Source organism: Lithobates pipiens, unplaced genomic scaffold (genome assembly GCF_037356315.1).
Source record: "Lithobates pipiens isolate NorthernLeopardFrog02 unplaced genomic scaffold, aLitPip1_a1.2 Scaffold_67, whole genome shotgun sequence".
Taxonomy (NCBI): Eukaryota; Metazoa; Chordata; class Amphibia; order Anura; family Ranidae; genus Lithobates; species Lithobates pipiens.
Genome location: NW_027507889.1, coordinates 140,778 through 277,975, shown reverse-complemented (window position 1 = coordinate 277,975; position 137,198 = coordinate 140,778). Strand labels below are relative to the sequence as shown.

Genomic DNA, 137,198 nt, shown 5'->3' with positions numbered 1-137,198 from the left:
GCCCCAGCCCCATCTGCCAGCGACATCTGCCAACCCCATCTGCCAGCCCCATCTGCCAGCCCCATCTGTCAGCCCCATCTGCCAGCCCCATCTGTCAGCCCCATCTGTCAGCCCCATCTGTCAGCCCCATCTGCCAGCCCCATCTGCCTCCAGTGCCATCTGCCTCCAGTGCTATCTGCCTCCAGTGCCATCTGTCAGTGCCACGTGTCGTCAGTGCCACGTGGGGTCACTTTGTGGGCATTTCCATTGTCCTGGTGCTCCAGGGCCTTCAAAACTGTAATAGGTGGTTGAGAAATAAGATGTGTAATTTATGCTCCTAGAACGCCTGATGGTGCTATTTCAATATTGGGCCTCTGTATGTGGTCAGGCTGTGTAAAAGTCTCACACATTTGGTATCGTTATACTCAGGAGGAGTAGTAGAACGTATTCTGGGGTGTCATTTTTGCTATGTACATGCCATGTGTTGGAAATATCTTATAAATGGACAACTTTGCGTAAAAAAAAATGCGATTTCATTTTTTTCCACATTTTCCCAAAACTTCTGGAAAAAAAATGAACCATTCAAACGACTCATTATGCCTCATAGATTATACGTTGGGGTGTTAGCTTTCCAAAATGGGGTCACTTTGTGGGCATTTCCATTGTTCTGGTGCTCCAGGGCCTTCAAAAATGTAATAGGTGGTTGAGAAATAAGATGTGTAATTTATGCTCCTAGAACGCCTGATGGTGCTATTTCAATATTGGGCCTCTGTATGTGGTCAGGCTGTGTAAAAGTCTCACACATTTGGTATCGTAATACTCAGAAGGAGTAGCAGAACGTATTTTGGGGTGTCATTTGTGGTATACACATGCTATGTGAGAGAAATAACCTATTACATTGAAAATTTTGTGAGAAAAAAAAAAAAAAAATCTTCATTTTGCAAAGAATTGTGGGAAAAAGATGACAACATCAAAAACCTCACCATGCATCTTAGTAAATACCTTGGAATGTCTACTTTCAAAAAAGGGGTCATTTGGGGGGTATTTGTACTTTCCTGACTTGTTCGGGTCGCAAGAAATGAGATAGGCCACCAGTACATCAGGTGTGATCAATTTTGTGCGATTCGCACCACAGTTTGTAGACTCTCTAACTTTCACAAAGACCAAATAATATCCACTAATTTGGGTTATTTTTACCAAAGACATGTAGCAGTATAAATTGTGGCCAAAATTTATGAAAAAAAAATTATAATTTGCAAAATTTTATCACAGAAACAAAGAAATATGCGTTTTTTTCAAAATTTTCGGTCTTTTTTCATTTATAGCGCAAAAAATAAAAACCCCAGAGGTGATCAAATACCACCAAAAGAAAGCTCTATTTGTTGGAAAAAAAGGACACAAAATTCATTTGGGTACAGTGTTGCATGACTGAGTAATTGTCATTCAAAGTGTGAGAGCACCAAAAGCTGAAAATTGGTCTGGTCAGGAAGGGTGTTTAAGTGCCCAGTAAGCAAGTGGTTAAATACCACCAAAAGAAAGCTCTATTTGTGGTAAAAAAATGATAAAAATTTAATTTGGGTACGGTGTTGTATGACCGCGCAATTGTCATTCAAAGTGCATCAGCACTAAAAGCTGAAAATTGGTCTGGGCAGGAGGGGGGGTTAAGTGCCCAGTAAGCAAGTGGTTAACCACTTGAGATCCGCGCTATAGTCAACTGACGGCTACAGCGCGGATCTCCTTTTCCGGGACTATGTCTATTGACGTCGTCCCGTGTACGAGCGGCCTGCGCGCGCCCTGAGGGGCGCGAGCGGCGCGCTCTGTGATCGGCGAGTCCATGAGACTCGCCTGATCACCGATCCGTGCAAGGGGTCGATCCCGACCCCTTATCACGTGATCAGCTGTCAGCCAATGACAGCTGATCAGGTGACATAACGGAGCCAGTAATCGGCTAGTATTCCTCCTCGCGCTGACAGCGCGAGGAGAAAAAAAAAAAGCCGATCACCGGCGGCCGTGATCGGGACATCAGTCCCGATCACGGCCAGCAATGCAAGCGCCCACCTGCCCCCTGCCAGTGCCCACCTGCCCCCTGCAGTGCCACCCTAATAAAAAGTAAGTGCCCCCATCAGTGCCACCCAGCAGTGCCCATAGTGCCACCCAGCAGTGCCCACAGTGCCACCCAGCAGTGCCCACAGTGCCACCCAGCAGTGCCACCCACAGTGCCACCCACAGTGCCCACAATCTGCCTCAAAGGTGCTGCACCCCAGTGCCGCCCATCAGTGCCCAGAAGTGCCGCCTATCAGTGCCCAGCAGTGCCACCTATCAGAGCCACCTATCAGTGCCACCTATCAGTGCCCATCAGTCCCATCTATCAGTACCTATTAGTGCCACCCATCCGTGCCACCCATCCGTGCCATCTTATCTGTGCCCATCAGTGCCGCCTTATCTGTGCCCATCGGTGCCGCCTTATCTGTGCCTATTAGTGCCGCCTTAACTATGCCTATCAGTGCCCACCAGTGCAGCCTATCAGTGCCCACCAATGCAGCCTATCAGTGCCCACCAATGCAGCCCATCAGTGCCCATCAATGCAGCCTATCAGTGACGCCTAATCAGCGCACTTCAATGAAGGAGAAAAATGACCCGTTTGCAAAATTTTATAACAAACTATTAAAACATGATTTTTTTTTTGCATCTTTTTTTGTTTGTTTAGCAAAAAATAAAACTCCGAGCTGTAACTAAATACCACCAAAAGAAAGCTCTATTTGTGGGAAAAAAATGATAAAAATTTCATTTGGGTACAGTGTTGTATGCCCGCGCAATTGTCATTCAAAGTGCATCAGCGCTGAAAGCTGAAAATTGGTCTGGGACTGAGGGGGGTTTAAGTGCCCAGTAAGCAAGTGGTTAAAGTGGTGCTCAGGCCAAAATTACACTTTTTAAATAAAAATATCCCTATAATACACAAGCTTAATATATTCAGTAAAGTTGGTCTGTAAACTAAGGTCCGTTTTGTTAGGTTATTACAGCATTTTGAAAGTTTATAAACTAGCAGCAGACTGTGGCCATCTTAAGTGTGGGCATCTGAAGCCAGACAGTATTTCTTCCTGGATTTCAGCCTTGCAGATCTCGCACATGCTCAATGCTGCACAAGCAGTGTAATAAGTTAAGGTCAGGTTTCCATGGCAACGGCAGTGTTAGAGGAAGTTGCCACCCATATCTATGCAAACCCCTCCTCCCTCCAGGAACCAGTAAATATACTGCATGTAAAAGGAATATTATTCAAGAAACACACACACACACTATATATATATTGTGTTCTGTACATATATACACACACATATCTACACTCAGCTGATACTTTTTTCTGTACAGCTTTTCATTTAAAAAGAAAAAAAAAATTATTAAAAAAATAATAATCACAGCAACACAATTCATTTATGCATCTAGACGTATTGAAGACAACTTTATGAAGTTCAAACTGTGCATATTAATTTTGAAAAATTGTGCTTGTGTTTTGGTGTTAGGCCCCTTTCACACGGGATGGATCAGTAATGATCCGCCCCGTGATGATCCACTTGCTCAACGGGGATCGCTCTGTTATCCCCGCTGAGCCGGAGGATAACAGGACGGTCCCAGCACACTGTGCAGGGACCGCCCTGTCAGCTCTCCGCTCTCCTCTATGGGGGATCGTCTGTCCGTGTTCATCTGATCCGCTCTGCAGACGGATAGAAAAATAGGATTTTCCTCCGTCTGCAGAATCGGACAATTGCGGAGGCGGACGATATCGGGTTTTTGCACATGTTCATCCGCCGACACCCGCTATCCCATAGGAATGCATGTATGTCCGTACTTCATTTGCAAACGGATGGATGAAATACGCACATAATGTCCGCATGTGTGAATGGGGCCTTAGATGGGATGGTGGGAGTATTTAAAAAAACTGCTTATTTACAACTATTTGCACAAACAACTTTCTCTATGTTACATAGATAATCGGGTTAAAAATAAGAAAATATTGCCCCAGCACATTGCATCACAATGCCCCCAGCACATCGAATCGCATCTCCCCCAACACTTCTCATCGCATCACCCAAAGCACATTGCATCACCCCCGACACATCAAATCACATCAGAACATCGAATCTCGTCGCCCCAACAGATCGCATCAAATCGCATCAACCAAGCACATCGCATTGAATCGCCCCAGCACATTGAATCGCATCTCTCACAGAACATCAAATCGCAACACCCAAGAACATCGCATCGCATCTCCCCCAGAACATCGAATCGCATCACCCCAGCACATTGCATCACCCCAACACTTCGAATTGCATCAGCACATCGAATCGCATCGCCCCAGCACATCTCATCGCCCCTGCAAATCGAATCGCATCACCCCCATCACATTGCATCTCCCCAGCACATTGCATCACCCCCAGCGCATCGAAATGCCCAAAGCCCATTGCATCACCTACAACACATAGAATCGCATCAGCATATCGAATCGCTTCGCCCCACCATATCGCATCAAAATGCATTGCCCAAGCACATCGCATCGCCTCAGCACATCGAATCGCATCTCCCCCAGCACATCGAATCGCCCCCAGCACATCGCATCGCCCAAAGCACATTGCATCACCCCAACACATCAAATCGCATCAGAACATCGAATCGCGCCGCCCCCAACACATCGCATCGAATCACATCACCCAAGCACATCGCATTGAATCGCCCCAGCACATCGAATCGCATCTCCCCCAGAACATCGAATCACATCACCCCAGCACATTGCATCCCCCAACACTTTGAATTGCATCATCACATCGAATTGCATCACCTCAGCACATCGCATCGCCCCAGCAAATCGAATCGCATCTCCCCCAGCACATTGCATCTCCCAGCACATCGAATCACCCCAGCACATCGAATCGCCCAAAGCACATTGCATCACCCCAAAACATCAGCACATCGAATCGCTTTGCCCCACCACATAGCATCAAAACGCATTGCCCAAGCACATCGCATCGCCTCCGGCACATCAAATCGCATAACCCCCAGCACATTGCATCACCCCAGCACATCGAATCGCATCACCCATCACATCGAATCGCATCACCCAAGCACATCGCATTGAATCGCCCCAGCACATCGAATCGCATCTCTCCCAGAACATCGAATTGCATCACCCCCAACACTTCGAATTGCATCAGCACATTGAATAGCATAGCCCCAGCACATCTCATCGCCCCCAGCACATCACATCTCCCCAGCAAATCGAATAGCATCTCCCCCAGCACATTGCATCTCCCCCAGCACATCGAATCGCCCCAGCGTATCAAGTCGCCCAAAGCACATTGCATCACCCCCAACACATTGAATCACATCAGCACATCGAATCGCTTTGCCCCACCACACCGCATCGAAACGCATCACCCAAGCACATCGCATCGCCCCAGCACATCGAATCGCATCTCCCCAGAACATCGAATCGCATAACCCCCAGCACATTGCATCACCCCAGCACATCGAATCGCCCCAGCACATCACATTGGCCCCAGCACATCGAATCGCATCTCCCCAGCACATCGCATCGCCCAAAGAACATTGCATCACCCCCAAAACATCGAATCGCATCAGCACATCGAATCCCATCGCCCAATCGCATCGCATCTCCCCAGAACATCGACTCTCCCCAAAGCACATCGCATCGCCCACAGCACATCACATTGAATCACATCGTCCCAGCACATCGCAGGGCCCCCAGCATATCACATCACATTGCCCCCAGCACATAGAATCACATCTCCCCCAGCACATAGAATCGCATCTCCCCCGGCACATCGAATCGCAACTCCCCCAGCACATTAAATCACCCCCAGCACAACGCATTGCCCAAAGCACATTGCATCGCCCAAAGCACATTGCATCACCCCCAACACATCGAATCGTATCAGCACATCGAATCGCTTCACCCCAACACCTCGAATCCCTTCGCCCAATCGCATCACATCTCCCCAGAACATAGAATCGCCCCCAGCACATCACATCGAATCGCATCACCCCAGCACATCGCATCGCCCCCCAGCACATGGCATCACATCGAATTGCATCTCCCCCAGCATATCGAATCGCATCTCCCCCAGCATATCGAATCGCATCTCCCCCAGCACATCGAATCACATCTCCCCAGCACATCGAATCACCCCCAGCGCATCGCATCTCCCAAAGTACATTGCATCACCCGCAACACATCGAATCACATCGCCCCAGCACATTGCATCACTTTGCTCCCAGGACATAGAATCGCATCTCCCCATCGCAACTCCCAAAGCACATTGCATCTCCCAAAGCACATTGCATCACCCCAGCATATCGAATGGCATCAGCACATCGAATGGCATCGGCACATCGAATCGCTTCCGGGAGGCGATGATGTATTACCAGTCCCCATGATGTGACAGTCCAGTCACGTCCAATACGAACGCAACTACCTATCATCCGATAGTAAGGTAAAATGTTGAACATAATCTCTTTTAACACTTACGGCTTAAATCACCCTGTGGAAAGAACTGCTCTATGGAAGGAAGCTCTGAAACTGCAGGCTGATATTTTATGCATCCAGGAGTCCCATCTGCTACCATCTGATCAGTTTCGATTAAAACATCCCAGATATCCCCAAATCTTTTTTGCTTCTGCTGCACAAAAAACCAGAGGAGTTGCCATCGCCATTAGAGATACTGTTTCTTTTAAAGAACTGGAGACAATCCCGGATAAGGAAGGGAGGTATTTGATCTTAATAGGAGATATAAATAACAAAACCTACACGATCGTTTGTCTCTATGCTCCAAACTCCCACCAGATGTGTTTCCTAAAATGGCTATTAAAGAGCATATCCACTGTTAAGAAAGGGCCCTTGGTGGTTTTTGGAGATTTCAATCTTACCGCAGACTATGCAATCGACACTACCACTAAGTCCAGACGCCCTTTGTCTTCCCTACAAACGCTCTTTCATTCGGAAGAGCTCTACGACGCCTGGAGGTGTCAGCACCCAGGAGAAAGGGACTTTTGATTCCACATAATGCCAGACATAATTCCTACTCTCGTATTGACATGATTTTAGTAGATAGAGTTGTGTTGCAACAGCTGTCCTCCTCCACCATCCACGACATCTCATGGTCTGACCATGCTACAGTGTCAGTCGCGGTGGCGGAGGGGGAACGCTTATTTGGGAGATTTTGTGTGGAGGGCCAATTCTAATCTGCTCAGTGTACCCGAACATGCGACCTTCATATCAAACAAATTAAAGGAATATTTTGAAATTAATTCATCCTCAGTCTCTGACCCGTCAGTTCTGTGGTGTGCCCATAAGGCATACATAAGGGGCATAATGATACAACTAAATTCGAGAATTAATAAACAAAAAAATAAACAACTAGATCTCCTATTACAAGAGATTAAATCACTTGAAATCCAGAATAAGGTCGCACCCATGGTTTCTCTGGCAGATAAATTGACCAAACTCCGTTGTGATCTTAGACATATGCTTTTAGAACGCTATGATAAATATATCGCAGCTATTAAGGTTTAATCATTATGCTCTGGGCAATAGAGCAAGTAAATTACTGGCCTATATTTTAAAAGAACACAGAGCCCGTACCAGAATCCCTTATATTAAATGCTCTGTGGGCAACGGCAGGATCATTGATCCTAAGGGTATTGCTGATGCCTTCGCTAATTATTATTCTACCCTGTACAACCTCCAGCAGGATGGAAACACCTATCAACCCTCAGAATCAGACATATAAGGTTTTTTGGAGGAGATAGCTCTCCCGGCCCTTTCCCGGGAACAACTACAATCTTTAAATGCACCAATCTCACCACTAGAAATACAGAAAGCAATCCACTCTCAACCGATTGGCAAATCCCCAGGCCCAGATGGGCTACCCAATGATTATTACAAAACATTTGCCTCCACTCTAGTGTCTCCTCTAAAAGATACATTTACTCATGCAATACAGACATTTTCGTTCCCCCCCTGAAATGCTTAAAGCATACATTGTCACTATACCCAAACCGGGGAAAAGCCCTGATGAACCCACCAATTTCCGTCCGATTTCTCTTTTAAATACAGATGTTAAATTATACGCTAAAATAATTGCCCAGAGACTAGCCCAGCTTATTCCTCTTTTGATTAATCCTGACCAATCGGGTTTCACACCTGGTAGGCAGCCATCGGACGCAACTCGCAGGGTGGTGGATATCCTCCACTGTAAAAATTCCTGTTGGACGCCTTCTCTGCTCCTATCTTTGGATGTGGAGAAGGCGTTTGACAGGATACACTGGGAATACATGGTCCATACCCTTAAAAAGTTTGGCCTTGGGGGACCTATATTGTCAGCCATATTAGCCTTATACTCCTCACCTTCCGCACAAGTATACACATCCAATACACTATCACGATCCTTTACAATCTCCAACGGGACTAGACAGGGGTGCCCCCTCTCCCCTTTTATTTCCAACCTTCTTATGGAGCCCCTAGCGGAAAAAATTAGATCCCACCCAAATATCACAGGTTTCTCTTTCCCCAATCATACTCATAAAATAAACGTATTTGCCGACGATGTTATTTTATTCCTAACCTCCCAGTCACATTCCTTAATCAATGCAAACACAGTCCTTAACGAATTTCGTAAAATCTCCTATTATAAAGTTAATTTCACCAAATCACTAATTCTCCCTATACATGTCCCACCTGCTCTTCAAAATCGACTACAACTCCAATTCCCCTACTCATGGACTGCAGAACAAATAACTTATCTTGGCCTCCAAATTACCAAAGACCCCTCTAAATTAGCAGATACTAACTATCATGCCCTTATAAAGAAATTAACCTTACAAACCGCTCGACTTGCCAAATCCGAATTAACATGGTCTGGACGCCTAGCGTCTTTTAAGATGTTACTTCTTCCCCAAATCTTATACATCTTCCGCACCCTCCCAATACCCCTCAAGACCACCCATTTAAAAGCACTAGATTCCATACTGACAAAATATATCTAACTAAAAAAAAACTGAGATGTACCACAGTCATATTAGCTAAACAAAGAGGGGCAGGGGGTATGGGGTTCCCAGTCCTGCTGGACTACTACCGTGCATCTCTGCTCACTCAATTTAGAACATGGTTCCTATGTGGAGCGGACATTCCGTGGTGCAAACTAGAACAGACCCTAAGCCCCACCAGAGATCTTTCTCACCTTCTTTTACTTGATAGTTGGAGCCATGTTCCTTTACAAAACTTACCCATGACCCTCCGGGCCTCATGAAAAGCTTGGAGGGATCTATGTGGTGCCTTAACCCCGTCGGATAAACAAATATGATTTGCATATTTGGGGAGAATTGTTTTTGCGCGTAAAGAGATTAGACTTTTATAACGTGACAATTATGAAGCAATTTGAGACTCAGATGTCTGTTTCAGTAGAACGTATACATCAACATTGAAGAGCAATACTGAACAGGTGTGATTTTTTTTTTTTAATGCTAATGAGGCATGATGTCCCAGACTTGTCACAGACAAAGGTGGAGATGAGAAATCAAAAAAAGATAGACTCAGACCTTAAAGTGGAGGGCCACCCTGAAAAAAAAAAAATATTAAAAATTACAAAAAAATCAAAAAAAAAAAAAAATGAAGAAAATTTTTTCTTCTTACTTACCAGAAATGCCTGTTGCTAGGCACATAATCCTAATCTTCTTCCTCCTCCGCGGAGATCTTCTTTCTTCTCCCTCGTCGCGTTGTCTTCTGGGTAATGGGTCGCGCTGTGTTCTGGGGACTGTGTGTCCCAGAACACAGCGCGTCCCATTCACAAAGCGCTGCGCGACTCGCGCATGTGCAGTAGGAAACGGGCAGTGAAGCCTCAAGGCTCCACTGCCTGTTTCCCTTAGAAGGAACGGCGGCGCCGGGACCCAAGAGCCGAGGGACGGGTCGGCCTCGGGCGGCCGACATCGCGGGCGCCCTGGACAGGTAAGTTGGCTTATTAAGTCAGCAGCTGCAGTGTTTTCAGCTGCTGACTTTTAATTTTTTTTTTTTTTAAACGGCCCTCCTCTTTAAGGCTCCTAATTTTCAGACATCAGTGTAAAAAGGGCTTAGCCAATCATTGGTAGTATATAAAAAAAAGAAAAAGTCCTATTGGTTGTCCGCAATTCCAAACCTCTATAAATTCTACAAACACAGCCATTTCAAGCAGAACTCCTGATCCTGAGATCGCTTGCGATATTGGATTGCCATTTTGAAGATTGCCTCCCTTTTTATAGTTATAGATATTGTGTAGATTATTATTATTGTTTATTATTGCCAGTTACTGTGCACTGCATTAATACTGGTTAATATTTTTTATTTCCATTTGAACTTCTGTTTGTACTATAACCTGTTTTTGTATTTTAGGATTTCTAAAAAATCTACCATGGCATCAGAGGGGTAAGTGCATTTGATTTTATACTGTTCTTTAAATCTTCATTTAAGCCATTTATCTTCTATGCTAGCCATCATTGTTTTGTCCATGACATTTGATTGAGGAACATTCTCTGCACTATTGAGCTGCAGCCACACATACATGGACATGATTTGCAGGTCCCATAATTAAATTTTTTTATATATATTTTGTTTCATGTGTATTTTATATTGGGTTAGATACACTTATGCGCTGGTGGGTATTTGTATTTTATATTTGGTATATTTTTAATTGGGCCATATTTACATATTGAGCAACTTGTGGATTATGTGTTTTTTTTTTCCCTTTCCTTGTTCCCCCATAGACATATCTGTATTGATGGGGAATTCCATCCACAGCGCTATTGCGGTCTGCCGGCTGGAAAGGATCCCTGCCAACAGAGCACAATTGGGTTGATTTATTAAAACTGGAGAGTGCAAAATACAGTAGACAATCTGCTTTATAACTTTCGCTTGTTCAATCAAACTGACAAACCTAGAAGCAGATTGGTTTCTGTACAGAGCTCCACCAGATAGTTAAAATCTTTAATATCTGCAAACAAATTTAAAGGTGTTGTAAACACCTTTAAATGATCGGCTGATCTGATCAGTCCCGATCGCGGCCAGCAATACAGCTGACCACCTGCCCCCTGCCAGTGCCCACCTGCCCACCGCAGTGCCATCCTGAATAAAAGTAAGTGCCCCCCATCAGTGCCACCCACAGTGCCATCCAGCAGTGCCCTCAACAGTGCCACCCACAGTGCCCACAATGTGCCTCAAAGGTACTGCACCCCAGTGCCGCCCATCAGTGCCCAGCAGTGCCGCCCATCAGTGCCCATCAGTCCCATCTATCAGTGGTACCTATCAGTGCCCATCCGTGCCACCTATCCGTGCCACTTATCCGTGCCACCCATCCATGCCATCTTATCTGTGCCCATCTTTGCCCATCAGTGCCGCCTTATCTGTGCCTATTAGTGCCGCCTTAACTATGCCTATCAGTGCCCACCAATGCAGCCCATCAGTGCCCACCAATGCAGCCCATCAGTGCCCACCAATGCAGCCCATCAGTGCCCACCAATGCAGCCCATCAGTGCCCACCAATGCAGCCCATCAGTGCCCACCAATGCAGCCATCAGTGCCGCCTAATCAGCGCACTTCAATGAAGGAGAAAAATGACCCGTTTGCAAAATTTTATAACAAACTATTAAAACATGATTTTTTTTTTTTTTTTGCATCTTTTTTTGTTTGTTTAGCAAAAAATAAAACTCTGAGCTGTAACTAAATACCACCAAAAGAAAGCTCTATTTGTGGGAAAAAAATGATAAAAATTTCATTTGGGTACAGTGTTGTATGCCCGCGCAATTGTCATTCAAAGTGCATCAGCGCTGAAAGCTGAAAATTGGTCTGGGACTGAGGGGGGTTTAAGTGCCCAGTAAGCAAGTGGTTAAAGGAATTACTATAAAAAAAGCACAAAGTTACCCTCCTAACACAGGATAATGACAGGTTACAGGTCCACAGGTGCCTAACAACATCCGCTACAGTGTGAGGAGCCGCTTCTTCAGAGCGCTTTGGAAGTGCTATTTTTAGCGCCTCAGTGAGAAAGTAGCCTAAAACGCATGGATTTTTTTGCATGCTGATGCTTCAAAGTTGGGTAAATGCAAAAGGGTCTTAAAATTCTTAAATATATACTGTAATGTGCCAAATTCTTCCATCTGCCCTGGGAACCCCTCATAATGGCACAACAGGTGTACAGACCTGGAAACTCAGCACAGGGATGGTGGGAAGCCTACATAATGGGCATAGCAGTTGTAAGTTGTATAGACGTGGGAACACATCACCAGGATGTTGGGAACCCCTCATAATCACATCAGGTGTAAAGACCTGGGAAATCATCACAGGGTTAGTGCCAGCAGGTTTACAGAACTGGGAGCACAGCACAGGGATGGTGAGAACCCCTCATGGGTCTGTACACCTGTGCCCAAGCGCTCAGCACAGGGATGGTGGGAACCACTCACAACTGGCACAGCAGCCAGCAGGTGTACAAACATGGGAGCCCCTCTTAATGGGGAAAAAGTTATACAGACCTGGGAACACAGCACAGGGATGGTGAGAACCATTCAGAATGGGCACAGCAGGTGTACATAACTGGGAACTCAGCACAGACTGTGCCCACTCTTAATGGGCACAGCAGCCAGCAGATGTACAGACCCAGGAGCTCAGCACAGCAACGGTAAGAACTCCTCAATGTGCACATGTCTACAGATGCGGGAACTCTGCACAGGGATGGTGAGAACCCTCTCATAATGGGGCCAGCGGGTGTACAGACGAGGGAACAACCAGTGTACAGAGCCAGGAACAAAACACAGATCCCATGCCATTCTATATATCGCTGGGGATGCCCTTCAAAGCTAACTATTTCAAGAGATGATCACACTGAAGTAGTGACTACGTTAGAAGAAGGGCTGGCTCTATTAAGGACGTGACATCATTCCAGAATCTTCAACAGTTACCCCAGCTTCCACTGCTACACCGATAACTCCTGGCCAAACAGTTTCTCGCAAGCACAAAGCTAAGAAATGAAAATACACTGGTTGAACACCCTACGCTACCACTTTAACGCAACGTTTTAGTTCTCATGGCCACTTAGATGGCTAAGACATTATACTTCACCCCAAATATTGTTGGGCAGTCCTACTGCCTCAGAATTCAATTCGTAATCCCTCTTTTTACTCCTACTGTTTGGGATACAGACCTTTACCTGTTTCTACTATGTTTATTTTTGCTAGTTTTGGTTTGCTTTTTTGTTTTTACTCCTCTACTCTCTCCAGGATGGACCTCAGTACCAAGCATGTTTACTTCTTGTCACTCTGTGGAACTGAACCCTCGAATATGGACTCGTGGATCTTTTATAGACGTAATCACGTCCAATACGAACGCAACTACCTATCATCCGATAGTAAGGTAAAATGTTGAACATAATCTCTTTTAACACTTACGGCTTAAATTACCCTGTGGAAAGAACTGCTCTATGGAAGGAAGCTCTGAAACTGCAGGCTGATATTTTATGCATCCAGGAGTCCCATCTGCTACCATCTGATCAGTTTCGATTAAAACATCCCAGATATCCCCAAATCTTTTTTGCTTCTGCTGCACAAAAAACCAGAGGAGTTGCCATCGCCATTAGAGATAATGTTTCTTTTAAAGAACTGGAGACAATCCCGGATAAGGAAGGGAGGTATTTGATCTTAATAGGAGATATAAATAACAAAACCTACACGATTGTTTGTCTCTATGCTCCAAACTCCCACCAGATGAGTTTCCTAAAATGGCTATTAAAGAGCATATCCACTGTTAAGAAAGGGGCCTTGGTGGTTTTTGGAGATTTCAATCTTACCGCAGACTATGCAATCGGCACTACCACTAAGTCCAGATGCCCTTTGTCTTCCCTACAAACGCTCTTTCATTCGGAAGAGCTCTACGACGCCTGGAGGTGTCAGCACCCAGGAGAAAGGGACTTTTCATTCCACATAATGCCAGACATAATTCCTACTCTCGTATTGACATGATTTTAGTAGATAGAGTTGTGTTGCAACAGCTGTCCTCCTCCGCCATCCACGACATCTCATGGTCTGACCATGCTACAGTGTCAGTCGCGGTGGCGGAGGGGAACGCTTATTTGGGAGATTTTGTGTGGAGGGACAATTCTAATCTGCTCAGTGTACCCGAACATGTGACCTTCATATCAAACAAATTAAAGGAATATTTTGAAATTAATTCATCCTCAGTCTCTGACCCGTCAGTTCTGTGGTGTGCCCATAAGGCATACATAAGGGGCATAATGATACAACTAAATTCGAGAATTAATAAACAAAAAAATAAACAACTAGATCTCCTATTACAAGAGATTAAATCACTTGAAATCCAGAATAAGGTTGCACCCATGGTTTCTCTGGCAGATAAATTGACCAAACTCCGTTGTGATCTTAGACGTATGCTTTTAGAACGCTATGATAAATATATCGCAGCTATTAAGGTTTAATCATTATGCTCTGGGCAATAGAGCAAGTAAATTACTGGCCTATATTTTAAAAGAACACAGAGCCCGTACCAGAATCCCTTATATTAAATGCTCTGTGGGCAACGGCAGGATCATTGATCCTAAGGGTATTGCTGATGCCTTCGCTAATTATTATTCTACCCTGTACAACCTCCAGCAGGATGGAAACACCTATCAACCCTCAGAATCAGACATATAAGGTTTTTTGGAGGAGATAGCTCTCCCGGCCCTTTCCCGGGAACAACTACAATCTTTAAATGCACCAATCTCACCACTAGAAATACAGAAAGCAATCCACTCTCAACCGATTGGCAAATCCCCAGGCCCAGATGGGCTACCCAATGATTATTACAAAACATTTGCCTCCACTCTAGTGTCTCCTCTAAAAGATACATTTACTCATGCAATACAGACATTTTCGTTCCCCCCCTGAAATGCTTAAAGCATACATTGCCACTATACCCAAACCGGGGAAAAGCCCTGATGAACCCACCAATTTCCGTCCGATTTCTCTTTTAAATACAGATGTTAAATTATACGCTAAAATAATTGCCCAGAGACTAGCCCAGCTTATTCCTCTTTTGATTAATCCTGACCAATCGGGTTTCACACCTGGTAGGCAGCCATCGGACGCAACTCGCAGGGTGGTGGATATCCTCCACTGTAAAAATTCCTGTCGGACGCCATCTCTGCTCCTATCTTTGGATGTGGAGAAGGCGTTTGACAGGATACACTGGGAATACATGGTCCATACCCTTAAAAAGTTTGGCCTTGGGGGACCTATATTGTCAGCCATATTAGCCTTAGGCCGCGTACACACGCGCGGACTGTTCGCCCAACCTTGTTCGTCAAACAGTTTGGGCAAACAGTCCGCTCAAAATTTGCATGAGCGGACTTGCCCACACACGAGTGGACTGTTTGACGAACAAGGTTGGGCAAACAGTTCGCTCAACTTTTGAAATGAACGGACTCGCCCACGTAAGGAGGAGGCAAATCCGCCCATTCCGAGCGCGTGTACAGGTAGGCGGGGCCCGCGAAGGAGACGTCGCGGGCTCCGCCGCCTGGAATGGGCTTAAAGGGGAACCCCAACGCCGAAAAAAAACGGCGTGGGGGTTCCCCCCAAGTCCACACCAGACCCTTGTCCGAGCACGCTACCCGGCCGGCCAGGAAAGGGGGGCGAGCGAGCGCGCCCCCCCTCCTGAGCCGTACCAGGCCGCGTGCCCTCAACATGGGGGGTGCCTTGGGGAAGGGGGGGCCGCGCGGCCCCCCCACCCCAAAGCACCTTGTCCCCATGTTGATGAGGACAAGGGCCTCTTCCCGACAACCCTGGCCGTTGGTTGTCTGGGTCTGCGGGCGGGGGGCTTATCGGAATCCGGGAGCCCCCTTTAAGAAGGGGGCCCCGGATACCGGCCCCCCACCCTATGTGAATGAGTATGGGGTACAATGTACCCCTACCCATTCACCTGTGAAATAAAGTACAAAAAAAAACACAACACAGGGGAAAAAAATATTTTATTGCACAGCCGGGGGTCTTCCGTCTTCGGGGGTCTTCTCGCCGGACTCCTCCGCTATGTGTGTGTAGCTCTTTTGCTAGCGGAGGAGTCCGGCTTTCTTCCTCCCCGCCGCCGGCCTCTTCTCCCGACTTCGGGGGTCTTGTCCCCCTCTTCGGTTCTTCTGCCGGGCCACCGCGCCTGGTTCGGTGGCCCGGTCTTCTGTCGCCGTCTTCCGTTCTTCTGTCGCCGCCTTCGGTTCTTCTGCCGGGCCACCGCGCCTTCTTGTAGCTCTTTTACAGGCGGTGGCCCGGTCTTCTGTCGCCGCCGACTTCCGTTCGTGTTCTTCTTGTTCTTCTTGTTCTTCTCCAGGAGATGTTGACACGTCGCTCCCTCCGGCCGGAATGCCAGAGCCGCGCTGTGCGGTCACTTATATAGTGACAATGGGGCGGTGTCACATGGTATATGTCACATGGGTTGGTCACATGGTGACCCCGCCCCCTTACGATGTCATAGTCCCCATGTGACATCAACCCATGTGACCAACCCATGTGACATATACCATGTGACACCGCCCCATTGTCACTATATAAGTGGCAGCGGAGCGTGTCCCTGGCATTCCGGCCGGAGAGCTCGTCGAGTCAACATCTCCAGGAGAAGAAGAAGAAGAAGAAGAACAAGAAGAACAAGAACGGAAGGCGGCGGCGGCGGCGGCGACAGAAGACCGGGCCACCGCCTGTAAAAGAGCTACAAGAAGGCGCGGTGGCCCGGCAGAAGAACCGAAGGCGGCGACAGAAGAACGGAAGACGGCGACAGAAGACCGGGCCACCGGACCAGGCGCGGTGGCCCGGCAGAAGAACCGAAGAGGGGGACAAGACCCCCGAAGTCGGGAGAAGAGGCCGGCGGCGGGGAGGAAGAAAGCCGGACTCCTCCGCTAGCAAAAGAGCTACACACACATAGCGGAGGAGTCCGGCGAGAAGACCCCCGAAGACGGAAGACCCCCGGCTGTGCAATAAAATATTTTTTTCCCCTGTGTTGTGTTTTTTTTTGTACTTTATTTCACAGGTGAATGGGTAGGGGTACATTGTACCCCATACTCATTCACATAGGGTGGGGGGCCGGTATCCGGGGCCCCCTTCTTAAAGGGGGCTCCCGGATTCCGATAAGCCCCCCGCCCGCAGACCCCGACAACCAACGGCCAGGGTTGTCGGGAAGAGGCCCTTGTCCTCATCAACATGGGGACAAGGTGCTTTGGGGTGGGGGGGCCGCGCGGCCCCCCCTTCCCCAAGGCACCCCCCATGTTGAGGGCACGCGGCCTGGTACGGCTCAGGAGGGGGGGCGCGCTCGCTCGCCCCCCCTTCCTGGCCGGCCGGGTAGCGTGCTCGTACAAGGGTCTGGTGTGGACTTGGGGGGAACCCCCACGCCGATTTTTTTCGGCGTTTGGGTTCCCCTTTAAGCCCATTCCAGGCGGCGGAGCCCGCGACGTCTCCTTCGCGGGCCCCGCCTACCTGTACACGCGCTCGAAATGGGCGGACTTTCCGAGCGGGAACAGTCCGCTCATTTCGAAAGTACAGCGGACAAGCCCACACACGGGCGGACTGTTCGCTCAAACACAGTTTCAGCGGACAGTTTTTCGGAATTTCCGAAAGACTTTGTCCGTCCAACTGTCCGCTGAAACTGTCCGCTGAAAGCCCACACACGAGCGGACTGTCCGCCCAAACACTGTTCAGCGGACAAGGTTGGGCGAACAGTCCGCCCGTGTGTACGCGGCCTTATACTCCTCACCTTCCGCACAAGTATACACATCCAATACACTATCGCGATCCTTTACAATCTCCAACGGGACTAGACAGGGGTGCCCCCTCTCCCCTTTTATTTCCAACCTTCTTATGGAGCCCCTAGCGGAAAAAATTAGATCCCACCCAAATATCACAGGTTTCTCTTTCCCCAATCATACTCATAAAATAAACGTATTTGCCGACGATGTTATTTTATTCCTAACCTCCCCGTCACATTCCTTAATCAATGCCCACATAGTCCTTAACGAATTTCGTAAAATCTCCTATTATAAAGTTAATTTCACCAAATCACTAACTCTCCCTATACATGTCCCACCTGCTCTTCAAAATCGACTACAACTCCAATTCCCCTACTCATGGACTGCAGAACAAATAACTTATCTTGGCCTCCAAATTACCAAAGACCCCTCTAAATTAGCAGATACTAACTATCATGCCCTTATAAAGAAATTAACCTTACAAACCGCTCGACTTGCCAAATCCGAATTAACATGGTCTGGACGCCTAGCGTCTTTTAAGATGTTACTTCTTCCCCAAATCTTATACATCTTCCGCACCCTCCCAATACCCCTCAAGACCACCCATTTAAAAGCACTAGATTCCATACTGACAAAATATATCTAACTAAAAAAAAACTGAGATGTACCACAGTCATATTAGCTAAACAAAGAGGGGCAGGGGGTATGGGGTTCCCAGTCCTGCTGGACTACTACCGTGCATCTCTGCTCACTCAACTTAGAACATGGTTCCTATGTGGAGCGGACATTCCGTGGTGCAAACTAGAACAGACCCTAAGCCCCACCAGAGATCTTTCTCACCTTCTTTTACTTGATAGTTGGAGCCATGTTCCTTTACAAAACTTACCCATGACCCTCCGGGCCTCATGAAAAGCTTGGAGGGATCTATGTGGTGCCTTAACCCCATCGGATAAACAAATAGAAATACCAATACCCCTGGTTACAATTGAAGGTGCTATTCCAAACATTAGACTTATTAATTGGACGTCCAGGGGGATTACCCAGTTAAGTGATATGTTCCATAACGACTTCCTAAAAACATTCCCACAGCGGCAAGAACAATACGGTCTTCCAAGTAGTGAACGTTACACATATGATCAGATCTCCCATCTCTTAAAACCGTTAGGGGTTCATCATTTATATATTCAAGAAGCTGCTTGGAAATTTTTCACAGTCTCTGCTGCTACCCCAAAAGGGATCTCCATTTTTTTACACGCTTTTTCAACGCAAAACCACCTTTATTAAATCAGTACCATTTCAGAAATGGGAGACAGAAATGCAGACCACATTCACATCTCAACAATGGCAAAAAGCCCTAAACACTGTGTATAAATCATCAAAGTGTGTGAATCACTGGGAATTGACTCACAAAATCACGTTGAGATGGTACTTGACTCCATACCGTCTTCATACGTTTTTTCCAGGTCATTCCTCTTTATGCTGGAGGGGATGTGGAGAGGTGAGTAACGTTATGCACATCATGTGGACCTGTAAACATATAACTAGTTTTTGGAATGCTGTGTTTCGATTAATTTCCTCTATTACCGGGTTGATTACATATCCAAAGAACAGCTTGGCTCTATTTAATCTGGGAATTGAGGTATTTCCGCCAGATTTTCGCACGGTGATTACACATATACTGATTGCGGCTAGATTACTTATTACTAGGAAGTGGAAAAGTGATGTTCCCAAAAACATTTCGGACATATATCCTATCATACAAACACACTACAAATGGGGAAGCCTTATGGGCTGTAAAATCAGGTTCCAAGAGACAGATTGATGGTAGGTGGAAATGCTGGCTGGAAAAATTTCCACAGTAGTCGTGAGATTATACTAGTAAATACTGAAGTTTGCCCAAAAGGGTGAGTCCATTACTTTCAAGAGATAAGGCAGGAAGTTATTTATGCTGTACCATAGCGGATATATACCTATAGGTCCATACTGGAGGTCCAAATTGGTAATATAATACTCTTCAGATTATATTTTGTTAGAGGATTTATTGCCAGACCACTTAAATCCCGGTCTTGGTTTTTCTCAGTTCACTTTTTCTTTTTCTATGGTCTTCTTTTTCTTTCACCTTTTCTATATATCTGCTTTCCTAACTTAGAGGCGTATATATCCTTTTACGTGTAAAGGAAAGTCTGCAACTGTTAAGTACTACATTAATCACCTGTAAAAAATTTTAATCAATGCTGTTGACTATTGATCCAAATGTTCCATGTGTGATATATGTATACTGGCTCAAGATTTACTGCTGATTATTGATACTATCATGACATTATGGAATTTTATACACCTATAACGACCTCTTGTAACAAATATGTATGGAAATTTATACTTCTGTTATGTTCTGAAAATATTTCTAATAAAAACTAAACTGAAAAAAAAAAGAGGGTTGAAGGTGCCCAAAGAGATTGCCTATGGCCACATCACCCTGAAAGCGCACCATGTCATCTGATCTCGGAGACTAAGCAGTGGCGGTCCTGGTTAGTACTTGGATGGGAGACCGCCTGGGAATACCAGGTGCTCTAGGAATTTTTTATTTTTTTTGCCGTTGACTTGTTTTTACTTTGTTTTCCATGGTGGCAGTCTTGGCGTTTGTCAAGAGGGTTGAGGGTGCCCAAAGAGATTGTCTATGGACTCATCACCCTGAAAGCGTCTGATCTCAGAGGCTAAGCAGATTCAGGACTTGTTAGTACCTGGATGGCAGACCGCCTGGGAATACCAGGTGCCATAGGCTTCTTTTTTTTTTTGGCATTAGTTTGTTTTTTTCCCTTGTTTACCAAGGTGACCATCTTGACGTTTTTCAAGAGAGTTCAGGGTGCCCAAAGCTATTGCCTAAGGCCACGTCTCCCTTAAAGCAACTGATCTTGTCTGATCTCGGAGGCTTAGCAGGGTCAGGCCTGGTTAGAACCTGGGTGGGAGACCCCCAGGAATACCATGTGCAGTAGGTTTCTTTTTTTTTTTGGCGTTGACTTGTTTTTTTCCTTTGTTTCCCAAGGTGACCATCTTGGCGTTTGTCAAGAGGGTTGAGGGTGCAGAAAGAGATTTCTTACAGCCACATCACCCTGAAAGTGCTCGATCTTGTCTGATCTCGGAGGCTGAGCAGCGTCTGAAATGGTTAGTAACAAACGGGAGACCTCCTGGGAATACCCAGTGCCACGGGCTTCTTTTTGTTTTTTGTTTTTTTTTTGGCGTTGACTTGGCGTTGAGGTGACCATCTTGGCGCTTGTCAAGAGGGTTGAGGGTGCCCAAAGAGATTGCCTATGGCCACGACACCCTGAAATCAACCGATCTTGTTTGATCTCAGAGGCTAAGCAGGGTCGGGCCTGGTTAGATCTGGATGGGAGACCCCCAGGAATACCATGTGCCGTAGGTTTGGCATCAACTTGTTTTTTTCCCTGGTTTCCCAAGGTGACCACTGTAGCGTTTGTCAAGAGGGCTGAGGCTGCCCAAAAAGATTGCCTATGGGCACATGACCCTGAAAGCACCTGATCTCAAAGGCTAAGCAGGGTTGGGCCTGGTTAGTAGCTGGATGGGAGACTGCCTGGGAATACCCATTGCCACATGCTTCTTTTTTTTTTTCTTTTTTTTGGCGTTGACTTGTTATTTCCCTTGTTTCCCAAGGTGACCATCTTGGCATTTTGTCAAGAGGGTTGAGCATGCGCAAAGTGGTTGCCTAAGGCCACATCACCCTGAAAGCGACAAATCTCGTCTTATCTCGGAGGCTAAGCAGCATCGGGCCTGATTTATACCTAGTTGGGAGACCGCCTGGGAATACCAGGTGCCGTAAATATTATTATTATTTTTTTTTGGTGTTGACTTGTTTTTTTCTCTTGTTTCCCAAGGTGACAATCTTGGTGTTTGTCAAGAGGGTTGAGGGTGCCCAAAGCAATTGCCTATGGGCACATCACCCTGAAAACACCCCATCTCATCCGATCTCGGAGGTTATGCAGGGTCGAGCCTGGTTAGTACCTGGATGGGAGACCGCCTGGGAATACCAGGTGCCGTAGGTTTATTTTTTTATTTTTTTGGTGTTGACTTGTTTTTTTCCCTTGTTTCCCAAGGTGACAATCTTGGCATTTGTCAAGAGGGTTGAGGGTGCCCAAAGAGATTGTCTATGGGCACATCACCCTAAAAGCGCCCCATCTCACCGCATATCTGAGGAGAAGTAGGGGCGGGCCGGGTTAGTACGCAGATGGGAGAGCGCCTGGGAATACTAGGTGATGTAGGTTTCTTTTCTTTTTTCTCTTTTTACCCATGGATACCATCTTGGCATTTGTCAAGAGGGTTGAAGTTGCACAAAGATTGCCTACGGCCACATCACCCTGAAAGCGCACCATCTCATCTGATCTCGGAGACTAAGCAGTGGTGGGCCTGGTTAGTACTTGGATGGGAGACCGCCTGGGAATATCAGGTGCTATAGGCTTCTTTTTTTTTTCTTTTTGGCATTGACTTGTTTTTTTCCCTTGTTTCTCAAGGTGACCAGCTTGGCGTTTGTCAAAAAGGGTTGAGGATACCCAAAGAGATTGCATACAGCCATATCACTGTGAAAGCGCCCAATCTCATCTGATCTCGGAGGCTAAGCATGGTCGAGCCTAGTGACCATCTTTGCGTTTGTCAAGAGGGATGAGGTTGCCTATAGAGATTGCCCATGGGTAGGGTCGGGCCTGGTAAGTACCTGGATGGGAGATCACCTAGGAATACAAGGTGCTGTAGGCTTCCTTTTTTTTTTCATTTGGGCGTTGACTTGTTTTTTCCCTTGTTTCCCCAAAGTGCATTTTGGCATTTGTCAAGGGGGTTGACGGTGCCCAAAAAGATTGGCTACGGCCACATCACCTTGAAAGCGCCCCATCTTGTCTCACCTCAGAGGCTAAGCAGGGGCTGAGCCTGGTTAATACCTGGATGGCAGACCGCCTGGGAATACCAGGTGCCGTAGGCTTATTTTTTTTTGCGTTTACTTGTTTTTTCCCCTTGTTTCCCAAGGTGACTATATTGGCGTTTGTCAAGATGGTTGAGGGTGTCTGAAGAAATTGACTATGGCCACATCACCCTCAAAGTGACTAATCTCGGAGGCTAAGCATGGTCAGGCCTGGTTAGTACCCGGATGAGAGACTGCCTGGGAATACCAGGTGCCATAGGCTTCTCTTTTTTTTCTTTTTTTGGCTTTTTTTTCAAGAGGGTTCAGGGTGCCCAAAGCGATTGCCCATGGCCACATCTCCCTGAAAGCAACTAATCTCATCTGATCTCGGATGCTTAGCAGGGTTGGGCCTGGTTAGAACCTGGATGGGAGACCCCCTAGGAATACCAAGTGCTGTAGGTTTCTTTTTTTTTGTTGTTGACTTGTTTTTTTCCCTAGTTTCCTAAGGTGACCATCTTGGCGTTTGTCAAGAGGGTTGAGGGTGCCGAAAGACATTGCCTATGGGAACATGACCCTGAAAGCGCCTGATCTCGGAGGCTTAGCAGGGTCGGGCTTGGCTAGAACCTGGATGGGGAGACCCCCTGGGATTATCAAGTGCCGTAGGTTTCTTTTTTTTTTTCTTTGGCGACGATTAGTTTTTTTCACTTGTTTCCCAAGGTGACCATCTTGGAGTTTCTCAAGAGGGTTGAGGGTGCCGAAAGAGATTTAATACGGCCACATCACCCTGAAAGTGCCTGATCTTGTCTGATCTCGGAGGCTGAGCAGCGTCTGCCCTGGTTAGTAGACATGGACGCCGTCGATAAATTCATTTCGTTCTGTTCCGTTTTGATTCGTAATAAAATTAATTCGTACTTCGTATTTCGTGCCCGAAATTCCGTTCTGTTTCGTACGAAATACGAATTGTCGTTAACGTGTACGAACGTTCTTTACGATAAATTTAAAGGCAAAAACATTGCTCATTATGCTTATTATGACTTGCAGAAGACTTCTGTGATAGAAGTCAATGTAAGTTGCCTGAAGACATCAGTGAAGGACGTTCATCCTCTCTGGGCAGGCTGCCAAGAAAAGAACAAAATGATACAATGTTTCTTCTTCAATGGGCTGAACTCCATGTGTAGAAGTTCTCAGTTTAACCATTTAAAGACTAAATCTTTTCTGACACTTGTTGCTTACAAGTAAAAATCCAGTAGGTCTTTCAAACGCAAGTTAGCCCTTTTTTTTTCAGTCGACCTCTAGGGAGCAGTGACATTAGTAGCGTGACATACAGCAATGACACCTGCACCGTGATAGAGTGATCTGACAACAGCACCGTGATAGAGAGCACTGACATCAGCAGCGTGACATACAGCAATGACACCTGCACCGTGATATACAGCACTGACAGCAGCACCGTGATAGAGAGCACTGACAGCAGCGTGACATACAGCAATGACACCTGCACCGTGATAAAGGGCTAATTTGCATTTGAAAGACCTCTGCGCAAATACCACGTCACAAAATATTGCAACAACCGCTATTTTATTACCTAGGGTCTCTGCTAAAAAAAATATATATAATTTTTGGGGCTTCTGAGTGATTTTCTAGCAGAAAATACTGGATTTTTACTTGTAAGCAACAAGTGTCAGAAAAGATTTAGTCTTTAAATGGTTAAACTGAAAACTTCTACACACGGAGTTCAGCCCATTGAAGAAGAAACATTGTATCATTTTGTTCTTTTCTTGGCAGCCTGCCCAGAGAGGTTGAAAGTCCTTCACTGATGTCTTCAGGCAATTTACATTGACTTCTATCACAGAAGTCTTCTGCAAGTCATAATAAGCATAATGGTTGAGATCCGGAATTCGTAAACAAAAGTTCGTATTCCGTACAGAATTCGGACGCACGGCAATTTGTATTTCGGATCCTCCCGAACGTACAAATTTTGAGAAATTCGTACGAATTTGCGATTCGTACGAAACGAAGCGCACATGTCTACTAGTTAGTAACAAATGTGAGACATCCTGGCAATAACCAGTCCCATTTGCTTCTTTTTTTTTTTGGGCGTTGACTTGTTTTTTCCCCTACTTTCCCTAGGTGACCATCTTGGTGCTTGTCAAGAGGGTTGAGAGTGCCCAAAGGTATTGCTTATGGCCACGACACCCTGAAAGCAACCAATCTCATTTAATCTCAGAGGCTAAGCAGGGTCGGGCCTGGTTAGTACCTGAGTGGGAGACCGCCTGGGAATACAAGGTGCCGTAATTTTTTATTTTTTTGCCGTTGACTTGTTTTTTTCCCTTGTTTCTCAAGGTGACCATCTTGGCGCTTGTCAAAGAGGGTTGGGGATACCCAAAGAGATTGCCTACGGCCATATCACCGTGAAAGCGCCCGATCTCGTCTGATCTCGAAGGCTAAGCAGGGTCGGGCCTAGTGACCATCTTTGCATTTGTCAAGAGGGATGAGGGTGCCCAAAGAGATTGCCTATGGGCTGGGTAGGGCCTGGTTAGTACCTGGATGGGAGACCGTCTGGGAATACCAGGTGCTGTAGGCTTTTTTTTTTTTTTTGGAGTTGACCTGTTTTTTATTTCTGGTTTCCCAAGATGACCTTCTTGGCATTTCTCAAGAGGGTTTTGGGTGCCAGAAGAGATTGCCTCTGGCCATTCCACTCTGAAAGCACCCAAGCTCATCTGGCCTTGAAGGCTAAGCAGAGATGGGCCTGTTTAGTACCTAGATGGGAGACCGCCTTTTTTTGTGGTTCCCCAAGGTGACCATCTTGGCATTTCTCAAGAGGGTATTCCCAGGCGGTCTCCCATCTAGGTACTAATCAGGCCCGTCCCTGCTTAGTATCAGATGCTTTCAGGGTGATGTTGCCATAGGCACTCACTTTTGGCACCCTCAACCCTCTTGACACCAAGATGGTCACCTTGGGAAACAAGGGAAAAAAAGAAGTCAACTATGCCATATTAGCACCTAAAGAAATGAGATAGGCAGTCATAAACTAAAAGATGCGTAAATTCCAGAAAATGTACCATCGTTTTCAGATGCTATAACATTTGCGCAAACCAATAAATATACGCTTATTAACATTACCAAAGACATGTGGCTGAATAAATTTTGACCTTAAAGTATGAATAAAATTGAGTTTATTGGATTTTTCTTTTAACAAAAAGCAGAAAATATAAATTTCTTTCAATATTTTAGATTTTTCCGATTATATCGCAAAAAAAATAAAAAATTGCAGAGGCAATCAAATACCTTCAAAATAAAGCTCTATTTGTGGGAAAAAAGGATGACCTACCCACACTGACCTACCCGACACACGCTGACCTACCCGACATACATACACTGACCTACCTGACATACATACACTGACCTACGTGACCCACACTGACCTACCCGACATACATACACTGACCTACGTGACCCACACTGACCTACCCGACGTACATACACTGACCTACCTGACCCACACTGACGTACACGACACACTCTGACCTACCTGACATACATATACTGACCTACACGACACACACTGACATACACTGACCTACCTGACACACACTGACCTGGTACCTGACATACAAACTTGATTGACCTACCTGACCAGGAGGAGATAGACTTCATTTGTTCAGGTACTACAGCAGCAGCTCATCCGTGGTGCTGGTGTGCAAGGCAGCCAGAGGAGAGCCGCCCACCCAAGTGGGTATTGATGTGGTGCGGCCGCCGCATTGTCATTTCTGCCGCCTTCTTCCTGCTCCAGGACAGCGAGCTGGGAGAGGACTAAGATTGGAGGAGTGTAGGCTAAGGGAGCTGCTGCGAATGCTGCTCAGGGTGGCGACGTCATCCCTTTCTCTCCCTCCTGGGCTCTACACTCCACGCTACCATAACAGCTGCGGGACAATCCAGACCAGAAGTCGTAGGCCAGGCCCCATGAGCACTAGCGCGGAGGAGGAGGAAGTGCAATCCTCCTCTGCTTTGAATGTTGGGCAGTGTGGGCACAGTGGGCAGTGATGTTAATGGTTGCTAGCCGCCAGGCGGCTATAGCAATCAGTGACCAAGAGTAAAGTCGGGTGGAAGCGGGGCAGAGCTAAAGCTGGAGCTGGAGCCAACCATGGCTCAGTCTGCCCCTGTTCCCTGCATTCTGGACCGAGACTCAAGACTCTGGGCTATTGGTCCCAGACTATGGCCACCCCCTAAAGACGCCTCTGTTCGTCCCCAAAGTAGGGACGTACATCAGAGTGCAATGGTCGGCAAGTGGTTAAAGCGACGCAGTGCCGAATCGCAAAAAGTGCTCTGGTCTTTGGCCAGCCAAATGGTCCGGCGCTGAAGTGATTAAATGCCCAAAATGGTCCTTGGTGACTAAAAAAGGCACACTCCTGACCTTTGAATGCCAAAAAGGTCCTCGGTGACCAGGGGCGGACTGACAACTAATGGGGCCCCCAGGCAATAGAAGCTCATGGGGCCCCCTTGGGCGCCACACCTGCACAGGGAGACACGGGGGGAGCACACAGGGGGAAACTGGAGGAAGAATGCACACGCTCACACAGGGACACACACACACACAGGGGGACACACACGCACACACACACAGGGGGAACCACTTACACACACACGGGGACACACTGACGCACACAGGGGGGGCACACACAGGGGGACACACTCGCACACAGGGGGAGAGACACAGGGCAAGAAACACACACACACACACACAGGGGAAGAAACCTACGCACACACACAGGGGGACACACACACACACACCACACACTCACACGGGGGGCACGCACACTCACACGGGGGGGGGACACACAATCACATGGTGGGACACACACACTCAGACGGGGACACACACACACTCACACAGAGACACACACATTTATACTGGGGGAAACTCACACACACAGGGGGGAAGACTCTCTCACACACACACACAGGGGGAGACACACAAGGGGAGGCACACACACACAGGGGGACACATTCTCTCAAACAGGGGGACACACACACGGGGACACACACACACACCACACACAGGGGGACACACACACACTCACACCACACACACACACACACACACACAGAGGGGGGATACACTCTCACACACACACAGGGGAATACACTCTCTCACACACACACACACACACACGGGGGGACACCCACTCTCACACAGGGGGAGACACACACAGGTGGACAGGGACACACACACAGGGGGACATTCACACACACACACGAGGACACAAACACAGGGGGACACTCACACACATGGGGACACAAACACAGGGGGACACACACACACGGGGGACACACACACGGGGGACACTGTGGGTTGGGGGGATCCGGGGCCCCATGCATTCTGTACCGCCGCCTCCCATCACTTGTGGCAGGCCCAGGCTTCACTTACCGAATGCCGATAATAACGGCGCAGCTCCCCGCCGGCCCCTCCACTCTTCTGCTGTGCCCGTATCACATGCCGCGATCATGCCAATTACAATACTGCTAACGGCGCACTGCTCCCCGCTGGCCCCTCCTCCCCTCCCGTCCGTCCCAGGTGCTTGTACGGTATGCGTTGTGACATCACCTGGGACGGACGGGAGGGAAGGAGGGGGGCGGCGGGGAGCAGCGCACCGTTAGAAGTACCGTTAGCAGTACTGTAATCGGCATGATCACGGCATGTGATACGGCACAGCCACTTCAAGTGGCCTCTCATGTGGCCGAGACCGGGCCGGGCCCCTAATGACCTCGGGCGGCACCCGAGTGACCGACTGGTCAGTCCGCCCCTGTCAGTGACCAAAAACAGCTGGGTGTGCTGTTTTTTTTCACTGGGGCCCGTTTTTGGCCTCCAAGGATAATATTTAGCCTAGAAGGGCCAGGCTTTTTTTGGTCACTGAGGACCATTTTTGGTATTCAATGTTTGGTTGTTTGTATTGCACAGTGACCTTTCTGTAACCTCTAGCCTCCCTCTGCTGTGATTTATTACAATGCACAGTAGGTAAAAGTACCTTTGCCGGGTTAGCCCCCCCCCCCCCCATATCAATATTTTAAAAAAATCGTATTCAGTTTGTTAGATCTTTTTTAGATCAGGTTAGATCAACTGTTGTTTGCGTTAGATCTCACACAGAAGAAGCAATATTAACAGTTATTTGCAGGGGGGCTAAACCGTCATCAGCCCGCCTTATCAAATTTTCTGGCCAAAAATCATTCAGGCTGATAAATATTTGTTAGATCCGCTAAGATCAAGTGGTTTTAATGTTAGATCTCACATAATTAGAGACTTATTAAGAGATTAATGAGGGGGGCTGCCCCCTCCCCTTATCTCCTTTCCCATCAAAATAGAGATATTATGGACGGGTTAGCCCCCCACATGCAATTTTGGCCAGAAAAAAAATATTTGTTAGATCCGGTAAGATCAAGTGGTTTTGACGTTGGATCTCACATAATTAGAAACTTATTAAGTGAATAATGAGGGGGTTGCCCCCCTTATTTAATTTTCTGGCCAAAAACCATTCTGGCTAATATTATTTGAAGAAAAGGGGAAATTGAAAAAAGGGGGACTGGAGGGTAACCAACCCCCGGGACTTTTACAACGGCACCAAATATATTCAATCCATAAATAAAATCATTGAAGTTTTTATTTTAGTGTACAAAAAGCATTTATCAAACAATTACATCCATTTACATATAAAATAAAAGATGCGGGTATACAAAAGTTGGTATATAAGCCTACAAGGCTCCATAAGTTACCACATTTATATACGATTTAAACTGCATTGTTTCTGTCCTACATGTTTCGCTCTTCGGAGCTTCCTCAGGACAATTGCAGAATACAGCAATCAGTAGAAAACTGAAATTATACAAACAGATCATTTGTTTAGAGAAACAAATACATAGATAGTTCTGTACACACACAACCCCGAGGGGTACAAGAGGTGTTTTGCCCACATAGGCTGACACATCTATATTGAGTAGATCTGGTGGTAGGATTCATTCATGTCCAGCATATTGGTTGGAGAGGAATGAAGCCCCCACCCTTAGAGTATTAAAACACAGAGCATAGTTTGCATATCAATATTCAGTAACCTATTAGTTCTCCAAAAGGGAACAACCAGACCATACCATATGGATGGTGTCCCAAGATTGAATACATAAGGTATAAAATATAGTTCTCCTCTATGGAGATTGCAGATAGGGTCAAAATAAAGATAAGAATGAAAATAAAATAAAATGTGTGAAGAATACAAATACAATGAAAAAGGTGAAAAATAAAAGTTAAAAATATTGTAATGAAAATAAAAAAATATATAACAAATGAGAACAAGAAAAGCATCTTACCCAATATGTCTGGTAAATTAATACAAATTGTCTATCGTAGTTTTCAAATGTTCTATGCATCTATTAGTACTTAAGCGAGGACAAACTTTTTTGTCATCAAGCATGCGGACCGTGGCGAGGGCACCCACCGAGGACCCCCCAATTGCTCCCCCCCAGGGATCTGCAGAAGCACGAGAAACATATATATAATATAATATATGTAGACCACTTCAATGAAGTGTCAAAAATGGCACAATAAACACTATAGAACATACCTGGTGGAGCCAAGGAGATGTCTGAACTAGAACCAGTTAGGCATACCCAGTACCTACGAACCCTATGTGTTGTCAGATAGAGATTAAACAAGGTATAAATTCTGAACACAAGAGATCTCTCTGTGCTGTTTTCTGAAAGAAAAGAATAAGAAGAAAAGCCATGTCCCCATCAGTGTTGTATAAACATCTCAAGAATATAGAATGCGTGACTCTAGACTTGGACTTCCGGATCATCCGTCTAGTCCCATCAGAGCCATTCCATTCCTACCTGTTGAATATAGTGGTATGATACAGTCAAAAAGGTTTAAGTGCTTTTTCATACGTGCAGCAGCTCCACATGTCAGCTTCCATCGCTTGCTTGGATGACACTGACCGGGACCCGCATTATAACTCGTGCTTACAGCCCGGCGGCATCTGACGTCACCGCCGGGCTGCGGGCACACCTACTGGGAGGATCTCCTTCGTGCGCGTCTAGATGGCGAGTGCGCATGCGCAAAGGACGTAATTTACGTCCATATAGCGCGTCGGCCATGTTGGATTCTGGCTAAAAGTCAGGAGATTTACCAGCGATCTCCTTCGTGCGCGTCTAGATGGCAGATGCGCATGCGCGAAGGACGTGATTTACGTCCGTATAGCGCGTCGGCCATGTTGGATTCTGGCCAGAGTCAGGAAATTTGCCAGTGATGATCCATCTGTGCCAGTACTCTGATAGAGACCTGACATTCGGTCAGAGACAGGCAGCCATGATGGCTAAGGGCAATATGCCCTGATCTTACTCTCGGATAAATCAAAGTGCAAATACACAGAGATGAAAATGGGCCGACATAAATGTCAATCACCATACATCCCTGATTTCAAAGATGGAAAAAAGAATTGTTTGCAACAGACAAGCAAAAAAAGAGAGAAGGGGACCTCACATTTAGAAACGGGGCGGGCTAATCGAACCCCCAACTGGTTGGAAAAGGTTGTAGGTCAGACCCGGCCCGGGGTGCCCGTACAGACCCAGGAAGGGCAAGGAGCACTCGGAGGGTCCCCCTCAGGTATGGAGCCCCCTCCCAATCCGCGAGCCATCAGACATCCACGCCAATATATTGCCTATTTGACAAAATACAATCATTTATTATTACAATATACCAGGGGGTAAAAAAAAAAAAAAAAGTCATTTAAAGAAAAGGTTTGAAACTGATTGCATCATTAAGTCCCGGGGATCGGGTAGCCTCCAAATTAAATATCCATCGAGTCTCTCGTTGTAAAAGAGTATGATTATAATCCCCCCCTCTATCTCCCGGGGGAACATATTCCAAAGGAAAGAAGTGCATGAGACCATCGTTGAACTGATGATATAAACCAAAATGTCGGCTGATTGGAGTTTCCATCTTCTTCCCCCGCACCAGGGACACATGGTCCCTGATGCGGTGGAAGAAGGGACGCTTTGTCTTCCCAACATAGAAAGCATTGCATTGACAAACCATAATGTACACCACCCCCACTGATTGACAGGTCACAGCAAATGTGGGTTCAAATAAACGACCATTTGGCAGACGTATGGATCTCGATGCATGTAAATATCTGCAAAAAACACATTTGTGGCACGGGGTACATCCTGTTTGTTTAGGACCCACCTTTACGGGAGGGGAGAAATGACTTTGTACTAGAGAATCCTTCAAAGATCGTGATCTCCTATACGTGATACCCGGATATTCCGGGAGATGTTTTGCTAAGAGGAGATCCCCCTTCAAGAGATACCAGTATCTCTGAAGGATTCCTTTAATTTGCGAATGTTGTTCGTTGAATGTGGTGATGAATCTAACCTCTTCATTCTTCCCCCCTTTACTATAGAAGTATGGGGAATAATAATGGATGCTGCCCTCCGAGTTGCAGAGGGTCTCATTATTCTTGCTGGGGATATGAATGTGGTGCTCTCACCTGATGCTGACAGATTTGGAATGGCGCCTAAGCATGGCTCCCCGCTGGCTCAGTGTATTGGGTCATATAACCTGGTGGAGGCCTGGAGGTGGAAAAACCCACATGTTAGAGCTTACTCCTGTCACTCCACCATGTTTAATACTCTTTCTAGGATTGATTTATGTTTTGTGTCCAATGAATTATTGCCGAAAGTGCTGGAGGCCCAATATCTGCCTCGTGCTGTCTCGGATCACTCCCCACTTCTGGTCACCTTTGACATGGAGAGACCGAGAGGGTACGTGGTGTGGAGGTTGAGCCCATTGTGGCTCAAGGAGGAAAGTTTTGAGAGGTCTACGCAGTCGTCTATTGGTGACTTCTGGGTGGACAACCGGGCAGGGGCCCCTGTCGGAGTCACCTGGGATGCGTTTAAGGCCACACTTAGGGGCTCAGTAGCCCGTTGTTATTAAACAACTTAGATCGGATAGGCAGTAGAAACTCCTGGAGGCAGAAAGGAAAGTGACAGATGCAGAGGTGGAATACATAGCAAACCCCAATTCAGATACATATAGAGGTTGGAGGGAAGGGGTGCGCCACTTAGATCTTGTATTAGTAGAAAAGACCCGGAAATTTTTTTTATACCAGGCGCAGCGCATATTTGAATTTGGTAATAAGAATAGTAGGCTGTTGGCATACCTGGCCCACTCACAGCAAACCCCAGCTTTCCGTGGCAGGCAATCTCATTGGAGAAAACAGCTTTGCCGATGCGACCCAGATTTGGGAAAAAACACAACGATGTTTACTCCAATGGTTGCACCCTTTAAAACAGAGCACGTGTTCTGCTATGCGATTCTTTGAAGCAACGTACCAACGCTATTTAAAAAAATCTGACCTTTGAATGAACATCTACATCTATTTACAAGGAATTCTAAATACATAAATAAAACAGGGCATACCCTGTATGAGGTGGCTGTGCAGTGCAAGGGTGCTTTCCGTGGCAGGCCATCTCATTGGAGAAAACAGTTTTGCCATTGCGACCCAGATTTGGGAGATACCGCAACGATGTTTACGCCAATGGTCACACCCTTTAAAACAGAGCACATATTCTGCTATGCAATTGTTTGAAGCAATGTATCGACGCTTTTTCAAAAATCAGGCCTTTGAAGTCACATCTACATATATTTACAAGTACTTGCAAATAAATAAACCATAACTGTGCAGTGCAAGGGTGATGGCCATGTCCGGCAATCTCATTGGCGAAAATGGTTTTGCCATCATGACCCTGATTTTGTAAATGATGTAAACGTTTACTCCAACGAATGCACCTTTAAAACAGAGCAAGTATTCTGCTATGTCACCGTTTGAAGGAACACATTGATGCTATTTAACCACTTGCTTACTGGGCACTTAAAGAGGAAGTAAACCCTGATGAGTTTACTTCCGCTTTCATTCCCTGTAAAGGCAAAGCATAATGGACTACTATGCATCACATAGTAGTCCATTATGTGTCACTTACCTGACACAGGAGCCAGCAAAGTCACCGCTGTCCCCTGTAGTTCCAAGCGTCCATCTTCTTGGTGGGTCTCGCTGCTCCGGCACTGTGATTCGCTGGAGCAGCGATGTCGTCACTGCTGCACATGTGCACGGGAGCTGAGACTCTCGGCATTGCCATCATCGACGATACCCCGCTCAGTGCACCGCTGTCTACGGCGCATGCGCCGTAGATAGCGGTGCCCGTCTTCGGGCAAATATCTCCTAAACCGTATAGGTTTGGGAGATATTTCTTGGACCTACAGGTAAGCCTTAATCTAGGCTTACCTGTAGGTCAAAGTGGTTTGTAAGGGTTTACAACCACTTTAAAAACACTTCCTGCCCAGACCAATTTTCAGCTTTCGGTGCTCTCACACTTTGAATGACAATTACTCAGTCATGCAACACTGTACCCAAATGAATTTTTTGTCCTTTTTTTTCCCCACGAATAGAGCTTTCTTTTGGTGGTATTTGATCACCTCTGGGGTTTTTATTTTTTGCGCTATAAATGAAAAAAGACCGAAAATTTTGAAAAAAACGCATATTTCTTTGTTTCTGTGACAGAATTATACAAATTATTAATTTTTCTTCATAAATTTTGGCCACAATTTATACTGCTATATATCTTTGGTAAAAATAACCCAAATTAGTGGATATTATTTGGTCTTTGTGAAAGTTAGAGAGTCTACAAGCTGTGGTGCGAATCGCACAAAATTGATCACATCTGATGTACTGGTGGCCTATCTCGCTTCTTGTGACCCGAACAGGTCAGGAAAGTACAAATACCCCCCAAATGACGCCTTTTTGGAAAGTAGACATTCCAAGGTATTTAGTAAGAGGCATGGTGAGCTTTTTGATGTCATTTTTTTCCCACTATTCTTTGCAAAATTACTGCACAAAATTGTCATTGTAATAGGTTATTTCTCCAACATGGCATGTGTATACTACAAATGACACACCCAGAAAAATTCTGCTACTCCTCCTGAGTATTACAATACCACATGTGTGGGACTTTTTCACACATAGAGAGGCCCAACATGCAGGGAGCGCCATCACGTGTTCTAGGAGCATAAATTACACATCTAACTTGTTGACTACTTATTACACTTTTGAATGCCCTGGAGCACCAGGACAATGACACGTGGCACTGATGACAGGTGGCACTAATATGTGCCACCGATGACAGATGGCACAAATATGTGGCACCGATGACAGATGGCACAAATATGTGGCACCGATGACAGATGGCACTAATATGTGGCACCGATGACAGATGGCACTAATAAGTGGCGTTGATGACACGTGACACTGACAGGTGGCACTGACAGATGGCATTAATACGTGGCACTGATGAGATTGCACTGATGACCGATGGCACTTATACGTGGCACTGATGACAGATGGAACTGGGGACAAATGGCACTGACAACATGTGGCACTGGGGACAGATAGCACTAACAGGTGGCACTGGGGGTGGATGGCACTGGGGCAGGATGGCACTTTAAATTTTTTTTTTTTTTAACAATGACGGCCGCTGCAGCCATTCATCTCTCCCTTCACACACTCTGTCTGTGTGAGGAGGGAGAGCGGCGCTGAGAGATCTCATATGTTTACATATGAGATCATCTCCCATTGGACACGCCGATCGCGATGTAAACGGCCGCTGTGATTGGCCGTTTACAGCGATCTGTGTTTGCCTGTCCCCGGGGGACATGGCAAACACAGAACTTCCGATGCGCGTCCGCGGCGGCGCGCATTGCGGAAGTAAACAGGACGTCCAGGGATGGCCACCCGGAATGAAAGCGCCTGCTCTACGGCCGTCATTCGGCTATAGGGCGGGCGCGAAGAGGTTAAAAAATCTGGGATGCGATGCACATATATATTTTTACAAGTACTTATAAATAAAAATAAAATATGGGATCCCATGGATGAGGTTGCTGCTTTCCACGTCAGGCAATCTCATATAAAAAAAAAAAGTTTATTTTTCTTCAAATGCAACGCTATTGCAAAAAAAAACATGGGTTGTGCTCAACCTCTATCTATAGCTAGAGATACGAGTAATTAATCATGGGATCACGTGTATGAGCTAGCTTTACAATGCAAGTGTGCTTTACAGGTCAGGCAATCTCATTGGAGAAACCGGTTCATGCCAAGATACACATTGATGGAGGATCAAAGATGTGTGATTTGATGGAAAATAAATGTCATACACATACAGTAGGATGAGTGTTTGTTGGGTGAAGGGGGCCAGAGCATAAAGAGGCTGTGAGGAAAAGGAGGGCCAGGAGTGTTGGGGCTATGATGTGAAGGAAGGTTCAAGGACAGCGATGTTGCAGGGGAAAGTGTGAAATTAAGGGGGGATCGTGACATCCAGGGTCTGGTACTTACCTGCGATCCCATACCTCAGTTGTGGCACAGAGAGTGTTCTGCGTGTCCAGCATGGCAATTACCAAAGAGCTTTAGGAACTTATGAGTAAACCGTACATTGGAAATACAATTCAATACAGGAGACATGAGGGTAGCCTGCTCATTAGAGCTTACAATCTCTAAAACAGATAAAATAAAAACAATAGATTTTTTTTATAACTTAATTAAGATTTATTTATTTTTGTTGTTTTTCAGATCAGTGCTTAAGGAAGCTCACCACATGAATTTTAGAATCAAAATTACACAGAGGGAAGTAAATATTACAAGTAACACTACAAGCTCAGAATACATCAAGATGGAAGAAACGTCATGTTATAGATGGTGCAAAAAGTCATCTTTCTCCCCCTGCCCACCATGTCTCTCTTCTCTCCTCTCCCTCCCCACATAACTAGAGTATGTAAATACAATTAAACTCTGTATTAACAGGTGTGCTTCTCTCTTCTTGCCTTTCAGTGTCCTTTATTTAAAAAAAAAAAAAAAAATGCAGGTTTATTTCCTTTTTAGTTTTTTTTTTTTGGATGGAGGCATGGGTCCCGTGACATTCAGCTTGGTATTCTTCAACCACGCTCATAGGATGCTCTTGCGGTTTGTTCTATTTCTCATTTTCTCACATGCAGATCCCTCTGTTGTTTGTGTAATTACATCCCATCAAGTTGATTCCTTACAAAAGAAATAGAGAGTAAACAGGTGAATGCAAGTTCAAAGATGCCTTACCGATTTGTGAACATTAATTATTGGGAGTAACATCCCCTAGAGCAGGCATGGCTAAATGATGGACCCAGTCACTGTCCTATTTGCATACTCACAGGGTGATCGTGTGGATGGGAATATGGTTGAAACAGCACCACATCACAAAATGAATTACAACATTGATTTGCTTTTTTGGAACCCTATGGACTTTATAGGCACGAAAATACAGTGATATATCTTTAAGAAAAGATATGATTTTTATACTTACCATAAAATCCTTTTCTCTGCAGTTCACCACCTGACACAGCTGCTCTTAGACCACTGGGACATCCCCAAGCAGTGCCAAAATGAGGGGTGGCAAAACAGCATAAAAACTACACCCACTAGTATAAAACTTTAACCACAAAAAACGACATTGTGAGTGTGACCAAAACTTTTTTTACCCACCAAAAAGGCAGGATGCTCCTCAACTAAGGCACTACCACCAAACTGCACCAGAACTGCGGTAACAAATGCAACAGTGCATTACTTAAAAAGGTACTGCGTTTTTACCAAAAAACAAGGAAAAAAAACGTAAGTGCAATTGTACAGCCGCCTGCAAAACTTTGCGGCCAAAATGGGCATCAGCCCCATGCACCGACGTCGACCTTGTAGAATTTTGAAACTGTCGCTCAGGGGGTGACTTGGTCGCCTGTTCACAGACGCTTGATGTCGGAAGGCCAAAGTCGTTCCGATTGCCTTGTGGAGTGAGCCGTGACCAGAAAGGGGGGCACCTGCCTCTTCAAAGCATAGGCCTGTACTACAATCTGTCTGATCCCCCCCTGGAAATGGTGGCCGACGAGACCGCCGTGCTTTTTTTTTTTTTCAAACAGCCACCGAAAAACAAACAAGGAGTCTGACTTCTGAAAGGGAGGTGTAGCAGACAAATACACCCTCAGAGCCTTAACCACGTCCAGGGCATGAAGAGCCACCTCCTTAGAATGTGTCGACTTAGCACACAGAGATGGTAAGACAATGTCTTCGTTGATGCTTTTCTGCCGAAACCACCTTCGGCAGAAAAGACTGTTGGACACAACATCACCTTATCCTTGTGGATCACCAGATAGGGCGACTTGCAAGACCAGGCCGCCGGGTACAAAACCCTCCTGGCCGAAAGTAATGGCCGCTAGAAAGACCACTTTCTGGGAAAGAGTCAACAGAGGGATCTCTGATATTTTCAAATGGCGGTTTTTTCAAGCACCGATAACGCCAGGTTCAGATCCCACGGGGGTAACGGCCCACGCACAGAGGAACTACATTTTGGACAGCTTGAACAAAAATTGCTCGCTGGAAAAAAAAAAAAAAAGACAGCCAACGCTGATTTTTGTCCTTTAAATATGGTGCTTAAAGCCAATTTCTGAACTACTCATTGCTGTAGAAACAGGATCAATCCTGGATATAGGAAAAAAAAAAAAAGGGAGCGCGAACGCCATCCCTTCTAACACATGGAGATATAGGCCTTCCAGGTACGATGACCTACCGAGAAGAAGCTTTCCGTGCTCTCGGCATAGTTGGAATCGCCGAGTCCCAAAGACCCCGGTTCCTCAACACCCGACTCTCAATAGCCATGCCGTTAAAACCAGCGATGGTAAAGCAGAACGGAGAATCGGAAATCGAGACAGAAGGTCCTCTCGTAACGGCAGTCGACACGGGGCGTCCGCCACCAGGTCTGAGTACCAGGGTCGCTGGGACCGATCTGGGGCAATCGGTATTACTGGGATCCCCTCTGTTACCACGTCTGCTCCACTGAGTGGAGGCCGTTTCAACGGAGGAAAGGCATAGATCAGCTGGTGCATAGATCAGCTGGTACTGATCCCCCATGGCACCACCAGCGTGTCTGCCCAAGGATCTGTTGCCCTGGACACGAACCTCGGCACCTTCCCATTGAGACGGGCGGCCAGAAGAGCCGCGTCTGGTGTGCCCCATCGCGGGCACAGTAGCCAGAACGCCTCCGGATGCAATGGCAATGCCCATTCTCCTGGGTCCAGCATCTGGCGACTTAGGTAGTCTGCCTGCCAGTTCTCCGCTCCTGGGATGTAAACGGCCGACGGGGGCAGGTACATGTCGCTCTGCCCACTGAAGGATGTGAGTGCAAGCGTCCTCCCGTGCAGCGGCCAAGCTTCTTGTTCCTCCTTGGCGACAGAATGTCACGGCAGTGGCAGGCATACGTCAGAGTGGAACCTGATCAAACGCCCCTCAAAGTCTTATCAACCACGTGGAGAGGCATAGCCTGATCGCTCTCGGCTCAAGCAGATTGATCGGCAACTTGGATCGCACCACCCACCGACCAGAGGCCCTGAGTCGACTGAACTCCCATTACCCTACCCCAGCCGGTTGGGCTGGGGGCCGTGGTGATCACTGTCCATTTCAGAGGTAGGAACGACTTCACGGACCAAAGTGCCGGGGACCTCAGCAGGGAATCCCTGACCAGCTGGCTCACCTGAATCTGCCCATCCAGGGATAAAGGAGATTTGTCCCATTTTGTCAAAATCTCCTTCAGCAGGACTCTGGTGTGAAACTGGGCATAGGGTAATGCCTCAAGGAGGCCACCATGAGTCCCAGAACTCGCATGCAAAGCGTAGCGACGACCCCCTGTGCGGTTCCTCAACAGTTTTACCGCAGCTCTGAGAGTCTGCAGCAGCTTGTCTGAAGGGAGAAACGCTCTTGCTTCCATGGAGTCCAGCAGTAAGCCTAGCTACTCCAAACGCTGAGTCGGTACAATCACCAACTTCTTTAGGTTCAACAGCCAACAAAAAATTGCTGCAGGGTCTGCATGGTGATCGCCACATCCTCCTCCTAACTCTGAAGCAGAAGATGCTCTCGGAAGGAGATCGCCTAGGTATCCCCCGATTGCGATCCCACAGCGTTGCAAAACAAGAGACAATACCTTGGGGGAGGGCAGAGGCAAAACCAAAAAGGCAGAGCCACAAACTGGTAGTGGGCTTCCTAGACTGCAAATCGCAGAAATCTCTGATGCCGAAGGCATATGGGTATGTGCAGGTACGCATTCTGGATGTCCAAGGCCACCAGGGAGTACCCTTGATGGAGTGCAGCGATTTCTCAGCGATTCCGTTCTGAACCTCTGTACTTTTGCAAAGTAATTGAGGGCTTTCAGGTCCAAAATTGGACGTTCCCCTTCCATTTTGCAGGTTCGAGTAGAACCCTTGGAAACATGCCAATTCCTGGAACGGGTAATATCACCCCACGACTAAGCAGGTCCCTTACCGCCCCCTTCAGGGCCTCCTGGCGAGCTGGGAGTACGGGTATGCTTCAGGGGAAGAATCTCTTTTGCGGCCAAGAGAGGAACTCTATCTTGTAGCCTGAGGAAATCAGATCGCAGACCCATTGGTCGGACAGCCGAGAGGCCAACCGGGCTGCAAACTCCCGAAGGCACCCCCCCCCCCCCCCGTCTTGCGGACGGGAGAAAACCTTCATGAGGTAGCACTTTTGCTCGCAGGCTCGTGGTTCCACACACGCTTTGGTCCTTTAAAGGTCGTCCTGTCGGGGGACGCTTGGTCAAAGCCCTGGGTGGACGAAAAAGCCGTTTGTGAGCGGAGAATGAGGGCCCTTGCCAACGGCGTGGCTCCTTAGCCTTCCTAGCCTTCCTGGCCTGTGGGACTAGTGTACTCTTACCACCTCTGGCATTTTTAATAATGTCATGCAATGAGGCTTCAAAGAGACGGTTGCCAAGGAAGGGAAGATCCGTCAGGGCTTTTTTGGATGCCTGGTGAGCAGGCCAGCATTTTAGGCAAATCGGGCGCCTCAGCACCACTGCTGATACTGAAGGCCTGGATAACAGAGGAAGGGTATCCAGGGCTGCATCACAAAATTGTACTTCGGGCCTCGCACTAGTTGGTCTGCTAGTTAGACAGGAGAAGCCTGTTGCTCTCCCAATTCGCGGCGCAAAAGTTTTGCCCACTCGGTTAGTGTCTGAGACACGAGTGTGGATGCCAGTACCGGTCGCCTAGTTGACCCCACATCCGTAAACAAGGAACGAGCCTCTGCCTCGGCCTTCCTGCCCATGGGGTCCTTAAAGGCAGGAGTCCCCTCTACTGGGATGGTGGTTACTTTGTACCAGGGGGGTCCACGACCAGAGGAGCCGACAGCTTTTTGAGAAAGGGGATAACGCACCACCATGTATTTGGGGTCCGAAAAGCTCAAATTGCGGTCGACACCGTTCCTTGTAAATGAACGTAAGTCACATACGGGAACAGCTTAAGTCAACGGGCTGGCTTACGGGACCCAAAAGGCAAAAGGGACCCCGCTACATCAGCAAAGGGATCTTCTGGCTCCCTCCCGATTCTTCACGCACAGCTGTGATAAGTGCTCGAAACAAGCGATTCTCGCGCACGGACCCGGACGGGGACTCATCTTCGCTGTCAGTTCGGTCCTGGTCAGCGTCATCTGAAATGACAGAGCAGGGGGGGGGGGGTCACCGGCCTCAGCAGGGCCCGAGTCTGCATCAGAGCTCCCCTCCAGAGGACGGGGGCCGGTTTTTACAACCTTTACGCCCACGCACCGCCTCCATCTTGGCAACAAATAAATTGAGGACCGCCGACAAAGCATCCAGAGGCACTGCCTGCAGGTGAACCGGTTGCAATTGCCTGGATTTCGGGGGAAGAAACACCAGTTTCTGAAGCCATGCTGATCCAACCCCAGCGATGGCAAAACTTGGCACCCCAGATGTTTTGGAAATACATTTCCCACCATGCTCAGGCACTCTGCAGTGTAGGGGTGCATCATGGGAAATGTAGTTCCAAAACATCTGGGGTGCCAAGGTTCGCCATCACTGCCCTACCCTGTCTGCCACCTGTTGGGGACTTAGGAAAGCGATGGTCCCACCCTCCTAACTGCTGCTGGCTGAGGGGCTCTTCCGCACAGAACTCCCCACCCTGACTGGTTCTGCGCTGGCTGTCCAGCTAGTAGAGCCTGTGTCCTGTGCCAACTCCCAGATGCATAGGAGACCGCACAGCGCTGTGCAGAGCTGTTTTGAATGGCGCTGAAACTGACCAAAATCAAATGGCCGCCGAGCGTCCAGTATAAAAAGGACATAATCACAGGGAAAACGGCCGCCAAAACACATGAAAATGGTCAGAGAGCCTGCTGCTCCTTGCCTCACCAAAGATGGCCGCCGAGCACTGTATACCACGAGGGACAGCGAACTAAACAGGCAGATAAATGGTGGTGAAACAGCACTACAGCGATCAACAGACACAGCCTCCAGACACCTCAAGGAGAGATCCACACACAGCCAGGGCACAGCCAGCAAGCGCAATCCCTCCCCCAGGTGAGAGCCCCCCAGAGAGCCCCTGTATATGGCGCGCGCACACACACACAGAGATCCACCTCCCAGGGATTGCCCAACTGCTCAGCCCCACTGAGGCAGGGAGAGCTGTACTTACCCGGTTCTGAAGAGCTGGGAGACATTCCATCACAGACCCGCTCTCCAATCAGTGTGGGATGGCTGCTGGCCCGTCCCACTGAGACGCAGAAAGGAGTAGCCTGGTCACGTGTGTGCCCCGGAGCATTTGCGCTCACCAGCCACCTCTGGAGCTGAGGCATGTCGTGGCTCTGGTCTGCACACGCTCGCTGGCCAGGCTGGAGAGACAAGGATAAGAGTATCCAGCCTGTCACCCAGCCGATAGCAGATCACATGATCTTTAATGTTAAGCAAAAAGCAAAGCTTCTGCAAAGAAAAAATCCATGGGCCCATGGCCCTGCGGGGTTACTAGGTCCTTCTCCTTCACTAGGCAGAAAAACCCCCCAAAAAACTGAAGCTGCAAGGCAGGCTGTGGGGTCGTCCCCCTTGGGCAGAACTAGAAAGTTGTTGTTTTTATATGACATGTTATGCCTAGTCCTCTCCTGAAGGTGGCATAACGAGCTGTGTCAGACAGTGAACGTAAGAGAAATACAGTCTATATTTTAGTACTAATTAAGTAAAACATAATAGTGCTACTTAAAAGTCTCCGGATAGCCTAATGACCAAACTAAAGCATAAAGATCACCAAAACCACAAACGGACAGCCATCGTAAAACATAATTGACGTGCCAGTGAATTGCTAAAGGGCCTACCCGCATCCTAGCAAAAAAAATAAAATGAAAGATTTATTTTTTTTAAAAGCGGTTGCGACGCTTAACCGGCAAGGGAACGCCTTGGCCCGTGCCGGGTCAAAAAGAAGACGCCGTCAATTCAGATAACTGGTTGAGGTCAGAGCGGAGCACTTGAGGTCAAACTCCCGTGCTAAAGCCATGAAAAAAACACATGGCGATTGCCACATTGTCCGGGTGTGCAGAATAAGACTATGCTTACAGGAAGAAGTTGGCCAGATAGCCTATCGCAGAAATCCCCTGCCATCTCAGCCATGCCAAGATCAGAGCCGGCTACTTGGTGAGCAAACGGGGAGAGCGCAAGCCAAGTCAAAACGGGAGCACGACTAGGTAAAGATGCACGCTTCCAAATGCAAGAGCAACGATATGAATAGGTGAGTGAGCTCAGGTCAAAAGGCCAGATTCACAGATCAGAGTAGAAATGGGTGCGAGACCACCTTGTCCTGGGGGGGGGGGGGTTGGGCTTTCACAAACCATCAAAGTGTGCCAGGCCTGACACCAGCTTAAAACAAACGGAATGAGCAGCCTCAATCACCTAGGACAGTGATGAAGGACCTTGGCACCCCAAATGTTTTGGAAATATATTTCCAATGGGGCTCACGCACTCTTCTGTGTATCATCAATGAAAATGTAGTTCCAAAACATCTAGGGTGCCAAGTTTCAACATCGCTGACCTAAGATCTCCAAAAGGTAGCAACCTGGATCATTGACTGAGGTAAACAGAGGGGCTGCAACTACAGACCTACAGAGGCAGGTTGCTCTCCCACCCAAAGACCTGTTGGGGAAAAAACTGGGGCAGAGGTTCCCCTTCCAGGACAATGACCCTAAACATACAGTCAGAGCTACAATTGAATGTTTTAGATCAAAGCATATTTATATGATAGAATGTCCCAGTCAAAGTCCTAGACCTAAATCCAATTGCAAATCTGTGGCAAGACTAATAACTGCTGTTCAGATGCTCTCCATCGAATGTGACAGAGATTGGACTATTTTGCAGTTAAGAAATGGGCAAAAATTTCACTCTAGATGTGCAAAGCTGGTAGAGACATACCCAAAAAAGACTTTCAGCTGTAATTGCAGTGAAAAGGCAGTTCTACAAAGTATTCTCAGGGAGGCCTAATACAAATGCACACCACATTTTTTCACATTTGCCAAGGTCAATAATTGACTTACTCATTATATGAAAATATGTAAATCCAACAGCATATGTCAAACTAGAGGACATGTTACGATTTTCTGCTGTAGATCTGAAATTATTTTGTATACAATAGGGTTTTTTTTCCTCAATTTTAATGTGTTTGTACCAATAAAATTCTTCGGTACATTTACTATAATTCAAAGTGTTTTGTCTACAAGTACCAAGTCATGTTTTGCTTTGGGATCAAATACTTATTTTACGCACTGAACTGCAGCTTAATTTATAGCATTTGTTTTATGAGTTTTCTGGATTTTCTGTCTCTAACACTTAAAATACACCCATGATAAAAATTATAGACCATTAATTTCTAAGTTGGCAAACTTACAAAATTTGCAGGGGATCCAATTGTTCTCTTTTCCCACTGTACATACACACTCACCGGCCACTATTAGGTACACCTTGCTAGTACCGGGTTGGACCCCCTTTTGCCTTCAGAACTGCCTTAATTCTTCATGGCATAAATTCAAGGTGTTGGAAACATTCCTCAGAGAATGTGGTCCATATTGACATATCATGCAGTTGCTGCAGACTTGTCAGCTGCAGATCCATGATGCGAATCCTCCATGCCACCACATCCCAAAGGTGCACTTTTGGATTGAGATCTGGTGACTGGAGGCCATTGGAATACAGTAAACTCAATGTCATGTTCAAGAAACCAGTTTGAGAGGATTTGAGCTGTGACATGGTGCATTATACTGCTGGAAGTAGCCGTCAGAAGATGGGTACACTGTAGTCGAAGGCGTGGACATGGTCCGCAACAATACTCAGGTAGGCCGTGGCATTTGACTGCTTGTCGACCAGCGCACGATCTAAGTCGACACAATGGCACGGCTGGTCAAATGGGCGTACCTGTACGTCCCTTTTAAGACATGGCTTAGTGGGCGCCGGGTACTCTGAGGGTTCCCTGCATACTCTGTCCTCCGGTGGCCTGCAATTGTGACAGAGCGGCAGAACTGGGAGATGCCTAATGTAAACAAGACAAGACATTACCCTGTTCTGCCCAGCAATATGACAGGGAGCTACTGCTCCATCATGTTTAGTGAGCCCACCCCCCACAGTTAGAATCACTCCCTAGGACACACTTAACCCCTTGATCACCCCCTAGTGTTCAACCCCTTCCCTGCCAGTGTAATTTACACAGTAATCAGTGCATTTTTATATCACGGATGCTGTATAAATGTCACTGGTCCCAAAATAGTGTCAAAAGTGTCTGATGCGTCCGCCACAATGTCAATTAGCACCTGCACCACTTTGTCAGTTTGCACATTTATGAAGGATTATGCACTTTAGCACTTCATCGGGTTTATGATCTGACCGTGCACAGCCCTTTTTACTGTTAGCTGTTCTGGCTGTGCCATTTACCTCTTTACATACAATGCAAGCCTTGTATCAGTGGTTCAGGCTGGTAGTGTAATGGTGTGGGGGGTATTTTCTTTGTACACTTGGTATCAATTGAGCATTGTTTAACCACTTTGCTTGTTTCATCAGACGTCGTTTTATATGATTATGCCAAATCTTGACCCTACTATCTGAATGTCGCAGCTGAAATAAAGACTCAGACCAGGCAACATTTTTCCAATCTTCTATTGTGCAACTTTTGTGAGCCTGTGTGAATTGTAGCCTATATTTCCTGCTCTTAGCTGACAGGAGTGGCACTCTGTGTGGTCTACTGCTGCTGTAGCACATCTGCTTCAAGGTTTAATGTGTTGTGAGTGGAGATGGCATTCTGCATACCTTGGTTGTAAAGAATGTTAATTTGCGTTACTGTTGCCTTTATCATCTCAAACCTGCCCATTCTTCTGACAAAACTACTTTCCATCCACACAACTGCCGCTCACTGGATATTCTCTTTCTGACCATTCCCTAACCAATAGCGATCCGCGCTATAGCCGAATGACGGCTACAGCGCGGACCTGCTTTGCCGGGACGATGTCTATTGACGTCGTCCCGTGCACGAGCAGCCTGCACGCCCCCTGAGGGGCGCACGCGGCGCGCTCTGATCAGCGAGTCAATAAGACTCGCCTGATCACGGATCGGAGCAAGGGGTCGATCCCGACCCCTTACCACGTGATCAGCTGTCAGCCAATGACAGCTGATCATGTGACACAAAGCCGGTAAATCGGCTATTTTTACTCCTCACGCTGACAGCACGAGGAAAAAAAAAAAAGCCGATCACCGGCGGCCGTGAGAGGGACTTCAGTCACGGCCAGCTCATCAGTGCCCACCTGCCCCCTGCCTACGCCACCCATAAGTGCCCACAGTGCCACCCATCAGTGCCCACAATCTGCCTCAACAGTGCTGCACCTCAGTGCCACATATCCGTGCCATCTTATCTGTGCCCACCACTGCCGCCTCATCAGGGCATTTCAATGAAGGAGAAAAATGGCCTGTTTGCAAAATTTTATAACTATTAAACAGGATTTTTTTTTTGCATCTTTTTTTGTTTGTTTAGCAAAAAATAAACTCCCAGCTGTAAATACCACCAAAAGAAAGCTCTATTTGTGGGGGAAAAAAATGATAAAAATTTCATTTGGGTACAGTGTTATATGGCCGCGCAATTGTCATTCAAAGTGCATCAGCGCTGAAAACTGAAAATTGGTCTGGAGGGGGGTTTAAGTGCCCAGTAAGCAAGTGGTTAAAGATGGTTGTGCTTGAAGATCCCAGTTTTTGAAATACTCAGACCAGCTCATCTGGCACCAACAACCATGCCATGTTCAAAGTCACTTTCTTCCCCATTCCGCTGCTCTGTTTGAGCTTCAGAAAGTAATTTTCCCTACATCTAGATGCTTAAATGAAGTTGCTGCCATGTGATTGGCCGATTAGCAATTTGTGTTGCTAAGCAATTGAACAGGTGTACTTAATAAAGTGGCCAGTGAGTATGTAATTTTTTATATTACTTTCAGTGTTCCAAAGTATACATTAACCCCTTATAGTAGCGATTATCAGCTGTTTTTGTATTATAAAAAGGCTATTCTTTTAAATCTCTAACTGCTTGCTACCCAACCACTGTCAAATGACAGCGGTGCAGCTCTTGTTCTATACAGCATCATAGGACGGCGGCCCAGAACAGCCACTCTTGCACAGCCACGTTATGTATCTAGGTCACGGCGCAACTCCGATCTGTGTAAAGAGCTGTGGCTCTTTAACCATGTGATTGGCTGCGTCCAATCACAGCCTTAATCTAAGCCATGTAAACACGAACACAGAGTAAAAAAACCTTTCCAAAATTTTTGGGGTTTTTATTGTACATAATAAACCCGGTAGTGAAGACCACCAAAAGAAAGTTCTATTTGTGTGAAGAAAAGTTTGTTTGGGTACAGTGTAGCATGGCCGCGCAATTGTCAAAGTGCGACAGCACTGAAAGCTGAAAAAAAAAATTGGCTTTCTGTACTCACAGTAAAATGCTTTTCTCTGAAGTTCATTGACAACTTTAATTCTTGACCTTTGGGTTATCAAACCACTTCAGGAGAGGACTTAGAACATGTAACATGTGTAAAAACAGCAAGACTGCTCAGCACCGCCCAGGGGGCGGTCCCTGTGGCTATAACTCCCTCACCCCGCTTCCTGCGGCTCAGTACGTCAAAAAGCAGTACAAATAGGAGGGGTCGGTGCTGTGTCTGTCTAAACTTCAGAGAAAAAGGTTTTTACGGTGAGTACAAAAATCCCATTTTCTCTTTCGTTGATTGACGGACACAGCTCCTTTAATTCTTGACCTTAGGGACGTCCCCAAGCAAAAAACGAGGGGTGGAAACAGCAAAACATAACTTCACCCACAACAAAGGGAACACCTCAACAGAGGAGTCACTATCTTAAACAGCTACCATCAAAACCAGTAGCAAACTTATGCATCAAAAGATGCATAACAAACTAGTAACTTAAAGTGTAATTGTAACCTTACACAGCCGCCTGCAAAACCTTGGACAAAGCAAGCTTTTGAGATCCACTTACGTCAACTTTGTAGAATTTAGTGAAAGTGTGAACGGACGCCTTACACACCTGGGAGACAGACGCTTGATGATGTCGGAAAGCCCAGGAGGTCCCAATTGCTCTGGTGGAATGAGCCGTGACAGGAAAAGGGGGACCTGCCCCTTTAAGGCATAGGCCTGAACCCCAATCCGTTTGATCCACCGAGAAATGGTTGACGAGACCGCCAGAGCTTTTTTTTGGACCAGCCCCTGAGACAACCAGTCTGACTTCTGGAAGGGAGCTGAAGCAGACAGATACGCTCGTAGAGCCCAGACCACGTCCAGGGAATGTAAGGCAACCTCTTTTGGGTGTGTCAACTTAGGACTTAAGGAAGGCAACGCAAGGTCCTCATTTAGATGGAATGCCGAAACCACCTTTGGAAGGAAAGAGGGCTGCGGACGACCAGGTAGGGAGACTTGCATGACAATGCCACCAATTCAGAAACCCTCCTGGCAGAGCTAATAGCTACTAGAAAAACTTCTGAGTGTTAACAAGGGAATCTCCCCAATGTTCTCAAATGCCGGTTTCTGATAGCACCAGATTCAGATCCCACGGAGGTAGCAGTGGTCAAACCGCAGGGACTATGTGTTGAACCCCTTGCACAAAGATACTCACCAATGAGTGAGTCACCAAGGGATGTTGGAAAAGGGCAGCCAAGGCAGATATCTGTCCCTCGATGTTGCTTAAGGCAAGTTTCTGATCCACTCCTTGCTGCAAGGATACTGGAAACTGAATAAGTGCGGACGTCACACCATCTCTTCACACGTGGAACCTTCCATGTACGATGGTAAATCTTCAGGGAAGACGACTTCTGTGGAAATGACTGAGTCTGACAGACATCGGTCCTTTAGCACCTGGCTTTCAACAGCCATGCCGTTAAAACCAGCGATGGTAAAGCAGGATGAAGCATCGGACCTTGCGCTAGAAGGTCCTCTCACAGCGGTAGCCACCAAGGAACATACGCCACTAGTTGTACTAGGTCGGCGTACCAAGGACGCAGAGGCCAATCTGGGACAATCAGAATTGCTGGAATCCCCTCGGCCTCCACTCTGCGCAGCAGACGTGGTAGAAGCTTGAGTGCTTGACGCGTCCACCCAGGGGTCTCTTGTGCTGGACACAAACCTCTGCACCTTCTGATTGAGCCGAGAAGTCCACATCTGGTGTCCCCCCCCCCTTAGGCAATGGAGCCTGAATACCTCCAAATGCAACGACCATTCACCTGGGTCCAGCATCTGATGACTTAGGTAGTCCGCCTGCCAGTTTTCTACACCCGGGATATATATGGCCGGCACATGTCACTCTGCCCACTGGAGGATGTGAGCAACCTCACATGCTGCAGCTGAGCTCCTTGTTCCTCCTTGGTTGACGTACGCCACTGCGTGCGTTGTTTGACTGGATCCTGCCCTTGTAGCCTCATTGACCATATGGAAAGGCAAAGTCTGATTGCCCGAAGCTCTAGCACATTGATTGGCAGATGGAATTCTTCCCGCGACCAAAGGACCTGGGCCGACTGTACACCCAGCACTCGCCCCCCCCCCCCCAACCGGTCAGGCTGGCATCCGTTGTGATCACTGTCCAATTGAGAGGAAGGAACAATCTGGCCAGAGATCTCAGCCACCAGAGAAGGGAATCCCTGACTAACTGGTTCACCCCAATTTGACAATCCAGGGATCATTTGTTCCATTTTGACAAAATCTCCTTCTGCAAGACTCGTGTGAAATTGAGCATACGGTCCCACCTCGAATGTGGCTACCTTGAGGTCCAGAAAGCGCATGCAGAAGCAACGACCATATGCAGTTTATCAACTTCACTGCAGTTTGAACAGTCTGCAGCTTGTCTGAAGGGATAAAAACCGCTTGCTTCTGGAGGACTCCAACAGCAAGCCCAGGCACTCCAGGTGTTGAGTCAGCACCAACGCCAACATCTTTAGGTTCAGCACCCAACTAAACTCCCGGAGAGTCTGCATGGTGATCACTACACCCTCCCTTAAGTCTGAGGCGGAAGCTGCTCTCAGGAGGTTGTCTAGGTAACCCACGATTGTGACTCCACGTTGCCTTAACAGCAGCAGAATTGGGCCTAACACTTTGAAAGAACTTTGGGTGCTGACGCAAGGCCAAAAAAGCAGAGCCACAAACTGATAGTGCTCTTCCAAATGCAAATCGCAGAAATCTGATGCCTGAAGCATATGAGTACAGGTAAGTACGTATCCTGGATATCCAGGGATGCCAGGAAGTCCCCCTGATGGAGTGCTTATACCATCCTGAACCTTTGCAATTTCACAAAGCTGTTGAGGGCCTTGAGGTCCAGGATTGGACATACCCCTTTCTTTTTGAGGACTACAAACAGATTTGAGTAGAATTCCTGAAACCTTTCCAGAGTCGGTACAGGTACTATCACGCCGCGCAGTAGCAGGTCCTGTACGGCCCCCGAACAGGGCTTCCGGTGAGCTGGAAGTAGAGGTACATTGGAGGGCAAAAATCTGTTTGGTGGACAAGAAAGAAACGCCATCTTGTATCCCGATGAAACCAGCTCACAAACCCACTGGTCGGACAGTAGAGAGGTCCATTGGGCTGCAAATTCCTGAAGGCGATTCCCCACCCGAGAGTTGGGCAGGAGCAAACCTTCATGCGGTAACATGTTTGTTCACAGACTTGTTTGGCTTGCAAAACCAGGAATACTTTGTCATTCAGCAGGCCCCTTGTCTGACTGGGAGCACTTACCTGCCGACCTGGGCGGGCGAAAAAGCAGTTCGAGCGGAAAGAGAGGGCCCTTGCCTATGGCATGGCTCCTTATCCTTCCTGGACTGTGGGAGCAACGTGCTCTTCCCACCGGTAACATTTTTAATAGGACATCCAGCGAAGCTCCAAAAAGCCTCTCACCTTGGAAGGGCAAATCCGCCAGAGTTTTTTTAGATGCCTGGTCCACAGACCAGCATTTCAGCTAAAACAGGCGCCATAGCACCACTGTCGATACCGATTCTCTAGAGAGCAGGGGGACCGTATCCAGGGCCACATCACAGACATACTTAAAGCGGGGTTACACCCTACAGTGGCACTTCTGCTCATTGGAACCCCCTGGACAAAGGTACTCATTAAGGAGTGCTATGACAGGGGTTGTTGGGAAAAAAAAAAAAAAAAAGACAGCCAATGCTGAAATTTGTCCTTTGATGGTGCTTAATGCCAATCTCTGGTCAACTCCTTGCTGGAGAAATACAGTGCCTTGCGAAAGTATTCGGTCCCCTTGAACTTTTCAACCTTTTGGCACATTTCAGGCTTCAAACATAAAGATATAACATTTAAATTTTTTGCGAAGAATCACCAACAAGTGGGACACAATTGTGAAGTGGAACGAAATCTATTGGATATTTTAAACTTTAACTAATAAAAAACTGAAAAGTGGGGCGTGCAAAATTATTCGGCCCCCTTGCGTTAACACTTTGTAGAGCCACCTTTTGCTGCGATTACAGCTGCAAGTCGCTTGGGGTATGTCTATCAGTTTTGCACATCGAGAGACTGAAATTCTTGCCCATTCTTCCTTGCAAAACAGCTCAAGTTCAGTGAGTAGAACCCCTGGAAACATTCCAATTACGGAACAGGTACTATCACCCCACGACTCAGCAGGTCCCTTGCGGCCAAGAGAGGAACTATCTTGTAGCAGGAGGAAATCAGATCGAAGACCCATTGGTCAGACAGCCAAGAGGTCCACCGGGCTGCAAACTCCCAAAGGCGAACCCCCACCGTGTCACGGGTGGTGGCAAACCTTCATGCGGTAGCACTTTTGCTCACACGCTTTCGGTTTCAGGGACTCTTGGGTCCTTCAGAAGTCGTCCTGTCGTGCTGGGGACACTTGGACGAAGCCCCAGGCAGACGAAAAAGCAGTTTGTGAGCGGATAAAGAGGGCCCTTGTCTACAGCATGGCTACTTAGCCTTCCTGGCCTGTGGGAGTAGACTACTCTTACCACCTGTGGTATTTTTAATAATGTCATCCAAAGAGCTGATCGCCAAGGAAGGGAAGATCCATCAGGGCTTTTTTGGATGCCTGGTCTGTAGACCAGCATCTTAACCAAATCAGGGACCTCAGCACCACTGCTGACACTGAAGCCCTGGATAACAGAGGCAGGGTATCCAGGGCTGCGTCACAAACGTACTTAAGGCCTTGCACTAGTTGTCTTCTAGTTCCACGCAGACAGGAGAAGCCCGTTCTCCCAATTCGCAGTGCAACAGTTTTGCCCAATCAGTTAGTGTCTGAGACAAGTGCAGATGGCAGTTCTGGTTGCATGGTTGACCCCACAACCGTAAAGAAACAAGCCATTGCCTCTGCCTTCCTGTCTGTGGGGTCCTTAAATGCAGGAGTCCCCTCTCCCGGGATCGTGGTGAATTTGTTTAACCTGGATACTGGGGGGTCCACGACCGGAGGTAACGCACTGCAATGTATTTGGGGACCGAAAAGGTCTGTTGTGGTCGACCCCATTCCTTGTAAATGAACTTGTCAAAATAAGTCAGATACGGGAACACCTTAGGTTAACAGGCTGGCTTACGGGACCCAAAAGGGACCGCTACATCAGCAGAGGGATCTGCTGGCTCCTGAATCTTCAGGGTATCACGCACAGCTGTGATAAGTGCTTCAACAAGCTCTTTGTCGCGCATGGACCCGGACTCAGTGTCATCTGAAAACGACAGAACAGGGGTCACCAGCCTCAGCAGGGCCCGAGTCTTTGTCAGAGCTCTCCCCGGAGGAAGGTGGGGGGCAGGAAACCGACAAAGCATCCATCTGCAGGCGAACCGGTTGCAATTGCCTGGATTTTGGGGGAAGAAACACCAGTTTCTGAAGCAATGCTGACCCTACCCCTGTCTGCCACCCAATGGGGACTTAGGACAGTGATGGTCCCACCCTCCTAACTGCTGCTGGCTGAGAGGCTCTTTCCCGCAGGACTCACCACCCTGACTGGCTCTGCGCTGTCCAGCTAGTAGTGCCCGTGTCCCTTGTCAGCCCCCAGGTGCATAGGAGATCACACTGCGCTGTCTAGAGCTGCTGCCTATGGCGCTGAACTGATCCACAACGTGTTCTGGCGCCAAGAAAAATGGCCACCGAGCATACAAAGTATAAAGCACACAAAACAGGGAAAATGGCCGCCAAGCTCCAGGAAAGCATGCTGCTCCTTGCCCTCACCCAAGATAGCCGAACACTGTATACAGTGGACAGTGGAAGAGAAATGGTGGCGAACAGCGCTGCAGCGATCGACAGGCACAGCCACCAGACACCCCCCAGGGAGAGAATCACATCAGGGCACAGCCAGCACAGACCCCCCCCCCCCAGAAAGCCTCTGCATCTGACACACGGCTCAGCAGACTCATGTAGCATCCCCACGGGGGGGGGGGGGAGATGGGGACAGGGAGAGAAGAGGTGGTGAGGGACCCCCAAATAGACCTCCCAGGGAATTCCCAGCTGCTGAGCCCCACCGAGGCAGGTAGAGCTGTACTTACCAGTCCTGCAGAGCTGGGAGACATTCCATCACAAACCCACTCGCCGATCAGTACAGGGTGGCTGTTGGCCCGGCCCACTGACGCAGATATCAGTACCCCGGTCATGTGTGTGCTCCAGAGCATTAACCACCTGGAGCTGAGGTACGTCGTGGCTGGCCCAGGACTACAAGGATAAGGGTATCCAGCCTGTCACCCAGCCGGCTGTTGATAGCAGATGCTGTGATCTGCTGTCTTGCGCAAAAAGCAAAGCTCCACTAGGCAAAATAAAACTGAAGCTGCATGGCAGGCTGAGGGGTTGTTACCTAAGGGACCGCCCCTTGGGTGGAACTAGAAGTTCTGAGTTCTCATTACATGTTATGCCTAGTCCTCTCCTAAAGGTGGCCTAACAACCCAATGGCTAAAGAGAGGAGCTGTGTCAGAAGGTGAATAAAATATAAGGCCTACCCTCCAAATAAGCCCTACCCTGAAAATAAGACCTACAAGGAATTTAACTAGGGCTTATTTGGGGGGTAGGGCTTATATTGCAGCCATCACAGACAATCACACTAGGTTTTATTTTCAGGGAAACAGGGCAATATAGAAATACACACACACACAAAAGTGAGTACACCCCTCATTTTTTTTAAATCCAAGTGAAAATGTTCAAATTGGACCAATTGTTTCCATCACTGTCTTAACCCTCTTGGGCATGGAGTTCACCAGAGCTTCACAGGTTGCCACTTAAGTCCTCTTTCCTCAGCTTTTTTAGTAAGGCAGTGGTCATCTTGGAGGTGCGTTTGGGGTTGTTATGTTAGAATTCTGCCCTGCAGCCCAGTCTTCAAAAGGAGCGGATCATACTCTGCTTCGGTATGCCACAGTACATGTTGGCATTCATGGTTCCCTCAATGAACTGCAGCGCCCCCGTGCACTCATGCAGCCACAGACCACGACACTCCCACCACCATGCTTGACTGTAGGCAAGACACTGGTCTGTACTCATCACCTGGTTGCTGCCACACGCTTGACAGCATCTGAACCAAATAGGTTTATATTTGTCTAAGACCACAGGACATGGTCAGACCATGTCCTTATTCCGCTTGTCTACAAACTGTTTGCGGGCTTTGCGCTTCTTTTAAATGGGCTTCCTTCTGGGATGACAGCCATGCAGACCAATTTGAGGTGTGGCTTATGGTGTGAGCACTGAATGGCTGACCCCCACCCATTCAACAAAGCTGGCAGCACTCATACATTTCCCATAGACAACCTCTGGATATGGCGCTGAGCACACTCAACTTGTTTGGTCGACCATGGTGAGGCCCATTTTGAGCGGAACCTGTCTTGTTAAAATGCAGTTAGTCTTGGCCACCATGCTGCAGCTCAGTTTCAGGGTCTCTGCATTCTATCCTAGGCTATCCTTATGTAGAGCAACAATTCTTTTTTTCAGGTCCTCAGTTCTTTGCCATGAGGTGCCTTGCTGAATTTCCAGTGACTAGTATGAAAGTGAGCGATAACCCCAAATTTAACACAACTGCTTCTCATTCACACCTGAGACCTTGCAGCACTAATGAGTCACATGACAGCAGAGGGGGAAAGTGACTAATTGGGCCCAAATCGGACACAGTTTCACTTAGGGGTTTTACTCACTTTTGTTGTCAATTTCAACATGAATGGCTGTTGCGTTATTTTGAGGGGGACAGCGAATTTGCACTGTTATACACTCACTACTATACATTGTAGCAAAGTGTAATTTCTTCAGTGTTGTCACATAAAAGCTAACAAAACATTTAAAAAACTGAGGAGTATACTCACTTTTGTGAGATCCATCTCAGGGATGTTGGCACACTAGCCGCTACTTTATTTCTAAGTGCCATCATTTAAAATTCTTCCGATTAACCCCAATAAAGTTCAGTTCTATAAAGTCTTTCCTGACATTTTCTTAGTCGCATACTTCAGCAAAAGCACGATCCACAGAGAGTTTCCAAAGCATCAGAGGGATCCCATTGTTAAAGAGGTATCCGTCAGAAGGGTACAAAAGAATTTAAGGCATTAGATATACCATGGAACACAGTGAATAGAGTCATCAAGTGGAGAAAATATGGCACCACAGTGACATTACCAATAACTGGATGTCCCTCCAATAATTTATGAAAAAACAAAAATTGGTCCTGCACCCAGGAGCAAGGGCATCCCATAAGCAAAAATGGGAAGGGGAAAAAGGCAATACACCTGGAAAAGGGCTTTGTACAAATAAATATGTGATCAAAAAAAGATGATTTATATATTTTCTTTCACAAACAGAAACCATATACATAATGTGTACATCCTGACTACAGGTCCCTGTAGCTAGAAAGATCTGTCAATGTCAACATATGTACATTAGGGATGAGCTTGGTGTTTGAGACAAACACATGTTCGACTCGAACACCGGCTCTTCGCCCGTTCGGCGAAGCCAGAACTCTGCGCCATCGCAGTGCATTGCTGGCTCATGATTGGCCAAGCATGCACTGTGACCCCACATGCTTGGCCAATCACAGCGCCGGCAATGAGGACAGCCATGATTCCCTGTGGCCAATCATAGCTCAGGCTGTGTAGTACATGCCCCACACTATATAAGGCCGCCAGCGTCTGCAGGAGTTAGTGGGTGTTCTCTGTGTACCTTCAACGCAGTATACAACGTCCATTATCCACCTATATAGCTATATTGCTCTTCTGTAATTGAGCTATAAGCCATCTGCAGGAGTTTCTGGGTGTTGTCTGTGTGCCCTGAGTGCAGTATACACCATTATCCACCTATATAGCTATATTGCTCTTCTGTAATTGAGCTATCAGCCATCTGCAGGAGTTTCTGGGTGTTGTCTGTGTGCCCTGAGCGCAGTATACACCTTTATCCACCTATTTTGCTCTTCTCTAATTGAGCCATCTGCCATCTGCAGGAGTTAGTTGGTGTTGTGTGCCTCCAGCACAGCACAGTATACACCGGTATCTACCCTTTAATTCCTGTTGTTCTATAATAAAGGCATCTGCAGGAGTTAGTGGGTGTTGTGTGCCTCCAGCACAATATACACTACCCAATTTCTGGTTTTCCCATCTCCCTTCAGGCCATTACCATGTCTGGAAGGCCAACAAGGAGAGGCAAACAGGTACGAGCCGATAAGAGGGCAAGCAGGCTCTGTGTCTAGAGACAACAGTGCTGGTCGTGGACTCGGTGCATCGTCATCAGCACGTGGCCATGGGACACACTTGTCATTATTTTTGGCAGCTGGACGTGTTGAGCCGCATCATACTGAAGACTTGGTAGAGTGGATGACCAAGCCCTCTTCATCCTCCTCATCCTCTCTCACCTAGGCTCAGGGTACTAGCAAAGCAGCTGCCAACGCATCCTCTTCCCTCGTCTCAATGTCATCATCAGTGACTCCTTCCCTAGACCCACCACATCCTCCTGAGGAGTCCCCTGAACTCTTTGAGCACAGTGTTGGGTACATGCTTCAGGAGGATGCCCAGTGTTTTTTAGGCTCTGATGATGATACTCAGCTAGAGGAAGGCAGTAGCGTGAGTGCAGAGAGAGGGAATGCTCAAGAAGGACAGCAATCTAGCAGTCATGTTCCACAAGCTGCAGCATACTGCCAGGTTTGCTCCAGCGATGAAGAGGTAGGGGATGATGAGGGCACTGACTCCACATGGGTGCCTGGTAGGAGAGAGGAGGAAGAGGCACATCTCCAACGATGCAGGATGCCCTCCGGGGGCCAGCTTAGGGGCAGCACACCGACTGAATCACACCGCAGAGCTCCGCCTGTGCAGGGCGCTGCCTCTGCGCGTTATTCTAAAAGTTCTTTGGTGTGGGCCTTTTTTGAGACAAGTGCATCAGATCACACTGCTGCTATTTGCAACATATGTCTCAAGTCTATCTCTGGGCACCACATGCTTGACCAGACATATGTTGATCTGCCATGCAGCTCGTTGGCAAGTGTACCTCAAAGACCCACACCAAAGAACAAAGCGGACCTCTCCTTTCTCCTCATCAGCTGGGATCTCCAACCCCACTAGACCTTCAGTCCTCTCTGAAACCTGCGCTGAGAGGAATGAAGGTCTAGAATTAGGTGTGTCACAGCCAATTGCTTGCAGGCACTCTGCTAGCAGTACAGCCACGTCCGATTGTAGCTGGCAAATTTCCCTGCCCCAGCTGCTGGACCGTAGAAAGAAGTTCACTCCCAGCCATCCACACGCCACTTTTTCTCACGGAAGGAGATTCCGGCTCTCTACCGGCATGTGGAAGGCAATCTCCTTGCCTCGCTGGACAGGGCGGTCAGCGGTAAGGTGCATATTACTGCTGACTCATGGTCCACCAGGCATGGACAGGGACGTTACCTGTCTTTCACGGCCCATTGGGTCACTCTTCTGGCAGCTGGGAAGGATGCAGGACAAGGTGCAGTAGTGTTGGAGGTTGTTCCACCACCATGCCTCCAAAATACTACTACTGGTTGTGACACACCTCTCTCCTCCACCCCCTCCTCTTCTTCTTCCTCCATGGCCTCTTCCAGTGCTCTGTCCTCCGAACCAGCGGTGCTCCGTAGGCGTTCAAGGGGCTATGCAAGCAAAACGATGCCATGCTGTGCTTGCACTGGTTTGTTTGGGGGACAGGAGCCACACTGGGGCAGATAGTTTGTCAGCTCTGCAGGGGCAGGCCGAGAGGTGGTTGACGCCACGCCAGCTTAAGCCAGGATTTGTGGTTTGCGACAATGGCACCAACCTCCTCTCCACCTTCCGACAGGGACAACTGACCCATGTGCCCTGTGTGGCTCATGTCCTTAATCTGGTGGTGCGACGGTTCTTGGGCAGGTACCCGGGCTTACAGGATGTCCTGAAGCAGGCCAGGAAAGTCTGTGTGCATTTCCGCCGATCATTTAATGCCTGTGCTCGGCTGGCTGAGCTCCAAAAGGAGTTGAACCTGCCCAAGAACCGCCTTATATGTGACATGCCCACCAGGTGGAACTCAACGTTGGCCATGCTGCAGCGGCTGCACACGCAGCAGAGGGCCATCAATGAGTACCTGTGCGACTACGGCACCAGGACAGGGTCAGGGAAGCTTGTTTTGTCACCGTTTGAGGAGGCCACAAGGATGGTGAGCAGTGACAGTGCATGCATCAGTGACACTGTACCTCTCATCCACCTGTTGGAGCATACGCTGCGTACAATAATGGACAGGGCACTTGAGGCAGAACAGAGGCAGGAAGAGGAGGACTTCCTTGCCTCTCAAGGCCCCCTTTTCCAGACAGTGTTCCTGCTGTCCCACCCATCACACAGGAAGAGGAGGATGATTGTGTCAACATGGAGGTGGAGGCTGGCACTCAGCATCAGCAGCAGCAGTCTTGTAGGGATGATTTACAGTCCCAAGACTTGTACGTGGCTGGAAGGAGGTAGCTACGGATCATGTTGTCCTTAGTGACCCAGAGGAATCCGGACTGAATGCCTCAGCTAACCTACGCTGCATGGCCTCCCTGATCCTGGAAAGTCTGCGGAAGGATCCTCGTATTCTTCGGATCAAGGAGAGGGATCATTACTGGCTGGCCACTCTCCTTGATCCACGGTACAAGGGTAAGGTTGTGGAGCTTAGCTTTCCATCGCAGAGGGAGCAGAGGATGAGACATCTCCGGGAGGCCTTGCAGAAAGGTCTGTGCAATGCGTTCCCAGAGACTGGGAGGTTACAAACTCCTGGTCCTGGACAACGTGTTGCTGAGGCATAGGTCAGAAGGAGCGGTGGAGAAGGTGGCGTCTGACCGATGCGTTTAGACAATTTTTTAGTCTGCAGCCGCAAGGTATGATCGGTTCCAGCAACCATCACCAGCGTCTGATTTACATGGTGCAGGAATACCTAGGAAAAGGTCAGACTTGGACACCTTTCCCACTGAAAATCCTCTGGCTTACTGGGTCTTGAGGATGGATCACTGTCCAGTGCTTGCACAGTATGCAATTGAGCTACTGGCCTGTCCTGCATCCAGCGTTCTTTCGGAACGCACCTTCAGTGCTGCTGGTGGCTTTGTTACCAATCACAAGGTGTGCCTGTCTACCAACTCGGTTGATCGACTGACCTTCATAAAGATGAACCAGTCTTGGATCACCCACAGCTACCAAGCACCTGAAGCTGATGTAACCGAATAATTTTTTTTGAAATATCACATCCCTTCAAGACTGCCTATGCTGATGCGGAGTGACTGTCCTGTTATGTTGACTGTCTATCCTCTTCCTCCTCCGCTGATATCTTGGAAGAACATTTTTGGTTCTGGGTGATGCCACCAGCCCAATTTTAATGTAATGCTTTGCAGCAGGGCTCATTCCTGCACTACAACTAGAGTATATGGGAGAGGTTGCAGTGTCGTGGCACTAGCACCAGTGCCTAAGGCCCAATTTTTCAGCCCCTGTTTAACAGGGGCATGTAATTACAATTTTTGATGCAATGCTTTGCAGCAGGGCTCATTCCCGCACTACATCTACAGTATATGGGAGAGGTTGTATTGTCATGGCACCAGCACCAGTGCCTAAGGCCCAATTTTTCAGCCCCTGTTTAACAGGGGTGTTTAATTACAATTTTTTATGCAATGCTTTGCAGCAGGGCTCATTCCTGCACTACAACTAGAATATATGGGAGAGGTTGCGGTGCCTAAGGCCCAATTTTTCAGCCCCTGTTTAACAGAGGCATGTAATTACAATTTTTGATGCAATGCTTTGCAGCAGGGCTCATTCCTGCACTACAACTAGAGTATATGGGAGAGGTTGCAGTGCCCAAGGCCCAATTTTTCAGCCTCTGTTTAACAGGGGCATGTATTTACAATTTTTGATGCAATGCTTTGCAGCAGGGCTCATTCCTGCACTACAACTAGAGTATATGGGAGAGGTTGCAGTGTCGTGGCAGCAGCAGCAGTGCCTAAGGCTCAATTTTTCTGCCCCTGTTTAACAGGGGCATGTAATTACAATTTTTGATGCAATGCTTTACAGCAGGGCTCATTCCTGCACTACAACTAGAGTATATGGGAGAGGTTGCAGTGCCTAAGGCCCAATTTTTCAGCCTCTGCTTAACAGGGGCATGTAGTTACAATTTTTGATGCAATGCTTTGCAGCAGGGCTCATTCCTGCACTACAACTAGAGTATATGGGAGAGGTTGCAGTGTCGTGGCACCAGCACCAGTGCCTAAGGCCCAATTTCTCAGCCCCTGTTTAACAGGGGCATGTAATTACAATTCTTGATATAATATTTCACAGCAGGGCCCATTCCTGTGCCCACCGAGAGTAACTGTGAGGACAAATAGTGTTGTGGCACCAGCACCACCACAACCACCAAAAGCCCAATTTTTCTATCACTGTTCATCAATGGCATGTAATTACAATTCTTGATATCATCGTTCACAGCAGGGCGCTTCAGTGCCCACCAAGAGTCACTTTGAGGGCTTACAATGTTGTGGCAACACCAACACCTTGTTCCGCCATTTCTGCTGAGCATATAGGGCAGGCCCCTACTTTCAAACATCCAACTTACAAACGTCTCCTACTTGCAAACGGAAGGAGACAACAGGAAGTGAGATGAAAAAAGACGTACGGCAAAAAAATTATACATGGGTGATAACCCTTCTCTATGTTTTCCAAAAAGCTTAAAAATTGATTTTTTGACTGGAGCTACACTTTAAAAATGTACTAGTTCAAAATTACAAACAGATTCTACTTAACACAACAAATCTACACAGTCCCTGTCTTGTTTGTACCGCCTGTATACTGCTGTTCTGGGTATATAGGGCCTGGGGGCCCCACGTCTTTCCTTTTTTTTTATATGGGTACGGGGTTCCCCTTAATACCCGTACAAGACCCAAAGGGGCTGGTAATGGGCAGGGGGTCTACCCATACCATTTTTCTCAATGATTTTCATCCATATTGCAGGAACCAGATATTACATTAAAACCGCAAGCAGTTTTAAATGACTTTTTTAAAATGTCATTTTGTGCAGGGACTGTTCTAAACACGGGAATCACGTGGCACTTCACAGGCATACTATAGACACCCCCTAGGCACGATATTTAAAGGAATATTTCACTTTTTTTTTCACTTTAATCGTTATTAAAGTCAGTGCTCCCGAAAAAACGGCCGTTTTTAAAAACATTTTAGGCATTGACCCATGTCCCCTGGGGCAGGAGCAAGGTCCCCAAACCCTTTTTAGCCATTCAAATTAGCACTTTTTATTTCGAACGTTCGAATCCAATAGACTTTAATGGGGTTCTAAAGTTCGCACGAATTTGCAGTCCGATCGAAAGTTCTGGTGCGAACCGAACCGGGGGGTGTTCAGTTCATCCCTAATATACATGTTTTCTGGAGCACCTCCCCCAAAAGAGAAGCCCTCCCAGCATGACTGTAAGAATAGCAGTGTCAGGGAAATAGGAGTTACCTTGTGGGACGCGATCGTATTAACGCGCGTCAGCGCCCACGAAGACGCAATATGATTCCCAGACGAACGCCTGATGGAGCCTCCGATCGAGTACGCGTGCGCCGGGTAGTACGAACGCATTACGTTACACGTCGTAGGCGTACGGACGCGGTGGCGCGCTCACGACGTAATCCAAGCGCCGTGTCTATTTAAACGTTCACCTGACAGCATCACATTGCTGGTTTATCGTCAGCTCTTCCTGAGTACCCGTGCCTGTTATCTCTGCTACCTGATCTCCTGTTACCGACCCGGCTTGTTTGACCTGCTTCCGATTACTCTCCTGGCTCCGACTTCTGGCTTGTTCCTGATACTCCTTGTCTGCTCCCGGCACCCGACCTCGGCTTGGCTTGACCTCCGTTCCTGATCTCCAGTTCAGTATTCATCCTTCTTACCTCTGGATTGACCTCCCGTGTTTGACCTTCGGCTTGACCCTGACCCTGCCTTGGACTTCTTGCACAGTTGCCTCCAGAGACTGGTCTGCTCAGCATTTCCATCTACTGCTGCTACCCGGCAACCTGTGCTACTGTGGGCACTGCATCCCTGTGCCATCTCCAGGGTTGCACTGCACTCGGCCGCAAGGGGAGCCCTCTCAGCATCTCGGCCTCCTAACCTCGGTAGTGACAGTATAAACCAGCCAGATGCCAGAGGCCGACAGAGGCAACTCCCCGATAGAGGCCATCTTACGGGAAGTCATGGCCCTGACCCCAGCGATTAAGGGTCTCCAAGAGAAGTACCTTCGATTGGAAGAACGTCTGCAGCACCCTCCTGAGCCATCTGTCCTCTCTGGCCAAGATCCTAGCGCTATAGTCTCAACCTCTCCCGAGCCACGAGTCCCTGCACCAGAATATTTTCATGGGGACCGAAGAAAATTCAGAACCTTCAGGAACTCATGCTACTTGTACTTCTCTCTGCAGCCTCAGACATTTACTTCTGAAATGACCAAAGTGGGTTTTACCATCTCACTACTAAGGGACGATCCCCAGACCTGGGCTCACGGCTTACTAGAGCAACGCAGCTCTTCCATTAGTACCTTGGATCAGTTTTTTCAAGCTATGGCCCGTCTTTACGATGATCCCTTTCGGACAACTACAGCCGAAGCAACCTTGTACTCCCTCCGCCAGGGCGAGCGGCCTGCAGAAGATTATACAGTAGAGTTCCGTACTTGGTCTGCAGATGTCGGCTGGAATGAGGCAGCTTTAAAATATCAGTACCGGATGGGGCTGTCCGAGGTCCTCAAGGACGAGCTAGCCAGATTGGAGGTTCCCCCAACACTTGAGGAACTCATCCAACTTACCACACAGCTTGACAGGCGCCTACGTGAACGCCGGTCTGAAACCACTTGGACCTTTAACTCTACCCAGGCTCCACCTCCGGCCTGCCCAGCGGCATCCTCTGTTCTGAATGGCCCGTTCCGCTCTCCCTTGACCACTGAAGAGAGGCTTCGCCGCCGTCAGGCACATCTCTGCTTCTATTGTGGGGAATCAGGACATCGTATTGACCACTGTCCCACCAGGCCAAGTAAATCCACCCTCTGCACTCCATGTCATCTCCAGGTAACGAAACCCGCTTCAACCCACATCGCCCTTCCTGTCACATTGACGATGTCAGGTCAGGAGATCCACTTACAGGCAATACTGGACTCTGGGGCCTGCAGCTGCTTTCTGGACTCAACCCTGGCTAAAAATCTTGCTCTCCCGCTTCTCTTGAAGAAACAAAAGCTGACTGTCCGTCTGGCCGACGGCTCCCTACCTAGCTCCGGCCATGTCACCAGGGAAACAAGACCCATCCTAACGACCACAGATTCTGGTCATCGGGAGTTTATCAAATTCGACGTCCTGTGTTCTCCCATGTTCCCTGTCATCCTAGGAATCCCGTGGCTTCAGGCACACAATCCTCGGATTGATTGGTCCAAGAAAGAAATAGCCTTCACTTCAGCTTACTGCCAACAACACTGTCTGGACCCCGAATCTAGAAACTTGCCCAGCTGTTTGACCGTCCAACCCGTGCCCAGTCCCGCTCCTAACATACCAGCAGCATACCAAGAGTTCAGGGACGTATTCGACAAGGGAAAGGCAGATATCTTGCCTCCGCACCGTCCCTATGACTGCCCCATCGAATTATTGCCGGGAGCTCCCATTCCCTTCGGCCGGATTTTCCCTCTCTCCGAGACTGAACTTGAGGCCTTAAGACAATATATAGATGAGAATCTGGCAAAGGGGTTCATCCGCCCTTCCTCATCCCCTGCTGGTGCGGGCATCTTTTTCGTAGAAAAAAAGGACAAGACTCTGAGACCGTGCGTGGACTACAGGGAACTAAATAACATCACCCTCAAGAACCGCTACCCACTTCCGCTCATCCCAGAACTTTTCCAAAGGTTCCACACTTCCCGCATTTTTACTAAGCTTGACCTACGTGGAGCCTACAACCTCGTCCGTATCCGGAAGGGGGACGAGTGGAAGACGGCATTCAGAACAAGATTTGGGCATTTCGAATACTTGGTCATGCCCTTCGGATTGTGCAATGCCCCAGCAACTTTCCAGCACTTTATTAATGACGTCCTCCGGGAGTACTTGGATCACTTTGTCGTCGCCTACCTGGACGACATTCTGATCTTCTCGACCACTCTAGAACTCCATAGAATACATGTTAAAAAAGTGTTAGGTATTCTCAGGACCCACGGACTATTCGTTAAGGCCGAGAAATGCGACTTCGAAAAGGAGTCTATTCAGTTCCTGGGACTCATCATTTCCACAGGTGGAATCGCCATGGACCCCCAGAAAGTGAAATCCATCCTAGACTGGCCCGCTCCTTCTGACAAGAAGGCTGTTCAAAGGTTCATTGGGTTTGCTAATTTCTACCGGAGGTTTATAAGGAGCTTCTCCACCATAGCAGCACCCATCACGCAGACCACTCGTCAACATATCAAGTTTCTCTGGACTCCAGCAGCACAATCTGCCTTTGACCAACTCAAAACCCTCTTCACTACCGCACCTATCCTGCAGCACCCAGATCCCGCCTTACCCTACGTTCTGGAGGTCGATGCCTCAGAGGTGGCCACAGGAGCAATTCTATCCCAGCGACAAGGGCCCAAGGCATTATTGCACCCTGTAGCCTTCTTTTCACGGAAGATGAGCCCCCCAGAGAGAAACTACGATGTAGGTGACCGGGAGCTTTTGGCAATCAAGACCGCCCTTGAAGAGTGGAGGTATCTCTTGGAAGGTGCCGCTCACCCCATCCTGGTCTTCACCGACCATAAAAATTTAGAATATCTTCGCACAGCTAAACGTCTGAGACCCCGACAAGCCCGCTGGGCTTTATTCTTCTCAAGGTTTAATTTTCATGTGACCTACCGTCCAGGATCAAAAAATGGCAAGGCAGATGCCCTGTCCCGGATGTTCCCAGACTCCTCAGAAAAGACTACACCTAGTACAATTCTGTCTCCCCAGAATTTCCTGCTAATGCAACCAGACCTAAGGGCTTCGATAGCACAGGCCTCTAACCAATGTACTGACGTAGAAGCTTCTTCCTTGAGAAGTCAGGACGGGCTTCTATGGCACCAGAACAAAATTTTTGTGCCTCAGCAGGCCAGGTTACTCGTACTAAGGACCTTCCACGACCACCCCCTGGCCGGCCATTTCGGGGTGCGGAAGACGATTGATCTTGTGCAACGGTCCTTATGGTGGCCTACCTTAAGATCCGACTGTAAAGAGTACGTTGATTCCTGTACAACCTGCCAACGAAACAAGGGGTCTAACGCTAGACCCTGGGGCCTGTTAAGGCCGCTACCAGTCCCAGAAAAACCGTGGAAGGAAATCTCTTTGGACTTCATTGTGGAGTTGCCCCCTTCTGAAGAGCACACTACCATCTTGGTAGTGGTGGATCGCCTATCTAAGATGGCGCACTTTCTGCCTATGAAAGGGACCCCCTCCGCCTTGGATACCTCAAAAATCTTCATTAAGGAAATTGTCCGCCTACATGGTGTACCCGACAGCATCGTATCAGATAGAGGGGTGCAGTTTACCTCCAGGTTCTGGAAAGAGCTCTGTAAGTTGTTATCGATTAGAATATGTCTATCCTCAGCCTACCACCCACAGAGTAATGGACAAACAGAGAGAACCAACCAGACGCTCGAACAATATCTGCGATGCTTTTGTTCTTTTTCCCAGGATGATTGGGCCTCCCTGCTCCCTTGCGCGGAATTCGCGTATAACAATTCAGTGCATGCCTCGACCAACCAATCACCCTTTTGGGCAAACTACGGGTTCCACCCTTCGTTCTTACCCAATACCATTCCTGAATCTACGGTCCCAGCCGTTCAGGATAGAGTAAACCTCATCCAAACGAACTATCAGTTGCTTCAGGATACCATGAAGAAGGCTCAGGAGGAATACAAGAGACATTATGATAAGAAAAAGAGAATTAACCCTGCCTTTAAGATAGGGGACAAAGTGTGGCTCTCTGCTGTGAACTTAAAACTGTCATGTCCTTCTCGGAAGTTGGGACCCAAGTTCCTGGGCCCTTTTGAGATTAGACGTATAATTAACCCTGTAGCATTCGAACTTGCTTTGCCTAATTCTCTTAGAATTCATCCCGTTTTCCATGTCTCCCTTCTCAAACGTGTCATCTCCAGTCCTTTTTCAGGTAGAGAAGAAGTGCCCCCGCCTCCGGTCCAGGTTGGTGATGAAACCGAATTTGAAGTCGAATCTATCCTTGATTGTCGTCGGAGAGGTAGGACAATCCAATTTCTAATTAAATGGAAGGGGTATTCGGCTGAGGAAAATTCTTGGGAACCTGCAAGTTTTGTACATGCACCTAGACTCATACACAGGTTTCGATGTCTTCATCCTGAAAAATGGGCTCGTTTAGGCATCCGGAGGCTGCCCCTTGGGGGGGGGCACTGTCAGGGAAATAGGAGTTACCTTGTGGGACGCGATCGTATTAACGCGCGTCAGCGCCCACGAAGACGCAATATGATTCCCAGACGAACGCCTGATGGAGCCTCCGATCGAGTACGCGTGCGCCGGGTAGTACGAACGCATTACGTTACACGTCGTAGGCGTACGGACGCGGTGGCGCGCTCACGACGTAATCCAAGCGCCGTGTCTATTTAAACGTTCACCTGACAGCATCACATTGCTGGTTTATCGTCAGCTCTTCCTGAGTACCCGTGCCTGTTATCTCTGCTACCTGATCTCCTGTTACCGACCCGGCTTGTTTGACCTGCTTCCGATTACTCTCCTGGCTCCGACTTCTGGCTTGTTCCTGATACTCCTTGTCTGCTCCCGGCACCCGACCTCGGCTTGGCTTGACCTCCGTTCCTGATCTCCAGTTCAGTATTCATCCTTCTTACCTCTGGATTGACCTCCCGTGTTTGACCTTCGGCTTGACCCTGACCCTGCCTTGGACTTCTTGCACAGTTGCCTCCAGAGACTGGTCTGCTCAGCATTTCCATCTACTGCTGCTACCCGGCAACCTGTGCTACTGTGGGCACTGCATCCCTGTGCCATCTCCAGGGTTGCACTGCACTCGGCCGCAAGGGGAGCCCTCTCAGCATCTCGGCCTCCTAACCTCGGTAGTGACAAGCAGGTCCTAAAAGTCCAGAACTAGACGACAGCCGTTCATGATGGTACTGCAAGAAACAGAAGAAAATACATCCTCAGACTAAATTAATTATCTGTACATTCTGCTAACAGGAGGTTATAATCCTGCTGGCAAAAAATAAAACTTTGTACATAAAAGTTTGTGAAGCAGGAGCCCCTTCACAGTAGTGATGCCACATGACACTAGGCCTCACCCAAGGATCTTCTTCAGGAGACCATCACTGAAAGCAGATTAGGGAACTAGTCCACAAGAAAGGAATTTAAGGGGTAGCAGACCCTTGTTTGCAGCTAGAGTTTGGTGAACAGTTTGAGCCAAGCAAAAGTTCGGGCCGAACATCGCCTGTTTAGCGAACACCTGAATTTGCGGGGCTCTTAGGGTTGCCACCTTTTCCTCAAGCCAAACCTGAACACTTTAGTGGCGCATGGCAAATTTTTTTGTGGTATGCACTATAGGATTTTACTGAAACTACTGGTACCATCCACTGCCCTACCGACACCGTCCTCTGCTCTACCGACACCATCCTCTGCCCTACCGACACCGTCCACTGCCCAGGTGACATCGTCCACCTCTCTCCCCACAGACTCCCCTTCCTTATATTGGTCACCCCCCTCAATTAGATCAGGGAACCCACCCAAAACCCCTCCCCCAAAAGACCCCCATTGGACTGCCTTACCGAGAGCTGCTATGAGCCAGGAAGTGTAGGAGCTGGAGTTTGGGGGTGGAGCTCCTCTACTGTAGTGATGTTTTCCTTCCTTCCATTGTGTGGGGAGCCTTGGGGAGAAGTGTGCCGGCAAAACACAGGATTCAGGACACGTGAAATTGTGCATTCACTCACTAGGCTGCTGTTAGCAATTATTGGGGCCCCATAGAGCTATACTCATGGGGCCCCCATCCCCTGAGGAGGGAAAGAGGTGGGGGGAGGGAGGCGAGAAAGAGGAAGGTAAGAGGAGGAGGTGAGAGAGAGGCGGTGGTGGGGGGGGGGTGAGAGAGGGGAGGGGGGTTAGTGAAAGGGCGTGAGAGTGGGGTGGGAGGGATGGGGATGAGAGAGAGGGGGTGGGGGTGAGAGGATGGGGATGAGAAGGTGGGGGTGCAAGAGGGGGAATTAGAGAAAAAAGTGGTGGGTGCGAGAGAGGGGGTGAGCGAGAGGCAGAGAGAGAGAGGGGGGGTGAGAGAGAGGGGGTGAGCGAGAGAGAGGTGGTGAGCGAGAGAGAGAGAGGTGGTGAGCGAGAGAGAGAGAGGGTATTGAGAGAGAGAGAGGGTGTTGAGCGAGAGAGCGAGAGAGAGGGTGTTGAGCAAGAGAGAGAGGGTGTTGAGCAAGAGAGAGAGGGTGTTGAGCAAGAGAGAGAGGGTGTTGAGCAAGAGAGAGAGGGTGTTGATCTCGAGAGAGAGAGAGAGAGGGTGTTGAGCGAGAGAGAGAGAGAGAGAGAGAGAGAGAGAGAGGCGGTGGGCGCGAGAGAGAGAGGGGTGGGCGAGAGAGAGAGGGGGTGAGCGAGAGAGAGGGGTGGGCGAGAGAGAGGGGTGGGCGAGAGAGAGGGGGGTGTCACGTACCTGGTGTAGGAGCCCAGAATGCAGGGAGCGGCCTCTCGTAAGCCTCTGGCTCGAGAACCCCTGAAAGTGGGGACAAGGGACTCTAGAGTTCAGAGGGCACAAGTGCCAAGCAGGTGTAGGACTGGTCCGGACCTCAGGGAAGGCGTAAGAACACAGGAACGCTGGATCAGCAGGCAGCAGGAGATGCACAGGAACTTGGCAGAGCGCTGGATCAGCAGGCAGCAGGAGATGCACAGGAACTTGGCAGAGCACTGGATCAGCAGGCAGCAGGAGATGCACAGGAACTTGGCAGAGCGCTGGATCAGCAGGCAGCAGGAGATGCACAGGAACGTGGCAGGGACACTGGAGCAGCTGACAGTGAGGAGGTGTCCTGAAGCACAGAAGAAGCTGGAGGCCGGTACACTCGGTAGGCAGGCTGGAGCAGAAGGTAGCAGAAGGAACACAACAGTCGAGCAGGAACAGCGGAAAGCCAGGGGTAGTCAAGGTACAAGCCGGGTCGGTAACAGACGGGCAGCAAACAGTTTCAAGGAAGAGGCAAAAGCGTAGTCAGACAGGCCGAGGGTCGGAGGCTGGCAGCAAACAGACGTCGTCAGGATCAGGCCGGGTAAACAGGAATCAAGGACAACAGAGTAGCAGAAAGCAGGAACACCGGACACGCTGTAGACTGGACAGCAGGGAGGCACAGTAACAGGTTCCCTTAAGTAGCCTTCTGGGTGCCAAAAACGGTCGAACGGCGCATCTGCGTGCACCCGCGTGTAACCGTGCGCCCGTTCGTGACTTCGCGCACCCGCGTGCACCCATTCGTAACCTCGCGCACCCGCGTGCGCCCGTTTGTGTCATCGCGCACCCGTGTGCGCCTGTTCGTACCAACGCACACCCACGTGCGCCCGTTCGCGCCAACGCGCGCCCTAGGATACCGGTTAGTTCTTAACATAGGAATTCTGCGGGCAGGCCTCCCATGTACCATTGGATTACTGGAACGACCATGACATTGCCCCCCCCCCAAGGGGCAGCCTCCGGATGCCCAACTGTGCCATCTTACCTGGATGGGACTTCTCAAAGGCAACAATCAATCTCTTGGCATGGATATTGGATTCCGGCTCCCAGGAATTCTCCTCAGGCCCATACCCCTTCCATTTCACCAGAAATTGAATCTAATTACGTCTTCTCCTGCAATCCAAAATGGATTCAACCTCGTATTCGACTTCTCCATTGACGATCACAGGTTCAGGGGGACAGACCTTCCGGTTGGCAAAGGAATCTGGAACTGCAGGTTTGAGTAGGGCCACATGAAAAACCGGATGGATCCGAAATGATTCTGGTAACTTCAGCTCATATGCCACGCTATTCACCTTCCTTACAACCGGAAAGGGACCCACAAACCTTGGACCCAATTTCTTGGATGGGAAAGCCAGCTTCAAATTCAAGGTGGATAACCAAACCTGATCCCCGACCTTGAGATCAAGTTTCCCCCTTCTTTTTCTGTCAAACACCTCCTTGTTGTAGTTCTGAGTCTTTGTCATGGTCTCCTGTAGAAGCCTATTGTTTGCCTTGAAGAAGTTAAGGTTTTCTTGGACAGCTGGTACTGGGCATTCAGGGAGGTTGTTGGATAGGAACAGAGGATGAAAACCGTAATTCCCAAAAAACGGGGATTGCTTCGTGGCAGAATGAACAGAATTATTGTATGTGAATTCGGCAAGGGGTAGAAGCGGAGCCCAGTCAGCTTGAGAGAACGAGGAAAAGCAGCGCAAATACTGTTCCAGCGTCTGATTCGTTCTCTCAGTTTGACCATTGGTTTGGGTATGATAGGCAGAGGAGAAGCAGAGATCTATCTTCAGAGTCCCACAAAGTGCCCTCCAGAACTTGGAAGTGAATTGCACCCCCCTATCTGACGTGATATTTGCGGGGATGCCATGGAGCCTCACAATTTCCCTGATAAACGTCTTGGCCGTCTCCACGGCAGAGGGAGTGCCCTTCATTGGGAAAAAGTGGGCCATTTTAGATAGTCTATCCACCACCACAAAGACAGTAGAATAATTATCCGAAAGTGGCAGCTCGACAATGAAGTCCATGGAGATCATCCTCCATGGTCTGTCCAGGACGGGTAACGGCTTCAACAAACCCCATGCTTTAGACTTGCTGACCTTGTTCTGAATGCAGGTGACACATGCCTCCATATACTCTTTACAATCCTTCTTCAATTCTGGCCACCAGAACGCACGTTGAAGCAGTTCAGTGGTCTTAAGTACCCCAAAATGGCCAGCCAGTAAGTGGTCGTGACAGGAACTCAGGACCGAAACTCGCACTTCCTGGGGGACGTAGATTTTATCCTCATACCATAGGAGGTCATCCCTGGCCAGTAGGGGGTATCAGGCGGAAAAAAAGCACTAGAGGAAGCTTGCTTGATTTGGGACAATAAATCCCCCTGGAGCAGGAGGAAGTTTCCTGAGGACAGGATGGTGTCTGGGGACAAAGGAGTTTCAGGTTCGCTGTACATACGTGACAAGGGGTCAGGCTTGGTGTTCTTCGAACCGGGGCGATAGGTGATATGGAACGAGAATCTGGTGAAGAAAAGTGCCCACCTGGCCTGTCGTGGTCTCAGTCTTTTAGCAGTCTTCAAGTATTCTAGATTCTTATGATCCGTATACACAAGGATCGGGTGGGCTGCTCCTTCCAGAAGATAGCGCCATTCTTCAAGTGCTGCTTTAATAGCCAGTAGCTCACGATCACCTACGTCGTAGTTCCTCTCTGCCTCGGATAATTTACGAGAGAAGAATGCGACTGGGTGCAGAAGAGATTTAGGCCCTTGTCTCTGAGAAAGCACTGCTATCTCTGAGGCATCCACTTCTAAGATATATGGCAGGGTCAAGTCAGGATGCTTTAGAACTGAGGCTGAGATGAACAAGTCCTTCAGAGTAGTAAAGGCTTCTTGAGCTTCGGGAGTCCAATGGAACTTTAAGCCCTGCTTGGTCAGTCCTGTGATGGGAGAAATGATAGTGGAGAATCCCTTTATGAATTTCCTATAAAAGTTTGCGAAGCCCACGAACCATTGGATCCCCTTCCTGTCAGTAGGTGCGGGCCAGTCCCGGATGGCAGAAATTGTCCATCTTAATGCCTTCCACTGAGATGATCAGACCAAGGAACTGGATACTTCGTTGCTCAAAGACACATTTTTCTGGCTTGGCGTAAAGACCGTGAAGTCAGAGTCGCGATAAAACGTTTCTAACGAGTTCCCGATGTTCGGCTAGGGAGGAAGAAAAGATTAGAATATCATCCAAATAGATAATTACGAATAGATCAAGGTAGTCTCTGAAAATGTCGTTTACAAAGTGTTGGAACGTGGCGGGGGCGTTGCACAGACCAAAAGGCATAACCAAATATTCAAAGTGCCCGAAACGTGTACGGAAGGCGGTCTTCCACTCATCTCCCCTCCGAATGCGAACGAGATTGTAGGCACCCCGAAGATCCAACTTGGAAATTACTACAGCTGATCCCAGTCTTTGAAACAATTCGGGCACTAAAGGCAAAGGATATTGGTTCTTGATGGTGACCTTATTAAGAGCCCGATAATCAACACAAGGACGTAGGGAGTGGTCTTTCTTCTCAACGAAGAAGATTCCTGCACCCGCCGGGGAGGTGGAAGGTCGGATGAACCCCTTCTCCAGGTTGTCATCCAGGTAAGACCTCAGGGTCCCTAATTCTGTTTCTGATAGAGGAAAAATTCTTCCAAAGTTTAACCCAACTTCACCACTCCTACGAATTGTTATTTCCTAATGACAAATCCCTATATATTAAGAAATAGGGTTGAGCCGGAAACCCCCTGGTTCGGTTCGCACCAGAACTTTTGAACGGATCCCAAATTCGTACGAACGTTAGAACCCCATTGAAGTCTATGGGACTTGAACGTTCAAAATTAAAAGTGCTAATTTTACCGGCTAATATGCAAGATACTGTCCTAAAAAGGGTTTGGGGACCTGGCTCCTGCCCCAGGGGACATGGGTCAATGCAAGAAAAAATGTTTTAAAAATGGCAGTTTTGGCGGGAGCACTGATTTTAATGACGATTAAAGTGGAAAAAAAAGTGAAATATTCCTTTAAATATGGTGCCTGGGGGGTGTCTGTAGTATGCCTGTGAAGTGCCACGTGTTTCCCGTGTTTAGAACAGTCCCTGCACAAAATTACATTTAACGGAAATAACGTCATTTAAAGCTGCTTGCGGTTTTAATGTAATATCTGGTTCCTGCAATATGGTTGAAAATCATTGAGAAAAATGGCATGGGTAGCCCTCAATGCCCATTACCAGCCCCTTTGGGTCTTGTATGCATATTAAGGGGAACCCCGTACCCATATTAAAAAAAGGAAATGCGCGTGGCCCCCAGGCCGTATATACTCAGAACAGCAGTATACAGGCGGTGCAAACAAGACAGGGACTGTGTAGGTTTGTTGTGTTAAGTTGAATCTGTTTGTAATTTTCAACTGGTACATTTTTAAAGTGTAGCTCCAGTCAAAAAATAATTTTAAGCTTTTTGGAAAACATAGGGAAGGGTTATCACCCCTGTATAATTTGTTTTGTCGTCCATCTTTTTTCATCTCACTTGCTGTTGTCTCCTTCTGTTTGCAAGTAGGAGATGTTTGTAAGTTGGATGTTTGAAAGTAGGGGCCTGCCCTATATGCTCTGCAGAAATGGCGGAACAAGGTGTTGGTTTTGCCACAACATTGTAAGCCCTCAAAGTGACTCTTGGTGGGCGCTGGAGCGCCCTGCTGTGAACGATTATATCAAGAATTGTAATTACATGCCATTGTTGAACAGTGGTAGAAAAATTGACCTTTGGTGGTTGTGGTGCTGGTGCCACAACACTATAAGTCCTCACAGTTACTCTGGGTGGGCACAGGAACGGGTCCTCCTGTGAAATATTATATCAAGAATTGTAATTACATGTCCCTGTTAAACAGGGGCAGAAAAATTGGGCCTTAGGCACTGGTGCTGGTGCCACGACACTGCAACCTCTCCCATATACTCTAGTTTTATTGCAGGAATTAGCCCTGCTGCAAAGCATTGCATCAAAAATTGTAATTAAACGCCCCTGTTAAACAGGGGCAGAAAAATTGGGCTGATGGCACTGGTGCCACGACACTGCAACCTCTCCCATATACTCTAGTTTTATTGCAGGAATTAGCCCTGCTGCAAAGCATTGCATCAAAAATTGAACTTAAACACCCCTGTTAAAGAGGGGCAGAAAAATTGGGCCTTAGGCACTGGTGCTGGTGCCACGACACTGCAACCTCTCCCATATACTCTAGTTTTATTGCAGGAATTAGCCCTGCTGCAAAGCATTGTATCAAAAATTGTACTTAAATGCCCCTGTTAAACAGGGGCAGAAAAATTGGGCTGGTGGCATCACCCAGAACCAAAAATGTTCTTCCAAGATATCATCGGAGGAGGAAGAGGATAGACAATCAACATAACAGGACAGTCACTCAGCATCAGCATAGGCAGTCTTGAAGGGATGTGATATTTAAAAAAAAATTATTCGGTTACATCAGCTTCAGGTGCTTGGTAGCTGTGGGTGATCCAAGACTGATTCATCTTGATGAAGGTCAGTCGATCAACTGATTCGGTAGACAGCCGCACCCTGTGATCGGTAATAAAGCCACCAGCAGCACTGAAGGTGCGTTCCGAAAGAACGCTGAATGCAGGACAGGCCAGTAGCTCAATTGCATACTGTGTAAGCTCTGGCCAGTGATCCATCCTCAAGACCCAGTAAGCCAGAGGATTTTTGATGGAAAAGGTGTCCAAGTCTGACCTTGCCCCTAGGTATTCCTGCACCATGTAAATCAGACGCTGGCGATGGTTGCTGGAACCGATCATACCTTGGGGCTGCGGACTAAAATTTTGTCTGAAAGCATCAGACGGCCACCTTCTCCACGCTCCTTCTGACCGATGCCTCAGCAACACGTTGTCCAGGACCAGGAGTTTGTAACCTCCCAGTCTCTGGGAACACGTTGCACAGACCTTTCTGCAAGGCCTCCCGGAGATGTCTCATCCTCTGCTCCCTCTGCGATGGCAAGATAAGGTCGGCAACCTTACCCTTGTACCGTGGATCAAGGAGAGTGGCCAGCCAGTAATGGTCCCTCTCCTTGATCCGAAGAATACGAGGATCCTTCCGCAGGCTTTGCAGGATCAGGGAGGCCATGCAGCGTAGGTTAGCTGAGGCATTCAGTCCGGAGTCCTCTGGGTCACTAAGGACAACATGATCCGCAGCTACCTCCTCCCAGCCACGTAGAAGTCCACGTGTTTCTTGGGACTGTAAATCATCCCTACAAGACTGCTGCTGCTGCTGCTGATGCTGAGTGCCAGCCTCCACCTCCATGCTGACACAATCATCCTCCTCTTCCTCTTCCTCCTCCTCATCCTCTTCCTGTGTGATGGGTGGCACAGTAGGAACACTGTCTGGATAAAGGGGGCCTTGAGAGGCAAGGAAGTCCTCCTCTTCCTGCCTCTGTTCTGCCTCAAGTGCCCTGTCCATTATTCCACGCAGCGTATGCTCCAAGAGGTGGACAAGAGGTACAGTGTCACTGATGCATGCACTGTCACTGCTCACCATCCTTGTGGCCTCCTCAAACGGTGACAGAACAGTGCATGCATCCCTGATCATGCCCCACTGGCGTGGTGAGAAAAATCCGAGCTCACCTGACCCTGCCCTGGTGCCGTAGTCGCACAGGTACTCATTGATGGCCCTCTGCTGCGTGTGCAGCCGCTGCAGCACGGCCAACGTTGAGTTCCACCTGGTGGGCATGTCACATATAAGGTGGTTCTTGGGCAGGTTCAACTCCTTTTGGAGCTCAGCCAGCCGAGCACAGGCATTAAATGATCGGCGGAAATGCACACAGACTTTCCTGGCCTGCTTCAGGACATCCTGTAAGCCGGGGTACCTGCCCAAGAACCGCTGCACCACCAGGTTAAGGACGTGAGCTACACAGGGCACATGGGTCAGTTGTCCCTGTCGGAGGACGGAGAGGAGGTTGGTGCCATTGTCGCAAACCACCAATCCTGGCTTAAGCTGGCGTGGCGTCAACCACCTCTCGGCCTGCCCCTGCAGAGCTGACAAAACATCCGCCCCAGTGTGGCTCCTGTCCCCCAAACAAACCAGCGCAAGCACGGCATGGCATTGTTTTGCCTGCGTACTTGCGTAGCCCCTGGAACGCCTACGGAGCACCGCTGGTTCTGAGGACAGAGCACTGGAAGAGGCCATGGAGGAAGAAGAAGAGGAGGGGGTGGAGGAGAGAGGTGTGTCACAACCAATAGTAGCATTTTGGAGGCGTGGTGGCGGAACAACCTCCAACACTACTGCACCTTGTCCTGCATCCTTCCCAGCTGCCAGAAGAGTGACCCAATGGGCCATGAAAGACAGGTAACGTCCCTGTCCATGCCTGCTGGACCATGAGTCAGCGGTAATATGCACCTTACCGCTGACCGCCCTGTCCAGCGAGGCAAGGACATTGCCTTCCACATGCCGGTAGAGAGCCGGAATCGCCTTCCGTGAGAAAAAGTGGCGTTTGGGGACCTGCCACTGAGGAACCGCACATTGTACAAACTCACGGAAGGGGGCCAAGTCTACCAACTGAAAAGGCAGCAGTTGAAGTGCTAGCAATTTAGCCAAGCTAGCATTCAACCGCTGGGCATGTGGATGGCTGGGAGTGAACTTCTTTCGCCGGTTCAGCAGCTGGGGCAGGGACATTTGCCTGCTATAATCGGACGTGGGTCTACTGCTAGCAGAGTGCCCGGAAGCACTTGGCTGTGACACACCTAATTCTACACCTTCATTCCTCTCAGAGCAGGTTTCAGAGAGGACTGAAGGTCTAGTGGGGTTGGAGATGCCAGCTAATGAGGAGCAAGGAGAGGGCCACTTTGTTCTTTGGTGTGGGTCTTTGAGGTACGCTTGCCAACGAGCTGCATGGCAGGTCAACATATGTCTGGTCAAGCATGTCGTGCCCAAGCGGCTGATGTTTTGGCCACGCGAGATACGCTTAAGACATATGTTGCAAATAGCAGCGGTGCGATCTGATGCACTCGTCTCAAAAAAGGCCCACACCAAAGAACTTTTAGCATAACGTTCAGAGGCAGCGCCCTGCACAGGCGGAGCTCTGCGGTGTGATTCAGTCGGTGTGCTGCCCCTAAGCTGGCCCTCGGAGGGCATCCTGCCTCGTTGGACATGTGCCTCCTCCTCCTCCTCTCTCCTACCAGGCACCCACGTGGAGTCAGTGCCCTCATCATCCCCTCCCTCTTCATCGCTGTAGCAAACCTGGCAGTATGCTGCAGCTTGTGGAACATGACTGCCAGATTGCTGTCCTTCTTAAGCATCCCCTCTCTCTGCATTCACGCTACTGCCTTCCTCTAGCTGAGTGTCATCATCAGAGGCTACAAAACACTGGGCATCCTCCTGGAGCATGTACCCAACACTGTGCTCAAAGAGTTCAGGAGACTCCTCAGGAGGACGTGGTGGGTCTAGGGAAGGAGTCACTGATGATGACATTGAGAGGAGGGAAGACGATGCGTTGGCAGCTGCTTTGCTAGTACCCTGAGACTGGGTGAGAGAGGATGAGGAGGATGAAGAGGGCTTGGTCATCAGGGGTGGACTGACAACTTATGGGGCCCCTGGGCAATAGAAGATCATGGGGCCCCCTTTGTCTCCGCTCACACTCAAGCCGCACCTACACAAAGCCCCACCTACAATAATCATGGGGCACACAGTAAGGCACATCACATGGCACACAGCAGAGCACGGGGCACACAGCAGGGTTTATTATGTACAAAACAGGGCACATTATCGAGCACAGCATGGTGCATCACAGGGGGTACAGGGCACATCAGTGGGTACACAGCGGGGCACATCAGGAGATACAGAGCAGGGGATGCCGCACATCACTGGGCATGTGGCACATAGTAGGGCACACAGCAGAGCACAGGGCACACAGTAGGGCACATCCCAGGGCACATCCTTGGGAACAGGACACATTAGGCGGTACACATCAGGGCACACCACAGGGCATGAGGCACACATCCCAGGGCATAGCGCACACAGTAGAGCACATCACAGGGCACACAGTAGAGCACAACAGGTGGTACACAGCAGGGCATGGGGCACATAGGGCACATCACAAGGCACAGGACACATCACAGGGCAAGGGGCACACAGCAGAGCACATCAGGGGGTACACAGCAGGGCACATCAAAGGCCATGGGGCACGCAGTAGGGCAAATAGCAGGGCACAAACCAAAACACAGGGCACACAGTAGAGCACTGGGATCCTCTGGACTCAGCACAGTGTCTCCCAGGGTAGCCATCAGGGGGAAAGGTTGGTGGAGGGCACAGGGGGACACTGTGGGTGGGTGTTACAGGGAGATACTGTTTGGGGGAGGGGGGTGGATGGCACAGGGGGACACTGTGGGGAGGTGGCACAAGGGGACGCTGTGGGTGGGTGTTACAGGGGGTCACTGTGGGGGGTGGAGGACACAGGGGGACTGTGGGGGGGTGGAGGGCACCCTGTGGGGAGGTGTTACAGGGGGTCACTGTGGGGGGTGGAGGGTACAAGGGGACACTGTGGGGAGGTGGAGGGCACAGGGGGACACTGTGGGGGGGTGTTAAAGGGGGTCACTGTGGGGGGTGTTACAGGGGGACACTGTGGGGAGGTAAAGGGCACAGGGGGACACTGTGGGGGGGTGGAGGGCACAGGGGGACACTGTGTGGAGGTGGCACAAGGGGACGCTGTGGGTGGGTGTTACAGGGGGTCACTGTGGGGGGTGGAGGACACAGGGGGGACACTATGGGGGGGTGGAGGGCACCCTGTGGGGAGGTGTTACAGGGGGACACTGTGGGTGGGTGTTACAGGGGGTCACTGTGGGGGGTGGAGGGTACAAGGGGACACTGTGGGGAGGGACACTGTGGGGAGGTGGAGGGTACAAGGGGACATTGTGGGGAGGGACACTGTGGGGAGGTGGCACAGGGGGGTCACTGTTGGGGGAGTGTTACAGGGGGTCACTGTGGGGGGGTGGAGGGCACAAGGGGACACTGTGGGGGGTGTTAAAGGGGTCACTGTGGGGGGTGTTACAGGGGACACTGTGGGTGGGTGTTACAGTGGGTCACTGTGGGGGGGGGTGGAGGGTACAAGGGGACACTGTGGGGGTGTTAAAGGGGTCACTGTGGGGGGTGTTACAGGGGGTCACTATGGGGGGGGGGGGGTGGAGGGTACAAGGGGACACTGTGGGGAGGTGGCACAGGGGGTCACTGTTGGGGGAGTGTTACAGGGGGTCACTGTGGGGGGGTGGAGGGCACGGGGGGACACTGTGGGGGGTGTTAGAGGGGGGACACTGTGGGGAGGTAAAGGGCACAGGGGGACACGGGGGGGGGTGGAGGGCACAGGGGGACACTGTGTGGAGGTGGCACAAGGGGACGCTGTGGATGGGTGTTACAGGGGGTCAATGTGGGGGGTGGAGGACACAGGGGGACACTGTGGGGGGTGTTACAGAGGGACACAGCGGGGGGGTGGAGGGCACAGGGGGACACTGGGGGGGGTATTACAGGGGGACACTGTGGGGGGTGGGAAGCTGTGCAGCAACTTTCTAATAGCCGCATGTGGTATACACTTAAGCACAGGACAGCATACAAGCTGCTGCTGCACTTTCCTTCCTACATGCAGAGTAGTGCGGGAAGCTGCTGTACACAGACCTCTCGTGATGCGCTCCTCTCCGCCGGTCCCTCCTCTCTTCTCGTCCGTCCGAGGTGATGACAAATACAAGCACCTGGGGTGAACGGAAGGGAAGGAGCAACAGAGCAGTATTCAGACACAATGCACATAATTGATTTATTTTTATTTTTTTGTTAGGCTTTAGTACGGTTATTAGTTAGCATTAGAACCATATTGTTTAATGTGAAAATGATGTATATTTTCACTGCTGAATGCTTTATTTTTTAGATGGGGCCTAAAGCCCCATATCATCCTCCTTGTGTTTTTTATTGTTACCAATATCTCGTTGCAGATGACTGGAATGAGCACAAGATGTATGTGTGAAATGCGTCCACATGACCATAGTTTGGTGTCTTTGGTGTTATCTGTGTGAAACAATATAAAAGGCAATCGGAAGTTCTGGATCTGCAGTCATTTCTTTCTTCCTTCTGACTGGAATGATCCAGTATGGCTGGGCTGCTGTTCGATCTAAAGTAAGTGAAGGGTACACATTTTTTCTTCATTTTATACATTTATTTTTCTTTAAAGATGCATTTAGCCTTTAACTCCAGGGCACGTTCATCCCATTGGTGGTCAATGGGCAGCATGTCTCCCCTTGGTGGTCAATGGGCAGCATGTCTCCCCTTGGTGGTCAATGATGGGCAGCATGTCTCCCCTTGGTGGTCAATGGGCAGCATGTCTCCCCTTGGTGGTCAATGATGGGCAGCACGTCTCCCCTTGGTGGTCAATGATAGGCAGCAAGTCTCCCCTTGGTGGTCAATGATGGGCAGCACGTCTCCCCTTGGTGGTCAATGATGGGCAGCATGTCTCCCCTTGGTGGTCAATGGTGGGCAGCACGTCTCCCCTTGGTGGTCAATGAGGATTCACTATTGAGTTGGCCCACCCTTTTGCAGCTACAACAGCTTCAATTCTTCTGGGCAGGCTGACCACAAGGTTTAGGTGTGTGTCTTTGGGAATGTTTGACCATTCTTCCAGGGAGAGCATTTGTGAAGTCAGGCACTGATGTGGACGAGTAGGCTTGGCTCGGGATTCTCTGCTCTAATTCATCCCAAAGGTGTTCTATTGGGTTGAGGTCAAGAATCTGTCTAGCCCAGTAAAGCTCCTCCATCCCAAACTCGCTCATCCATGTCTTTTATGGATTAGTGACAGGAGGGAAGTTGGGGCTACTTCCCCAGGATAGAAGGGTGAGGCATTCACATGTAGTATCAACAAAATTCCAAGCTTCCAGGAATAGGAATTTCTCCAACTTTAGACAAGGCAGAGACCCCAAAAAGAATTGGAGGAGTACTCAGGCCACGTTTCTAAAGGCAAATAGAGAAGCCTCTCCAATAATCAGGAGGGGACAAAGTCCATTTGACAAAAGGCCACTGCAGCCAGGTTGAAGAGGTTTGCGGAGGTATCGGGCAGTCGTTGCGAAGATCCGTGGGTGGTTTCTACAGTCCGTTTTACCCATTTTTGGACCTTCCAAGATGTGCCCCCACAGGACTCGTTAGTTCTAACAAAAAGTCCAACTTCACAGCAGAAAGCGGAAGCTCTGCAGAAATATCTCCAGCTTCTTGTAGTACAACAGGCAGTTTTACCGGTCCCTCCCTCCAAGAGATTCATGGGATTCTATTCTCCTCTGGATGGTATAGGTAGACTCGCAAGATGCTTATTTCCATGTTCCCGTGTTACCAGCGTTCCAAAGATTTTTGAGAGTGGCAATAGGCTCAACACATCTCCAGTTTCAATGCCTGCCTTTTGGCCTATGCACATCACCAAGGATATTCTCAAAAGTTCTAATTTTAGCCCTGGCACCTTCGAGTCTTTCACTTTTTGGATGACATTCTACTGCTAGCGTCCGATCAAGCCCAGCTACGGGACCACAAGGAGATTCTTCTGAGGACTCTGAGAGAGTTTGGGTGGTTAGTAAATACAGAGAAGAGCCTCCTAACCCCAACTCAGGTGATGATTTACCTGGGTGCTCTATTCAACACCAAGGCTGGTACAGTGCGCCTCCCTCCCCAGAAGGTGAAGGCGATTGTTCAGAAGATGGTCCACGTCAGATCTCTCTCTCACCTGTCAGCCTCGAATTGCTTGAGTTTAATCGGGACCATGGCGGCTTGCCTTCCAATGTTACCTTGGGCTCATTGGCATCTGAGGACTTTTCAATGGGGCTTTTTGACGCAGTGGAGGAAGAAGTCCCTATGTCAGAGAATATCAATTTCAACTTCTATAAAGAGAAGTCTCCTCTGGGGGTCGAAGGAAGACCTCATTTCAAAGCCTCGGCTCCTGCAATGCCCTTCCTGGACCATTCTTACCACCGAGGCAAGTTCGAAAGGGTGGGGAGCACACTAAGATCACCTGGCAGTGCAAGGGAAATGGGACGTAGTAGTCTCCAACGTCTTAGAGCTGCGAGCAGTGTACTTAGCTCTGCTGAGTCTAAAAGAACATCTACGGCAGAAACAAGTGCTAGTGTGGCTAGACAACAGAGCAGCAGTTTCATATATATAACGGCAGGGGTGAACGCACAGCATCACATTATTAAAGGAAGTAGAGCCCATTATGTTATGGGCGGAAATAAATTTGTTGGATTTAAAGGCAGTTTACCTTCCGGGCCGTTTGAATCAGCAGGCGGATCGCCTATCACGTTGTTTTCCAGACAGCAACGAGTGGGCAGTGCACCCATCAGACTTCAGTTGGATCATGAGTCTGCAGAAGCCACCAGAAATAGATCTCTTTGCTTCTCCAATGAATGCGAAGCTGCTGAGATTTCCATCCCATCTGCCTCATCCCCGTGCAGAAGCAGTAGATGCCCTCTCGAGTCTGTGGCGATGCGAGACCGCATATGCGTTTCCCCCCAGACCCTTTATCGCAAAGTTTTTAATCAGATTATCGATGGAGCCAGTCAGAGTGATAGCTATTCTGCCGTACTGGCCGAAGAGGCCGTGGTTCCCTTGGGCAGTGAACCTCAGCGTATGCCCCGCCGTTCAAGATCCCAGTGTTCCCGCAGCTTCTCTCACAGGGGAAATTGGTGCACCCAGCTCCTCACAAACTGAATCTACAGCTTTGGATCTTGAGCGGCAGAATTTCCAGTCATTAGGATTCTCAGTGGGGGTGATTTCTACTCTCCTAAAGGCTAGGAAACCTTCCACGAACTTTAACTATTCTAAAATATGGAATACATTTAAAAAATTTTCAGAAAGTAAGCAGTGGGACCCCACCACTCCGTCCACCTCAGTAGTTTTGGAGTTTCTGCACAATGGTTTAGATCTGCGGCTCAGTTTAACCAGTAGAGACCCGCGCTATAGCCAAATGACGGCTACAGCGTGGACCTCCTTTGCTGGGACAACGTCTATTGACGTTGTCCCGTGCACGAGCAGCCTGAGGGGCACACGCGGCGTGCTCTGTGATCGGCGAGTCTACAAGACTCGCCTGATCACGGATCCGAGCAAGGGGTCGATCCCGACCCCTTACCACGTGATCAGCCAATGACAGCTGATCATGTGATACAATCGCCGGTGGCCGTGATTGGGACATCAGTCCCGATCACGGCCAGCTTACCAGTACCCACCTGCCCCCTGCCAGTGCCACCTCTGTAATAAAAAAAGGGGCCCTCCATCAGTGCCACCCAGCAGTGCCCATAGTGCCACCCAGTAGTGCCCACAGTGCCACCCAGCAGTGCCCACAGTGCCACACATCAGTGCCCACTGTGCCACACATCAGTGCCCACAGTGCCACCCATCAGTGCCCACAATCTGCCTCAACAACGGTGCTGCACCCCAGTGCCACATATCCGTGCCCATCAGTGTCATCTACCAGTGCCCATCAGTGCCGCACATCAGTGCCCAGCAATGCCACCTATCAGAGCCACCTATCAGTGCCACCTATCAGTGCCCATCAGACCCATCTATCAGTGGTACCTATTAGTGCCACCCATCCGTGCCATCTTATCTGTGTCCATCTTTGCCCATCAGTGCCGCCTTATCTGTGCCCATCAGTACTGCCTTATCTGTGCCTATCGGTGCCATTTTATCTGTGCCTATCGGTGCCACTTTATCTGTGCCTATCGGTGCCACTTTATCTGTGCCTATTAGTGTCGCCTTAACTATGCCTATCAGTGCCCACCAGTGCCGCCTCATCAGTGCACTTCAATGAAGGAGAAAAATGACCTGTTTGCAAAATTTTATAACAAACTATTAAACATGATTTTTTTATTTTTTTGCATCTTTTTTTGTTTGTTTAGCAAAAAATAAAACTCCCAGCTGTAATTAAATACCACCAAAAGAAAGCTCTATTTGTGGGAAAAAAATGATAAAAATTCCATTTGGGTACAGTGTTGTATGACCGCGCAATTGTCATTCAAAGTGCATCAGCGCTGAAAGCTGAAAATTGGTCTGGGCAGGAGGGGGGTTTAAGTGCCCAGTAAGCAAGTGGTTAAAGTGGTGCTCAGGCCAAAATTACACTTTTTAAATAAAAATACCCCTATAATACACAAGCTTAATGTATTCAGTAAAGTTGGTCTGTAAACTAAGGTCCGTTTTGTTAGGTTATTACAGCATTTTGAAAGTTTATAAACTAGCAGCAGACTGTGGCCATCTTAAGTGTGGGCATCTGAAGCCAGACCGTATTTCTTCCTGGATTTCAGCCTTGCAGATCTCGCACATGCTCAATGCTGCACAAACAGTGTAATAAGTTCAGGTCAGGTTTCCATGGCAACGGCAGTGTTAGAGGAAGTTGCCACCCATATCTATGCAAACCCCTCCTCCCTCCAGGAACTAGTAAATATACTGCATGTACAAGAAATATTATTCAAGAAACACACACACACACTATATATATATATCGTGTTCTGTACATATACACACACACACATATCTACACTCAGCTGATACTTTTTTCTGTACAGCTTTTCATTTAAAAAGAAAAAAAAAATAATTAAAAAAATAATAATGTCAGCAACACAATTCATTTATGAATCTAGACGTATTGAAGACGACTTTATGAAGTTCAAACTGTGCATATTAATTTTGAAAAATTGTGCTTGTGTTTTGGTGTTAGGCCCCTTTCACACGGGATGGATCAGTAATGATCCGCTTGCTCAGCGGGGATCGCTCTGTTGTCCCCGCTGAGCCGGAGGATAACAGGGCGGTCCCAGTACACTGTGCATGGACCGCCCTGTCAGCTCTCCGCTCTCCTCTATGGGGGATCGTCTGTCCGTGTTCATCCGATCCGCTCTGCAGACGGATAGAAAAATAGGATTTTCCTCCGTCTGCAGAATCGGACAATTGCGGAGGCGGACGATATCGGGTGTTTGCGGATGTTCATCCGCCGACTCCCGCTATCCCATAGGAATGCATGTATGTCCGTACTTCATCCGCAAACGGATGGATGAAATACGCACATAATGTCCGCATGTGTGAATGGGGCCTTAGATGGGATGGTGGGAGTATTTAAAAAAACTGCTTATTTACAACTATTTGCACAAACAACTTTCTCTATGTTACATAGATAATCGGGTTAAAAATAAGAAAATATTCCCCCAGCACATCGCATCACCCCCCTCCCCGTAAAATCGCATCGCCCCAGCACATTGCATCACAACGCCCCCAGCACATTGAATCGAATCTCCCCCAACACTTCTCATCGCATCCCCCAAAGCACATTGCATCACCCCGACACATTAAATCGCATCAGAACATCGAATCGCGTCGCCTCCAACAGATCGCATCAAATCGCATCACCCAAGCACATCGCATTGAATCGCCCCAGCACATTGAATCGCATCTCTCCCAGAACATCAAATCGCAACACCCAAGCACATCGCATTGCATCTCCCCCAGAACATCGAATCGCATCACCCCCAGCACATTGCATCACCCCCAACACGTCGAATTGTATCAGTACATCGAATCGCATCACCCCAGCACATCTCCATCGCCCCAGCAAATCGAATCGCATCTCCCCCATCACATTGCATCTCCCCCAGCACATTGCATCACCCCCAGCGCATCGAAATGCCCAAAGCACATCGAATCGCATCTCCCCAGAACATCGAATCGCATCTCCCCCAGCACATTGAATCGCCCCCAGCAAATTGCATCGCCCAAAGCACATTGCATCACCCCAACACATCAAATCGCATCAGAACATCGAATCGCGCCGCCCCCAAAACATCGCATCGAATCACATCACCCAAGTACATCGCATTGAATCGCCCCAGCACATCGAATCGCATCTCCCCCAGAACATCGAATCACATCACCCCAGCACATTGCATCACCCCCAACACTTCGAATTGCATCATCACGTCGAATCGCATCGCCCCAGCACATCGCATCGCCCCAGCAAATCGAATCGCATCTCCCAGCACATCGAATCGCATCAGCAAATCAAATCGCTTTGCCCCACCACAAAGCATCAAAACGCATTGCCCAAGCACATCACATCGCCCCAGCACATCAAATCGCATCACCCATCGCATCGAATCGCATCACCCAAGCACATCGCATTGAATCGCCCCAGCACATCGAATTGCATCTCACCCAGAACATTGAATCGCATCACCCCAGCACATTGTATCACCCCCAACACTTCAAATTGCATCAGCACATCGAATCGCATAGCCCCAGCACATCACATCTCCTCAGCAAATCGATTTGCATCTCCCCAGCACATTGTATCTCCCCCAGCGCATCAAATCGCCCAAAGCACATTGCATCACCCCCAACACATCGAATCACATCAGCACATCAAATCGCTTTGCCCCACCACATCGCATCGAAACACATCACCCAAGCACATCGCATCGCCCCAGCACATCGAATCGCATCTCCCCAGAACATCGAATCGCATAACCCCCAGCACATTGCATCACCCCAGCACATCGAATCGCCCCAGCACATCACATTGGCCCCAGCACATCGAATCGCATCTCCCCAGCACATCGCATCGCCCAAAGCACATTGCATCACCCCCAAAACATCGAATCGCATCAGCACATCGAATCGCTTCGCCCCAACACATCGCATCTCCCCAGAACATCGACTCTCCCCAAAGCACATTGCATCACCCGCAACACATCGAATCGCATCGCCCACAGCACATCACATCAAATCACATCGCCCCAGCACATCGCATCGCCCCCAGCATATTACATCACATTGCCCCCAGCACATAGAATCGCATCTCCCCCAGCACATAGAATCGCATCTCCCCCAGCACATCGAATCGCAACTCCCCCAGCACAACGCATCGCCCAAAGCACATTGCATCGCCCAAAGCACATTGCATCACCCCCAACACATCGAATCGCATCAGCACATCGAATCGCTTCACCCCAACACCTCGAATCCCATTGCCCAATCGCATCACATCTCCCCAGAACATCGAATCGCCCCCAGCACATCACATCACATCGCCCCCCAGCACTTGGCATCACATCGAATTGCATCTCCCCCAGCACATCGAATCGCATCTCCCCCAGCATCTCCCCCAGCACATCGAATCACATCTCCCCAGCACATCGAATCACCCCCAGCATATCGCATCTCCCAAAGTACATTACATCACCCGCAACACATCGAATCGCATCGCTCCCAGCACATCACATCAAATTGCAACCCCCCAGCACATCGCATCGCCCCCAGCACATCGCACCACATTGCTCCCAGCACATAGGATCGCATCTCCCACAGCACATCGAATCGCATCACCCTCAGCACATCGAATTGCATCTCCCCCAACACATCGAATCACATCTCCCACGAACATCGAATCACCCCCAGCGCATCGCCCAAAGCACATTGCATCACCCCCAACACATCGAATTGCATCAGCACATCGAATGGCTTCACCCCAACACCTAGAATCCCATCGCCCAATCGCATCACATATCCCCAGAACTTCAAATCGCCCCCAGCACATCACATCGCATCGCCCCCCAGCACTTGGCATCACATCGAATCGCATCTCCCCCAGCACATCGAATCGCATCTCCCCCAGCATCTCCCCCAGCACATCGAATCACATCTCCCCAGCACATCGAATCACCCCCAGCATATCGCATCTCCCAAAGTACATTACATCACCCGCAACACATCGAATCGCATCGCCCCCAGCACATCACATCAAATTGCAACCCCCCAGAACATCGCATCGCCCCCAGCACATCGCACCACATTGCTCCCAGCACATAGGATCGCATCTCCCACAGCACATCGAATCGCATCACCCTCAGCACATCAAATTGCATCTCCCCCAACACATCGAATCACATCTCCCACGAACATCGAATCACCCCCAGCACATCGCAACGCCCAAAGCACATTGCATCACCCCCAACACATCGAATTGCATCAGCACATCGAATCGCTTCACCCCAACACCTAGAATCCCATCGCCCAATCGCATCACATATCCCCAGAACTTCAAATCGCCCCCAGCACATCACATCGCATCGCCCCAGCACATCACATCACATCGCCCCAGCACATCGCAGCACATCGCATCACATCGAATCACATCAGCACATCGAATCGCTTCGCCCCAACACATCGAATCCCATCGCCCAAACGCATCTCCCCAGAACATCGAATCTCCCCAAAGCCCATTGCATCACCCACAACACCTTACATCAGAGTCCCACTTTATAGCAGAGTATCGCCCCCTTGCATCAGAGTGTGGCAGAGTGCCCCCTTACACATACACTATATTGTCAAAAGTATTGGGACACCTGCCTTTACACACAAACTTTAATGGAATATCAGTCTTCGTCCATAGGGTTCAATATTTAGTTGGCACACTCTTTGCAGTTCTAACAGCTTCAACTATTCTGGGAAGGCTGTCTACAAGGTTTAGGAGAGTGTCTATGGGAATATTTGACCATTCTTCCAATAGTACATTTGTGAGGTCAGGCACTGATGTTGGACGAGAAAGGCCCATCTCGCAGCCTTCACTCTATTTCACCCCAAAGGTATTCTATTGGGTTGAGGTCAGGACTCTGCATTCCAGTCACGTTCCTCCACCCCAAACACGCTCATCCATGTCTTTATGGATCTTGCTTTGTGCACTGGTCCAAATCACTTGGTGGAGGGGGGATTATGGTGTGGTGTTGTTTTTCAGGGGTTGGGCTTGGCCCCTAAATTCCAGTGAAGGCAACACTTAAGGTGTCAGCATACCAAGAAATGTTGGACAATTTCATGCTCTCAACTTTGTGGGAAGTTTGAGGAAGGCCCCTTTCTGTTCCAACATGACTGTGCACCAGTGTACAAAGCATAATCCATAAAAGACATGGATGAGCGAGTTTGGGGTGGAGGAGCTTTACTGGGCTGGACAGATTCTTGACCTCAACCCAATAGAACACCTTTGGGATGAATTAGAGCAGAGAATCCCGAGCCAAGCCTACTCGTCCACATCAGTGCCTGACTTCACAAATGCTCTTCCTGGAAGAATGGTCAAACATTCCCAAAGACACACACCTAAACCTTGTGGTCAGCCTGCCCAGAAGAATTGAAGCTGTTGTAGCTGCAAAAGGGTGGGCCAACTCAATAGTGAATCCTCATTGACCACCAAGGGGAGACGTGCTGCCCATCACTGAGCACCAAGGGGAGACGTGCTGCCCATCATTGGTGTTCTGGGGAGTGGGGGGGGGGGCAAATAGTGCTCCATTGGTGTTCGGGGGGGGTGGGAGCAAATGGTGCCCCATTGGTGGTCCCGGGTGGAATAGGGTGCCCCGTCATTGGTGGCCCCAGGTGAAATAGACACGGCAGGATACCTGTATATGACAAGGGACTCTGTCATGCATTATATTAGTAGTCCTGTCTGAAAATCTGCAGAATAGTATTGCAGGTCGTCGTGTGTTTTATTTTTTATATTTTTAATTTTTATTTTATCTGATTTAATCAAAACAATCGGCTAACTAATGAATTATGAAAATGTCCGTTAGTTGCAGCCCTAAATGCAATTATGCCAGCAAACAACCAGCTAGTTCTCTGCATGGAAAAGAGCCACCACCATCATTGATGGCATTGAGTGAAGACAAGCCATGGATGTGGCCACTGCATCTGCACTGAGCCCTTAAGAAGAAAATTAGCTTTATACCTACCTGGTGTCCAGACATCAAGCAGCTTCCGCCGTAAATGAGAGCAAAGTCTAAATAGGTCCAGCCCGAAGCTCTGTGTCTGAAAGTTCAGCCTTAATCTACTGTTGCAGGACCCTCATCAGCCTTGCCAGAGTGGAGGGCAGGTGTTTACCACCACCATACCGGGCAACCATAGCATGAATCGGATGAAGGTACTCTATGCAACTGCATAGAGTACCTTAAATATGATGCCTAAGTCCCTCTCCCATTTGTGGATAAATGGTGGGGGTCGACTCCTCCTCCTGACTACTCAATAGGTTGTACAGGAGGGAGAGGGTGTGTCGCACAGGTTCCCTTTTGTGACAGATGGTCCTCTGTGGGATTCTATAATTGGAAAACTATGGCAATACTACTTTGAAAGTGTGCAAGTACTGTAGAGGCAAAATTGCTCATGTACTAGATCAAATCACTGTAGAGAGTTATTTACAATCAGTCATGTCCTTCTCTTTATTATTTTATGTTTTTGATCCTGCCAGTGAATGTTGCAAGGAGCAAGTCCATTTTGACATGTTTGTAAAGGGATTTAAAGAGGTTGTAAAGGTTTGTTTTTTTTTGTTTGTTTTTTTTTCCTAAATAGGTTCCTTTAAGCTAGTGCATTGTTGGTCACTTACACTTTTTTTTTTTTTCCCCCTTCGATTTCCCTTCTTTTTTTTTTTTTAATTCTTTATTTAATTCCTTTTTCTTTTCCTTTACAAAATAGAGTATACAAAAAACAAAAGTCAAAAAACAATACAATCGATCACAAACTCAATCTTTTCTTAATATCTTTTTACAACCAAATATGCTTAACATTTCTTCTCCCTCCTCCCACCCCCCCCCCCCCTCCCTTCCTTGCAGTGGGTTCAGAGTTGTATCCACCATCACCAACCCTATGTATATCTATCCCGGCTTTATTTTATAATTTCCTCTACATACCTCCAGGAATTTTTGAATTCTTTCCAAGATACCCATTTGCCCGTACGCCCTTCTCCGGATACAATTTCCTCCCCCTCTTCCGCTGGGCACTCCATGTTCTGTATTTCATTTACCCGGAGTATCCAGTCCCGTATTTTAGGGCTATCCGGCTCCCGCCATTTTTTTGGAATGAAACTTTTAGCGGCACTGAGCAGTATGGGGATTATAGAGGACTTATATTGCCTCACCGGGCCTTCGGTCCCGTGAAACAAAACAGTCCAAGGATCCTCAATTATGTGTTTATTCGTTACAACCTTTATTAACTCCAACACCTCCTTCCAATATTTTTTAATAATCGGGCAATCCCACCAGATGTGAGCCATAGTTCCTGTTATCTTACACCCCCGCCAACACTCTGGGGATTGTGCAACTACATATCTACTCACTTTGTCTGGGGTCGCGTACCACCTTGCGAGACACTTATAGTTCAACTCTGTCATCTTATTATCTGCCGTCGCGCTATGAGTTAATTTCATTATTTTCTCCATGGTCTGAGTGCTGCAACGAGTCCCCAACTCTCTCTCCCATTTTTTAATATAGGGCGGGCCCTCCAGTCCTTCCCCCCCTAATAGAATTTTATAAATTCGAGCTATATTATTTTTTGATTTGTCTCTCAGACACAGCCGCTCAAAAGGCCTATATTCTTCCTCACTCCGAATTGGATGGGGGAGTTTTGTAATAAAGTGGCTTAACTGAAGATACCTCCATGCATCAATCCGCATAAGTTCCCTGTCCTTCCTAAGTACTTCAAACGTGTTAATTTTACCTCTGTAAATAATATCTTTTACCTGTGCATTACTTTTTATTATCCAATTATACCCCCCACCTCTTGTTTCCCAGGTATAAAATAGTCGTTGTCTTTTAAGTAAATCAAAGGTGAGTTGTAACTCCATTTATTATGTGCGTGAATTCGATCCCATAACTTAAGTGCATTACGTGTTATTTCATGTGTGTTTACTCCTACTGACCTATACTGGGGGGGATTCCAAATTATCCGTCCTAACTGTGCTTGGCTCATCGCCTTTTCTACCCTTACCCACCTTTTATTATTTGCCTCTTTCCCCCATTCCACCACTCGTGTAAGAACCACCGCATTGTAATATTTTTTAAAATCCGGGACTGCAAGGCCCCCCTTTTTTTTTTCCCTGCTCAGAACCGCATAAGCAATTCTTGGTTTTTTATGTTGCCAAATATACCTTGAGATTAGCCCTTTTAATGTCCTAAAGAAAGCTAGGGGGAGAGAAATGGGCAGCATTTGAAACTTATATAGAATCTTTGGGGCCAGAACCATTTTGACCGCGTTGATTCGCCCAAACCAGGAGAGGTGGCATGTTGAAAATTTTTTTATTTCTCTCTTAATTTCCTCTAGTAATGGAATATAATTGTTAACATAGATTTTCTTAATGGTATCGGCGAGGAGAACTCCCAAATATTTAATCTCCTTTCGCCAAGGAAATCGGAATTCCTCGGTGAGTCTTGCCTTTTCCTTTCCCTTGATATTAATATTTAGAACTTCGGACTTGCTGAGGTTTATTTTTAAATTCGAGATTTCCCCGTATTTTTCCAACAACCTCAGCAAGTTCGGAATCGTGATCCTTGGGTTGGAGATGTAGAACAGCACATTGTCCGCATATGCTGCGAGTTTGTGCTCTTCCTCACCTACTTTAATCCCTTTTATGTCTGGGTTATCTCGGATGGAGGCCAATAACGGTTCCAAGGACAGTACAAAAAGAAGGGGTGACAAAGGGCACCCCTGTCTTGTTCCATTCTCCATTTGGAATTGGGAGGATGACATCCCATTCACTTTTACAGATGCCTGAGGATGATTGTATAACACCTTGATCCATTGGATCATTCTTGGTCCAAGGCCCAGCACTTCCAGCGTTTCAAACATGAGTCCCCAGTCTACCCTGTCGAATGCCTTCTCCGCATCTATCGACAGGAATAGTCCTGGGGACCCACTCATTTTTAAGGCCTGTAGCAGGAGCAACGAACACACTCCGTTGTCCCTACCTTCTCTCTCAGGGATGAATCCGACCTGCTCCGGATGAACCAGTTCGGTCATCCTTTCCTTCAGCCTAGATGCTAAGACCTTGGCGAATAGTTTGGTATCCGCGTTTAATAAGGCTATCGGTCTGTAACTAGAGCAAAGCGTGCTATCCTTCCCCTCCTTTAGCAGCACCGTGATTGAGGCCCGCAAGGCCTCCCCTTCCATCCCAAAATCTCTGTCCAGGCCGTTCATGTACTTGCAGAGCTTAGGGACCAAGATCTCTTTATATTTTTTCAAATACGAGATCGTGAATCCGTCTGGTCCCGGACTTTTGCCGAAGGCGGCTTCTTTCAGAGCCTTAAAGATCTCTTTTTCTGTAATGGGTCTATCTAAGTCACATCTATCACTCTCTGCTAAGCTCGGTAGTTTCACTTTATTCAGGAATTCTTTAATTTTGTCTTTTTTTCTAAAATCTTTTGCCCCTTTTTGTCCTAAATTATACAGAGCTTCATAGTATTGTTTAAACACCTCGGCTATCTCCCTGGTAGTATGGGTCATCTTCCCGTTCTTGTCTTGTATTTTATCAATAAAATTAATCCCTCTCTTCCTTTTCAGCTGTCTTGCTAGATGACTACTTATTTTATTTCCCAGATAGTATCTCTCTCTAGTTCTCCTGTCCAATGTCCTCTTTGATTCCTGTTCCATCATATCTTTAAGTTCATCCCTCTTAATCACCAATAAGTGGAGATCTTCCTGCTGTTGCCGCCTTAATTTTTTATGGGCCTGTTCTAATTTATATACCTCTTCTCTTAAGTTTTCTATTTTCTCAAGTCTTTCCTTTTTTTTTTCTTGTGCCCATGGAGATGAGGATGCCCCTAATATATACTTTATGTGCCTCCCAAAGAGAGGCACCAGAAATTTCAGCTGTGTCGTTAACGGAGAAATAAAATTCAATTTCCTTTAGTACTGCCTCCGCAATTTTCTCATCCTGCAAAAGGTTCTCGTTCAATCGCCACGTGAACGATTGCCTCTGCGTTCCGAGCATCCTCATCTTCATTGACACCGGGGCATGGTCTGATAATGTAATTATTCCTATCTTGGTTTCCATCACTAGGTCCAATAGCCTGTGATCAACCAGTATGTGATCCAACCTGGAGTACGTCCCATGCACGGGGGAAAAAAAGGTGTAATCTTCTATTTTATCGTGCTGCAGCCTCCAAACATCCATCATCTGGTGTTGTTTCAACCATAGTTTAATCATTTTCAATGCTTTCGTATTTAGTCCCCTAGCCTGGGACGTACTATCCCTAGATGGATCCATACAAAAGTTGAAATCTCCTGCAAGGACAACCTCCCCTTCCTTAAAATCTTCTAACTGCCCCAGAACTGCTTTCAAATAACTTATGGGATTCTTGTTGGGGCAATATACATTTGCTAGGGTGAGAATCTTATCCCCTAATTTTCCTTTTACAAACAGGTATCGGCCTTCAGGGTCTGTCATCCTATCAAGCAATGTGAACTTTATACATTTCTCGAACCCTATTGCGACTCCCTTAGCTCTCTTTATAGGCGAGTCCCCATATAACCAATTTGGATAACTATCTGAATATAATTTGATATTTGTGTCCTGCGACAAGTGGGTCTCCTGCAGGAACACCACCCCCGCTCTGTACTGCTGTAATTCCTTCAATAATTTATGCCTCTTAACCAGAGAATTCAGACCCTTAACATTATATGACAGGAAGTTTACTTCTATCATCTATAGCTTTCCAATAAGATGTAATACTTCCGTCTTCTTTTCTGCCTCATCTCAATACATATTACCTTAGTTGGTGCTGCAAGGAGCCTCCTCCCCCTCCCCGCCCTCCCCCCCTGGCCAAATCCCGACCTCTACTCTGCAGCTGAGGACCCCCTCTATTCTGCAGATTTTTACCCACTAGGGTGCGACTCCGATCGCGGCCACCCGTGTCAGGGTCCCCCCCCCTCCCACCCACCCCTGGGAGAATGGGGGTCCCCCCTCAGACCTGGTATGATGTCCCGGGGCCCCACCTGATCCCTCCGCCACCCTCTTTCCACCATCCCCCCTCCCCACTCTCCCCCTCCCCCTCCTCCACAAAGAAAAAGAAGAGAGAAGAAAAAAAAAAAAAGAAAAAAAGGAAAAAGAGAGAAGGAGATCAACAACCGTATAAGCCTTCCCCAAATCCAACTCCCAATATCAATGTCCTTTATATAAGTCCATTAGGGATCTTTAGAAATCTTTGGTACTGGGATCCCCAGATTATTACAGAAGACCTCCAACTCGTCTAGAAATTTTAATCTAAATGTTCTTCCGTCCCGCTGGACCAATAGGGCCGCTGGAAACCCCCAACTATATCGGATATTCGCCAGTTTCATTTGTTCTAATAACGGTTTTAAACGTCTCCTCCGAGCCAATGTTCCTGCCGATAAGTCCGAGAAAACCTGTAAAGATACTCCCTCATATTGTAACGGGGGCAGCCCTCTGAGCCTGCTCCATATCTTGGCTTTATCTTCAATGAGGCAAAATTTTATAATTACGTCTCTCGGGACCTCTTCCCTCAGACCTGGGGGTTTCCTCACCCTATAAACCCGCTCAATCTTTAAATCCTCTCCTATCCCTCTTCCTAATATAGGGTTAAATATTTTTCCCATCTTAACCCCCAAATCTTCTCCTTGTTGTTCAGGCAATGCTCTAATCCTTAGGTTTTGACGTCTGTTTTGGTTTTCTTGTTCTTCCAGCTTATATAAAATGTCCCGCTGGTCCGTTTGCAGTTTCCCAACTTGCGTTTTCAGTTCTAATATTTCATGGGCCTGTTTACCTGTTAGTTCCTCTGCTTCTTCCACTCTCCTCAATAAATGGCCCATATCCGTCCTGACGTTTGAAATTTCTACTTTGATGGTATTCTCTAGTTTGGCGAACATTTCCAGCATTTCACCTTTTGTGGGGATTTGAGCGATATCCCTCTGCCCCCTCATTTTGCCTTCCAAATCTGAGTCCAACTCCTCCCCTGAGTTATCTCCCGGGGCCCCTGCTGACTTAGCTACTTCTCTCTTCTTCTCCTTTACCCCCTGCTGCTTTTTTTCTAATCCGGGGCTTTTTACACTGATTTCCTTCATATACTTCTGAATCGTACTTGTGTTAAGACTCTCCTTTGATTCATTCGCCTTTTGATTTCTTCACCTCATGTTCCCACCTTTTGTCCTTTGCCTCCCCAGGGTTAAGAGAAAAAAATAAAAAAAATTCTTTATTCAGTCTTTCTTTGATTGTGCCACCTGCACTGCGGTGAGAGCCCGGCTCCCAGATCCCCGCCTACTTTCTCTGTGTTTTTAAGTGAGAGCTATTACTGCGATCTCTTCTAAAAAGAAGTTTACAAGACTCCAAAAAGAGGGCAACACCTTATCACACATAACCTTCCGGCGATCATTCCATATACTTCATATGCAAGTCATATACATCGTTTTTGTGGATATATGTCGTTTTATAAGTCATTTATGTTTAAGCTCCACTTATTCCTATTACATCCTGGTCTGCCCTCTCAAAAATGTGTGGGATCAATTTCCTGAGCCTCCACTGTTTTGCTCTGTTCCACTCCTCCTCCTTACACTGAGTCTTTTCATCTAGGGCCGCCCAGAGCATTCAACAGGCAATGTTCAAATACATTTCAAATGAGGTTTAACATGTATTCAGCATAAATGGTTCAAAAAGTACCTGGGGAGGAGGTGGTTACTTATAAATATTCTTATAGTGTCCTCAATCCTCAGTCCATCTCGTTCCTCTGTCCATACAGCCTCCAGGGGATCATCAAGGGAGTATCAGTCAGTGCTTCCCCTGTGTTTGCCAGTGCTCCAGGAATCTCTTCAGACGCTGTTTTATTATCACTCCATCTGGTCCTGGATCCTGGCTGTGCACTAGCCCACTGTAGGTCTCGTACGAGGTCAGCAGAGACAATACGAGGAGGGGGGGGGAGGGGGTCGACGGACTCTGAACAGCGCTTTTGCCCGCTTAACACCCCGAGGGTGTACACCCCCGTGTGTACAGTCCGTCTGTTTAGTGATGGGATAGGACGGTCCGGGCGGCTTCATTCATGGAGCTCAGCGTCCTTTCCCCTCACGCTGCTCCAGCTGATCAGCAGGACCGCCCCCATCTGCTCACACGGGCGCCGTCATCGGGTCCCTCCCCTCTCTCACAGGCAGCTCGTGTTACCCATCAGCTGATTTCCCTTCTAAATGGTTTTTGTTTTTTCTTAGAATTTCTAACTTCCTGTTCCTCCTTGGTGGCATTGTACCGTATATACTCGAGTATAGGCCGACCCGAATATAAGCCGAGGCCCCCAATTTACCCCCAAAAAAACTGGCAAACTTATTGACTCGTGTATAAGCCGAGGGTGAGACATGCCTGTCCATCCCTGTGTGTGTGTCCGTCCATCCCTGTGTGTCCGTTCATCCCTGTGTGTCCGTCCATCCCTGTGTGTCCGTCCATCCATCCCTGTGTGTGTGTGTGTCCATCCATCCATCCATCCCTGTGTGTGTGTGTGTCCATCCATCCATCCATCCCTGTGTGTGTGTGTCTCCATCCATCCATCCATCCCTGTGTGTGTGTGTCTCCATCCATCCATCCCTGTGTGTGTGTGTCTCCATCCATCCATCCATCCCTGTGTGTGTGTGTATCCATCCATCCCTGTGTGTGTGTGTCTCCATCCATCCATCCATCCCTGTGTGTGTGTGTCCGTGTGTGTGTGTGTGTGTGTGTGTGTGTGTGTGTGTGTGTGTGTGTGTGTGTGTGTGTGTGTCCAGCCTACCTGTGTCCCGAGCCTTTGTCCCGAGCCTCCGTCCCGTGCCTTGCCTCCTTGCCTCCGTCCCGTGCCGTGCCTTGCCTCCGTCCCGTGTCGTGCCTTGCCTCCGTCCCGTCCCGTCCCGTGCCGTGCCGTGCCGTGCCGTGCCTTGCCTCCGTCCCGTGCCCTCTTCGTCGGCGCCTCGGCGGCCATTGTAAAATTCAAAAGCCGCGCCTCCGCCTTCGCCTGTGATAGGCGGAACACTGAATTTCCCAGCAGCCTGTGTTCCGCCTATCACGGACATCGTCTCATCCTCGTCCGTAGTACGAGGATGAGACGATGTCCGTGATAGGCGGAACACAGGCTGCTGGGAAATTCAGTGTTCCGCCTATCACAGGCGAAGGCGGAGCCGGAGGCGCGGCTTTTGATTTATAGAATGGCCGCTGTCTGTCTGCTCGACACGCTGATCGAGCGGGCAGACAGCGATGACTCGAGTATAAGCCGAGGGGGGCACTTTCAGCCTCAAAAAAGAGGCTGAAAATCTCGGCTTATACTCGAGTATATACGGTATATGCATTTTGAGCATCACATTGATTTCAATGGGTAGGAGCGGTGAATAAACCACTCCATAGATGTGGCTAGCAGGACTTTTTTCACTGCCCTGCTAGCGCACCACTCCAGTGTGAAAGCCCTCCGGCTTTCACACTGGAGTGAAAGGGGCTGTTTTTTTCAGGCGCTACATAAGCGCTATTTTTAGCGATGTAGCGCCTGAAAACCACCCCAGTGTGAAGGGGGCCTTAGGCTCGATTCACATCTATGCATGTTGCTTTTGAGCGTTTTTGCAGTGCTTGTTGCGTTTTTGGACATGCGTTTTTGCCGCGTTTTTCTTTTTTTTTCTTCACTGTGGTTGCTTGACAACCAGCTATGTACAGTGAAAAAAAAAACAAAAAAAACAAAAAACTGCACATTGCAGTAAAAATGCAGTGCTTGCGTTTTTTGATGCAGCTCCATTGACTTCTATTACATGAATAAACACTGCATTTTGCATGAAAAAAATGCCCCGCCCTTTCCAAAAATGCAGAGGCACAAAAATGCATTGATGCGAACATGTTCCATAGGAACACATGTAAAAAAAAAATGTCCCTGCATTTCTGCAAAATGCATCAAAAAACGCGTTAGTGTGAATCCAGCCTTAAAATCCATTATATTTTATTTAGAAATTTCCTCTAAATGACTATAGATGCAGCCTTGACAGTGCCAGTGTAAATGAGGCCTAATAGTCAATAGTCTGGAGTAAAATGCATAAAAAAGCACACCTATGCTTTTTTTTTTTTTGTGCATTTTCAGTTTTGCATAAACACCCTACAGTCCATTTAACATGGTTTGCTATGGATGTAGTTCACATCTGTGCATTTTTTGGAAAGGGCCAGGGATTTTCGTTTTTTTTTGGTTACATTAGATGGTTTAAATGGTCTAAAGATGCGCATCGAAAAATATTAAATACACCTGCAATATGCAAACTGCAACCTGCACAAGTGTGAATCAGACCTTGGACAGATTTAGAAGCTGCAGTGTGCATGGGCACTTAGGCTGGATTCACGCCTGTGCATTTTGGAGATTTGTACTACAGAACGTGTTCCATATGAAAACATGTTAAAGCGGTTCTGCACACATAATAACAGAAAATTGTACCATACTTACCGTAATTTTCTTTTCCTGGTGCCTATCCATGGCAGCATACCTGTGACAAGCTCCGCCTTGGCTCCTCCCTCAGGACTAGTGAATATTATAAAAGAAAAGGTTAGTACAGCCCCCGCATTCTCCGTAATATAGAATACCGAGGGTGGGATTGTATGCTGCCATGGATAGGCACCAGGAAAAGAAAATTACGGTAAGTATGGTACAATTTTCTGTTTTCCTGGTGCCTCCATGGCAGCATACCTGTGACAAATAACTAGCTGAGATGGGTGGGATGCTTAGAAGTCTATTTTAAAGAAATTATTATTTAGAAGAAGCGAGGGCTGATGTGACTGCCTGTCTGCCAAACTCCACCGATGCAAGAGCTCCTGGGTCCACCCTGCAATGTTTCAGAAATGTATGTCGGGACGACCAAGTCGCTGCCCCACAAATAGTTTCAATTAACACATTCGCTCTTGCCGCCCAAAAGGCAGAAACTGCTCTGGTGGAGAGCGCCCTGACCGCCAAAGGGGGTTCCAGCCCCTTTGTCCTGTACACCTTGTGGATGAGTCTAACGATCCATGAGGCAATCGTTCTTGCTGACGCCTCCTTGCCTTGGTGTTTGCCCCAGGGAATTATAAACAGCCTGATCGAATCCCTGAATGATGCTGTGGCCTGCAGATAGCATTTCAAAGTGGAGGCAATGTCTAGCTCATGAAGAGAACCAGAGTCCTGTTCTGAAAATGTTGGGAGTGCCCAAGGCTCTGACATGTTTAAGGATGATGTGACTTTGGGAATAAATCCTCGCACTGTTCTGAGTTCTACTCTGTCCAGATAGAATATGATATGATTATGATCTGCTCCTAAAGCTTGGAGCTCTGAAACCCGTCTGCCAGAGGTTATAGCTATCAGGAAGGCTAGCTTCTAGGCTAGATTCCAAAGCGATGCTGACTCCGAAGGGGCAAAAAGGTGGACTGGCTAAGGACTCTAGGATAATAGCAAGGTCCCAAGTGGGAAAAGATTGTTTAGTTGGCGGTCGGATCTTTTTGACAGCTTTGAAGAACTGTATTATTAATGAGTCCTCGGCCCATCTTCTACTGGTTTGCCAATGAAATTGCTGATACCTGTACTTTTAGTGTACCTAGTGCAAGACCTAGGTCTAGGCCTGCCTGCAAAAACTCAAGAATTTGAGAGGATGATGGGGAATCTGGATCACAGCTTCTGCCAATCATGAAGGCCCTGAACTTTTGTTTGTGGATGGTTTTCTTGCCTTGAGCGGGGTTGCGATCACTTTGTTGGAACACCCTAGAGATTGGAACCTTTCCCTTTCAGCTGCCAGATGTGAAGATCCAGCCTGCGGGGATCTGGAAGGGTGTGACATCCTTGCGAGAGGCGAAGAGATATTATTGGAACCTTGACTGGAAGTCGGGTACTTAGATACATTGCTGTGGGGAACCAAGGATGTGTTGGCCAGTACGGTAGGACCGTTATCACTGTCGAGGTTTCTATCATAAGCCTTGACAGGAATCTTGGAATGAAAGGCCGTGGAGGGAAGGCATAGGCCCGATTGCATGCCCAGGGGGCTGAGAGGGCATCTAATGCCTCCGCTTGGGGTTGAGGAAGCCTTGAGATGCACCTTGGAAGCTTGGTATTGAATGCTGTTGCAAATAGGTCTAGCTCGAGGGGACCTTACTGGTTCACTATCCAGTCGAAAATCTCCGGGTGTAGAGACCATTCGTTGGCATCCGCAAACTTGCGGGAAAGGCGGTCGGCCCTCAAGTTGAGATGGCCGGGCAGATAAACTGCCCTCAGGTCCTTTAGATTCCTTTCTGCCCAGAGTATTATGGGTTCCACCTCCTTCAGGAGGGACCTGCTGCGTGTCCCCCCTTGCCGGTGTACATAGGATACCGCAGCCCTGTTGTCCATTCGGAGGAGAACAGGTTTCCCTGTAACCTCGAACCTTAGGGCTAGTAACGCAAGGTAGGCCGCTCTGACCTGCAGGACATTCGACACCAGGCCTGTTGTATGGAAGGACCATCTACGCTGCACTGAGATCCGGTTGCAGTGTGCTCCCCAACCTGCTGCACTGGCATTGGTAGTAATTGTGATCCAGTCGACATGCCCTAACAGCGTGATTTCAGAAGTGTCTGTTTCTTCGTCCACCAATGCAGACTCCTGAGCATCAAGGTCGTCAAGTGTATGGGTTGGGATAGATACCACCTGTTCCACAGTCTTTTGCCAGGAGTAGAAGGTCGTCCAAGTAGTGGCATACCCGAAGCCCCAATTCTCTCAGAGGGGCTATGATGGCAATCGGGGTCTTTGTGAAGACTCTTGGCGATGTGCAGAGGCCCAATGGAAGACTCTGGAATTAGAGATGTACCTGCCCCACCGCCAATCTCAGATACTTCTGGAAAGGAGGGAGTATGGGTATATGCAGGTAAGCGTCCTGCAAGTCTATTGACAACATCCAGCCCCCTGGTTGGTCTACACAAATAATCGTTCGTAGTGACTCCATTTTGAATCTTACTAGGAAGAAATAACGATTTAGACTTTTTAGGTCTATCACGGGTCTCCACCCTCCATTTCTCTTGGGGACTAGAAACAGGGTTGAGTAAAAACCCAAAAATCTCTCTGATGGAGGCACTGGAACTACCGCTTGCTGTTACTGCAAGGAGAGAAGAAATTGCTGTAGCACTTCCGTTTTTTAGGGGGGAACCTTGACACCCTTGTCAGGGAGAAGAAGACCTTGGGAGGTTTGTCTAGGAATGACCAAAAATGGCCGTATTTGACTGTGGAGACTACCCAAGAATCCCTGCACTTTTGTTCCCAGATCTTTGAGAAGTGTCTTAGCTTGGCCCACACAGGAATCGCTTGGGCTGGCCAGGCGTCAAAAGGATTTAGTAGAATCCTGTGGGGTAGGTATTGGTCTCTGTCTTCGGGTTTTGAGGAACGTGGACTGTGTGCTTTCCCAATTATGCCTGAAGCCTTTTCCCTGCCTGGACTATCGGTAATCCTTATTCTTGGAGTATTGGAATCTGGGTGTGATTGTCCTGGAGCGCCTAGATCACCTGTCTTGGGGTAGCAGGCCTGATTTTCCACCAGTGACTCGAGAGATGTCCTTGTCCAGTTTTTCCCTCAAACAAGGCTTCACCATCAAATGGTATCTTGCACCAGTTCTGTTTGGAGGCGATATCTGCTGCCCACGGTTTCAGCCACAAGGCCCATTTGGCCATAACTGTGTGGAGCATTGCCCTTGCGGAGCAAGGAATTGAATCGATGGCGGCTTCACCAATAAAGTCTGCTGAGAACTTCAGCTCATCCAAGGCCTTGATTATATCCTCCTCTGGGATGTCCTGTTGGATTGCCGACTCTATATTATCTGTCCAGACGCGTAGCGCATTGGACACTGATGTCAGGGCTATGACAGGTTTACAGGCGTTGTCTGCCATCTGGTACGCTTTCTTGAGATCGAGATCCATCCTTCTGTCCAGTGGAGCCTTAAAAGAAGTTGAGTCTTCCAGGGGCAATGTGACATTCTTTGCCAACCTTACCACTGCTGCATCGACCACTGGAGAACCCTCCAGCATTGCGGAATCAGCCTATGAGAGAGGGAATAACTTTCCCAACCGATTTAATAGAGAACATTTCCTCTGTCTTTTCCCACTCTTCCTCAATCACATCCCTGATCTCCTCCATGAGAGGAAAAACTGAGATCTGGCGTTTGAGAAAGGGGAAGTACGATTTAGACTTCTTAAACCTCGGTGTTGGTCTCTCCCAGCCGATCGCTTGTTTAGCTGCCTGTACATAAGGCTGGACCATGGCAAAAGCAAAGCCAGAGGCATCTAGGTCATCAGATGATTCCTCTGAGATGGCATTCTCTTCCTGATGTTTAGAGGAGGATGCCGACATCAGACGAAAAATTCCACTTGTGGACAGCCCCGGGATGGAAGCCTCAGCCGTTTGCTCCTGAGGAGGAGACGCTGGTTGTTGCGTCGTCATTGCGGCTACCAATTCCGCAAGGGAGTCCTTTACTGCTTTCTTAAGTAGGTCCGCCATTTGCAGACCTTCAGATTCTCTGTCCGCTGCATCGTCCCTGAGGCAATCTCAAACAGATCAGTTTGTCTGAAAGTGGGGCAACTCCACACGCCTGACATCTTGGAGATCTAGGTCTCGGGGAGCATGAGTGATGGCGCCTTTTTGGCCGATGCTTTCTGCCACTTCTATAATCCCCATGCCAGGACGACCTGTCTCTGCTGTGACTAGAGTCATCATCGTCTTCATGTCGCCTTGAGGTCCTCTTAGACATCTTCTGGCGTACAGGGCTGAAATACATAAAGTACCAGCCTGAGTGCACTCTTTTGTTTTTTTTAAAGTGTATCAACTTACCTGGACGTAGGTCCTTACCTCAGGTGTAGAGTAGGATCTTGTGCGGGTGGCGAATGGCTCATACTAGACGGATTAGCAGAAGCAGCAGCTAAGAAAAGAGTTTTAGAGGAGAAAAATCAACCAACCGTGTCCTTGACTGGAAAAAGGGACTTCGATAAATACATCTAAAATACGTCTAAATCTACATTTTGTCTTCTTGTCCCTTTTTTTTTTTGGGGGGGGGTTAAATTATATATATATTTTAATTTTTTATTTTTTGTAAATAAAATATAATTTATTTAATTATTTTTTATTAATTTTATTTGATAATTTAATATGTTTATGTCATTTTATACTATTTAATTAATTAATTAACCCATCTTCTCTTTTTTTTTTTTTTTTATTATATTAAAGCTCAGAGTAGCAGTTCTCCCTGCAGCCACAGGCGTCCCACTGAGGCCATCAGGGAGATAAACAGTAGAACAGGAGAGGCAGGGCACGCCTCTATCCTGTCTTTGACATTTTGAGGGCATAAACGTCACTGTGCCCTTATCAAAGATGGCCGCCGCGGCCTCCGAATCCACTGCGCATGCGCTGATCGGCGGAACAGTAAGCTAGAAGCCTCACACCGCCGGCGCATGCGCAGAGCACGGCGGGGAACGCCGAAAGTTAAATAAAACGCCGGCGCTGAGCGCGCACGGCTCCTATGGAGCCGGGAATGGCGGCAGGGGCTAAGAGGGAGGTTTTTTTCTCTGAGAGAAACAAACAAATGGGAGGTCAAAAGAAAAGAAAGAAAGAAAGAAAGAAATGGAAGGTTGGGGAGGGGAAGAGAGCAAAAGAGAGAGGGAAGAGAAAAGATAAAAGATATAAAACCTAAAAGGGAAAGGAAAGGAAGGAAGAAAAGAGAGAAGGAGGAAAAAAAAAAGAAATGTAGAAATAGCTGCTGCCTCCGTTACCATGAATGAGCTGGTGCCTGATCAACTTGCAGATAAAGCTCTTAGGCCGCGTACACACGGGCGGACTGTTCGCCCAACTTTGTCTGCTGAACAGTGTTTGGGCGGACAGTCCGCTCGTGTGTGGGCTTTCAGCGGACAGTTTCAGCGGACAGTTTGACGGACAAGGTTTTTCGGAAATTCCGTAAAACTGTCCGCTGAAACCTTGTTTCAGCGAACAGTCCGCTCGTGTGTAGGCTTGTTCGTCAAACAAAGTTGCGCGCATGCTCAGAAAGGATTTTCATGCCGAAAGTTATAATGCAGTGTATAGGACGTCGTATTTTTCGTCCCGTCGTACGTGCCGTTCACGTCATCGCGCACGGTTTCAGCAAACTGTTCGTCCGTCGTGTGTGGCCATGTCCGTCCATGCTAAGTTTGAGCGGACTGTTTGCCGAAACTGTTGGACTGACAAAGTTGGGCGAACAGTCCGCGCGTGTGTACGCGGCCTTACTTAAGAGACAAACTGCTTGTCCCAAAAGATCCTACAGAAGGGACTTCCAACCTTATAAGCGCGTTTAGCTGCCCAAGAGAAGGAACTGCGTCTGGGAGAGGCTTGAACCCGGACGGAAGCTGCCGACTGCAGAAGGTAAGGACGCCGACCAGGATTCACTGCCATGAGGTATGAGGAAAAAAAGGAGAATGCGGGGGCTGTACTAACCTTTTATTTTATAATATTCACTAGTCCTGAGGGAGGAGCCAAGGCGGAGCTTGTCACAGGTATGCTGCCATGGAGGCACCAGGAAAATAAATTTTCCCATTCTGTTGCCTCTAGACCGTACATTTGATAATGCCACATTTTTTTTTTTTTTTATTAATCTACCTTTTGTAATTTGTAGTATTTGATTTTCCTCCCCTGCGGCGATGGGCGGTCTCTTGCGGGGATCAGCATCACTTCCTGCTGAACCCCGCACTGTCTCCTGGGATCTCGTCCAAGTAATCCCAGGAGACATTGCGGCTAATGCAGCCGAAATCTCGCGAGATTTCGGCTAATACAGCTGTAATAGCCGAAACTTGTTACAATGTTGTATCCTCCTTTCAGGACAGGTTTTGGACTTTTAAACCCAGGTGACTCTGTGCTGTTTCTTACTTTCCATTTTGGATTTTATCTAGAGTGGATTGAATTTATCAGAGTCTGTGACCAGATCATCCAGTGCGTTGGAAGAAGTGAATATCAAGTCACATTCCGGTATGTACACCACTTTCATGTTGTGAAGTTTGTCAGTCACTAGAGAGGTGACGTGGGCTTATTTTTGAAGTGCAGTTTGCCGCTTTTGTAAACCTGCGTGATGCTGTCTATTGGTGAATGAGAGATTTATCTAGAAAGTTGGTTTGCAGGGTTTCTTCTTCCTTTTTTATTTTTAAATGTTATATACTTAGAATGCAAGGGTAGAGCATACTGCTGTCAGTGGCGGAATTATAGGGGTCGCCAAGATCGCCATGGCGACCGGGCCCCTTGCTGCAGGGGGCCCTCAGGCCCCCTGTAAACTTCCGTAGGAGGGGAGGCTGAGAGGAGCTCCTCTATCATCAGCCGAACTGAAATCGGCTCTGTGCGGGAGCTCCTCACATTAGGGTAAAGTGTGTGCTCTTTGTCTCCCCCTACAGTGCAGTACCCAGCAGGAAGAGCCAAGGTACTGTAAACGTCTGCCGTTTTTTTTATAAGACTAGCTACTGCATTTGTGTTTATATGCGTGTGTGTGAGCATGCTTGTATGTGTGAGAGCATGCTTGTATGTATGTGTGTGTGTGAGCATGCTTGTATGTGTGTGTGTGTGTGTGAGAGCATGCTTGTATGTGCGTGTGTGAGCATGCTTGTATGTGTGTGTGAGCATGCTTGTATGTATGTGTGTGTGTGTGTGTGTGTGTGTGTGAGCATGCTTGTATGTGCGTGTGTGTGTGTGAGCATGCTTGTATGTGTGTGTGAGCATGCTTGTATGTGTGTGTGAGCATGCTTGTATGTGCGTGTGTGTGTGTGTGAGCATGCTTGTATGTGCGTGTGTGTGACCATGCTTGTATGTATGTGCGTGTGAGCAAGCATGCTTGTATGTATGTGTGTGTGTGTGAGCATGCATGTATGTGTGTGTGTGTGAGCATGCTTGTATGTGTGTGTGAGCATGCGTGTGTGTGAGCATGCATGTATGTGTGTGAGCATGCGTGTGTGTGTGTGTGTGTGAGCATGTGTGTGTGTGTGTGTGTGAGCATGTGTGTGTGTGTAAGCATGTATATGTGTGTGTGTTCATATAAGTATGTGTATGTATGCATGTGTGTGTGCGCATGTATGTCCGTGTGCATGTATGCATATGTATGTATGTGAATGTGCATGTGTTTATCAGTGGCGGTGCATCCAAAAGGGTGCACAGGTGCCACCCCCCTCTCTCCAGCCACACACTCTATGACCAATGGATAGATTCATGCATAGCATAGCATGAATCTATCCATAGCCACCGCTGGCACCCTCATATTTAGGTGCCTGGTCCCTTTTGGGGTGTCGGGCGCCTGAATTACAGCGGCGGGGGTGTTTTTGCAGCACCTGATTAGAGCCATGGGCTCTAATAGGCTTCAAAATAGGTGAACTGTGAGCGCCATGCTTGACGCTCAGAGTCTACCCAGGTGTGTTAGAAAAGTGAATTAATATTCACTTTCCTAACACTGAACCGCCTCTCCACCAATCAGGTGTGCGAGTCTGTTACCCATCACCTGATTGGCTGAAACGATAGGCGCAGCTATTGGACGCCTATCAGGAGAGGACAGGAGATGAGGATGGCAGGAGATGCATGGAGGACCCCGCTCATGGCCGTTACCCGCTGCCCCACCCAGACAGACTAAGTGGCGGGCAGACAGCGAACGGGTGGTGGGGATTCACAGTGGCAGCATTTGATGGGCACACCAACAGCATTTGATGTGCACAGTGGCGGCATTTGATGGGCACAGTGTGTGAGAGCATGTTTGTTTGTGTGTGTGTGAGCATGCTTGTATGTGTGTGTGAGCATGCTTGTATGTGTGTGTGTGTGTGTGTGTGTGTGAGCATGCTTGTATGTATGTGTGTGTGAGCATGCTTGTATGTGCGTGTGTGAGCATGCTTGTATGTGCGTGTGTGAGCATGCTTGTATGTGCGTGTGTGAGCATGCTTGTATGTGCGTGTGTGAGCATGCTTGTATGTGCGTGTGTGAGCATGCATGTATGTGTGTGTGTGAGCATGCATGTATGTGTGTGTGTGTGTGAGCATGCTTGTATGTGTGCGTGTGTGTGTGTGTGAGCATGCTTGTATGTGTGTGTGTGTGTGTGTGTGTGTGAGCATGCTTGTATGTGCGTGTGTGTGTGTGTGTGTGTGACCATGAATGCTTGTATGTATGCATGTGTGTGAGCATGCTTGTATGTGTGTGTGTGTGAGCATGCTTGTATGTGCGTGTGTGAGCATGCATGTATGTGTGTGTGTGAGCATGCGTGTGTGTGAGCATGCGTGTATGTGTGTGTGTGTGTGTGTGTAAGCATGTATGTGTGTGTGTGTGTTCATATATGTATGTGTATGTATGCATGTGTGTGTGCGCATGTATGTGAGTGTGCATGTATGCATATGTATGTATGTGAATGTGCATGTGTTTATCAGTGGCGGTGCATCCAAAAGGGTGCACAGGTGCCACCCCCTCTCTCCAGCCACACCCTCTATGACCAATGGATAGATTCATGCATAGCATAGCATGAATCTATCCATAGCCACCGCTGGCACCCTCATATTTAGGTGCCTGGTCCCTTTTGGGGTGTCGGGCGCCTGAATTACAGCGGCGGGGGGTGTTTTTGCAGCACCTGATTAGAGCCATGGGCTCTAATAGGCTTCAAAATAGGTGAACTGCGAGTGCCATGCTTGACGCTCACAGTCTACCCAGGTGTGTTATAAAAGTGAATTAATATTCACTTTCCTAACACTGAACCGCCTCTCCACCAATCAGGTGTGCGGGTCTGTTACCCATCACCTGATTGGCTGAAACGATAGGCGCAGCTATTGGATGCCTATCAGGAGGAGAGGACAGGAGATGAGGATGGCAGGAGATGCATGGAGGACCCCGCTCATGGCCGTTACCCGCTGCCCCACCCAGACAGGGTAAGTGGCGGGCAGACAGCGAGCGGGTGGTGGGGATTCACAGTGGCAGCATTTGATGGGCACACCAACAGCATTTGATGTGCACAGTGGCGGCATTTGATGGGCACACCAACAGCATTTGATGGGCACAGTGGCAGCATTTGTTGGGTACACTGGCAGCATTTGATGGGCACAGCGGTGGCATTTGATGATGGGCACAGCGGCAGAGTTTGTTGGGCACAGCGGCAGAGTTTGATGGGCACAGTGGTGACATTTGATGGTACAGTGGTGGCGCTTGATGGTACAGTGGTAGCGTTTGATGGGCACAGTGGCTTTAATTGATGTTTTTTAAATCGGTTCCCACTTGGGACTGGGCCCTGGTGTTCCACCATCGGGCTCGGAGAAAAGAGCCCTGTCCGGAGGTCGGGGGGGGGGGGGGGGGGTGGCCCTCCACCAAGGTTTCCTGCATCGGGGCCCTGAAGTTTCTAGTTACGCCACTGACTGCTGTATACTCTATATTGTGCAGTATGTGATATTTAATGCAAACATCTTGCATTCTGTAGTTTTTCTGTATTGTAAGCACATTTAAGCTTGCCATACACTGTACAATGTGATTTTACAACCTTCTTTAGAACTACCAGAAACTATACGGTGCAAGTGACTGTCCATTTGTGTTCTTTCGCATAGTTTTATTCAAGCCATACACATGGTGTTTTTTTTATTTTACTTTAACATGCAGGTTGAAGGAGGGAAAAGTGGACCCCCCCCCCACTCACACATTTCTCTTTGGATGGGGTAATCTTTCGCACTGTGGCATTGCAGTATGACAGTGGGCTGTTTTCAAATTACTAGTGTTGTCAGCTATAGCCACACTGATCATTGGGGAAAATTGTCTGGTTGTACACAAGTCATCCAATAGATCAACTTCTGTACAACCAGCCAGCCTATACATGGATCAAAATTCAGCCATTCCTGCTAAACAAGCAGAATTTTTTGACTCCATGTACAGCCAGGCTAACTCTAAAGCACAACCTCTGTACAATCAGATTGTCTTTTGTATGGCCAGCTGAAAATGCAAAAGATTTTAGTGTCTCTTGTCAATAACATTCCAGGTGATAGAGGGGCTTATTTTGAAGTGCAGATACTCAAGTGTATCTTTCAGTTTACTGTAAGTTGGCGATTATGTTCTATTTGTGAATGAAGCATGAGGGAAATTGATTTGCTGTGTTCCTTATGTTTACTGTATTAAGACACTACAGATTAGGGAATATGCCAGGGACTTGTATCCTATTTGAGATCTTGACTTCAACCATAACAAAAACGCATTGCATAGACCTAGTTTTTCTGTCTTGTTATGCACATTTAGGGTGGTCATACACTATACAATCTCCTTAAGACCCCTTTCACACTGAGGCGGTTTTCAGACATTTTAGCACTAAAAATGGCCTCTAAAAAGTGCCTGGAAACTGCCTCCCATTCTGTGCATTGTGTGCTTTCACACTGGGGCAGTGCACTTGCGGGATGTTAGAAAAATTCCTCCAAGCAGCATTTTTGAGCGGCTTGGAAGCACTGTATTTAGCGCTTTCAAAATGCCCCTGCCCATTGAGTAGGTGGGGCTTTTTACTTTTTCTACCTTTCAATTTTTAAATGCAACGCATAAACAGAGTGATCCTCACTGAGCTAGCAGTCTATCAAAATAGACATGCCATGTGTGAAAGGCACCTAACATTAATAAGGTACAATCAGCCTTAAACAAAACTTCATTAAATAGGTATGATGGTTTTAAAAAAGTGAGCCACCATTACCATGTGCAATGCTGCTGGAAATGACAAAGGGCCATGTAACTTTGTTTAAAAAATAAAAATAGCCCACATTCACATTGAGTCGATTTGACTATTGCCGGCAATGGTGCCGTCCAAATTGGTGCAATGCCGACTTTGTGGCAATGCACTGATTACCAAAAGTAATGCCTATACTACTTTTGGCGACTTCAAGGGTGATTTGAAGGGATTTATTTGTATGAACCCTCATAAATGTCTGTAAAATTACCCCAAAGTCTGACTGCATGCAGTTCCGTGCGCTTTTTTATGCATTATATGCATACACAGTGTTTTCCATGTATTCCAATGGCTCTAGTTCACACCAGTGCAGTCAGTTCCAGTCAGTTTACCATGCAGAAACTGACGAACTGACTGCATTGGTGTGAACTAGAGCCATTGGAATACATGGAAAATGTATTCGATAAATATGCTTTTTTAGCGCAGAGAAAATCACACGGAACGGCATCTGGTGTGAACTGGCCCTAAGCCTAGGTTCACACTGCTGCAATGTAGGAACAAGTGCAATTCCAGCATTTGTTCCCACATCGCTCCTCTCCCACAGGCAGTTCACACTGGCTTCTGCAAACCATGGCAGATGCATTACATTGTTATTAACACCACCAGATTGGTTCATAGATCGCAGTGTAAACTGTGAACTTGCATAGGTAAGAACACCTATGCCATCCGATTTTCAGTGTGGGAGGGGGGTCCCATTACTTTTGTTTTTCCCTGTGAATTTAACCACTTGCTTACTGGGCACTTAAACACCCTTCCTGCCCAGACCAATTTTCAGCTTTCGGTGCTCTCACAATTTGAATGACAATTACTCAGTCATGCAACACTGTACCCAAATGAATTTTTTGTCCTTTTTTTCCCCACAAATAGAGCTTTCTTTTGGTGGTATTTGATCACCTCTGGGGTTTTTATTTTTTGCGCTATAAATGAAAAAAGTCCAAAAAATTTTAAAAACGCATATTTCTTTGTTTCTGTGACAGAATTATGCAAATTATAAATTTTTCTTCATAAATTTTGGCCACAATTTATACTGCTACATATCTTTGGTAAAAATAACCCAAATTAGTGGATATTATTTGGTCATTGTGAAAGTTAGAGAGTCTACAAGGTGTGGTGCGAATCGCACAAAATTGATCACATCTGATGTACTGGTGGCCTATCTCGCTTCTTGTGACCCGAACAAGCCAGGAAAGTACAAATACCCCCCAAATGACCCCTTTTTGGAAAGTAGACATTCCAAGGTATTTAGTAAGAGGCATAGTGAGCTTTTTGATGTTGTCATTTTTTTCCCACAATTCTTTGCAAAATTAAGATTTTTCTTCTTTTTTTTTTTTTCTCCACAAAATTGTCGTTGTAATAGGTTATTTCTCTCACGTGGCATATGTATACCACAAATGACACCCCCCCCCCAAAAAATTCTGCTACTCCTCCTGAGTATTACAATACCACATGTGTGGGACTTTTTCACAGCCTGGCCACATAGAGAGGCCCAACATGCAGGTAGTGCCATCATGTGTTCTAGGAACATAAATTACACATCTAACTTGTTGACTATTTATTACACTTTTGAAGCACCAGGACAATGACACGTGACACTGATGACAGATGGCACTGATACGTGGCAATGATGACAGGTGGCACTGATGACAGATGGCACTAATATGTGGCACTGATGACAGATGGCACTAATATGTGGCACTGATGACACGTGGCACTTATACGTGGCACTGATGACACGTGGCACTAATATGTGGCACTGAAGACATGTGGCACTAATACGTGGCACTGATGACAGATGGCACTAATACATGGCACCGATGACGCGTGACACTGATGACAGATGGCACTGATAAGTGGCATTGATGACACGTGACACTGACAGGTGGCACTAATGACAGATGGCACTGATACGTGGCACTGATGACAGATGGCACTATGGCACTGATGACAGATGGCACTTATACGTGGCACTGATGACAGATGGCACTGACGACAGGTGGCACTGACAACAGGTGGCACTGGGGGCAGGTAGCACTGGGGGCAGGTAGCACTGGGGTGGATGGCACTGGGGGCAGGTAGCACTGGGGCAGGTGGCACTGGGGCAGATGGCACTGCTGGGGGAGGATGGCACTGCTGGGGGAGGATGGCACTGCTGGGGGAGGATGGCACTTTTTATTTTATTTTTTTACTTTTTTTTTTTCACTAGAGGCAGAACGGCTGCCGCTGCAGCCGTTCATCTCTCCCCTCTCACACTGTCTGTGCGAGGAGGGAGAGCGGCGCTGAGAGATGATCTCATATGTTTACATATGAGATCATCTCCCATTGGACACACCGATCACGCTGTAAACGGCCGCTGTGATTGGCCGTTTACAGCGATCTGTGTTTGCCTGTCCCCGGGGGACACGGCGAACACCGAACTTCCGCGATGCGTGCCCGCGGCAGCGCGCATTGCGTAAGTAAACATCAGGACGCCAAGGGACGACCACCCGGATGAACGCGCCTGCTCTCCGGCCGTCATTCGGCTATAGGGCGGGCGCGAGATGGTTAATGTGAGTTCAGACATACAACTGTGTGCCTGTACTGGCATTACATAGAAATCGCATGTGATCGACACCTGCGGTGCGGGTGCGAATCACATGCTATGTCTGAGATCGCAGCAGTGTGAAACTGGGCTAAAACTTAAAATTACAGGTACTAAGGCAGAAAACTAAAACGACATCTATTAAAATGAGTTCTATGATTTGCATATTTGGGGAGAATTGTTTTTGCGCGTAAAGAGATTAGACTTTTATAACGTGACAATTATGAAGCAATTTGAGACTCAGATGTCTGTTTCAGTAGAACGTATACATCAACATTGAAGAGCAATACTGAACAGGTGTGATTTTTTTTTTTTAATGCTAATGAGGCATGATGTCCCAGACTTGTCACAGACAAAGGTGGAGATGAGAAATCAAAAAAAGATAGACTCAGACCTTAAAGTGGAGGGCCACTCTGAAAAAAAAAAAATATTAAAAATTACAAAAAAATCAAAAAAAAAAAAAATGAAGAAAATTTTTTCTTCTTACTTACCAGAAATGCCTGTTGCTAGGCACATAATCCTAATCTTCTTCCTCCTCCGCGGAGATCTTCTTTCTTCTCCCTCGTCGCGTTGTCTTTTGGGTAATGGGTCGCGCTGTGTTCTGGGGACTGTGTGTCCCAGAACACAGCGCGTCCCATTCACAAAGCGCTGCGCGACTCGCGCATGTGCAGTAGGAAACGGGCAGTGAAGCCTCAAGGCTCCACTGCCTGTTTCCCTTAGAAGGAACGGCGGCGCCGGGACCCAAGAGCCGAGGGACGGGTCGGCCTCGGGCGGCCGACATCGCGGGCGCCCTGGACAGGTAAGTTGGCTTATTAAGTCAGCAGCTGCAGTGTTTTCAGCTGCTGACTTTTAATTTTTTTTTTTTTTAAACGGCCCTCCTCTTTAAGGCTCCTAATTTTCAGATATCAGTGTAAAAAGGGCTTAGCCAATCATTGGTAGTATATAAAAAAAAGAAAAAGTCCTATTGGTTGTCCGCAATTCCAAACCTCTATAAATTCTACAAACACAGCCATTTCAAGCAGAACTCCTGATCCTGAGATCGCTTGCGATATTGGATTGCCATTTTGAAGATTGCCTCCCTTTTTATAGATATTGTGTAGATTATTATTATTGTTTATTATTGCCAGTTACTGTGCACTGCATTAATACTGGTTAATATTTTTTATTTCCATTTGAACTTCTGTTTGTACTATAACCTGTTTTTGTATTTTAGGATTTCTAAAAAATCTACCATGGCATCAGAGGGGTAAGTGCATTTGATTTTATACTGTTCTTTGAATCTTCATTTAAGCGATTTATCTTCTATGCTAGCCATCATTGTTTTGTCCATGACATTTGATTGAGGAACATTCTCTGCACTATTGAGCTGCAGCCACACATACATGGACATGATTTGCAGGTCCCATAATTAAATTTTTTTATATATATTTTGTTTCATGTGTATTTTATATTGGGTTAGATACACTTATGCGCTGGTGGGTATTTGTATTTTATATTTGGTATATTTTTAATTGGGCCATATTTACATATTGAGCAACTTGTGGATTATGTGTTTTTTTTTCCCCTTTCCTTGTTCCCCCATAGACATATCTGTATTGATGGGGAATTCCATCCACAGCGCTATTGCGGTCTGCCGGCTGGAAAGGATCCCTGCCAACAGAGCACAATTGGGTTGATTTATTAAAACTGGAGAGTGCAAAATACAGTAGACAATCTGCTTTATAACTTTCGCTTGTTCAATCAAACTGACAAACCTAGAAGCAGATTGGTTTCTGTACAGAGCTCCACCAGATAGTTAAAATCTTTAATATCTGCAAACAAATTTAAAGGTGTTGTAAACACCTTTAAATGACCGGCTGATCTGATCAGTCCCGATCGCGGCCAGCAATACAGCTGACCACCTGCCCCCTGCCAGTGCCCACCTGCCCACCGCAGTGCCATCCTGAATAAAAGTAAGTGCCACCCAGCAGTGCCCACAGTGCCACCCACAGTGCCATCCAGCAGTGCCACCAACAGTGCCACCCACAGTGCCCACAATGTGCCTCAAAGGTGCTGCACCCCAGTGCCGCCCATCAGTGCCCAGCAGTGCCGCCCATCAGTGCCCAGCAGTGCCGCCCATCAGTGCCCAGCAGTGCCACCTATCAGTGCCACCTATCAGTGCCCATCAGTCCCATCTATCAGTGGTACCTATCAGTGCCCATCCGTGCCACCTATCCGTGCCACTTATCCGTGCCACCCATCCATGCCATCTTATCTGTGCCCATCTTTGCCCATCAGTGCCGCCTTATCTGTGCCCATCGGTGCCGCCTTATCTGTGCCTATTAGTGCCGCCTTAACTATGCCTATCAGTGCCCACCAATGCAGCCCATCAGTGCCCACCAATGCAGCCCATCAGTGCCCACCAATGCAGCCCATCAGTGCCCACCAATGCAGCCATCAGTGCCGCCTAATCAGCGCACTTCAATGAAGGAGAAAAATGACCCGTTTGCAAAATTTTATAACAAACTATTAAAACATGATTTTTTTTTTTTTTTGCATCTTTTTTTGTTTGTTTAGCAAAAAATAAAACTCTGAGCTGTAACTAAATACCACCAAAAGAAAGCTCTATTTGTGGGAAAAAAATGATAAAAATTTCATTTGGGTACAGTGTTGTATGCCCGCGCAATTGTCATTCAAAGTGCATCAGCGCTGAAAGCTGAAAATTGGTCTGGGACTGAGGGGGGTTTAAGTGCCCAGTAAGCAAGTGGTTAAAGGAATTACTATAAAAAAAAGCACAAAGTTACCCTCCTAACACAGGATAATGACAGGTTACAGGTCCACAGGTGCCTAACAACATCCACTACAGTGTGAGGAGCCGCTTCTTCAGAGCGCTTTGCAAGTGCTATTTTTAGCGCCTCAGTGAGAAAGTAGCCTAAAACGCATGGATTTTTCTTGCATGCTGATGCTTCAAAGTTGGGTAAATGCAAAAGGGTCTTAAAATTCTTAAATATATACTGTAATGTGCCAAATTCTTCCATCTGCCCTGGGAACCCCTCATAATGGCACAACAGGTGTACAGACCTGGAAACTCAGCACAGGGATGGTGGGAAGCCTACATAATGGGCATAGCAGTTGTAAGTTGTATAGACGTGGGAACACATCACCAGGATGTTGGGAACCCCTCATAATCACATCAGGTGTAAAGACCTGGGAAATCATCACAGGGTTAGTGCCAGCAGGTTTACAGAACTGGGAGCACAGCACAGGGATGGTGAGAACCCCTCATGGGTCTGTACACCTGTGCCCAAGCGCTCAGCACAGGGATGGTGGGAACCACTCACAACTGGCACAGCAGCCAGCAGGTGTACAAACATGGGAGCCCCTCATAATGGGGAAAAAGTTATACAGACCTGGGAACACAGCACAGGGATGGTGAGAACCATTCAGAATGGGCACAGCAGGTGTACATAACTGGGAACTCAGCACAGACTGTGCCCACTCTTAATGGGCACAGCAGCCAGCAGATGTACAGACCCAGGAGCTCAGCACAGCAACGGTAAGAACTCCTCAATGTGCACATGTCTACAGATGCGGGAACTCTGCACAGGGATGGTGAGAACCCTCTCATAATGGGGCCAGCGGGTGTACAGACGAGGGAACAACCAGTGTACAGAGCCAGGAACAAAACACAGATCCCATGCCATTCTATATATCGCTGGGGATGCCCTTCAAAGCTAACTATTTCAAGAGATGATCACACTGAAGTAGTGACTACGTTAGAAGAAGGGCTGGCTCTATTAAGGACGTGACATCATTCCAGAATCTTCAACAGTTACCCCAGCTTCCACTGCTACACCGATAACTCCTGGCCAAACAGTTTCTCGCAAGCACAAAGCTAAGAAATGAAAATACACTGGTTGAACACCCTACGCTACCACTTTAACGCAACGTTTTAGTTCTCATGGCCACTTAGATGGCTAAGACATTATACTTCACCCCAAATATTGTTGGGCAGTCCTACTGCCTCAGAATTCAATTCGTAATCCCTCTTTTTACTCCTACTGTTTGGGATACAGACCTTTACCTGTTTCTACTATGTTTATTTTTGCTAGTTTTGGTTTGCTTTTTTGTTTTTACTCCTCTACTCTCTCCAGGATGGACCTCAGTACCAAGCATGTTTACTTCTTGTCACTCTGTGGAACTGAACCCTCGAATATGGACTCGTGGATCTTTTATAGACGTAATCACGTCCAATACGAACGCAACTACCTATCATCCGATAGTAAGGTAAAATGTTGAACATAATCTCTTTTAACACTTACGGCTTAAATCACCCTGTGGAAAGAACTGCTCTATGGAAGGAAGCTCTGAAACTGCAGGCTGATATTTTATGCATCCAGGAGTCCCATCTGCTACCATCTGATCAGTTTCGATTAAAACATCCCAGATATCCCCAAATCTTTTTTGCTTCTGCTGCACAAAAAACCAGAGGAGTTGCCATCGCCATTAGAGATACTGTTTCTTTTAAAGAACTGGAGACAATCCCGGATAAGGAAGGGAGGTATTTGATCTTAATAGGAGATATAAATAACAAAACCTACACGATCGTTTGTCTCTATGCTCCAAACTCCCACCAGATGAGTTTCCTAAAATGGCTATTAAAGAGCATATCCACTGTTAAGAAAGGGGCCTTGGTGGTTTTTGGAGATTTCAATCTTACCGCAGACTATGCAATCGACACTACCACTAAGTCCAGACGCCCTTTGTCTTCCCTACAAACGCTCTTTCATTCGGAAGAGCTCTACGACGCCTGGAGGTGTCAGCACCCAGGAGAAAGGGACTTTTCATTCCACATAATGCCAGACATAATTCCTACTCTCGTATTGACATGATTTTAGTAGATAGAGTTGTGTTGCAACAGCTGTCCTCCTCCGCCATCCACGACATCTCATGGTCTGACCATGCTACAGTGTCAGTCGCGGTGGCGGAGGGGAACGCTTATTTGGGAGATTTTGTGTGGAGGGACAATTCTAATCTGCTCAGTGTACCCGAACATGCGACCTTCATATCAAACAAATTAAAGGAATATTTTGAAATTAATTCATCCTCAGTCTCTGACCCGTCAGTTCTGTGGTGTGCCCATAAGGCATACATAAGGGGCATAATGATACAACTAAATTCGAGAATTAATAAACAAAAAAATAAACAACTAGATCTCCTATTACAAGAGATTAAATCACTTGAAATCCAGAATAAGGTCGCACCCATGGTTTCTCTGGCAGATAAATTGACCAAACTCCGTTGTGATCTTAGACGTATGCTTTTAGAACGCTATGATAAATATATCGCAGCTATTAAGGTTTAATCATTATGCTCTGGGCAATAGAGCAAGTAAATTACTGGCCTATATTTTAAAAGAACACAGAGCCCGTACCAGAATCCCTTATATTAAATGCTCTGTGGGCAACGGCAGGATCATTGATCCTAAGGGTATTGCTGATGCCTTCGCTAATTATTATTCTACCCTGTACAACCTCCAGCAGGATGGAAACACCTATCAACCCTCAGAATCAGACATATAAGGTTTTTTGGAGGAGATAGCTCTCCCGGCCCTTTCCCGGGAACAACTACAATCTTTAAATGCACCAATCTCACCACTAGAAATACAGAAAGCAATCCACTCTCAACCGATTGGCAAATCCCCAGGCCCAGATGGGCTACCCAATGATTATTACAAAACATTTGCCTCCACTCTAGTGTCTCCTCTAAAAGATACATTTACTCATGCAATACAGACATTTTCGTTCCCCCCCTGAAATGCTTAAAGCATACATTGTCACTATACCCAAACCGGGGAAAAGCCCTGATGAACCCACCAATTTCCGTCCGATTTCTCTTTTAAATACAGATGTTAAATTATACGCTAAAATAATTGCCCAGAGACTAGCCCAGCTTATTCCTCTTTTGATTAATCCTGACCAATCGGGTTTCACACCTGGTAGGCAGCCATCGGACGCAACTCGCAGGGTGGTGGATATCCTCCACTGTAAAAATTCCTGTCGGACGCCTTCTCTGCTCCTATCTTTGGATGTGGAGAAGGCGTTTGACAGGATACACTGGGAATACATGGTCCATACCCTTAAAAAGTTTGGCCTTGGGGGACCTATATTGTCAGCCATATTAGCCTTATACTCCTCACCTTCCGCACAAGTATACACATCCAATACACTATCGCGATCCTTTACAATCTCCAACGGGACTAGACAGGGGTGCCCCCTCTCCCCTTTTATTTCCAACCTTCTTATGGAGCCCCTAGCGGAAAAAATTAGATCCCACCCAAATATCACAGGTTTCTCTTTCCCCAATCATACTCATAAAATAAACGTATTTGCCGACGATGTTATTTTATTCCTAACCTCCCCGTCACATTCCTTAATCAATGCCCACATAGTCCTTAACGAATTTCGTAAAATCTCCTATTATAAAGTTAATTTCACCAAATCACTAACTCTCCCTATACATGTCCCACCTGCTCTTCAAAATCGACTACAACTCCAATTCCCCTACTCATGGACTGCAGAACAAATAACTTATCTTGGCCTCCAAATTACCAAAGACCCCTCTAAATTAGCAGATACTAACTATCATGCCCTTATAAAGAAATTAACCTTACAAACCGCTCGACTTGCCAAATCCGAATTAACATGGTCTGGACGCCTAGCGTCTTTTAATATGTTACTTCTTCCCCAAATCTTATACATCTTCCGCACCCTCCCAATACCCCTCAAGACCACCCATTTAAAAGCACTAGATTCCATACTGACAAAATATATCTAACTAAAAAAAAAACTGAGATGTACCACAGTCATATTAGCTAAACAAAGAGGGGCAGGGGGTATGGGGTTCCCAGTCCTGCTGGACTACTACCGTGCATCTCTGCTCACTCAACTTAGAACATGGTTCCTATGTGGAGCGGACATTCCGTGGTGCAAACTAGAACAGACCCTAAGCCCCACCAGAGATCTTTCTCACCTTCTTTTACTTGATAGTTGGAGCCATGTTCCTTTACAAAACTTACCCATGACCCTCCGGGCCTCATGAAAAGCTTGGAGGGATCTATGTGGTGCCTTAACCCCGTCGGATAAACAAATAGAAATACCAATACCCCTGGTTACAATTGAAGGTGCTATTCCAAACAGACTTATTAATTGGACGTCCAGGGGGATTACCCAGTTAAGTGATATGTTCCATAACGACTTCCTAAAAACATTCCCACAGCGGCAAGAACAATACGGTCTTCCAAGTAATGAAACGTTACACATATGATCAGATCTCCCATCTCTTAAAACCGTTAGGGGTTCATCATTTATATATTCAAGAAGCTGCTTGGAAATTTTTCACAGTCTCTGCTGCTACCCCAAAAGGGATCTCCATTTTTTTACACGCTTTTTCAACGCAAAACCACCTTTATTAAATCAGTACCATTTCAGAAATGGGAGACAGAAATGCAGACCACATTCACATCTCAACAATGGCAAAAAGCCCTAAACACTGTGTATAAATCATCAAAGTGTGTGAATCACTGGGAATTGACTCACAAAATCACGTTGAGATGGTACTTGACTCCATACCGTCTTCATACGTTTTTTCCAGGTCATTCCTCTTTATGCTGGAGGGGATGTGGAGAGGTGAGTAACGTTATGCACATCATGTGGACCTGTAAACATATATCTAGTTTTTGGAATGCTGTGTTTCGATTAATTTCCTCTATTACCGGGTTGATTACATATCCAAAGAACAGCTTGGCTCTATTTAATCTGGGAATTGAGGTATTTCCGCCAGATTTTCGCACGGTGGTTACACATATACTGATTGCGGCTAGATTACTTATTACTAGGAAGTGGAAAAGTGATGTTCCCAAAAACATTTCGGACATATATCCTATCATACAAACACACTACAAATGGGGAAGCCTTATGGGCTGTAAAATCAGGTTCCAAGAGACAGATTGATGGTAGGTGGAAATGCTGGCTGGAAAAATTTCCACAGTAGTCGTGAGATTATACTAGTAAATACTGAAGTTTGCCCAAAAGGGTGAGTCCATTACTTTCAAGAGATAAGGCAGGAAGTTATTTATGCTGTACCATAGCGGATATATACCTATAGGTCCATACTGGAGGTCCAAATTGGTAATATAATACTCTTCAGATTATATTTTGTTAGAGGATTTATTGCCAGACCACTTAAATCCCGGTCTTGGTTTTTCTCAGTTCTCTTTTTCTTTTTCTATGGTCTTCTTTTTCTTTCACCTTTTCTATATATCTGCTTTCCTAACTTAGAGGCGTATATATCCTTTTACGTGTAAAGGAAAGTCTGCAACTGTTAAGTACTACATTAATCACCTGTAAAAAATTTTAATCAATGCTGTTGACTATTGATCCAAATGTTCCATGTGTGATATATGTATACTGGCTCAAGATTTACTGCTGATTATTGATACTATCATGACATTATGGAATTTTATACACCTATAACGACCTCTTGTAACAAATATGTATGGAAATTTATACTTCTGTTATGTTCTGAAAATATTTCTAATAAAAACTAAACTGAAAAAAAAAAAAGAGGGTTGAAGGTGCCCAAAGAGATTGCCTATGGCCACATCACCCTGAAAGCGCACCATGTCATCTGATCTCGGAGACTAAGCAGTGGCGGTCCTGGTTAGTACTTGGATGGGAGACCGCCTGGGAATACCAGGTGCTCTAGGAATTTTTTTTTTTTTGCCGTTGACTTGTTTTTACTTTGTTTTCCATGGTGGCAGTCTTGGCGTTTGTCAAGAGGGTTGAGGGTGCCCAAAGAGATTGTCTATGGACTCATCACCCTGAAAGCGTCTGATCTCAGAGGCTAAGCAGATTCAGGACTTGTTAGTACCTGGATGGCAGACCGCCTGGGAATACCAGGTGCCATAGGCTTCTTTTTTTTTTTGGCATTAGTTTGTTTTTTTCCCTTGTTTACCAAGGTGACCATCTTGACGTTTTTCAAGAGAGTTCAGGGTGCCCAAAGCTATTGCCTAAGGCCACATCTCCCTTAAAGCAACCGATCTTGTCTGATCTCGGAGGCTTAGCAGGGTCAGGCCTGGTTAGAACCTGGGTGGGAGACCCCCAGGAATACCATGTGCAGTAGGTTTCTTTTTTTTTTTTGGCGTTGACTTGTTTTTTTCCTTTGTTTCCCAAGGTGACCATCTTGGCGTTTGTCAAGAGGGTTGAGGGTGCAGAAAGAGATTTCTTACAGCCACATCACCCTGAAAGTGCTCGATCTTGTCTGATCTCTGAGGCTGAGCAGCGTCTGAAATGGTTAGTAACAAACGGGAGACCTCCTGGGAATACCCAGTGCCACGGGCTTCTTTTTGTTTTTTGTTTTTTTTTTGGCGTTGACTTGGCGTTGAGGTGACCATCTTGGCGCTTGTCAAGAGGGTTGAGGGTGCCCAAAGAGATTGCCTATGGCCACGACACCCTGAAATCAACCGATCTTGTTTGATCTCAGAGGCTAAGCAGGGTCGGGCCTGGTTAGATCTGGATAGGAGACCCCCAGGAATACCATGTGCCGTAGGTTTGGCATCAACTTGTTTTTTTCCCTGGTTTCCCAAGGTGACCACTGTAGCGTTTGTCAAGAGGGCTGAGGCTGCCCAAAAAGATTGCCTATGGGCACATGACCCTGAAAGCACCTGATCTCAAAGGCTAAGCAGGGTTGGGCCTGGTTAGTAGCTGGATGGGAGACTGCCTGGGAATACCCATTGCCACATGCTTCTTTTTTTTTTTCTTTTTTTTGGCGTTGACTTGTTATTTCCCTTGTTTCCCAAGGTGACCATCTTGGCATTTTGTCAAGAGGGTTGAGCATGCGCAAAGTGGTTGCCTAAGACCACATCACCCTGAAAGCGACAAATCTCGTCTTATCTCAGAGGCTAAGCAGCATCGGGCCTGATTTATACCTAGTTGGGAGACCGCCTGGGAATACCAGGTGCCGTAAATATTATTATTATTTTTTTTTGGTGTTGACTTGTTTTTTTCTCTTGTTTCCCAAGGTGACAATCTTGGTGTTTGTCAAGAGGGTTGAGGGTGCCCAAAGCAATTGCCTATGGGCACATCACCCTGAAAACACCCCATCTCATCCGATCTCGGAGGTTATGCAGGGTCGAGCCTGGTTAGTACCTGGATGGGAGACCGCCTGGGAATACCAGGTGCCGTAGGTTTATTTTTTTATTTTTTTGGTGTTGACTTGTTTTTTTCCCTTGTTTCCCAAGGTGACAATCTTGGCATTTGTCAAGAGGGTTGAGGGTGCCCAAAGAGATTGTCTACGGGCACATCACCCTAAAAGCGCCCCATCTCACCGCATATCTGAGGAGACGTAGGGGCGGGCCGGGTTAGTACGCAGATGGGAGAGCGCCTGGGAATACTAGGTGATGTAGGTTTCTTTTCTTTTTTTCTCTTTTTACCCATGGATACCATCTTGGCATTTGTCAAGAGGGTTGAAGTTGCACAAAGATTGCCTACGGCCACATCACCCTGAAAGCGCACCATCTCATCTGATCTCGGAGACTAAGCAGTGGTGGGCCTGGTTAGTACTTGGATGGGAGACCGCCTGGGAATATCAGGTGCTATAGGCTTCTTTTTTTTTTCTTTTTGGCATTGACTTGTTTTTTTCCCTTGTTTCTCAAGGTGACCAGCTTGGCGTTTGTCAAAAAGGGTTGAGGATACCCAAAGAGATTGCATACAGCCATATCACTGTGAAAGCGCCCAATCTCATCTGATCTCGGAGGCTAAGCATGGTCGAGCCTAGTGACCATCTTTGTGTTTGTCAAGAGGGATGAGGTTGCCTATAGAGATTGCCCATGGGTAGGGTCGGGCCTGGTAAGTACCTGGATGGGAGATCACCTAGGAATACAAGGTGCTGTAGGCTTCCTTTTTTTTTCATTTGGGCGTTGACTTGTTTTTTCCCTTGTTTCCCCAAAGTGCATTTTGGCATTTGTCAAGGGGGTTGACGGTGCCCAAAAAGATTGGCTACGGCCACATCACCTTGAAAGCGCCCCATCTTGTCTCACCTCAGAGGCTAAGCAGGGGCTGAGCCTGGTTAATACCTGGATGGCAGACCGCCTGGGAATACCAGGTGCCGTAGGCTTATTTTTTTTTGCGTTTACTTGTTTTTTTCCCTTGTTTCCCAAGGTGACTATATTGGCGTTTGTCAAGATGGTTGAGGGTGTCTGAAGAAATTGACTATGGCCACATCACCCTCAAAGTGACTAATCTCGGAGGCTAAGCATGGTCAGGCCTGGTTAGTACCCGGATGAGAGACTGCCTGGGAATACCAGGTGCCATAGGCTTCTCTTTTTTTTCTTTTTTTGGCTTTTTTTTCAAGAGGGTTCAGGGTGCCCAAAGCGATTGCCCATGGCCACATCTCCCTGAAAGCAACTAATCTCATCTGATCTCGGATGCTTAGCAGGGTTGGGCCTGGTTAGAACCTGGATGGGAGACCCCCTAGGAATACCAAGTGCTGTAGGTTTCTTTTTTTTTGTTGTTGACTTGTTTTTTTCCCTAGTTTCCTAAGGTGACCATCTTGGCGTTTGTCAAGAGGGTTGAGGGTGCCGAAAGACATTGCCTATGGGAACATGACCCTGAAAGCGCCTGATCTCGGAGGCTTAGCAGGGTCGGGCTTGGCTAGAACCTGGATGGGGAGACCCCCTGGGATTATCAAGTGCCGTAGGTTTCTTTTTTTTTTTCTTTGGCGACGATTCGTTTTTTTCACTTGTTTCCCAAGGTGACCATCTTGGAGTTTCTCAAGAGGGTTGAGGGTGCCGAAAGAGATTTAATACGGCCACATCACCCTGAAAGTGCCTGATCTTGTCTGATCTCGGAGGCTGAGCAGCGTCTGCCCTGGTTAGTAGACATGGACGCCGTCGATAAATTCATTTCGTTCTGTTCCGTTTTGATTCGTAATAAAATTAATTCGTACTTCGTATTTCGTGCCCGAAATTCCGTTCTGTTTCGTACGAAATACGAATTGTCGTTAACGTGTACGAACGTTCTTTACGATAAATTTAAAGGCAAAAACATTGCTCATTATGCTTATTATGACTTGCAGAAGACTTCTGTGATAGAAGTCAATGTAAGTTGCCTGAAGACATCAGTGAAGGACGTTCATCCTCTCTGGGCAGGCTGCCAAGAAAAGAACAAAATGATACAATGTTTCTTCTTCAATGGGCTGAACTCCATGTGTAGAAGTTCTCAGTTTAACCATTTAAAGACTAAATCTTTTCTGACACTTGTTGCTTACAAGTAAAAATCCAGTAGGTCTTTCAAACGCAAGTTAGCCCTTTTTTTTTCAGTCGACCTCTAGGGAGCAGTGACATTAGTAGCGTGACATACAGCAATGACACCTGCACCGTGATAGAGTGATCTGACAACAGCACCGTGATAGAGAGCACTGACATCAGCAGCGTGACATACAGAAATGACACCTGCACCGTGATAGAGAGCACTGACAGCAGTGTGACATACAGCAATGACACCTGCACCATGATAAAGGGCTAATTTGCATTTGAAAGACCTCTGCGCAAATACCACGTCACAAAATATTGCAACAACCGCTATTTTATTACCTAGGGTCTCTGCTAAAAAAAAATATATAATTTTTGGGGCTTCTGAGTGATTTTCTAGCAGAAAATACTGGATTTTTACTTGTAAGCAACAAGTGTCAGAAAAGATTTAGTCTTTAAATGGTTAAACTGAAAACTTCTACACACGGAGTTCAGCCCATTGAAGAAGAAACATTGTATCATTTTGTTCTTTTCTTGGCAGCCTGCCCAGAGAGGTTGAAAGTCCTTCACTGATGTCTTCAGGCAATTTACATTGACTTCTATCACAGAAGTCTTCTGCAAGTCATAATAAGCATAATGATTGAGATCCGGAATTCGTAAACAAAAGTTCGTATTCCGTACAGAATTCGGACGCACGGCAATTTGTATTTCGGATCCTCCCGAACGTACAAATTTTGAGAAATTCGTACGAATTTGCGATTCGTACGAAACGAAGCGCACATGTCTACTAGTTAGTAACAAATGTGAGACATCCTGGCAATAACCAGTCCCATTTGCTTCTTTTTTTTTTTTGGGCGTTGACTTGTTTTTTCCCCTACTTTCCCTAGGTGACCATCTTGGTGCTTGTCAAGAGGGTTGAGAGTGCCCAAAGGTATTGCTTATGGCCACGACACCCTGAAAGCAACCAATCTCGTTTAATCTCAGAGGCTAAGCAGGGTCGGGCCTGGTTAGTACCTGAGTGGGAGACCGCCTGGGAATACAAGGTGCCGTAATTTTTTATTTTTTTGCCGTTGACTTGTTTTTTTCCCTTGTTTCTCAAGGTGACCATCTTGGCGCTTGTCAAAGAGGGTTGGGGATACCCAAAGAGATTGCCTACGGCCATATCACCGTGAAAGCGCCCGATCTCGTCTGATCTCGAAGGCTAAGCAGGGTCGGGCCTAGTGACCATCTTTGCATTTGTCAAGAGGGATGAGGGTGCCCAAAGAGATTGCCTATGGGCTGGGTAGGGCCTGGTTAGTACCTGGATGGGAGACCGTCTGGGAATACCAGGTGCTGTAGGCTTTTTTTTTTTTTGGAGTTGACCTGTTTTTTATTTCTGGTTTCCCAAGATGACCTTCTTGGCATTTCTCAAGAGGGTTTTGGGTGCCAGAAGAGATTGCCTCTGGCCATTCCACTCTGAAAGCACCCAAGCTCATCTGGCCTTGAAGGCTAAGCAGAGATGGGCCTGTTTAGTACCTAGATGGGAGACCGCCTTTTTTTGTGGTTCCCCAAGGTGACCATCTTGGCATTTCTCAAGAGGGTATTCCCAGGCGGTCTCCCATCTAGGTACTAATCAGGCCCGTCCCTGCTTAGTATCAGATGCTTTCAGGGTGATGTTGCCATAGGCACTCACTTTTGGCACCCTCAACCCTCTTAACACCAAGATGGTCACCTTGGGAAACAAGGGAAAAAAAGAAGTCAACTATGCCATATTAGCACCTAAAGAAATGAGATAGGCAGTCATAAACTAAAAGATGCGTAAATTCCAGAAAATGTACCATCGTTTTCAGATGCTATAACATTTGCGCAAACCAATAAATATACGCTTATTAACATTACCAAAGACATGTGGCTGAATAAATTTTGACCTTAAAGTATGAATAAAATTGAGTTTATTGGATTTTTCTTTTAACAAAAAGCAGAAAATATAAATTTCTTTCAATATTTTAGATTTTTCCGTTTATATCGCAAAAAAAATAAAAAATTGCAGAGGCAATCAAATACCTTCAAAATAAAGCTCTATTTGTGGGAAAAAAGGATGACCTACGTGACCCACACTGACCTACCCGACACACGCTGACCTACCCGACACACGCTGACCTACCTGACATACATACACTGACCTACCTGACATACATACACTGACCTACGTGACCCACACTGACCTACCCGACATACATACACTGACCTACCTGACCCACACTGACGTACACGACACACTCTGACCTACCTGACATACATATACTGACCTACATGACACACACTGACATACACTGACCTACCTGACACACACTGACCTGGTACCTGACATACAAACTTGATTGACCTACCTGACCAGGAGGAGATAGACTTCATTTGTTCAGGTACTACAGCAGCAGCTCATCCGTGGTGCTGGTGTGCAAGGCAGCCAGAGGAGAGCCGCCCACCCAAGTGGGTATTGATGTGGTGCGGCTGCCGCATTGTCATTTCTGCCGCCTTCTTCCTGCTCCAGGACAGCGAGCTGGGAGAGGACTAAGATTGGAGGAGTGTAGGCTAAGGGAGCCGCTGCGAATGCTGCTCAGGGTGGCGACGTCATCCCTTTCTCTCCCTCCTGGGCTCTACACTCCACGCTACCATAACAGCTGCGGGACAATCCAGACCAGAAGTCGTAGGCCAGGCCCCATGAGCACTAGCGCGGAGGAGGAGGAAGTGCAATCCTCCTCTGCTTTGAATGTTGGGCAGTGTGGGCACAGTGGGCAGTGATGTTAATGGTTGCTAGCCGCCAGGCGGCTATAGCAATCAGTGACCAAGAGTAAAGTCGGGTGGAAGCGGGGCAGAGCTAAAGCTGGAGCCAACCATGGCTCAGTCTGCCCCTGTTCCCTGCATTCTGGACCGAGACTCAAGACTCTGGGCTATTGGTCCCAGACTATGGCCACCCCCTAAAGACGCCTCTGTTTGTCCCCAAAGTAGGGACGTACATCAGAATGCAATGGTCGGCAAGTGGTTAAAGCGAAGCAGTGCCGAATTGCAAAAAGTGCTCTGGTCTTTGGCCAGCCAAATGGTCCGGCGCTGAAGTGATTAAATGCCCAAAATGGTCCTTGGTGACTAAAAAAGGCACACTCCTGACCTTTGAATGCCAAAAAGGTCCTCGGTGACCAGGGGCGGACTGACAACTAATGGGGCCCCCAGGCAATAGAAGCTCATGGGGCCCCCTTGGGCGCCACACCTGCACAGGGAGACACGGGGGGAGCACACAGGGGGAAACTGGAGGAAGAATGCACACGCTCACACAGGGACACACACACACAGGGGGACACACTCGCACACACACACAGGGGGAACCACTTACACACACACGGGGACACACACAGGGGAAGACACACACACACACACACACACACACAGGGGGAGACACTCACACACAGGGGGAGAGACACAGGGCAAGAAACACACACACACACACAGGGGGAGACACACACACACACACACAGGGGGACACACACACACACACAGGGGGACACACACACACACCACACACTCACACGGGGGGCACGCACACTCACACGGGGGGGACACACAATCACATGGTGGGACACACACACACTCACACAGACACACACATTTATACAGGGGGAAACACACACACAGGGGGGAAGACTCTCTCACACACACACACACAGGGGGAGACACACAAGGGGAGGCACACACACACACACAGGGGGACACATTCTCTCAAACAGGGGGACACACACACGGGGACACACACACACACCACACACAGGGACACACACACACACACACAGAGGGGGGATACACTCACACACACACAGGGGAATACACTCTCACACACACACACACACAGGGGGACACGCACACTCACACAGGGGGAGACACACACAGGTGGACAGGGACACACACACGGGGACACAAACACAGGGGGACACACACACACACGGGGGACACTGTGGGTTGGGGGGGATCCGGGGCCCCATGCATTCTGTACCGCCGCCTCCCATCACTTGTGGCAGGCCCAGGCTTCACTTACCGAATGCCGATAATAACGGCGCAGCTCCCCGCCGGCCCCTCCACTCTTCTGCTGTGCCCGTATCACATGCCGCGATCATACCAATTACAATACTGCTAACGGCGCACTGCTCCCCGCTGGCCCCTCCTCCCCTCCCGTCCGTCCCAGGTGCTTGTACGGTATGCGTTGTGACATCACCTGGGAGGGAAGGAGGGGGGCGGCGGGGAGCAGCGCACCGTTAGAAGTACCGTTAGCAGTACTGTAATCGGCATGATCACGGCATGTGATACGGCACAGCCACTTCAAGTGGCCTCTCATGTGGCCGAGACCGGGCCGGGCCCCTAATGACCTCGGGCGGCACCCGAGTGACCGACTGGTCCGTCCGCCCCTGTCGGTGACCAAAAACAGCTGGGTGTGCTGTTTTTTTTCACTGGGGCCCATTTTTGGCCTCCAAGGATAATATTTAGCCTAGAAGGGCCAGGCTTTTTTTGGTCACTGAGGACCATTTTTGGTATTCAATGTTTGGTTGTTTGTATTGCACAGTGACCTTTCTGTAACCTCTAGCCTCCCTCTGCTGTGATTTATTACAATGCACAGTAGGTAAAAGTACCTTTGCCGGGTTAGCCCCCCCCATATCAATATTTAAAAAAAATCGTATTCAGTTTGTTAGATCTTTTTTAGATCAGGTTAGATCAACTGTTTGCGTTAGTTCTCACACAGAAGAAGCAATATTAACAGTTATTTGCAGGGGGGCTAACCCGTCATCAGCCCGCCTTATCAAATTTTCTGGCCAAAAATCATTCAGGCTGATAAATATTTGTTAGATCCGCTAAGATCAAGTGGTTTTAATGTTAGATCTCACATAATTAGAGACTTATTAAGAGATTAATGAGAGGGGCTGCCCCCTCCCCTTATCTCCTTTCCCATCAAAATAGAGATATTATGGACGGGTTAGCCCCCCACATGCAATTTTGGCCAGAAAAAAAATATTTGTTAGATCCGGTAAGATCAAGTGGTTTTGACGTTGGATCTCACATAATTAGAAACTTATTAAGTGAATAATGAGGGGGTTGCCCCCCTCATTTAATTTTCTGGCCAAAAACCATTCTGGCTAATATTATTTGAAGAAAAGGGGAAATTTAAAAAAAGGGGGACTGGAGGGTAACCAACCCCCGGGACTTTTACAACGGCACCAAATATATTCAATCCATAAATAAAATCATTGAAGTTTTTATTTTAGTGTACAAAAAGCATTTATCAAACAATTACATCCATTTCCATATAAAATAAAAGATGCGGGTATACAAAAGTTGGTATATAAGCCTACAAGGCTCCATAAGTTACCACATTTATATACGATTTAAACTGCATTGTCTCTTTCCTACATGTTTCGCTCTTCGGAGCTTCCTCAGGACAATTGCAGAATACGGCAATCAGTAGAAAACTGAAATTATACAAACAGATCATTTGTTTAGAGATACAAATACATAGATAGTTCTGTACACACACAACCCCGAGGGGTACAAGAGGTGTTTTGCCCACATAGGCTGACACATCTACATTGAGTAGATCTGGTGGTAGGATTCATTCATGTCCAGCATATTGGTTGGAGAGGAATGAAGCCCCCACCCTTAGAGTATTAAAACACAGAGCATAGTTTGCATATCAATATTCAGTAACCTATTAGTTCTCCAAAAGGGAACAACCAGACCATACCATATGGATGGTGTCCCAAGATTGAATACATAAGGTATAAAATATAGTTCTCCTCTATGGAGATTGCAGATAGGGTCAAAATAAAGATAAGAATGAAAATAAAATAAAATGTGTGAAGAATACAAATACAATGAAAAAGGTGAAAAATAAAAGTAAAAAATATTGTAATGAAAATAAAAAAATATATAACAAATGAGAACAAGAAAAGCATCTTACCCAATATGTCTGGTAAATTAATACAAATTGTCTATCGTAGTTTTCAAATGTTCTATGCATCTATTAGTACTTAAGTGAGGACAAACTTTTTTGTCATCAAGCATGCGGACCGTGGCGAGGGCACCCACCGAGGACCCACCAATTGCTCCCCCCCAGGGATCTGCAGAAGCACGAGAAACGTATATATAATATAATATATGTAGACCACTTCAATGAAGTGTCAAAAATGGCACAATAAACACTATAGAACATACCTGGTGGAGCCAAGGAGATGGCTGAACTAGAACCAGTTAGGCATACCCAGTACCTACGAACCCTATGTGTTGTCAGATAGAGATTAAACAAGGTATAAATTCTGAACACAAGAGATCTCTCTGTGCTGTTTTCTGAAAGAAAAGAAGAAAAGCCATGTCCCCATCAGTGTTGTATAAACATCTCAAGAATATAGAATGCGTGACTCTAGACTTGGACTTCCGGATCATCCGTCTAGTCCCATCAGAGCCATTCCATTCCTACCTGTTGAATATAGTGGTATGATACAGTCAAAAAGGTTTAAGTGCTTTTTCATACGTGCAGCAGCTCCACATGTCGGCTTCCATCGCTTGCTTGGATGACACTGACCGGGACCCGCATTATAACTCGTGCTTCCAGCCCGGCGGCATCTGACGTCACCGCCGGGCTGCGGGCACACCTACTGGGAGGATCTCCTCCGTGCGCGTCTAGATGGCGAGTGCGCATGCGCAAAGGACGTAATTTACGTCCATATAGCGCGTCGGCCATGTTGGATTCTGGCTAAAAGTCAGGAGATTTACCAGCGATCTCCTTCGTGCGCGTCTAGATGGCAGATGCGCATGCGCGAAGGACGTGATTTACGTCCGTATAGCGCGTCGGCCATGTTGGATTCTGGCCAGAGTCAGGAAATTTGCCAGTGATGATCCATCTGTGCCAGTACTCTGATAGAGACCTGACATTCGGTCAGAGACAGGCAGCCATGATGGCTAAGGGCAATATGCCCTGATCTTACTCTCGGATAAATCAAAGTGCAAATACACAGAGATGAAAATGGGCCGACATAAATGTCAATCACCATACATCCCTGATTTCAAAGATGGAAAAAAGAATTGTTTGCAATAGACAAGCAAAAAAAGAGAGAAGGGGACCTCACATTTAGAAACGGGGCGGGCCGATCGAACCCCCAACTGGTTGGAAAAGGTTGTAGGTCAGACCCGCCCCGGGGTGCCCGTACAGACCCAGGAAGGGCAAGGAGCACTCGGAGGGTCCCCCTCAGGTATGGAGCCCCCTCCCAATCCGCGAGCCATCAGACATCCACGCCAATATATTGCCTATTTGACAAAATACAATCATTTATTATTACAATATACCAGGGGGTAAAAAAAAAAAAAAAAAAAAAAGTCATTTAAAGAAAAGGTTCGAAACTGATTGCATCATTAAGTCCCGGGGATCGGGTAGCCTCCAAATTAAATATCCATCGAGTCTCTCGTTGTAAAAGAGTATGATTATAATCCCCCCCTCTATCTCCCGGGGGAACATATTCCAAAGGAAAGAAGTGCATGAGACCATCGTTGAACTGATGATATAAACCAAAATGTCGGCTGATTGGAGTTTCCATCTTCTTCCCCCGCACCAGGGACACATGGTCCCTGATGCGGTGGAAGAAGGGACGCTTTGTCTTCCCAACATAGAAAGCATTGCATTGACAAACCATAATGTACACCACCCCCACTGATTGACAGGTCACAGCAAATTTGGGTTCAAATAAACGACCATTTGGCAGACATATGGATCTCGATGCATGTAAATATCTGCAAAAACCACATTTGTGGCACGGGGTACATCCTGTTTGTTTAGGACCCACCTTTACGGGAGGGGAGAAATGACTTTGTACTAGAGAATCCTTCAAAGATCGTGATCTCCTATACGTGATACCCGGATATTCCGGGAGATGTTTTGCTAAGAGGAGATCCCCCTTCAAGAGATACCAGTATCTCTGAAGGATTCCTTTAATTTGCAAATGTTGTTCGTTGAATGTGGTGATGAATCTAACCTCTTCATTCCTCCCCCCTTTACTATAGAAGTATGGGGAATAATAATGGATGCTGCCCTCCGAGTTGCAGAGGGTCTCATTATTCTTGCTGGGGATATGAATGTGGTGCTCTCACCTGATGCTGACAGATTTGGAATGGCGCCTAAGCATGGCTCCCCGCTGGCTCAGTGTATTGGGTCATATAACCTGGTGGAGGCCTGGAGGTGGAAAAACCCACATGTTAGAGCTTACTCCTGTCACTCCACCATGTTTAATACTCTTTCTAGGATTGATTTATGTTTTGTGTCCAATGAATTATTGCCGAGAGTGCTGGAGGCCCAATATCTGCCTCGTGCTGTCTCGGATCACTCCCCACTTCTGGTCACCTTTGACATGGAGAGACCGAGAGGGTACGTGGTGTGGAGGTTGAGCCCATTGTGGCTCAAGGAGGAAAGTTTTGAGAGGTCTACGCAGTCGTCTATTGGTGACTTCTGGGTGGACAACCGGGCAGGGGCCCCTGTCGGAGTCACCTGGGATGCGTTTAAGGCCACACTTAGGGGCTCAGTAGCCCGTTGTTATTAAACAACTTAGATCGGATAGGCAGTAGAAACTCCTGGAGGCAGAAAGGAAAGTGACAGATGCAGAGGTGGAATACATAGCAAACCCCAATTCAGATACATATAGAGGTTGGAGGGAAGGGGTGCGCCACTTAGATCTTGTATTAGTAGAAAAGACCCGGAAACATTTTTTATACCAGGCGCAGCGCATATTTGAATTTGGTAATAAGAATAGTAGGCTGTTGGCATACCTGGCCCACTCACAGCAAACCCCAGCTTTCCGTGGCAGGCAATCTCATTGGAGAAAACAGCTTTGCTGATGCGACCCAGATTTGGGAAAAAACACAACGATGTTTACTCCAATGGTTGCACCCTTTAAAACAGAGCACGTGTTCTGCTATGCGATTCTTTGAAGCAACGTACCAACGCTATTTAAAAAAATCTGACCTTTGAATGAACATCTACATTTACAAGGAATTCTAAATACATAAATAAAACAGGGCATACCCTGTATGAGGTGGCTGTGCAGTGCAAGGGTGCTTTCCGTGGCAGGCCATCTCATTGGAGAAAACAGTTTTGCCATTGCGACCCAGATTTGGGAGATACCGCAACGATGTTTACGCCAATGGTCACACCCTTTAAAACAGAGCACATATTCTGCTATGCAATTGTTTGAAGCAATGTATCGACGCTTTTTCAAAAATCAGGCCTTTGAAGTCACATCTACATATATTTACAAGTACTTGCAAATAAATAAACCATAACTGTGCAGTGCAAGGGTGATGGCCATGTCCGGCAATCTCATTGGCGAAAATGGTTTTGCCATCATGACCCTGATTTTGTAAATGATGTAAACGTTTACTCCAAGGAATGCACCTTTAAAACAGAGCAAGTATTCTGCTATGTCACCATTTGAAGGAACACATTGATGCTATTTAACCACTTGCTTACTGGGCACTTAAAGAGGAAGAAAACCCTGATGAGTTTACTTCCACTTTCATTCCCTGTAAAGGCAAAGCATAATGGACTACTATGCATCACATAGTAGTCCATTATGTGTCACTTACCTGACACAGGAGCCAGCAAAGTCACCGCTGTCCCCTGTAGTTCCAAGCGTCCATCTTCTTGGTGGGTCTCGCTGCTCCGGCACTGTGATTCGCTGGAGCAGCGATGTCGTCACTGCTGCACATGTGCACGGGAGCTGAGACTCTCGGCATTGCCATCATCGACGATACCCCGCTCAGTGCACCGCTGTCTACGGCGCATGCGCCGTAGATAGCGGTGCCCGTCTTCGGGCAAATATCTCCTAAACCGTATAGGTTTGGGAGATATTTCTTGGACCTACAGGTAAGCCTTAATCTAGGCTTACCTGTAGGTCAAAGTGGTTTGTAAGGGTTTACAACCACTTTAAAAACACTTCCTGCCCAGACCAATTTTCAGCTTTCGGTGCTCTCACACTTTGAATGACAATTACTCAGTCATGCAACACTGTACCCAAATTAATTTTTTGTCCTTTTTTTTTCCCACGAATAGAGCTTTCTTTTGGTGGTATTTGATCACCTCTGGGGTTTTTATTTTTTGCGCTATAAATGAAAAAAAGACCGAAAATTTTGAAAAAAACGCATATTTCTTTGTTTCTGTGACAGAATTATACAAACTATTAATTTTTCTTCATAAATTTTGGCCACAATTTATACTGCTATATATCTTTGGTAAAAATAACCCAAATTAGTGGATATTATTTGGTCTTTGTGAAAGTTAGAGAGTCTACAAGCTGTGGTGCGAATCACACAAAATTGATCACATCTGATGTACTGGTGGCCTATCTCGCTTCTTGTGACCCGAACAGGTCAGGAAAGTACAAATACCCCCCAAATGACCCCTTTTTGGAAAGTAGACATTCCAAGGTATTTAGTAAGAGGCATGGGGAGCTTTTTGATGTCATTTTTTTCCCACTATTCTTTGCAAAATTACTCCACAAAATTGTCATTGTAATAGGTTATTTCTCCAACATGGCATGTGTATACTACAAATGACACACCCAAAAAAATTCTGCTACTCCTGAGTATTACAATACCACATGTGTGGGACTTTTTCACACATAGAGAGGCCCAACATGCAGGGAGCGCCATCACGTGTTCTAGGAGCATAAATTACACATCTAACTTGTTGACTACTTATTACACTTTTGAATGCCCTGGAGCACCAGGACAATGACACGTGGCACTGATGACAGATGGCACTAATATGTGCCACCGATGACAGATGGCACAAATGTGGCACCGATGACAGATGGCACTAATATGTGGCACCGATGACAGATGGCACAAATGTGGCACCGATGACAGATGGCACAAATGTGGCACCGATGACAGATGGCACAAATGTGGCACCGATGACGCATGGCACTGATAAGTGGCGTTGATGACACGTGACACTGACAGGTGGCACTGACAGATGGCATTAATACGTGGCACTGATGAGATTGCACTGATGACAGATGGAACTGGGGACAAATGGCACTGACAACATGTGGCACTGGGGACAGATAGCACTAACAGGTGGCACTGGGGCAGGATGGCACTTTAAATTTTTTTTTTTTTTAACAATGACGGCCGCTGCAGCCATTCATCTCTCCCTTCTCACACTCTGTCTGTGTGAGGAGGGAGAGCGGCGCTGAGAGATCTCATATGTTTACATATGAGATCATCTCCCATTGGACACGCCGATCGCGATGTAAACGGCCGCTGTGATTGGCAGTTTACAGCGATCTGTGTTTGCCTGTCCCCGGGTGACACGGCAAACACAGAACTTCCGATGCGCGCCCGCGGCGGCGCGCATTGCCGAAGTAAACAGGACGTCCAGGGATGGCCACCCGGAATGAAAGCGCCTGCTCTACGGCCGTCATTCGGCTATAGGGCGGGCGCGAAGAGGTTAAAAAAATCTGGGATGCGATGCACATATATATTTTTACAAGTACTTA

The 137,198-nt window shown here is 47.6% G+C and overlaps 2 long non-coding RNA genes and 8 pseudogenes across 2 annotated transcripts; 9 read left to right on the top strand and 1 right to left on the bottom strand.

Annotated features, from left to right (window-relative positions):
• The first annotated feature begins 21,719 nt into the window (after positions 1–21,719).
• Positions 21,720–21,838, top strand: LOC143959133 (5S ribosomal RNA; annotated as a pseudogene).
• A 294-nt stretch (positions 21,839–22,132) lies between these two features.
• On the top strand, positions 22,133–22,251 carry LOC143959264 (5S ribosomal RNA; annotated as a pseudogene).
• A 775-nt stretch (positions 22,252–23,026) lies between these two features.
• Positions 23,027–23,145, top strand: LOC143959216 (5S ribosomal RNA; annotated as a pseudogene).
• Positions 23,146–25,076: 1,931 nt separating this feature from the next.
• On the top strand, positions 25,077–25,267 carry LOC143959185 (5S ribosomal RNA; annotated as a pseudogene).
• Positions 25,268–36,312: 11,045 nt separating this feature from the next.
• Positions 36,313–97,228, bottom strand: LOC143959112 (uncharacterized). Its single transcript, XR_013270174.1, has 2 exons — positions 96,765–97,228; positions 36,313–36,812 (listed from the first exon to the last, which is right to left on the bottom strand). It is a non-coding gene; the product is annotated as an uncharacterized LOC143959112 (long non-coding RNA).
• An 8,670-nt stretch (positions 97,229–105,898) lies between these two features.
• Positions 105,899–117,616, top strand: LOC143959111 (uncharacterized). The gene is made up of 3 exons (XR_013270173.1): positions 105,899–106,047; positions 114,565–114,597; positions 117,485–117,616. It is a non-coding gene; the product is annotated as an uncharacterized LOC143959111 (long non-coding RNA).
• A 5,844-nt stretch (positions 117,617–123,460) lies between these two features.
• Positions 123,461–123,579, top strand: LOC143959261 (5S ribosomal RNA; annotated as a pseudogene).
• Positions 123,580–123,874: 295 nt separating this feature from the next.
• Positions 123,875–123,993, top strand: LOC143959263 (5S ribosomal RNA; annotated as a pseudogene).
• A 774-nt stretch (positions 123,994–124,767) lies between these two features.
• On the top strand, positions 124,768–124,886 carry LOC143959215 (5S ribosomal RNA; annotated as a pseudogene).
• A 1,904-nt stretch (positions 124,887–126,790) lies between these two features.
• On the top strand, positions 126,791–126,981 carry LOC143959184 (5S ribosomal RNA; annotated as a pseudogene).
• Positions 126,982–137,198: the final 10,217 nt, after the last annotated feature.